A 144,179-nucleotide genomic window follows, 5' to 3' on the forward strand; every position below is an offset into this window, starting at 1 on the left:
CTTTTATGGCCGTCCTATTTTGTCTATATTATTATACTTAATGCATGCCACTTCTGTTAGTGTGATTTGCTCAGGGAGTGTCTTAGGGGCACTACATATGAATCCTCTTAGCTATTGCAGCTGATGGACGGGGTCCTGACATTTGTAACTCTGTAGACCCCCTCGACAGTTATGCAAGCTCTTATTTACTTGTCGCCATTACCGGCCTCTCCTATCAGCTTGTACTGTTCAGTCCGGCTATATTTCCGGTGACTGCATTCGAAGTTTATACCATTTTTGTGCCCCTTCCAGAGCACCAATTTAATTCTTCAGTATGCGCAATACCAGCAAAATCAACATAAAAAATGTAATGAATTGAACAGTGCATATTTAAATATTCATATTATTACATCTAGTAAACTATAACTTCCTCTTTCAGTGCTATAATATATTTTCGAGCTGCGGGCCCCGTACTGTAATAGAACTGTCATGAGTCTGCAGGAATTTGTGACCGAGATTGCACTGCCAATGCCGGCGCAGAGCGGATGTCCGCCGTCCCTCGGAGTGTGTGCGGTGCCCCCTCCCCGGCACTGTCGCGCCGTCAGCCAGTGCTATGTGAAACATGAGGGCTACACTACATCATGCAGCAGTTAACATTGGCCCTCATATTTTTACATTCCTACTGTGGCAACCGATCCGGCTGATGAGAAATGTTTCACTGGTTCGTTCAATGATTCGCTTCTTGGCAATTGGTGTATTTAATAAAAACTGTATTGTTGGGCTAATGCAGTTCTCATGACTTAATGTTATTTGGTAATGGTCGCTTTATTTTTCGTTTCCCATATGAATTAAGCTGCAATGTGAACAAGACGGAGGGAAGGCAGAGAAGGGGAGGGGGAGGAGAAATGCGACACGGCGGGCATGGGAGGGGGCCGAGCTGCAATGAGGGTGTGAAGCAGCAGGGGCCTGGGGGAAGCTGGCTGGGGAGGGAGAGAGATTGAGCGAGGAGAGTGAAGAACAGCAGTGGTCTGTGCAGATAATTCACTTGAGATGGTCGTCAGGAGCCAAATACGTTTTCACTCGATAGTTACTGCATCGGGCTGAAGTGTGTTGTTTATGCTGTCATAACAGATGTACTTCTAATGGGAATTCTCGCTAGAAGCTTTAAGATGTAGAGATCAAGATGTAGAAGATAAATTGTGCGTATATTTGAAGACTAAGAGTTCGGAGTGTGGAAACAGCACTTATGTTGGCTCGGAAACACATTCCGTTTGAATGACTGAGCAGACTAGTTAGGTAACACGGGGAAACTGAATGTATAAAAAAAAGAACTGAGGAGACATCGCAGACAATGAAAGCCATCATAGTTAAAATTACTGAGCAGACTAGTTAGGTAACACGGGGAAACTGAATGTAAGGCAGTGCTGGGAGGGGGGCTGCGCACCAACTGAAGTGCTCTGGTTGCACGGCCTGCGGGCGTGTGAAGTGATAAGCCTTTGAAGTATGTCACGGCGCCTGAGGGGAGAGCAGAGAGAAGAAAATAAATACAAATTTTAAAAAAATAAGACGGACAGGCATGCTGTGACGGAGGTGTGAGAGGTCTGGCAGGGAACAGATGGCCTGGCCGTGAAGCAGGGGGCGGGGCAGCCCTGGGGAAGCCTGTGGGAGGGTGATTGATGCCTTTGATGTGGGGAGGGAGGAGAGCCTTTTGCGAGCCTTGTGCAGGAGAAATGCTGCCGATGCGCGTGCTTGTTTAATCACGTGGTTCACGTGAACTTCATGAAAACGCCAGCAAAAAGCTGGTGGGTTCATGAGGATTTTGGCTACTTGAATTCTCGCTCCGCTCGATGCGCTTGCGCGCATCGATAGGTCGCGAGACCTAAAAAGAACAGAACTGGATATACCGTTCATCAATCCACAGAAGTGGATTAAACAATATATCCCCATAATCGATAACAAATACAAATACAGTGGGGAACATAGATCAGATTCTACTTTCCATGACTGTCTTCGTTAGATCACACCACTTTAAATTGCTATAATCGGAGTGAGAGAAAAATAGCTATCAGAATTGGGGTTGTCACATCTTAGCATCATAGTTCTAAGAATTAGATTGATGGCAAAGTAATACAAATAGAGTTGTGTCAAGAGTGCAGGAGTTACCATCTTTCTTTAGAAGCACTTTTACACCCCTAACATAACATTGAGGCCACTGTTGAAAACTTCTGGGTGTATTTCTAGAACATAATGAGGTGTAAAGGCTCGATAATAGACAACCGTAGTTTAAAACTAGGGATGAAGTGACACGTCATCATGTAGCGTCGAACGCCAGTCACGCGAAGGCATCCGATAAATTATGCTGGTTAACTGGCTACCGTTAAGATGTGGGGAAGGAAGGAACCTAAAAGGTCCGAGGCCGGACAAAGAACTTTAACAAAGTAAGTGGAGCGTGAGGGACACACGCTTTTCCCAGTGACTCTAAATATAGGGATCTAAAGTCTTTGCTATTGACATGTCCACTACTAGAGTGTGACAAGGTCCATTGATCTGCTTATCCCAATAGAGCTGTGAAATACACATTGCTGAGTAAGAAAAATACTTGGTATGAAGGTGTTAATGTGCATGCTGTGTGATGTGCACAACACATGAAACTTTAAAATGTAAAAGACTCACACTAAATAAAGGTTTAGTGCACTTGTTATAATAATAAATAATGATAATTCCTATTTGTAAAGCACCAACATATCACCCGCTTAAGGGTTTCAAGGTGCTTGGGGCAGTGGGGGAGTTTAAGTGAGCTATTGCCCAGAGTCACATGATGCTGAGCTGAGCTGCTGCCGGCGATCGAACCATGAGCCCTGACTCTGGAGTCAGCCACTCTGGCCAGTGCGCCACACCTATCCTCCTTATAAACGGTTAGCCAAATTAATGAGCATGCGTTTGGAATCACATACTTGTCCTACTCTGTGTACAGTGTTCACAGATTGATACACCAGAGTATACAATGGCTACTTGTTCTGCTAATCGTATCTCTCTCTTGTACCCACAGAGGATTTTAACAAAGTACTACAATAGGCTGGTGTGTAAGGCATGCTTGAAAGTTTGGATGTGCAATTCACACACCAACAAAGAGTGGACCTAAATATCGGAATTCAGTTAGGGATTTCTTATAGGTTCTGGCGAACGCCAAGTAACCCGTTGAGATTTTGGGGTGTTGGCTGAAACATTTTGACCCAGGAACTCCAGAGATACTAGCAGCTGCCTTGCATTACATTTCTTCACAAAGACCAGCATGGCCATGCAAATTAGTCCTTGCGTTGCTTTTAAAACATTACTAAAGCCTTTGTGTTGCCCTTGTGTTGCCTTATGCGACACAAGGACAAGTCAAAGGCATCACTAGGTATGTGGTTGAGGTCTGTATAATGAGGCATGCCACTGATAACCCTAGTTTGTGAGATTCCTAATAAAACCATAGGGTGGTTTCGGTTGAATGGGCGAAGAGAGACACAGAAGAAGCACAATGGGCTGTCTCCCTCTTATTGATTCTTCTGCTTGACATTTGGAAGGTGAGCAGACTCCCTTGAATACTTCTCACGCCCCATTTTTTAATAAATTTTACCTCCACTCCAAACATGGGTCAAACTGGGGCATCTTTTATAAGAAATGCACCCGGCGACCTGACATTATACAAATTTCCAGTACTTCTACAACTTTGTGGAATTTTGTTTTCTTAATATTATATCTGTTTTTACTGCTTAGGTAAACCTGCACAACGTTGTCAGGTTCTTTTCTCCCGGTCCACTCATAAGGCTTTAGACGTTGTAGTGTGTTTATCTAGGTACCTGAATCGATATTTTTATTCTTTGCCCTTGTCCGGTTATAAATCAATAATATCCCTACAACGGCATAGAAACCCTTTTCATAAATCAGTCGTAGCGCATGCTGTCACATTAAGCAAGCCTACTCCTCCAGCCCCCCTAGAAAGCACACCGAGTTCTTAAACAAATCCAAGCCTCCAGCAACCTGGGAAATCCCCGCTGCCTTTGTTTTGATTTCGTCCAAGAACTCCTGTAAAGCACTGTAAGAACGACCAGTTCTTAGTGACATCTTTATTGACGTCTTATGTCCAGCCTTACGTCAAACCCGGCACCTTTCAGGTATAAATATACCAACGCTGCCTTAAGCAAGGACACGGAGGTGATGAATCTGGAGCAGCTACTACTTGCCCGAGAGTCCAGCTGATGCGAGAGCCCACGGACGCTGCCCCTCCCTTTTGACGCGCTGAGAAAGACGCTGTCTTTTCTCCTGCCGAGAAATCCAGCCTCCGGTGTTTCCAGCTTACCCTTGCGGGTGACTGGGATATCGAGTCCTGAGAGAGAGATACCAGCCCTCCTGCCATCTAATACCCAGGTACTGAACTGACTAAACCCTTACAGAGAATTCTTGAGTCAGATTCTTGGCAAAACAAACTTAACTTAAACTGCTACTTACTCCCTCCCACGTCTTAGGCTTAGGTCAGGTACACCGGAGTAGGCGTAGTTAGAAGCACCAGTTGAGTACGATTAGTCAATGTATATATGTATGTATATCTTTTATCCATTTTAAAGTACCATATGGCTAAGAAACCATATCAATGCTTTTAAAGTATTATTTTATAATCCTGCTTTTACTATATGCACTTTACTTTACTATAAGTATTGCAGTTGTAGCAATTCATTTCTCTTGTATGAGGAAGGAGACCGCTCAATAAATAGTACCTTTTATTGAAAACGCCCGTCTCTCTTTTTCTCTGCAATCTGGTGAAACTAAGTACGCACTTATTGACTGAGTGAAATAGCTGTCTTTTGTTTTCACACGACTCTAGAGATACACACTTATTCAGGGAGAGCAAAGTTGTCATGTTTTATGGTTGTCAGAAACTAAATCCCTTCTTGTCTATCCAGGGAGATTAAACTCCTCCTCGCTTATTCGAGAAAGTTTCAAGTGAACTCTGAGCTAGCTGGCAAAAAACTTAAGTCTAATATAGTCAGTAGAGACCTAGTTAACCTCAGTCCTACGTCTACACTACTGAAGATATTATTCCAATGCGCAGAGCCTATTGGGACTATAGGAACTACACAACATGGCGCCAAACGTTTAGTAAGGCGATAAATCTAACGCAAGACGTTAGAGTAACTCAGTCGTGCTTTTTCACACAGACCCTTTCTCCCGTAAATACTCCAAAAGACGTCTGGAGTGGGTAAAAGGTTAAAATCCGCCGGGACTTAGTAGGAAGAGATTCCTATGTATGGTTTTTGGTTTATTCAACGTTCAAGGATACAGTGTTCCAAAATATTGTGTAACTAATCTTTGTTTCCTTGAAACTTGATCTGCAACAAAAACCGTTCTGTCAGTAAAAATGTCAGACGGTGAAGAAGAAAGGGAGGCAGCTAGAATAGCAGCTCAACTCCTTGAGGATGACAATAGTCTCCTGCAGACCGACCCGAATGCTATACTCATTGCGGTAAACATAAGAAAAACTATAACTCTTAAACTTATAGAAAATGGACTAACATCGAGAGGTGGTACAGTCATTCGTAATTGAGGCACATGAATATCGGCAGACAGAGGTATTCTATTCATCGATAAACTTTCCAGCAGCAAACGCTGTCACACATGAATTCCACTATTACAAAATAGAGGAACCTCCGGATGAGTACACTCCTTTCGAGGAGGTGGAAATCCCATTAAAATACCAAGAGCACCTGCTCTGGTTTAAAGGCGCCCTAAAACATAATAATCACATCACCAGGCTCGGTCCACTAGGTAGACCTGGAGCAACGTGGCCGGTTCTAGCCAGCTACACACCACATCCAGACATTGAAAAAATGTCAATACCAGAACTTTTAGCACAGCTAAAAATACTGATTAAAATACATAGACAATTAGTCCAATATGTAATGCGGACTTCAACAGTCCAACCAGCTATTAACATTCCACAGCTGACCCCTCATCAGGGAAACACAAATAAAATCACACCACAGAACATACAGTCATGTCTAGGTAAAGTACCCATAAAACGGGAACAAATTCCATTCTGGTTAGCACAAAAAATCACTCAAATAGAGGCAGTGTTCCCGGATACTACACCTGTTGAGAAACACAGAATTCTGACTATCTGCCTTCCAATGGGGATCGCACCACATGTGGAGGACTGTGACACTTGGGGCACAGTCTTTGCTTCTATTTACACAAAAACACATGGTGTTCCGTCTATGGCGATAATACCGGATGTGCTAAAACAGATTCAAAATGAATACGGTCCAGAACCTGCTTTAACTCTGGGTATGAAATTACTGAAAGACTTCAAGCAGGTCTCAGCTTTATTGTTATCCAACATAAAAGGAGAAGCAGCATCTGTGGCGATCCGCCAGAAATTGAAAGAAACAGATATAGCAGAACAACCATTTGAACTTGCCAGAATCATAGAAAAATCCTATGAAGAACTAGGAAGAGATAGTTTGGGTGGGAAACCAGTAAAACCCCAACTAACTGAAAATCCTGAAAAAATATTTATTAAAAATAATCTAAACACTCCAAAAAAGAGCTGGGATGGAAATAAACAATCCACTCCCAAAGAAAAAAGATGCCAGTCCAGAGGAAGGTCTCCTCGGCGGAGAGAGAGATCTCCGGACCAAGGTCACAAGTCTCCCCAGAGGGAGCCCTCTGAGAAAAGATACAACCTTAGAAATAGGGATAATTTGAAGAAACCTGATAGATATCAAGATATTGATACACGTCCCTCTCGATCTTTTCAGACTTCCTCGCAGAAATCGGAAAGAAGAGGACGGTCAGAACACAGGGAAGAGCACGTCAAGTCCATAGACAAGGAACCTGCTCATCAAAGTAAAAAATTACAATTTCCAAAGAAGAAGGTAGCCAGTATTAAAGTAATCAAACATGCCGAGGATCCTGAGGACACAGCTGAAAAACGGAGAGTGGGCTCAGACAATGCTAGACAGCGCAGCAGAAGTGAGCATAGCTCGCAAGATCCTGATGAATCATCTGGAGACAGTGGACACGAATGAATACATTCAGGTGGAAACTGCAGATACCAAAGTTAGCAAAACCTCATAAAATATACGAAATAACATTACGTATAGGGGGAGATAAGACTAGGAAAATATGGGGACTATTTTGGGATAACCTCTCCAAAGGCTATGACATCCTTTTAGCTGAAAAAGACTGGCCACCGGAGTTTGTCAGGGAGTGCCCTCATGGCGAAGAAATGATTATGCCTGCCTTCTCAAATCATATTCCAATTCATAAAAAATATACACTTGCAAGAAAGTGGGCAGTAGCCCAAGCTCCTGCATTATATAAAAACCATGTAGGATGGGATGAGGACTCTCCTCCTCACAAAATCCAGATAAAATGTCAACCAACTGCACAGAGGCAGTACCCAATTAAGCAAGAAGCTAAAAAACAGGTCAGGGAGATCTTAGATCAACTTGAATACCAGGGGGTGATTGAAACTTGCACCTCACAAATGAACAATCCTTTGTTTCCTGTCTCCAAGCCAGACGATTCATATCGTCTAGTTTTGGACTACAGACATCTAAACTCATGTTGCAAAACTTTTGCAGTACAAAACTCACACAGTGCAGCACTAATGAATAACATAGTACGCAAAAAATACAAAACAACGTTAGACATCTCTAATGGATTCTTTTGTCAAAACATAGCACCTGAAAGCAGATATTTGACCGCTTTCTCAATAATGGGCTCGCAGAAAAAATTCTGTCGACTCCCAAAGGGGTTCAAGAACAGCCCAGGATTATTCTCAGCAAGAGTAACAGAGTTACTACAAATGTATGATGATGAGGCATTATCTTATGTCGATGATATCTATCTAACAGATGATGACTTGGATACTCACTTGAAAAGAGTGAACACCATAATACTTGGGTTCACAGCAGAGGGTTACAAATTCAACTTTAAAAAGTCAAGAATTGCCCATCTAACTGTCCTATTTTTAGGATATGAATTATCAAGTGAAGGCAAAAGCCTGGCAGACAATTTCTTATAATAATAATAATAATAATAATCCACATTTGTAAAGCGCACAATCACCCGTAAGGGTCTCTAGGCGCTGGGGTCCGTCGGGAAGATTAAGCGAGCTATTGCCCAGAGTCACATGGTGCTGGGCTAATCTGCCGCCGGTGCCGGGGATCGAACCCTGATCCCCAGATTCCAGCGTCAGTCGCCCTGGCCGCGGCGCCACACCTCTCCCTCTTAGAGAAATGTGCTATAATCCAAGCACCAAGAACGCTGAAAAACTTACAATCAATTCTAGGTTTCCTGAATTTCGGAAGGACTTACATTCTAAATTATGCAGAGAGGGTTAAACCTCTCTACGAACTAATCAAACCAGATTTTAAAACAATCAATTGGACTCAAAAACACACAGAAATTTTGAGATCATTGCAAACAGACATGTTAGCTAAAACAAAATTGCAAACACGCGATAACACACGCAACCTTGTGATCCGGGTCATCCCAGGAAGATGCGGATTCACATACCTAACCTCTAATGAGGGAGAAACGGTACCAATAGCATACAAATCACATTTGTACACAGAAGCTGAAAAAACATTCAGTATTGCGGAAAACATAGTACATGCGGTTCAAACAGCTGTAGCAAAAGAAAGAGCCCAAGCCCAAGGCAGACGGATTACTGTTTTAACAGCAGAATCAGCATTTGAGGCATTAACAAGCCCATGTAATTTAACTACCGTGGCATTAAATCCAAAATGGAAACAATGGGAAAATTCTCTTGCTACAGACGAAGTGAAATACTATTTTGGCCCAAACATGAAAGAATTAAAAAATCTAGAATATGAAAAAGAATATCCTCTGCCAATCGACATTCTGCCCATACAACAGTACGCCTGTGTAATATATACAGATGGATATGCACAACCCTCAGTTTGGGGAAAACAAGCCTATAACGCCACGTGCGACATTATTAAATGTGGGTGGCACGGAGGTAAATTGAAACCTCTGGTAACAATATCACACTCTGTAGAAGACAGTTCAGATCAACAAACTGAAGTAATAGCTTTGAAAATGGCGCTAGATAATGCCTATCGCGAATTCCCAACACTAATAGTGTGCGATTCGCATTACTGCGTCAAATCATACAATAACGACTTGCAGAACTGGGTTCTAAACGGTTTCAAAGATGCAAAAGGTGGCACAATCAAGCATAAAACGCTTTGGGAACAAGTAGTTCTTTTACAGAAAGAACTACAAAAGACTCAAGTGATACATACACTGAGTCATCAACGTGATGGTGTTCACGTTACAGGGAATTCATTGGCTGAGACAGCCACAGCGGAAGCAACTAAGCCGTATCTACAAAAAAGCGTTCTGAAAAATACATAGACGGGGTAACGATGCTGGCAGTAAAAACGTCATTAAAAGGCGACTGTGCGTCGCTACCCGTCAACTATCCACTCAATTATACATACATAATCGATGCAAACTCCGTTCCTTTTGCTCAAATCCCTGGAGTGGGGGATAGGGTAATTCCAAACACGAACAGGAGAGTATTGTTAATAGCAGACGCACACATGGGTGAGGGTCTCAGACACCTTAAGATTAAGGAATCTCTGAAAGAATTACAATCAATATACTGGTGGCCAGGAATGAGCCTGCAACATCACAAATTTGCAATAAACTGCCCAGACTGCAACAGAGATCGCAGTGGCGAACCGGCCGGTATATTGCCATGACACTCCGCTTAGATAGGATAAGGCTATCTATATGCAAAACACAGTAGGAATAGTGTGTCATATTAACATATAGAGACTAGTTTCACTTCAAATGTAGACCCCAGCTCTCGGCTGACGCCAGAACTGTTATAAAACATTCGCGAGTCTATATCGGCACATACGCAATTGGCATGCTACATTCTGACCAGGGTCCTGCTTTTAGCTCTCGAGCTTATAAGGAGGCCATGACCAGCATGGGCATTGCATTGCGGTATTCTTGTCCCTTCCATCCTGAGGGAAACGGGATTGTGGAAAGAAAAAACCGAGATATATAGCAATCTATAACGGCAAAGGTATTAGGTTCGGGTGATGGGTGGGTCAAACATTTAACAAGTGTCCAACGTAGTCTTAATAATCTGCCAAGAAGATCTCTAAAAGGTTTCAGTCCGTACGAACTATTGTTCGGGACTAGAATGCATATCCAGAACCTCGATAGTCAGACTTCAGTGGTAGAAGGAAAAGGCTTTGATATCAAAGATCGTTTTTCTATTTTACAGGACTTAAATGAAACAAGAAAAGACCTGAGCAACATAAAGTTGAAACAACAGCCAACAGCCACTGAAGAGTCAGTAGAGACCTAGTTAACCTCAGTCCTACGTCTACACTACTGAAGATATTATTCCAATGCGCAGAGCCTATTGGGACTATAGGAACTACACTACAACGTCAAATCGAATACACCACTCCCAGTAAAGAGCTGACCATATTGCATATCAGGAGAGATTACTGACAACAAAAGTGAATGTAAATTTGTTATGACGGAGAGGTTTTGGAATATATGAAGGATCCGATCCGGAGTAGTTTGTTTGCTACAATTTCTTTTTGAGAATGGTTACTTCATGGATTTGGTGGATATGAACCTATAGTGGTCAGATCACAGACTGTAGTCTTGAAGAAGCTCCATTGAGAAATCACTTAGAAACACGTTGGCAGGAAGATGTTTTAATTCTTTTGTACAATTAAAAATGAAATAAAACAATATGAAATTTTCCATGAGGAAATATGAATATTATTTTCTAGGTGTAAATTAGGAGTACTTATTCTATGAACATTTGGGGGTACGCTGATAGACTTTGATGAGGAGATCCCTCATATGGCTGCGTCTGGGCAATATCCTCGGTAACTGTTGCCATTTACCAAATATTTCTCAGAAACATATGTACTATTGCTCTGTAAATGATTAACCAGGACTAGCTTGCCTTCTTTGAGTCTCCGAAGGTCGATGGGTCAAAACCTACACATGGATGGGAGCTTTAGACACAACTTTATTTACATACATAAATATAGGATAGGTAGATTAATTTTCATTTATTGTTTACTCTGTTACTCACTGCTATGATGTAACAACTGCAGGAAACAAAAGTTGTTTTCCAGTGTTGCTACCTCATGAAGGAATTCCAGACTGCTCTGACAGGTCTGCGTGAAAACCTCTCTGTGAGGCTACGGATCTCTGCCCTGTTCTAGAGCCGAGAGAACAGCTTTAGGAGGAGAGAGAGAGAGTGGGGAATGTGGTGGTAGATATGGGCCATACATAAACTAAACTATCAATGGATAAAAGGTAAACAAAGCATGTTCACCTCCACGTACAATAGCAACTGAAGCGTCACTCTTGTTACCTTGTCACCCAAAGCCCCTCAATGTACAACATCCTGTTATCCACTGTTCTCAATCTACAATTGTTAATATCTTTAGAGAAAACAAGAATATTTTAGCATGGCCTAGGTCCCAAGATGCATCTCAAACCATTTTATATCATTTAGATGGAACCATGCTGTAGTAGTTTTTTAGTCTATCGCTAGGCGTTCATTAGGCTTCCAAATTTTTCAGGGGATCTGGAATGTGTAAATTAAATTCTCAAAGCATTGTGGAATCATAGGAGAATATTTCAAAGTCCAAAGATGACTATTGTAAGAAATGTCTGTGTGACCCTTTTACCGTACTTGTGCTTAAACACCAAAACTGGAACTAGGACCTTATCCCAAAATTGGGTGCGCTGACACAGTACTTGAACAAAATTCAAAAGAATGATTTTTCCAGAGAAACCAATTCCTTTAACTGTGGGCAACCTGAGATCAAAGGTATCATTTGGTTGTCACAAAACTGACCAGGCAAGGTGGTAAAAATGGCCTTACCGTAATAGTACACACCCAACAGTGTTAGCCAAATTCAAGGGCCTGTACCTATTAACTGATTAGTTATGATTTTTAAGCAGCAGGGAACCCACACTGGAAGACGTGGTATCCTATCCACCATAATCAGATTTTGTGTTTGGATGCACCAGCATCTTCCAACCACAGAACCACGGCATACAGAGATGGTTGATATGACCTCAGGTCTGTTCGACCAGGAACACATGCTGAAAGACACTACAACAATCTTAGATGCAAGTTGGAAATTGGTGTTCTTCCTGGGCTCAAACATAGGTGATTTAGGAACCACAGGTAAACCAAAGGATGTAAGGGGTTCACTCAACACCAAGGGGAAACCCGTGGAGTTGCATTACCAGCACACCCAGGATACAACTTCCAGTGTGCTCGAACATCCTTAAGTACGGTTGTTTGCTAAGTATTTGTCTGATGGAAAACCAGGGCAAACAAGCTTAAAGGTCTGAGTCAGTAGCCTTGCACACATCTGAGTTTCTTGCCAGCAGGGCAGAATATCATTGTGACGTTTCCTAGAGGTGGTACTCAGTGCAGGATAATGCTCACCTAGAGTTTTGATCCGCATTAGGGGAAATCTCTCCCCATGGGTTAACCAGTTGTTCCATCTGTCATATAGGTGACAGTAGCCGTTGTATTGCATCAGATCCAGTGGCTTTGTCAAGCCTCACAGTGGCCTCATGCTTGAATTTTGGTTCCTTTCAACTGATGCTACAGAGCTTCCTCTAAATGCACAAATAATGTATTATTTACGAGATGTTTGATACCAAACATCCATATTTTCAGTGAAGCCATCATGTAGCTGGGGAACTTGCTTTCACCAGCGTCCAACACATGTACTTAAAATGGCTGCCCTGTTCACTTGTACTGGCAGCAATAGAGCTGAGCAGCAGAGACGTATATCTGCTCAAGCAACTATGTCCTTACATGTAGTATACAGCACCCTACCTTAAGTCTGTCAGGTCTGATGTAGGGGTGACTTACCTATAATACATGCAGTGTCTGTGTGCATGGCACACAGGGATGTGTGAAATGGTGTGTTTTCACATTGTGTCTACACCAAGACACTCAGCCTGCAGTGTCAGTCTGTATGTGTTTGGTGAGGGGTCCTTTAGGGTAGCACAATTCGTCCTGCAGCCCTTTAGGACCCTCTTTAGCCTCCTTGCTCTAGGTACCCTTTACTAGGGACTTACATGCAGTGCTAAACCAAATGCAATTCCAGTCGAAATCACATCAAATACCAGGCAAAAGGTGGGGGTAACCGTGTCAAAAAGGGGCCCTTTCCTGCTGCGGCCTTCACTGCTTTATGCGCTAGCCCCAGGAAACGCCCCTCTAAATCACAAGACAGATTTAGGAAATCAGATATGGATAGGCCTAGGCCTCTGCACATATGATCAGGTTTGCATAAAACCATAACCAAAATAAAAGTCAGGATACCAGATATCTGTGCAGTTTGGCTCAGGGTAGGGGAAAAACATGTTGAATGGCTTAATTCTGACTGCTGACCAGATGGCAGCATAAGTTATGCGGGGAAACTATAGATGGCTTGGCATACTTAAGGCATAGTACACACTAATACAGACGAAAGTTAGATGGCTGACTAGATAGATACTCTGGAGGAATGTGTGATGAAATATGATCAAAGCCTACCTAACATTCACTCCGATTTAAATAATATATGACAAGTTTTCAATAATCATGATCATTCTGATCTACTTGATTTGTAGACTAATGCTACAAAAAAATGACTGTATAGTTGTATAATACAAACCATTATCTGTGTGTACTGATTTTGGGGTGCCAGGGTGGAGATCCACTTATCACCTGCACAGAAGAGATTCTCTGACTGGTTTATTTGATCAGTAGCAAAGCCTTACTCGCTGGAGAGGAAATGAGAAACCCCTGCCAGTGAGAAACCCCTGCCGGTTCCACTTTTCTTTATACTAGGTCCGACCCCAGTAATATTGGGGAGGCCATGACAGTAATGTACCACATGCTGTGAATGACTTAGGATCTTAGATTAAAGTCTTTAGGAACTAGTTCTGCCATGCAGTTACACATTTGGTCAACGAGCCGGACAATTTTTTCTCTCAAAGTCAGCCCATGAGAGGGTATCCTTTTCCAAAGCTTAGATAGATTCTTTGGTGCAATGGAATTTTCTTTGATATCACTGGACTTTATATCAAGGCCACTTGTATTATGAACCCCAGGATTTGGCGCTTGCTATAGTTAAACCTATGCTACTTGAACCCTTAAGAGCTAAATAACTCTTCAACTTCAGAAAGGTTTAGTTGGGAGCCATAAATAGATATTTAACAATGTTATGAACTTTTAAGAGGATAATTGGCACCTCTTTCTAAGGAGCAGGAACAGCTTTTAAATCGGCTTACCAGGTCTTGGTGAGTTGTATTTTGGCACACACTAGGTTTGACAGATACCAACCTCTAAATACTTTAGAACTCTGCATATCTCTAGATACACCACCCGAAGATCCCTTTGACACTGTTGTGTATGTGTCTGAAATAATGGGCGACCTAAATATGTAATTCCTTGACCATTGATAGCATGAAAGAATGCTACTTTAAGAACTTACAAACCAACATGATTGTACATAAGTGCCAGAGGAATTCCTACCAACTCAATCAAACCAGTGTTTCGTTCCCAGATCATCCTGTTTCTAATTGGAGATCTAATCCTTTTTTAATTCCTGAATGAATATAAAACATGCATCGCTTATATTGTGCTTTATGCTCTATCGTTAAGGAAGTCCAGCGTCTATGCTAGGTTTATGTCTGTTAAATGCAGGCGATGTGATAAAATGTGCTTCACCAAACCACTGATGGAGTAGACTTATTCTCCAAAGCCGCTCCACTTAGGTAAATGAATTGTCTTGTGACCGCTCACCACTTAGATGCCTCTATTTGACATATTGAGATACCCAATTCCATGATTCCAGGGGCCACACTGCTACATTCAAACGATCATGATATTTCCAGACTATACTAGACTGGTCCAGCAACCTTTCACCTAGGCGAAGGCCAAATTGCGACATCTTAAGATTCAATATTTCCTGCTGTTCCCGGCTATGCTTTGAATATCATACAAAGAGCGGACATACTTCTTTGACTCCCCTGAGGAGGTCTTCGCGTGGACGTAAATATTATACTTCGACCGCATACCCCGCCCAGACTGGACTTGGACTCATCAGGGGGGTAGAGCCGGGGGCTATCCCAGGCCCCTGGTAAGCAATGCCGTCAGTCCCTATCCAGGAAACGCCCCAAATCTCATACTAAACCGCATGTATGATCCATACGGACTGTCACATGAAAGCTACTTTACCCTGTCGCTCATTGCTTGAGAGACAAAGATTCTATCACTGATGGCATATTAATATGGGCTGCACCTCTTAACGCTCTCCCTGGACCTTGATGCATTGCTGTGTCTAGGGGTAGCTTTTTAGGGATCCGTTGGCTGGGAGCTGCGCCCGACCCCCTTTGAGGCCCAGGGACCTCTCATACCGCGACAGATGCTTCTACATTTTTGATGTATTGGGGGGTAGTTGGGGAATGTTATTGTTTACTGTTTCTCAGTGTAATACATACGTCCTTTCTGCATCTGTTCCTATGATCACCATATGTGGTCCCCCATATATATTCATTGATGTCCGCCCCGATTTCCAACATGTCTAGGTTGGTGGAGAGACGTCTTTGGGTGGTCAGCTGGAATGTCTGAGGGTTACTAGATAAGGTTAAAAGAGGGGCTGTTTTGCGACAGGCTAAACGTTATGACACTGATATTTTACTCTTGCAAGAGACGCACCTGCTTGGCAATAGACTTCTATGCTTAACACGATTTGGTTTTGTACAGGTCTTCCACTCCGGATTCACTAGGAGCTCACGTGGGGTAGCAATACGGATCCACCGTAGAGTCCCCTTCGTACATGAGGAAACATGGACCGATCCTCAGGGTCGTTATGTGGTTGTTACAGGCTCGATGTATGGCAGGTCGTACGTCCTGAGAAGTGTTTATGCACCTCTGCCCCTCACATGGAGCCTAACGAAACGCTTGATGGGGTTGTGGGTGGAGATCCCCCCCGGGGCTGACTCTGGTTGGGGGCAACTGGAACAACACAATATGCCCTTCTATTAACAGGTGGCATAGTGCAGGGAATCCAGCTGAACCCCACGAGTCCAAGCTTGGGTCCATGATGCAGGGATTGGATTGGGTGGATACTTGGAGACAACTTCACCCCACTGAACAGGGATACACCTATTTCTCCAGCATGCACGGATCCTTTTCCCACATAGATCACATTTTTCTTTCAGCAGCACACATACATAGATTAATACTGCTCGGGGCCTTTCAGATCACTCCGCCCTACAGCTGGATCAGCAACTGGACAGAGCACCCTCCCTTCGCACCATGGCTCCTACTAGATGATATATACAGGTCACATATACACACCTTCCTTACAGAATATTTCTTGCATAATGTTGGGCCGCCTGCGGTTGTGTGGGAGGCGATGAAGCCTAAACTATGAGGGGTGGATGTTGCCTACTGCAAGGCGCTGTGCAAACTATGTCGGAAAAGGCTGATGATCCTGGAGGCCCAGATAATGGCTGCCGAGCAAGAGAGTCAGGAGGCGATTGGGCACGATTCGCGTAGACAACTACTTTATACCCAGCATGTCTACGCCAGGGAACTGATGGATGAGGCTCGGGTGGCCTGGTTGGCTACCCGAAGCAGAATATACCAATGGGGCGACAAGTCGAGCGCCTTGCTGCATCGCCTGTGTCAAAGGGCGCTCTGCCCTATCTCCATTTCGTGCCTGCGGGATCCAGATGGGAGTGTTCTCACAGACCCTCTTCAGATAGCCAAAAGGTTCGTGGATTATTATACAGAGCTGTATACCCGTTGCGAGACTACCTCGCCACAGTTAGTCCAGCAATTCATTGATGATTTGCCCCCACACGCCCTCACAGATCTGACAAGGGACACACTTGATGCCCTGATGACAGTCTAGGAGGCCCAGGAGGCACTATCTGGTATGCGATTGTGCAGGGCTCAAGGTCCAAATTGTTTTCCATGCGAATTTTATAAGAAATATCAATCCCTACTCACTGCTTCCTACGTTGTTGCATTTCAAGCAGTGCTTGACAATTGGTCTCTTCCAATTGATTTGCAACACACTGAGATAGTGATATTTCCGAAGCCGGGACGACCCCCTGAACTTCACTCTTCCTATCGTCCAATATCTCTCCTCAATGTTGAGGCAAAACTCCTCGCTAAGATCATGGCTAATTAACTGCATAGTTCCACACATCTCTGATCTGCTCCATTCGGACCAGGCAGGCTTCATGGCAGGCCGCGCCACACGACATAGTATCCGATGTGCCCACAACCCCGACCCTATTTTGTAAGTTGGTAACCTATTACTGACTTGCAAAATAGGGTTTGCGACTTGCTATTAGGCAGGGGCGTGATAAGGGCTCCCTTCCTAATAGCGACTAACACTTCAATGTAAGATTGTTTTGCATCAGTAGATCGTCTGGTCGAACCCGCTGCTCTGCTGTTGGCAGACATAGATAGGGCCTTTGACTCGGAGTTTGACGTATCTATTTGCGCTACTTAGTCGTCTTAATTTCGGTCCCCGTCTCCTGAGTTATATTGAGCTCTTATATACGGATATCAAGTCTTCCGTCAGAATGGCAGACACCATTTCTCAAACTTTCTCTATTGGACGAGGTACCCGTCAGTGCTGCCCACTCTCCCCATATCTCTTTGCGCTCGCTATGGGGCCGCTTGTGGCGTGGGTGCAGGTGGATGCTCAGTTCCGGGGGTTTGAGTGGCCGTGAACAATGTCAGATCGCATAGTGTTATATGTGGATGCTGTGTTATGTTTTTCTTACGCGACCAGACCGGTCTGGACCCAGACTCCTCAGGATCATGCAGATCTTTGGCAAAACATCTGGGCTACATTTGAACTCCTGTAAATCCTACTTATGGCCAATGCGTAATTCAGGCCCTATGGGCTCATGGTCTGAGGAGGTGGTGCAAGAAGGCTTTAAATACCTCGGGGTCTTTCTGGCCACCTCACAGCCCCCGTCATGGAAAAAAATCTAGCTCCACTATTGATGCACCTGGTCGCATTTACCACTTTCTCTATTTGGTAGGTCTGCCATTTTTTAGATGGTCTCCCTACCCCGTTTAGTATATCAACTTCAGAATCACCCATACTTGATACCACACAGTTGGCAACTAAACGCTACTCTCCTGCAATTCCTTTGGGCGGGCGGCTCTGCTCGGGTTGCATTCAGGACGTGTTTTCAGTCAACCTATTGCAGTGGGTTGGCAACACCGGATATTCAGGTATACTATGCGGCATCGCACCTTCTCATTTTAAATGATTGGTAGTACGGCGATAGGTCAGACCCCGCCTATCTGGTCGAGCGGTGGCTGATGGGTACCACACCTTTACATTCAGTCCTGAGGGCTTTGCCTCCGGCGACTGCCAGTCTTTCGGCGTACACTTGGGCAGCTGGGGTGGTGGGGAAGAATAACAAAAGAGGCTCCTCTTTGGCATAATGGCCTCATGCCGCAGCTGGCTGGCCTTCCTTGCGCCTCGGGTTGGAATACAATAGGAATTTCTACAGTGGGGGATGTCCTTCATGGCCAGACACTGAAGTCTTTTCAGGAATTACAGCAAGAATTTCCATCATGCCTTCTCTCCATATTTAGCACTCTGGGAGATCATACCCAATTTCAGTCCTCTTGAAGCCAAAGAGTTTAAGGGAGAATCGGAGAAATTCAAGATTGCCAAAATCTACAGCACACTTGTCACAAATAGCCACACAAAGCTGTCTAAAATGCGGGAGGCCTGGCAGACTGATCTGGGCCCATTGGATGATGAGGACTGGACTGAGGCGCTGGCATCCCCACAAGGAGCCACCATAGTGACTCGGCTACGATACATACAATGCAAGTACCTACATCAGGTGTATTACACGAGATATCGGCTCTGGCGGGCAGGGCTCATCACTTCTCCACTTGCCTAAGATGCCAGGCGGCTGAGGGCACCTTCATCCACACAGTATGGCTATGTACATCACCATTGGGGTTCTGGCATGGGGTATTGCATGCATGTTGTGGTTTTGGGTTGGGATATTTCTCACTTGCCCAGACTAACCCTTCTAAATCTAACTGATGGCATTGGGGGGAGGGAACATCTATAAACGCCACCTACTGTGCCTCACTCTTGCGAAGCAAGACATTGCGAGGGCCTGGAAGGATACCTCCCCGCCCTCCCTTAGGGCCTGGAAGAAGGGTGTAGATTTCTGCATGGGGCTGGAGATACCTGTATTCGCTGCACAGGGCTGTCCTCGAAAACACCCCAAAATATGGAAGAGTAGGGCAGACGTCCGGGGGGATCTACTTCGAACCTATTCAAGATAATACGATGGATAGATGTTAAATACAGCTGCTATATGTGGGATGTACAGATTATGAGAATTTCAATTCTGTATTCATGGGTTGATTTTACTTGCTTTATATTGTACGGTGGACTAATGACACTTCAGTTAGTTCTTGCAATATGTTGTTATGCATATGATCCTTTTGTACATGTCTGGCTACAAAATGTCGACATCAATACTTTGTATACTCTGCTGCTATGGTATCTGGCCTTTACAGGCATATTTTGGCTGTTGACAATAACATTTTGTTGTGAAGAAAAACAAGGAAAATGAAACAGGAGACGGATGTCAGCTTGTGCTAGGTCATTAGTGGTAAGATGGAACTTTGCACCAGAATCGAAAGATATTCACATGGACCCATGATTATAGATAAATATATGTGAAATTGGTATGATGGTTCATTTATTTTTTTCAGTGCTTAAGATCTTCCTGCAGCCACCACTGACTTCAGAAACTGTTTCCCCCGAACAATAATGCTCAAGACCCTCAGAGAATGTAACCATAACAAAACAGATAAGTGAAGACTGTTGTGTTAGTTTAGTTCCTGGTACATTTTTACTGCATCCATGTAGGCTTGCGGAGAGAAACCCGAGGAGCATAAACAACAGTGACAACTACAGTAGACAACACACAGAAATCATGGGATTTTATTTATAGCAATCCTAACTCGCAGGGGAAAAGGGAAGATGTTGAGCAATCTTCGGGAAGATATGATACCATATTTCCTGGCAGCGATAACGAGTCTGCTGTTTCTATATGTAAAAAGAAGGTTTCTAGCTGGGACCACTTAATCTCTAAGGGCCAGATGTAAAAATCGTTTTTTGTGGTTGCAAAGGGAAATCGGCTGATTTGCAACCGCAAAATAGGTCGGCCCTATTTAGTAAGTTGGTAACCTATTAGCGACTCGCAAAATAGGGTTTGCAACACGCTATTAGGAAAGGGTGTGTCAAGGGCTCCCTTCCTAATAGCGACTCACACTTCAATATAAGATTGTTTTGCAGTCGCAATTGTGGCTCCAAAATACTTGCAGTTTACCACCCCTTCCAAATGGGTGGTAAGCCACTCGCAAATGGGGGGACTCCTTCCTCTTTGTGACTGGGATTGTAAATACTTTTTAAGAGCAGGCAGTGGTCCGTGGGACCACTGCCTACTCTTAAAAACTGAAGCAGTAACGTTTCATTTTATGTTTTTTACATGCATACCGTTTTTCTTTAAGGAAAACAGGCTGCATAAAAAAAAAAAACTGCTTCATTTAAAAAGCAGCCACTGACATGGTGGTCTGTTGACCCCAGCAGGCCACCATCCCGGAGAGTGCTTGCCATTCCTAATGGGTCGCACATTGCACCTGCCTCATGAATATTAATGAGGCAAGCAATAACAAAAGTCACAAAACAAAAAGTCACAAAACAATGCAATTTGCATCTCGCAAATTGGAACGGTCGTATACCTGGCCCCATGGTTATAGGTCTGAGGCAGACGACTGGATGGCCATGGTATGAAAACAGTTTTATCTGGTGTGGGAAGAGAGGAGGGGAATGTCATAGTCCAACAGATCATCGTACCAAATCCTTCCAGGCAGATCTGGCAGAGTCAGGATCAGTTGTGCTCGATTCTCTGACACCTTCTACAGGACTCAACTGAAACATGTAAAACTAAGAACAATCAAATCTGAAGGCGTTCCACAGGGCCAGATGATAGGCAGGAGGAGTCTATGGCACAAAACTGAGAGCACTTCATGCTCAGGGCATTGGCCAAGAGAGTCATATGCATTGGTAATCCAATCTGGAGAAGATCATGCCCGCCACCTTGCAAAAAATCTCCTAACTGTGGTCTTCTAGGAAGAGAGGACTCTGGGCATATGTCCTCAAGTTGAGGGTGCTTGCAAGGTAGACCAGCACGGAGGGAACAAAACACCACTGTAGAGCAAATCGATAACTCTGATCATCTGTGAACACTTGGGTCCAAGACTGCATAGTGACCTGCTGGGAGAACAAAGTCTTAAATCTGCACCCGAGCCAAGAAACTCCTCTGATTCTGGCCACTGCCTCCTCAAGTAAAACAGGAGGGTCCTCATTTGCCATCTGGTTTGCGGCACCAATACAATTCTTTAAGCCATGAAGCCCAACAGACGTGAAACTTTCAGAACAGAAATCTGTGACTGGACTAGAAACATCTGAATCATATCCAAATTAGCTGCAATTCTCAGAGGAGTAAAGGCCTTCATGCAGGTAGGGTCAACCACTGCACCTATGAACAGCCTCTGGGTGGGGACAAGATGCAGCTTCTGGGCACTGATGTTGAAGGCCAAGTTGCACACAAGGGTCCTGGTGCACTGAAGAGGTTCAGTGATTAGTACAGGGGACCCAGCGTTAACCAGTTAGTTGTGAAATTGTGGAAATGTGTGGACTACCACATGCCAGCACTTCGGTGAGCACTAGCGATGCAGCATCAGACCAAACAGAACAAAATAATTGAAGCTACTCAGACCCCACAGTAAACCTCAACTAGTGTTTGTGATAGGACAAGATTGGCAAATGACAGTAGGTGAAATGGATGTCCAGGGATATTATACAATCTCCGCACTGACTGCCAACATAACCTAGCTCGAGGACAGCATTTGGAACTTGCCATGCAGAATCAACAGATGTAAGAGGCTAAGGGCTAGGATGGATATCAGGACTCTGCCCTCCAAAAAGTAAAGGGAGTAAAATCATGGGTCCCTTTCCTTCAGGGGTACCAAATATGCAACCACTCTATTTAGCAGGGAAAGAACCTCAGTCTCCAAGATCACGAGGAGTGCCAAGAGCACATGCTACAGGAAGGAAAGGAGGCAATTCAGTCGAGAAGGCAAGAAAGAAAGTGTGTAGCCTTGTGGATAAGTTGGAAGATCCAGTAAAGTATTGTGGTACCTTTCCTAATGGTGGAGAACAACCCCCACCCCCACCCCCACCCCCACTAGAAGCATGTGGTGTAAAAAGGTGGGAGAAGAGTCAAAGAAAGTTTGAGGCGGCAGAGCCAGAAGAGAATGACACGAACTGGATCTGCTGGTTCCGATATCCCGTTAGCAGAGGTGGCCAAACACTCAGAATCATCTTCTTCATTAACGTAACGGTTCCAATAACGAGGAAAAGACAAGGATCCAGGAACAGCATTTAGATGCCCAAGAATCATGGAAGTGGAAACATTTTCTCCTGTCTGTGGCACTATGGGTTTTTGTAGGAAGCTCTCTTGGGAGATTGTTCCATGTCAGAAAATATACAGGCTTGGGCAAGACTTTTTGTGTGCGTTTTCAACGGGAAACATCCTTTACAACTAAACTTTTATAACGCGGTACCGTTACCACGCAGGTTTTACAACGAAAGTCGTTACAACGACTTGCGCTGGAGGGCGCTGTAGGATAGGGAATAGTTTAATTTACTATCCAACACCTTCCCTACTATCCACGGGGACTGGAGTTGGAATAGTAAATTAAACAATTCCACTATCCAGCGCCCCCCAAAGCAAGTCGTTGTAAAACCTGCGTGGTAACGGTACGCGTGGTAAAAGCACGCGTTGTACCGTCATACATCCGTTTTCAACAGCTAAATAGTAGCAAGCATAAGTAAAGGATATCCCCATTTATCTCACCTGATACATATACTGGTATGGAGCAAAATTTGCAAATGCAAATCTGGTTCCCCCAGAGGACCCCTGCGCCACTCATATTCTCAGACTGGCTGCAAACTTGTTCAATACTTATCTTAATATGATTTGGAATGCTTCTTTGAAATCGGGCATCTTCCTGTTCATCTCAAAACAGGCGTTCCTGCTGAAAATATTAAAAGCCAATGCGTATCAGATCGCGCTTAATAATTCTAGCCACAGCTCACTTTTGCCAGCTCCGGCAAAGATCTTGGAGAAATTGGTAAATCGCCAACTTTCATCCTTTGTTGAGGCAAATGGTCTTCTGCACTACACTCAATCCAGTTTCCGTGCTGGATATAGCACAGGGGCCGTCTTGTTGGAAGTGTTGGAATCAGTCCAAGAATTCGTGGACAGCAGCTCGGCTGCTATTGTGGTGTTGCAAGACCTCTCTGCAGTGTTTGGCAGTGTCTCACTCCACCCTGTTGAATAATTATGCCTATTTTGCCTTCAGGGCACAGTTCTGTCCTGGCTTTGATCATTCCTGGAAGAGCACTCCAGCAGGTTTTTCTCCCTTCTTTTTCCTTCTGTTCCAAACCCATGGTCTGTGGGGTGTCTTAGGACTCCGCTTGGAGTCTTCTGCTCCTCAACCTCTACCTGCCCACCCCTGGTTGAATCCTGGGGAGTGAGGGTAATCTCCTATGCAGATGTCACACAACTGGTATTCACATTTCGAGAACACTCAAAAGCAGTCTTTTTCAAATGTAAAGACTGCTTAAAAGGCCTAATCCAATGGATGGATTCAAACTTTTTAAAACTAAATACCCAAAAAATTGAGGTTATTTTCTTCAATCAGGAGGTCCCCCTGCTAACCTTTGGTGGCTGGCTGAATTGAATCTACCCACGGAACCGGCCTAGTCGGTCAGAAATTTGGGGATCCTGTTTGGTTCCGAGCTCTCTTTTGCAGCTTAGATCACACAGATCTCTTCAGACTGATTACTGAAGCTTAGATCAGTCTAAGCTTCAGTCGAGACTGAGACCTGAAACACTGTAATCCACATTTAAGTGACATGACGTCGGATCAGACAAACAGCCTCAATTTGGGTCTCCCTGCCTTCCTGATCCATAGGCTACAGATCATACAGAATGTGTCCGCGAGGCTGATCCGATGGGTCCCATTTCACCATTGTATCTCACCTCATCTGAAGCAGCTACACTGGCGGCAAAAAGGATCATGTTCAAGGCTCTGACCTTGGGGTTTAGAGCCCTTGCAGGCAAGGACCCTCACAATTTGGGAACTAGACTAGGTCAGGACAACTAGGAGAGATCTACGAAATCAAACCACCTCTGACTGATGCGCATTCCCCAGTTTGCCAAAGGAGGACCGGGCGGCAGATCTTTCTCAGTACTGACGGCTAAACTTTGGAACACCCTTCCAATTAACCCACGCATGAGTGAGTCGCTTCAGGAAGGAATATAAAACGTGGCTTTTTGACCAAACCTAGATTTATTGTTCCGCTTACTCTCAGTGTCCCTGCTTTGAGTGCCAAGAAGCTTCTCAGAGGCAACCATGTGCTGTACAAATGCGGATGATTAATTGATTGATTGGTACAGGATACTAAGAGAAACTGGCTCCACCTTTCAACAAGCATTTACAATGCAACGGTCTCGCCTTTGCGAAAGTTAGAGCTATTGGCATTGCAAATGAATTTTTTTTATTAATGTGTTGGTTTTGAAAACAGATAAATAAATGGCATTGTCATTTACAATGCCAATAGCTGATGAGCACAAAGTCCATGTCAGCAGGAACGCCATGGTAAGTCCTTAGCGTTTATTTCGATTGAATAGTGTTTGAAAACAAAAATCCGGGTAATTCCACATACATAGTTGTAGGACTATAATTGTGCATTGGGCAAGGGGCGCAGAATGACTTATTTGACACTGCAGGGCATAACTTGAAAGGTCAGTCACTAAACCCAATGTCTCATAACACAACTCTTGGGGCAGGGAGCAGTGGCAGCTGGTGATTTAAAATCGTGGTGAGCTCAAATACAAACATAGAATTGCACCGTACGATTGAACCTCACTACCCACTTACTTTCATTCACTACTCATCCACCTGCATTCAACAATTCAGTCAACCACTGCCTTCTGCCACCTACCCACTCACTCATCCACATTACACTATGCACTGTCATTCACCCAACTCATATATCCAGCCACACACATTTACTCAACATCTAAGTCAACTCCTGCAATCATTGTCTCATCCATTCACACAAACACACATAGCCTCACCGTGCAGTATCCAGCAGTTTGAGTGATTAAAAGCTATACATAGAGCCTTTGTTAATGCTTGTATTATTTAACCTGCAGATTGTTTAATATATGTTTAATAGGATATATCACATGTAGTCATTAATCTGCAGAAGAAATAAAACAAACATCATTAGCCATGATAAATTACTGAAACCAACACCGCCACTTACAGATTTGGGGGGGGGGGGGGGAGAGCTGAGGGAAGGTCACATACTCCTAATAAAATGTAACTATATAGTATGTGGAGTAGTATCCAGTAGCATGCTTCTTCAACCCATTCTTTCCCATTGTGTCATAGAATGGGGCATGGTCAATAAGGCTTGCTGATCACAACTGACACGTGAGGAGATAAGAAGGGGTCAAGTAATAGCAGCTGAGTGAAGTTCTGAGAAGACATAAGGGCTGTGCCTGGGCCAGCCCTGCTGTATACAGCGTCAGTCACGTGCTCACAAAGGCACAGTGTCAAAGGCACTTATGAAAGTGCATGCATTTCACTAGGAGTAAGTCTCATCACAGCGGTTTACTTTTAAAATGTATTTGAATAACTGGTTGAATAGAAAGGCCAGAAAGGGGGAGGGAGAGGGGCAACAGCCGGCCATGGCAGGGCTGGGAAGATGTGCACAACAGGGGGAAAACAGGAATAGTGCAGGTGACGCTTTTCCTTTGTAAAGGAATTCCTGCTGGTGTCATATGCCCCTGCTGTGCACTTCTTCACACTCTTCTCTGCTAGGCACGACAACGCTTCTATCCCTGCTTACGGTGTCACCTAGTTCAGCACCCGCAAACCTCTAACCGGCCAAATGAAACCCCCCGACAGCGGCACCTCATAAGATGCGAGGCATCTATCCCCTACAGCAACTCCACCGGGGCCCCCACAGGCGCATCTGTGGGAAGGGTGGGGGGGGGCGCCAAGCTGGGTGCTATGGAGAGGAGCGAAACCGCCCCTCATGCTACAGCTTTCCGTGGCGGAAGCAGCACCCCCAACCCGATCCCAACCCTCGCCACACATCACCCGCCAGCACCGACCCCCATGGACCTCAAGCGGTTGGTGGTCCCACCTGGGCATGGCCTGCGTGGCGGGACCCAGGATATGGGCGTCTCCTCCCCTCCCTTCCATGAATGCCCAGCACCGCACAGGGCCCTTAAAAGGACGAATCGGGTTAGTGACTACAAAGAATACAAATCCCAGAATGCAATAGGTTGTTAAACGTGCTGCATCACGGAGGAGTACATGAGAGTGCTCAGGTGGCCTTGTTACTATGGCAAGCAACAGGAGCAGGAGGCAGACATCGAGAATGTGTTGTTACAATAAACAAACAACTCAAAAAAGCCAACTTCAGTTTAGCCTGAAAGTGAAGGAAGCGCGTTGCACCTGCAGCTCTGGCCTCCAGGCCACAAACTCTCCCGGCCCCGCACCAACACACGGCGCCCTTTGAACCGTGCCCGCTCCCCACAACTCTCGCCCCATCAGAAACAGCGCTTCTTTCCTTAAGTATATTGTCTATCGACCCTGAGAACAACAAACACTCACCGGGACACCCGGGGTCAGACCAGGACAATCCAAAGGGCATCCAGGCAGAATAGACAACAAAGAGGGCGACCACCCCCTCTCCGGCCCGGAAATGATCACGAAGGTCCCAAATACGGGAGGGCTGAGCGGTCGTGTGCTGGGGTCATATCCCCCTGCTGTGCACTTCTTCACACTCCCACCCCATGCTGCACAGCACATCAAGGATATCACCCTGCCTGAAAGAAAACAAAAGGGGGGCGGCTTGCTGAAACCTTCAGAGGCTGGCTGGCTGGCTCCGGGGGGCCTCTCAGAAGTGATCACTTAAATATAATCCTGGGATGCGAAAGTTTCCGATCTGCCCGTGGAGCCGGAGTACAAATGAAAGAGACGAAGAACGCTTTGCATCCTTCAAGGAGGTTAGTGCATGTAAATCTCTCATCTGAGCCTTGGCAGCCCGACTGAAGCCCGTTCAGCCCAATGGGCGTTGGGGCCGTGGGGGGCAGGGAGCGATGGGAGGGTGCTACTGTGCACGAAATGGGGGGGGGGGCGCCTGTCCCGCTGCTAATGTGCCTGCACCTCGGGAGGGAATCACAATCCGTGAGAAGAAAAAACATGACGACTCAATCCCATCTCAGGAGGCACACACAAGGGAGGAGCTCTCAACAACAAGCAGGGAAACAGAGGCACGAAAACCAGATCACAAGCAGGGAAACAGAGGCAAGAAAAAACGTACCGGCTCAGGGGGGGGGGTGGGGGAGGGGGGGGGGGTTGGGGGAGTCCCTCGAAGACTTCCTCGGCTGCCGGTGTGAAATCCTGAGGCTGAGAGGCGGGTGGGAAACCAAGCAGCACCACCATGTTTCTCCGAGGCGAGGCAGAAATGCCTCGGAGAAACGCAGCGTCATTTTGGGATTCGGGGGCGTGTTTTTCTTTCTCTCCTCTTCCCATTAGCTGGAAGGTAAAATTCCAGCCAATGGGAAGAGGAGAGAAAGAAAACAGAAAGAAACGATAAAATACACCCCCGAATCCCAAAAAGACGGGGCTTGAACGGAGTGACGCCACTCTCCTCCAATGGCTGGCCTCCGTTTAGGAAGCCAGCCAATGGAGAAGAGGGGCGGGTTCAAGCCCCCACACTGTAAAGATAATATCTCTCCCTGCGACTGCGCAAGCGCAGCCTACGCCTGTGTCGACCTAAAAAAGGGATTAGGTCAGAGACCTATTTACTGTTATGAGGAATTTAGCATGGGAAACCTGACCAACCCAGGATACTTGGAAACTTTCAGGGAAGTTTCAATGCAGGAGCTCCTCTGCAGTGCCTGGTGAACTGCACCAGGCGTTAACAGCTTGGCAATTAAGTAAATGAGCTTTGCGCAGTGGCAGTATCGTCACTTTTCCCAGGTCAGATATACCAACGAGGGAGATACTTCCGTTTCCTTTCCTTGCTCTAGGGGAGTGAGACAGGGTTGCATCCCGGTGCCTCTTTTATTTACTTTATACATTAATAGTTTAGATAAGACACTAGGAGCATTAGGGGTGGACTGTCGGAGGATAGGCAGAAGAGGGGTCCAGGTCTTGCTTTATGCGGACGACGTAGTGCTTTTGTCACGCACTGCGCGGGGCCTACAGGACCTCTTGATGGCTTTGTCATCGTTATGGAGAACCTGGACCTGTCCGCTAATCTCTCCAAATCATACATCATGGAGATGGGAAAAAGGCCAGGCAGGAAATTTAATTTTAGGATCGGCACCCACTGTTTGGAAAAAGTGCAGGCATTTTCTTACCTGGGAATTTTATTTGACAGCAGCCCCAGGTTTAATACAATGTCAGATGAGAAATGCAGATTTCTTATTAGCTCTTCTGGGGCAATTATGAATTTTGCACACAGGTTGGGTCGCTGGGCTCCCGAGCAAATCCTGAACTTGTACAATGCCAACTGTAATGCCAAAACACTATATGGCAGTGAAGTTTGGGGCTTCATTGACCAATCAAGGATCCAAATTGAAGAAAACAAATTCCTTTGATGGCTACTTATAGTCTCCCAGAGCACACCTTCCTATTCAATCCACAAAGAGATAGGTCTCACTTACATTAGAGACAGGATTCAACTGAAACCTCTCATCTGCTGGCTCAAAATATGGACTAATCCTGAAGCAGTTCTAAGCCAGCAGATAACAGATTGTATCACCAGGGACTCCGGGCACAATATCCCCTGGCTTAAATATGTAGGGGAGACCCTGTCTGGCCTGGGCTATGCTGACTGTTTCAACAACCCGAGAAACCTGTCAGCCCGGGAAAAGGCGATTGTTAAGACCGCATTCCTAAAGAACAAGGCCTCCATTAGGGAAGACATGGAGATGGTAAAGCAGTCTGTGAGAGCCCACCGCCTGGCTAAATCTAGCCCAGGTATGGAACCATATCCGTTTTATTTTAATAATGCTTAAGACAGATTTCTTATGTCTCGATTTAGGTTGAACCTACTTCACCACACACTGGGGCATCCTTCGGGGTATTTAACATCTATTGAGCTGAGGGGCCCTGGCAGCTGCGACTAGAAGTCTCTGCAGGACACGCTTCATTTTGTTTTACTGTGCCCTTACTACGCTCACCCCAGGATGCTATTTTTAAAAAGTATTTTAAAGAATGCTAGGTTCAAACATGCAAAGGAGGCACTGTTGTTTCTGAAATTGTCCAAAGAGGCTTTCACACTTTTTTGTACTGTTAACTTTTTAAGGATGGCCGCAAGACTGAGAAAAACTAAAGATATGGGATGATGGCAATGGTGGTTAAATCCTTTTGCACTAGTATTTATGATGTCTCTTTCTTTTCTTTTTTCATATAAATGAATTTCTCGAGGGGGGCCCCCCTTTTAATATGCTGGTTTAATATTTTCCTTGTTCCGCTACCAGCCCATTTTGAATGTAATTTGTTTAGGAGTTTCAGACCCTTTAACTTTTAGCACAGCTTTTTTATCTTTGATGAATTGTATTGTTACCTTTTAACATTTTGTATCAATTGTATAGGTTTCCGGTAGTAGGCTCCATTTCTTGTGCTTTTTAATTGTATTGTACTTTTATGGTATTGTTGTATACCGAATAAAGTAATTTGTTGATGATGATGATGATGATGAGAAGTCTGGTGTTCCTGTACCTGAAAGGGCAGCAAAGGGCCATGTAACAGGCAAGGCAGTATGTTGGTAATGCCGGCTCAGATGTCATCCAGTCTTCTGGGATATCAAGAGAGATGAGCTCCAGCACAGAAAACTCAGGAACTCGCCAAATGATCATTTACAAACATAGGCATGGTAGTAAGAGAGTGCAGTCCAGCACTCTTTGTGGCATGTATTCTAATATACACTATATGAAGTATGTTGTGCAATGCATGCCCAGCATAGTGATGGAATTTCTTAAACATTCAGTCGAAATTAAAAACATAATCCAAAAGGGTGAAGATACCAATCCATAGATCCTTCTCAAGAAGATGAAAAACAGCAACTGGTTGGCTGTTGGGCATGCATATAAGGGAGTGGAGTTCAGCTGCATACTCCAACTCCTTTGAAAGAGACTGCATTCTTTGAAAAGATACGTCTTCCGGATCAGCCTGGCAGCAGAGACATTTACAAATCAGGTTAGAAATACCGAGCATGACAGTCAGTTGACTGCTCCCAGTGTCTCCACTAATGATTCAGTTCTGTAGTCATATCACACATTCCTCACCTCGCCCACAAATTGAGCATCAGCCTGCAAAACTTGTGACTGCTCATGTGTGTGTTACTGAAGTAAACTCCCTCATGGTGATCGTAAAAAGAACTCAAAAAAGGGCATTAGTAGCGTAGGAGTCTTGGCGCATGCTATTATTTAGAAGAAGTTCTTGTGATGCTTGGCTGCAAACCATCCATTGCAGATTCAAAAGCTTTCTCAGAGGACATTTGGTGGGTGGTGCTTCCAAAACAACGTTGGGCCAAAAATGAAATGAAATGAAATGAATGAGAACATTAGGGAATCTTCCTCAACATCATAATATTAATTTGCATCATCTCTGACATACATTTGTTGGACCTGGCGCAGAAGCCTTACGTTTCGATACGACTAAAAACGAGCAGATTTTTTGTGCCTTAAGTTCTGCATTTTTGATTTCTGCAAATATAATGGTCTGTGTCGAAGGCACCTCAGGTGTCGTCTTTAGAACCGAATGGACTGCATGTTTTCAGGGAGTGTTGCTTCTCTGTTTGCCTGCTTGGTGTTGCTCAGTAAAAAGCGCCTTGTCGTGAGTCCTCGAAGAGGATTTTGCTGTAGAAGTGGTGCTCTCCACCGTGAGCTCAGTGTTCACTGAATATGGCTTCTTGGTACCAAAGTCCTTTTAACTTCCAGCAGTTGTAAGCAACTCTGGTTCTAGGAGTGCGCCTTGTTTAAGCGGCCCTGCCACCTTCACTTATTTGGTCCACCAGCATTAACCACCCTAGTTTGCTGAGCTACAAGCACCTATCAAAATAAGCAGGGGAGCGTCTAACTGCTTTAGGGGCTTATGAGTTTGATTTTCCCACAAACTGCGCACAAAGATTCTTGCTGAGGCAGTGGTAAGTACTGCACACAGTTTCCATGCATACTTATTTAAGTGAACCCTTTTCATAATCAAAAAACTCTCCAGCTCTTCAAATCCCCAAATTATGCTAATAAATGCAACTTTCTTATAAGCCGATTCTTAGGAACAACAGTACTAAACAGGAAGGCCGGAGTCCTATCTCTAGCTCAAGATTCTCCAACAAGTAGCTCTCCGGCTACCTGGAAATTGCTCTCCTGTGTGCAGCACAGCATGCTAAATTAGAAACTTATGTTTTGATGATTAATATATGTATCCCAAATTTGAAAGGTTTATCTTTGCAAGAAAAATGTTCGTGTTTTCAGAAGTCAAAAGATAACGTTTAGAGTAAATGAATGTCCTAAATATATTTAAAGCTTATATTCAAATGATAAATCATGCAATAATACTAATATTAACCTGGTGACAGCAGCGGCTGGTGTTGTGGAAGAGTGACAGGGCGGAGACGGAGGGGGGACAAAATAAAAAAAATTACAACAAAAAAAAGCTGCAGAGGCTGCGTCACGCACTTCTGCTCGTAGGCACAGGCTCTCATAATCCACTGCGGCCAATCCGGATGCTGCTCTCATCTCATGAGAGCCGCGTGTGGATTGGCCTGATCACTCTGAATCTGCGCTCCCAGTTAGACTGTGAGCCTATACCTGCTCTCTCAAACCTGGCAACGAGGCTCGTGTTGGACAAAGCTTCAGTGCGCATGACTGTTTGGCCGGCCTAAGACGGCCGGCGAAACCATCATGCACACTAACAACCGTGCCCACCAGTCTTCTTGCACCCTGTCATTCCCCATGGCCCCACCCACAAAGACTGGCAGGAAAGGAAAAATAAAACAGGTTTATTATCATTTTATTTTTCCTTTCCTGCCCTTTTGAGGCCATAGCGGAGGAGTTGACGCTGCCTGGTGACTGGGGCATTGCAACTATTACTGCTCAGTAATACCCATGGGAGGAATTCCAAACTGAAAACACTTTTTTACATTAGTGCCAGCACCTCTGCATGATGCACTGAGGTGATCATTGCTGGTTATCTTGCATGAGGGCGGCCACTAAAGTAATCTCATCTTACGTGGTCCCTACTACAACACTAATAATATTAGTAGCTCGGGATCACTTTCATTGAAAGTAGCTATCATTAGTTACAGAAAAGGTTGAAAGCTCCTGCTCTTGCTGTATATTGTACCAAAGATATTTTGCCGGCATCCTTTGTGAGTGACCTAACGGAGGGAAAAAAAGTATTTAAAGAAAGCGGAGACACTGAAGGCTTTGTGGAGCACTAGTTTACATCATGCTGAAGTTTCAAAACAGACACTGCCGTTGTTAATAAGCAGTGGAACATTTTGCGGAACATAAACTGCACTTTTCCAACTAACAACGAACAATGACGAATGTGTGAATCTTTAACAGGTTTATGAAGCAGAAATAATGCCCATGGCATCAAAAAGGTTTTCAATGTAAGCACACAAAAAAGGGCATCTTGAGAAGCAAATAAATCTCTGCTTCAAAACTCAACTTGAAGCAAAAATAATGAGGAGGGTAAAGTCCTAGAATCGGCAATGCTTGTTCAGCAGATGGTAAATAAACCTTGAGCTCTACTGCAGTATGTTAGGGGACTGTGGGATGTCATCCTAACAAAAGAAGGGCTAGAGCAGACACATAGTGTTTTAACCCTCCTAAGCACTAATGCTGTTGAATGTTCTTTTCTTGTTAAGAGTACATATGTTAATAATATATATATATATATACATACACACACATACACACTCGCACATATACACACTTACACATATAACAGATAACTTGTAACCCTCTAATATGATCCAATATTGCCAGTGTGGGGTTGTGGTGAAATCATAAACCAAAAGGCAACATAATTTGAATACAGAGATGGCAATATAGGGCTATATATACATTAAATGCTACATTCTTTATACTAATTGTTTCTTTTACACAGTTAAAACAAAAAGGAGATTCTGCTGTGCCCCAGAGATAAATGTTCATTAAAAACAGTAATTCAAATTACTGGGCAATAGCATTGGCTTATCTGTAGTAAATATTAGAAAAGTAGTCCAGAAAGTAGAAAAAGAAGCTAGAAATGAGCACTGACTACATCTACAATGTTTAGGGTTGCTTAACCTTCGTAAATAGAATGTTGATTAAATAAGAGCGAATGGTTAAGCTCTGCATAATGGTTTGGGTTGATCATTACCTAAAAGCACAGCCTTGCATTAAGACTAGTTAGACAGAAAGAAGTAATTCAGGCTGAGACTGGCCCTGCACCATTTTCCCCTCAAGAAAAGCTATAAGTAGGCTGTGGAAACCCTAGGAAATATCATCTCTGCTTGTGAAATATGGTTTGTTAGAACACTGCATTTTGGGCAAAACGAGCACCCACACATGTATTTATGGCGCTTATGCAGCTAAGAAATTGAGCTAGAACTGAATGTAAATGTTACAAAAAGGAAATTGAGCAGGTTCACACGACATTTACAAATGTTGTTAAAACACTAGAAAATTGCCCATGGGGATCACACTTATTCTTGGGTCAATGAAAATCTATGAGTGGGAACTGCAAGAGGAATAGGGAAGAGTGAAAAATACTGTGCGCAAAAAAGCATTCAAGTGGCAGGTGAAAATGGTACTTAATGTGCTAGGCAAAAATATATCCACTCATATGCAGGGCAGAAAAGGAACTGAAGTGTGAAAAACCGGAAGTTGTGTTGGGGCGGGGGAGGGGTCAGTTCTCACTAGAGGTAGGGTGTGCATGCTAGACTTGTACTGGTGTTTTGTGTCCCAGCACAATTGTGATTTGATTCTCAATACTGTTTGCAATGGGGAACATCTACTCATTGAAGTAAGCAACACAAGTTATGGTGTCCACCACCAAGTAGAGTTATCCATCAGCTGATAATGTACATAGCAGCTAAACACAACCTGGAATAAGACTAATCCTGCAAATTCAGCAACAAATATCACGAGTGGGCACAAGCAATACGATTGAAGGACAGCAACAGAATTCTAACCATGAAAGGACACAAAAATCGACAAGGAAACATATGAGAGTTTTTTATTGGTGGATTGGACGGTTACCTTCACAAAAACTTCTACAAACGTGCCCCAAACAAAAGGCCGGAACATGCAGGAGGTGGAAGAAGAACCAGCGTCTTTCCCTCCCTTGAGGTCAGGAATTATGACCCTCCTAAGACTATAAAGTAGAAACTGCTGCAACCTCCCACCCGACCCCACTGGGTTGTAGGAACTGGGTGGATGCCTACTTCCACCTCACCCTGAAGCATTAGGGCAGAAGCCTACAGGCCTTTAAAGAACTCAGGAGATGCTCCCACCGACAGTTGCCTCACAGTTAAGCAGGGGCAACTCCGTCTCCACGTCTACAAAGCGTGATATGGTGATAAACCTCAAGGCCTTACAGTGGCATTTGCCGGTCTGAAAATCTCTTGGTTTCGCTCTAGGCCAATAATCCTCTACATAGCAGCAGAGAAGTCTCTTCTTCCCTTTTACAAAGTGCCTGCAAGTTGTCCACTCCATAAGCTACTCATATAAAGGAGTGTCAGCAAACACCAAACAGGGAGTACAAGATACTCGGTGGGGAAGAAATATTGGCTGTGTTCGAAAGCACTCAGACTGAAACTATGCCATGTCTCATTGGGCCAACTGCTATAAAAGCAGGACATGGCAGAGAGCTCACTCACCTGCGTCCCCTGAGTTGACGAATTCAGAGCAGCAATCTTTACTTCAAAAGAGAAAAAAAAAGAAAAAGAAAAAAAAAACACTATCCCTATAAAAGGACGAATCACCTTTCCAACTCTTTACAGCACATCACACATAATGTAGGAGAATATCATAAAGATATAAAACAAGCATCTCAAATAGGTTAAAGGCTAACATTTATTTTCCATATGTTTGGTTAAACTCTCCCAGCTGTGGATCTGCTGCAGACTAGAAGGTGTTCACGTGTGTGCTGGACCTAGGTGCCAGAGCTGGTCTATCCCATGTGCTAGATCCAGAGTACGTATGCCCATCAGTGACAGAAACTGGTCCACTCTATCTGCGACTCAGGTAGGAGCCCAGCAGGAGGGCTCCGGCTAGAGTGAACCCAGTGAGCAGCCACTTTCCAAATCTTTCCTGACTCCTCCTGGCATCTGCTGCTCCATCGTTGCCGTACATTGTTGCAAAAGTGTCCTGCAAGGAGAAAAGCAAGGAGGTGAGAAAACAGGTCACACATGACTTTAGCAAACACACGGAGTACACAGTACAGGTGGGGGTAGGCGGTGAGAGAAGACAAATGCTCCATTAAGCAGTGACGAACAGCCTCAGAGTTCCCAACCTTTACTGCCAATTGGTAAAATAGTAAAAAGCTACAAATGGTTATCCAATAAAATACCATTAAAAAGTTACAATTGCATGCCTACCCTCAGTTATTTCACCCTGCAGAGACATCATGAAGTCGAACCCCCCTCCCGACCCATTTCATGTCCCTCCCTCCAAGGTACTCTATAGGCTCCAACAACCAGGCAACCTTTATATGAGGTGTTCTCATATTTATTGGGCTGTTACTCACATTCCTTTAGCAACTTGTGTGTTTTTTTACTATATCATGACTCAGCTACTCTAGTTTTAAATACAAATCTATTAAGGGCTTACAGATGATCGATCTGGCCCCAGCAGTTGACTGAACTTTAGTCTTCTGCTAACTCCACTGGAGACCTGGCAAAGGGTGAGAAATTCAGCTTTAGGTCAAACGTCAACCGGCCGCATTCTGCAAAGTTCACTAGTGATGTGTCACCAGCTAAGTGTCTTGGAACACAGTGTTCTGCTATGTTTAGAGTGGGACACTGAGCAGACCTTGGGAGGAATGATAATGTTCCTTGGTGTGCTCACCTGATATGGGTTTCAAGAGCCTCGTGTGTTGTATGTAGCCATTGGTGGATGGGATCAGATATGCACAGCATCAAAACCTTAGTCAAGAACAGAACGCTAGTACACCTTGAAAAAATGTTCAAAGCCACTTCGTCTCCACAAACACTCCCTCCTACGGACAAAAAGTGCCAAGGGAGTCCAAGGGGGCTTGACACTGTCATAGTTCATTTCACACACCACTCGCTGCAACTAAAAACAAAAAATTGGGGTTTAAAGCAAATAAGCTGCAGTATGCCTATTTCACGTACAGGAGCCACAAAACAAGAAGAACAAGTTAAACAGTGACGAGTCGATGCTTTTGGGGCACAAATCAAAACGTGCAAACTGGGCCACGTCACCCTTCCTCTCTTCATGCCATGAAAGGACCCTATACTAAGTCTAACCATTTTATTGTCAAAGGTTTGTAAATACCCGAATACTTCAGAAGTATGGTCTAGACCAACCTAAAAACCTCCTGAAACACCCTTGAGATCATTGCAGCACACAGGCTGGTAAGCAAAGCCCTCTAGGGTGAATGCCAACCTCAAATTGAAGCAAGCAAGGCGCACTTATAAGCAACCATAAAAACAATGAGCTTCAATATGGTCTAGATTACTCCAGTGTAAATAGATGTCAACTAACCACTTTATCTACCGCAAGTGACGTTCGTTATCAGCACCTGTGTAGCACACATATGTCACTAGCAAGAAGAACAAATTGCTTACCTTTGGTGAAGGACTTTCTGAGATTTTCTATCTAACCGCATATTTCACACCCTTAGAATGCTCCCAGGCGCCAGACTGGATCCAGATGAATTTTTTGCAACGTTCCTGCACCCCAGTAGTTGGCACCATGTAGCTCTGCAGTGATTCTGTACTGCCCCAGAACTGACAGTGCTGAGGGCATATGAGCACAAACCCTGCGCTCTCACATCAGTTTCTTCAACCTTTCTCTTTCTGCACCCTCAGACACAGAGCATCTCACAAATTGAAGCTGACAATGTGCAAATTCATAACTTGGAACCATATTATGATGTTCAGTGTCCACTCCACAGAACGGGGAGGCAGGACGTCAATGAGGAATCTGCAGTTGGATAGAGTATTCACCAGAAAGAGCATTACCAAAGATAATTAACTTGTTCTTCTAATAATGAATACTTGTAACCGCAGATTATTAACCTGTGGAATTGATACCGTAGCATTACTTTCCAAAAATGCGAGGGTCTGTATAATAAGTGGGCTCGGACCTTGAGACGGTCTACTTATGCACTGCCTTTCATTTCTTCACTCCAGAAAACCCTACACACAGCTGATAGTCTACACGATGATCTTTGAGGCAGTGAGTCTAGAAGCTCAGCACCCTTTTATGGTCGGGCCGATGGAGCCTCTTCTCCTCTTTCGAGGGGTGAGGCACAGTGACTGATTTGCCGATGTTAAAAAGAGTCACCTTTTGGTAAGAAGGCCTGCAGAGTCCTTAGCACCTGTTTGTCTGGGAAAAAGGTGCGGTTAAGAGGTTGCACTGAAAGCACCTGCAGTTCATTCATGCTGTATGCTGACATGATAGTAATAAGAAAGATTGTCTGGATCTTCGGTAGTAACATACAACTGTGCAGTGGCTCAAAGGGTGTGCAAATGAGAAAAGTCAGAACTACATTTTAAATTGCAGCACGGAACATAGGGAAACATGCAAGTCAAATATTTTATTAAACTCATCACATCTGGCGATTGGAATAGAGCGGGTTGGCCAGGTAAACAAAAAAGGCAAAAAACTCAAAAATAACCTTTCACTGTGCCACCGCAAGTCCTTGCAGGGATAGTAGAAGGAAAAATAACAAAACATCTGAAAGTTTGGCATGCAAAAGGCATGACCATAGACAACAAATTTCTCCCAGCACCCTGTGTGGATGGACACCATGGAAGGGCGTCTGGCTGCAAGGATGACACTAACCAACTAGGTCACCTAGTCGAAAGTATTTAGCTGCCGCTGCTCAATCTTCACACATGAAGATGTAGGTTGTGGAGATTGGGGAGCAGAGGCCTGCCCTGCTGCTGAGATAGCAATTTCTCCTCAAATGGTAGTACAGAAGGCCCAAGTCCAATCACAGTCAGAATGCATCTTCTAATGACTTTCCTGGAGGAACCTTCAGTGCTCCGTGAAGTGGACACTGCATATTCTCAGCAGTGGCAAACCGATCTAACCAGGACATACCCCAATGGTCGAAGATGTCCCACCTCTAGATGTAGATGCCCCTTGTGAGCTGCCAGCCAACGCCTGCTCAGCTTGTCTGTTCTGGCATTCAGCAACCTAGCTAGGTGGATGGCTATCAGAACGATGTACTACTGGTCCATCCACTTCTATATGCATATGGCCTCCTGGCACTCGTACAAGACCCCATTCCACTCTCCTTGTTGCAGCATCACATGGCAGTTGTGTCTCCTCCGAGGACCTGCATCTACCTCGCCTTGAAGGATGACAGGAAAGCTATCAGGACAAATGAATCACCTGAAGCTTCAAAAAGGTTAATGCGGAGCTGGCTCTCCGCTGGAGACCAAAGACCTAATTCCCAACTCCTGCAGGTGACCTCCCAACCCCAGCAATGTTGTGCCTGTCTTAACTAATAGGTCTAGGCAGGGCGGGTGGGGGGTGAATAAGTATGCTGTAGGCCAGGCTGACATTTGTCTGCCACCAATGAAGACCCTGAGCATTCTCCTACAAGTTCTGGATGATGCTGGAGAGGGTGGTGTGTCCATCGTAACCTGATGTTTCACTGCAGGGCCCGCATGTCATCCGGCGTTCGAGTCAAGGAGGATGCATGAGGCCAGGAGTTCAGAAAACCACAGAGCCTTCCTCACCTATACCCCGGATTGAGCCTCAAACATCAGAAACACATTCTGACGGTCCCTGACTCACTGCATCAATGGAAAGGCCTTGATCGCCCCTGTGTCCAAGACAGGCTCAAAGAAGGGAATCCTCTCAGTGGGGCATTGATGGGACTTATATTTCCTTATAAAGGCAGCAGTCCAGCATGGGACTGAAGACTACGCCTTTCTTTGCATAAGACACTTCCACAAGCAGCACCTCTCATCTCACTCAGAGTCTGGCACCTGCGCAACAGTATCCTTCGACACGAGAAGCAGGACTTCTTGAATCAAGTTTGCAGTGTGATTCTTCGACCGTTGATCTGGTGTGGGAGAAAGATGGGGCAGGGAAAGGTGTAGCCCTTATGAATAGTCTGCAAAACCTACCTATCTCAAGTGACAGTTTTCCAGCCCGGGAGAAAATAAGGTATCCTGCCTCCTACAAACAAGCCCTGAACCGGTGAGAATAAACTAAAAGGACTTGGAAGCCGCTGCAGCAGGTAAGGAAGAGTTGGAGGAATGCTGACCCTGCAGGTGCGAGTTGCCCCTGCTTCTACCGCATATTCAGCCTTGAAAAGACGGGGTCTGTTGCTCTAGGACAGGTTGTAAAGGCTGGAGTTGTCTCCAAGTCAACCATCAGGCATAGCCTCTGAAGTGTCAGTACTAATGATGAACCTGTTTGGTAGGAGACAAAAGCACCAACGATTGTACTGTATGCAAAAATCTTTAAATCATTTTAGCACTGCAGTGGGTCAGCCTTCTCGCCATATAACCTGAACCCGTCAAAGGGCATATCCATCAAATACCCTTGCACGTCTCCTAAAAACCTGGTTCATCTCATACAGGTGAGCCTTCAAAGCATGACTGCTGCCAATACCTCTTTGTTTTATGCAGTCTGATTTCCAGGGAAGCACTCAGCTGCGTCCTGGCCATGTTATATCGTTTGGGCAACCGAGGCAGAGGTTGTCCGGGGCGGCTGGCAAGATTTCACCGGCCAGGTCTGGCAAAGCATGTTTGTAGCTACCAACAAGGTATACTGCATTAGAGAGGTAACGGATTAGCTGGCCAACTAAATGTTTTCTTTCCAAACGTGTAGTAAGGCTCTCTACCTTAATTTTTGGAGGGAAAATAATGCAGGTTGACCTGAATAGTTGAAGTCTGAACTAGCAAGCTTGTAGGTTATCTAGTCAGGAAATTCGGATAGTTGGCCCAGGCTTAGCCCACTAGCTACAGGGCGACTAACCAGAGGAAAAGAACATGGCTTAACCAACATACCCATCAAAGTGTCAGTAAAGGCTTCAGCAAACAGAAAGAGTGGCCAGGATAAAGTTCGCCCTCGTTGGAGAATTTAAATTAGAAAATTTGCCTTAATCTCAATAGAAGGCAACTGCAAGTCTAGGTTTTCTGCTGCCCTTCGTACCACTACAGCAAAAGAGGCAATTTCTTCCTACGGTGACCTCAGTGGAGAGTCTAGTTCCATCACAGGGATCGGATATAATCCACTGGCATTTTCTATATTCAAATATAATCCATCATCAGTGTAATGGGTGGTGGGGAAAGTAAATTATCAGCCTCCTTGTAATCAGTATCACGAAGAACAGTGGGTATGTTCCGAAAAGCATTAGAACCAGTAAGCCTCGTGTTTCTGACTGGCATCGAGGCAGAGGGTAAAGATTAGAGTCTTGTGCTTGGTCGACAATGGCCAAGGGAAACCTGGGTGCGCCGGGACCAGTTGGGGGAGCAGGTCTGATTCGAGTGACACTGGAGGGCTTAGATTTTTATGCTTGATGCCCTTAGACCATATTGTCTGACTTTGGCTGGTGGGATGGGGTAGAGTCCTGCTTAGCTTTTTTCACGCTTATGGGGAATTTTTGGCTTGGACTAAGTGGAAAGACTTTGAACTGTATATTGAGATTTCGCAGAAACAGCCTCATCTCTTGACAACTTGAAGCGTATACTTCGAATGGACGCTCCTCTTATGTTGGGTGTCGTAGAACTTGGCCTTAGATTCCCAGACCACTTCGGGTGCATTAGAGCAGATGCTTAGAAGTTTTCCAATGTTGAGAGGACATTCTGTATACGGTTGATTTTGGAGTAAGCTTTCACATTTCTGTCAATGACACCAAATTCCCATCAACAGAATTTCGCTGCGGTGCTGGAGAATTAATGAGTGGCCGAGGATCGGACGGTCCCCGGCCGTCCTACGCACACGACCACTGTGGCCGTCCGAGGCATGGAACGGGTTAAACTACTATTCTTCTGAGGGTTCTCTCTGAATTCTACACCCAGACGTCATTGTTATTACATTTTATTTTCTATTTAGGAGAAGTGTGGCTCACTGGTTAGAGGAGGCAGACCCTGATGCAGAGGTCAGACCCGGGACCAGGGTTCAATTCCCGACGCGGCAGGGTCTTGAGCTCAAAATGTCCACGGACTCGATAATTCTCGCCTCGGTGCCTACTTGAATCATGGGTTCACACTCTGCAACTCTGGGCAATGGCTTGCTTAATCTCCACTACGGCCCCACCGCAATGGGATGCCTGGTCTTCACCTTGGGGATGCCCAGTAGGGGTTATCTCGCAGGGAAACCCAGGACGGGTTCCCAAAGCAAGCGCTAAGAGACCTGTCGGTGATTTGGCGCTATATAAATCGAAATTAACATAACATAACATAACATATTTAAATTGATTTAATGGTGATGGAATCTTGGTGTGGACAGGATCAATTACATTGAATTATATTCATACAAGGGGACATTCAAGTTTTGAATGCGTTGCTGAACTTCTAGATGTCTGGGTATGAAAATCCTAAAGCAGGGTGTAAGAAGCAACAAAAAAAACAAGCATTGACAAAGGCAATAGGTCTCACCTATGTGAGAGTTATTGACTTTGTCAATGTCTTTTAGCCATGTCATACAGCAGCATGACTGTGCAGCACGGTTAAAAGTAAAGTTAACAAAAAAAAGCTATAATGTCATAGCACTATTATTTTTACTTCACTGCTAACCATACTACACAAACATGGGTCAATTGCATTAGTTTCGATGATTTACGGAGAAAATGCAAAGCTGTGTTCAGTAAATGAATTGAACCGGGGCTGCACTCACGCATTCAAAACATCTCAAGGGTCACAAGCCAACTGAGAAGCGCAAGTCCAGTGAGGTTAGCTTAGCATCCTGGTACTTATAGTACTGCCTTTAATAACAGAAATACATAAACACAAGTCGCAAAATGCGAAGGAAAAAGTAAACAGGACTAAATAAGCTATTTGTATTCCACAAGGCACGACTTGTAATCTCTGCACATGGCGGTTCAATTATATACTGGTATACCCAATGTATTTGCCTATTTTCACAGCACCTTTTAAAATTACAAGTGGACTTCTATGTTTTGCCCATTTATTTTTACTGAATAGCCGCCAAATGCCCACATAACGCAAATGCTGTGCAAATTAAATCACTGCTGCACTGGGCCTATGCTAGCTGGCTCGAGTCGTTTAACAATAATTCAATAAACTTTACGCATGCAGATGTAAAGGAGTCTTATACCCTTACAGACATGTCATTTTATTTTTTAAACATGTTTGTTTACTGAGCGCCAATATAAAGGTGGCAAATAAATAAAAAGTGATGGGTAGAGGAGTAAGAAGATATAGTACCTCAACCATTCAGGCCCATTGGCATGATTTTTGCACACCTTTCGTGAGTCAAGTTGATCATGTTTCTCACGCGTTCCCATGTCCAATGCAAATTATATACGAGGCATGTGATAACGCGTCACCCATGATTGAAAACCGGGTGCCATTAGCCGATTATAGTACCATGGTATCTGAATATGGGAGAGTCTGCTTCTGATAAGCACAGATCAGGGTTTTTAGTGTTGGCTTTATATAAAGGCCCTTGCAATTTCGGTCTGTTTTCGAGTGTGTCTGGAAGCGTGTCAAATGTAACTAGTACTAATGTAAAGAGCTGCATTGCCTTCAGATCGGGTCGAGTTGATGGCGGTGTCAAGAAATAGTACCATCATTCGGGACCAGCGGACGGGCACGGATTAAGTTGAATTAATCTGTACTTGGTCCCATATCCACAGAAAGGATGAGAAATGAAGTTTGGCCAGCACTGGCCATTTAAGGTGGCTGCAAGGTAAAGGGACACTGCAGCCAACAAATAGCAAGCCCTTTTTGCAAACAACAGTGTCTCGCAATTGAAACTCATGTGCTAGTGCATGCTCTCACAAGCTCGACACTAAAAGGGACCATTGAAGGTTCTTCATCTAATCAACGTCTTCCTGCAATTCTGTAGAATTGATGGCGTATCATTGAAGTTTTAGGCACAGTTGATAGATTTTAACTTTTTTCCATTAACAAGTGTGGTCGACTTTGAGGTATTTCCTTTTGAAAGAAGCATAAAGTCTTGTGTTGTGGTTTTATTTATTCTAAAATCGGTAACCAGTGAAACTTAAGTAAAACAAAACAAATAGGATATTTTTTATTCATCTTCAGCAGGGGTCATACTGCAGTGTTCTAGATTAACTGGGATCTGTGAAAATATATTTTGTTATGACCAGGTTAGGCGGCATTACGTTTGTCCAAATGTGCCTATAACAATGCATTAATTGAGGTGAATTTGTGAGGAAATTGCAAAATATTTATTGTCTCCTGGATTTGTAGCTGATAACTACTGCTCCTTTACTTTGCCCTAATATGCAGGTCCAAAGTCAGCTATGTAATTCAGAGAAAATCCAGAATCTGTACCACACTCCAAGTTCTGGCAGAATACCACAAAATGCCAGTGACATTTTCTCCAACCGATCATAAAGTTGACAATAGAGCATAAGCCTTACTGGGGACCACTTAATGACTTATGTAAATGTAAATGTCCAGGATTTGTAAAGCGCGAACAATTAGCTGAGGGTGTCAAGGCGCTGGGGGCAGTTGGGAAGATTAAGCGAGCTATTGCCCAGAGTCACATGGTGCTGGGCTGATCTGCCGCCGGCGCCTGGGATCGAACCGTGAACCCCGGTTCCGGAGTCAGCCCCCCTGGCCGCTGTGCCACACCTCTTCCTGTAACATCGTTATTCAATTTCTGCCTGGCAGGCATCATTTTCGTTCGAGTTTTTCCATTTTAAACAATAATTGTGAATCATCCAAAAACAAAACGCTGACAAATTACCTCACCATCTAACAGGGACATCTTACTATTATGTAATAATGGGGAAATAGAAGAATCATTTGGGTAACCACAGGATAGAAAAGGATACAAGAATATGGCCTAGTGTTGAGCTAGACAGAGACTGGCATTGATTTGCTATAAAGTATGAATGCAGGCCAAAGTGGAGTCTCGGAACCAGAATTTGCACATCATGTTGAGAATCGGATATTCTACACTATCAAAGGCCACGAACAGGTCTAAAAAGGACAAAAGCAAACACAATGAGATGGACGGAGTGCTGAAACTTTTCCAGACACTCACCCCCAGTCACAGATCTGGGTTGAAGTCATCATCATTAATTAGCTCACTTCGCCACCCCAGTTTGGACCCAGCCATATGCAAATCAATCTTGACCCTGTGCCTCATGGGAACAGTCCAGCCCTAACTGCCAGGCCAGTTCCTCCATGGACTGGAAACAAGCATACTGGGACCGGTTTCGGGGAAACACCCCTCTTCAGCCAGGCTAGCTTGAATGCAGGACCAAGACTCCTGTTACCCCTTATCGGTTTGCAACCATAGATCATCAATAACCAACATCACAGCGTTGTTACCATACCTCATCTAAAGCCCACTTGAAATGGACTAAGCCAGTTATTTGCTTAAAAGTATTACAGTTGCTTTGTTACAACTTTATCCAATCCGTGTATTAGCTGGCATCTGTAGGCCAAGGGTAGCTTAATCAAATATGTTGTCACTAATGTCTCTTCCAGAGAATGATCTAAGCCATTTCCCTTTAAATAAGAAGGAATTCATTAGGTTTTAAACTCCTTCACTAATCACTGGTCCAAGATTCTCAATTTTAGCAGGAAATGGATCTAGCAACTAGGCAGTTGGAAAACGTTCATTTAAAATTAGTTCGATGTGAGCCTGGTCTCTAGTTCAAAAAGTTGCTTTCTGGGACGGAGGCTCGTGATAGGAGGCTGGGAACAGTCCAGTGTACCACACTTCAAGATGTATCCTAATAACCTCAGTTTTCTTCTGTAAACAGCTAGTTTCTCAAAGATGTCAGCCTTTAAGCACACTCACCTAACTAGCATTTTGTATTGTTTGATGTAGTAATAATTAATAGAGTATCCCTGTGTTCCTCACAACCTGGGCAAATTACATATTAACACAACTTTGTTTCTAGCGGATTTGTCCATTATAAGTTCGAATTAGTAAGAAAGCCTTACCCAGTGAACACAGTGGGCATTAATCCAAATAATGGACTCACAATATAGCAAATAATAAAACATTAAAATATTCAGAACATATTTAAGTTAACCAGCAATATATATGGTGCTTCTAAACCAGAAGCGAGAGGCACAGTGCACTCGAGCTGTGACCAATCATGTGCATAATTTTGCATTACGTTACTGACTCAGAGAAAATTACTCCTATTACAAAATGCAACACAGTCTCATAAGATAGTTTTGCTTATAAATAGATCAGGCTTCTTGTAGTTCTAGGAGAGGTACTCAAATGCCAAAGCGCCCACAACATTAACGCGACTAGAAATGGGTCATAAGCCTGCAACAATTCTCACTTATGATCTTCAATGTCTGAACGGCTGTCGCTCTACACACCAAAAGCTGCCTACTGAAACTGCAATCCATCAAGCATACAAGGGCACACAATGTCTGCACAAGAGTGACATTTCAAAAGGGCATCCATAACAGAACTTGGTGAGAGCCTGAGAAGCTCTCTAGGGATGTCAGAAGAAGAAAAACAAGCATTGGCTAAACGATTTGCTTTTTATTTGCCAATACTAGTTTACTGAGGATATTGACTTTGCCAATGCTTGTAGAATGGCAGTGCAAGCACTGGTAAATTAAAAAGAAGCAGGCAGCCATCTTGGAATGGTACTTTATATACTTCTGTAACTGTGGTCACGTTTGGTCCGAAAGCAATGTAGTGGCCATCTTGCAAAGACCAAAGAGATTTGTAAAGGTGGGCAGACTGGACATCTTTGCCTCGCCTGGCCACATTAGTGCGCAGGACGAAAATTGGCAAAAAGTCGCTTTTAAAAAGGACCTCCTGACTAAGGCCAGGGAGGAGTGTAAATTACGGACCCTGCAAACAGCGAGTCCCTTTTGGTATAAACCACTCTGGGCATGGAACCTTATATGGCTACGGTGACGAGTGGAAGGCACAGGGTTATCCTTACCAGATTTGGCTGGGACTGATTAGGTGTCAACTTACATTCCCGTTGGGCCAGTTTATTCCAAAGGAAATCCTGGTCTGCCCTTGTGATAAGCACTTCCTGCAAACTCTAGCTCATTTCACCTGTTTTTGCAGGTTTTATAATACCTACGCCAGGATGTTACTTATCCCACTGTTGAGGGGCACTCCTCACTACCGCCATTCCCGGCCTTCTTGTATTTATAGTCCATCTCGAACCGAGAGGTCTGTTTTGGCGTGACCACCTTTCTTAAACATGCTTTACAGTTTAGGCAATCCTATTGTCAGTGATTTAAATGGAAAAATAGAAGTGCAGGTACCCGGTCCCAGAGTACCTGCTTATTTCTAAGAATTGCCAGTACTCTCCAATTAAAGGTATTACGTCACTCTTAAGAAGTGCTGGTACCCCCCCTCAAAATTCACTGTATTATGTTTTTTTTTTATGTGTTCTTGTTTTTGGCCCCCTTGCAACCTTTTCTTTACACTGTGTTTTTAACTTTCTTCAGCATGTTATATTCATGGTGGTCTTTTTTTTATTATGTGTGTTGCGGAATTACTGGGCCTTACTGTATTTGCATTTTGCCGTATGTTTCTTTTTTATTGATTAATTTCTTCTATATCTTACGGTGTTACCATGCTTTTATGGTTTATTCCAAGACTGAAATAAAGCAGATGAGTTGAATTGAAAGGCCATTCCAAGATGGCTGGCACTATGAGTCTAGATGCAACATGGCGGCCTTTTACATTAATACAATATAACATTCGAAGAGAGAGAAGGAGAGCGAGCACATAGAGGACAGCTGCTGTGTCCGTGAGGTAAGAGGGGCAATGACAGAGGATGTGTTGCTGGGGGGGTCGGTAAGAGAAATTAGGCAAAAGAGAAAGTGGTCCCGGACATGCACTCCCATCGCTTCTAAAGCTCACATGCCAAAGAAACCTTTAAAAATAAATATAGTTCCTGGCGTTAGCAGTGGAAGGCCTCACTCAACCGATCAAAAAAAAGAAGGGTGAAACCTATACGCTCCAGGGGTGTGAAACACAAGAAGGCACACGAAAGCCACTGAATCCGAAAGCGCAGAGAATTGAAACAGGCAAGAAACCCATCCGATTACAAATAAGGAGCAAATACAAAGCCCACTCAAATTTTAGGTTTGTGTGAGTATTGATTACAATGCTGGGTAAGGCGATAACAGAAACTGTCCAATCTACTTCGATACTCCCAGTTTCTGGCTGCAGCTTAGATAGGTGATCTCAAGCTGCTTGACAGGTTCTGCTGCTTACCCTGCTACAGAAACAAAGCCAGTAAGGTCTGCTAAACAATACAGAGGCACAGAGGCTTTGTCTCAAGTCTGACCCCTGAATAATCTTAAAATCCTGGCTACCATGACAGGCAGTGCAAGGAGAATGCCAGCTTAGTTGCAGAGACACAGCAGCCAACGAGTGCTGCTCTGTGATGAATGGACGAGGCTCCTGCAACCCAGCCCATCTCTCACACACAACAAGGCACTGCTACTCTAGGCTGTCTACAGTAAGGCTGGAGAGACAATGCAATCCATAGGAGAGGGGTACACACAAACGAAATCAATTAAATAAAAAAAGACAGCAGAAACCAGCTAAGCAGCGTTAAATTGCAGCCACTCAGCAATGCCTTCATCCATAGCTCACTGAAGGCTACACTGTCACCCAACCGGAGATACACAACACCCGCAACATGTCACCAAAGAAAGGCTCAGTCTGTGATGGAAAGCCTCTAGCTAGCAGAGGGCGATTCGAGGCGCACAGAGGCAGCGCTATAAAAATGCTAATAGAGTAAGTTACCCAGAGAGAGTTTCTCAGTCTTCACACACTTTCCCTTCACTGCTGTAAGGCTTAGAATCCAGGTGCTGAGTGTGCTCAAACACCAAGAATGCTGGTATTTGGCTCTGCACATGGCACATTATTTAATCAAAATTACGAACAATTTGGGACACTCCAAAATTTGCAGTCACTCACTACCAAAACCAAGCAAGGATTGACAAAGGCAATAGGTCTGGCGTTGGCCGGCACTCTTTTGGCTTTGTTAATTGTTGTCATGGTTTTAGCAAGACTTTTTTGTTGGGAAACACTGACTAAAAGTGAAAATATGTTGGGGTCTCAAAAATGATTCACTGACATAGAAGTCCCTGGCAATGATGGGAACGTCTTTGCGGGTGGATAATGCCCCATGCGAAAGGGTAGGATGCCATCACTCACAGCGAAGTTAGCCAATGGTTAACGTGCACTGACCCACTGTCCCATGCTATAGTAAAAATGTGAATGACACAATTACAGACCAATGGAAGAAGAGGGCTGTCCAAAATCCCTACTATGTGGGTACTTTACATATCATTTTAGTAAAATTAAAAGGTCTTGCTACCGGAAGGTCTAAAACGCAGGGGAGCAGGGATATATATAAACCTACAGTGAGCGACATAAAGCCACCAAGACTGGACAGTCAGCTGCCATCCACCTATGCACGAGCATGTATATGTGTATGGCAGAATCCACAGAGCTTAAAATATAAAGAACAAATAATACTGAAGAGACTGCATAACAAAAATAGTTATTAATTATAATACACATTCTAAAGGACTCCCACTGTCTAATGGCTTAGGGGTCAGTCTTAAAAAGAGAGGGTTTGGGGGGGGGGGGGGGGAGGGGCGCAAAGAGGCAGGCGAGAAAGAGATGTAGACAAGAGACAGACAAGTGCTGCAAGCTACAGCATACAGCAGCACTATGTGATCTTGAAGTTTTGTACCCCCAGGGCCAACACTTAGCTTGCACCGCACCACTGTGCGATACTTCACGAGAGAGGGCAATGCATTTATTTTGAGCAGAATATAGATTCCTCGAACATCCAGAAGGCAGATTCTGAGAAGCAGGCTTTGCAGCAAGTCATGATTCTAAGAAAAGGAACTGGATGTGGTAGGCGATAAGGTCTCGCTCTTAGCATGGTGTCTATCGGGCCGTGCAGGCACCATGACGCGTTGGGGTGGAGCTCACTCTTACAGAAAGGAGGGCCATGGTTAAAGATGCATGATCATGAGAGTAGAAGGACTGATCCGGGCCCTCAAGGAACCAAAGTCCTAGAGTACAGAAGGACTGATCGGCTCCCCTTAAAGGGCCAAAGCTCTAGCTGAGTGAAGAAGTCAGACTCCTGGCCACTGGTTCCTGAAGCAACTGCCTTGATAGGCATGTTCTCATACAAAATCAAGCATACAATGCTCAGCTAGATGTGGAAAGCTCTGGAGATGACAGTCATAGAAGCCGTGCAGCACTGAATGCAGAGCCTCTTGACCACAGGGTGCTTTTGACAATCAGGGAAAGACTGGAACACATCTGGTAACAATCCAGTCATTGCTAAGGATGACAAAGACAACTTATGTCAAAGAAAAAGAGATGCTAATGTAATGCTTCTACAGAGCTTAAACTTTGCTCAAAAATACCGGGCACTTTGTGCACATGGGCTTCTTCTGAGCACTAACAGGCTTCCCAACAAGTAGGAGACACTATATTGCAATCAACCAAATTATCCACAAAACTTGTCACCGAGAGCTTCTTACGTTTCGCACCGCTTAATGCAACGACTGGTGGAATAAAAGGTAGCAAGTTCTTAATCAGAGAAGAACATGTTTTTTGTTTCACGTAGGTTTCCAGTCTGATTCACCTTGCATGCTGTGACTCCTTTCACACCAATCAGCATGTCCTGCCATTGACAGTCCCAGATGCCATGTGGAATGGCCAACATTTCTGCAGCTTGGGGACTTGTTGATGCAATCAGCATGCCCTGCTCCAATGATACTTAAGCAGACATTCCTCCTGCCCCATGATTGGCCAGAAAAAAGACTTTGCGACTGGCTGGCCTTGCTTGCAGTGCTTCCTTTCACATGCAGTTAGCATGTGCTGCCCCAGCCAATCATACTTCGGCAGACGTCCCTCCAGCCACCATGATTGGCCAGTATAAAAACATGGGTTCTTGGTTTTGTGCTGCGTCCCCATCCATCCAGATCAGCAGTTCCTGCCGCCAACAGTAATATCTAAGCAGATGTCCTCTAGTCCAATGGTGTGGCCAGCAGAGAGACTTAGAAGGTCAAACCCTTAGCGGACATGAGAATGCAATGTACAGTACAGACAAAAAATGAAAACTGGACTAGTTAATTCTATCCAGGAGGTAGCCGCGCATGTCACCATGTGTACAGGAGCAAATATTAATGCCACACTTCTCAAAAGAAGCCTTGTCGCGAGGCAGTGGCTGTTCTGTTCCTATCACTTTTTCTGCACATGGCTATGGTTTTGCCCCTTTCCGGTGGTCAGTAGCAGACCTATACATAAATACACACCGCACACCTGGTTGTTTTAAGCCATTCTGAGTACTGACATACACTCGGTCCCCAGCAGCTGTGATGGGCATTAACAGCAAAGACTTCAAAACCCAGTCCTTGGACAGGCGTCTCACAGCTTGGAGGAGGGTCTCATAGTTCGCCACATCTGTAGGCTCTACAAGCCTCAATGGAGTCTCACAAATGGGGGAGAAGGGGGGGGCATCTGTAATATCATTACTTTTAGCTCCATCCTCCTTAGTTCTCTCTGATGTGAACTGAGTTTGATATGTATGAGTGCAGATCAGGCTCAACTGGGCTTAGTGACTGCCAAGACCATCTAAGGATGGACTTCGCACTCGCCCAGGTCACCGTTGCACACGGGTGACTCGCCGCTGCCAGTGAATGGCGACCCTGTACAGTCACCGTGACTGGTTGCCAGGGCTTGACTGTCCACACCAAGATCCTTTCCATTACTGAAAGTAAACTGGGCAACAAAAGATTAAAAGCAACAGTCAACCCAGTAACAGAGCCAGGGACTGCTTGAGACCTGCCCAGTGACAGCCCATGGGGTACAAGTACAGAGCAGCATCCTGGGGAACACCAAACTGTGGCAGTCATTCAGACCGTCAGCCACCAGCCAGCCTGTCTTCCTTCGGTATTAATCCACGCCAGGAGCCCGAGGCCACGCTCTGTCCACACAATCGCCTCCCCTGGACCAGTGGGTGCCGAGGGCATCAGCCCAAGCCCACTCCCGGGTGTGACTGCCAGAACAAACTTGCCCCAACATGTTCAACGCTGAAAGCTTTCGGACATCCAAGTCAAATGTTTGACATTCCTCAGCAGTGACGAATGCAGGGTACACAGGGAGACACCTGAGACTCACCCAGGCACCCCCAGGGATGTGTACAGAAGGAAGACTGACACACAGGATGCCTCGCGCTCGTCAGAAGCACGAACACGCACCACACGCCCGCATTCACGCACGCAATACCCTCCACGTCGAATTCGTCACTCTTCTAGCTCGGGCCACACTCACACATTTCAGAAATGTTTGCACCCCGTACCTTCCTCCACCGATTGTACTTTTGTTCCTGTAACCATGGTTACACACTTAACGCAGAGGAAGTACAACTTCTTACTGTATTAGTCAGCTCATTGCTACAAGCCAAGAGGGGCAGAACTGGGCCCGGCTGTGACATCCCACAGAAAGCTTTATTCCATTAGTTTCACCAGAACTGCACCTCCTTCGCACCCGTGCATTGTGAAACGGGTGCGTCCGCAGCAAACCTAGGTTTCAAGCACACAGGACAAGCCAAGCTTTTGTTGTCCTTCAGAGCCTGCCTGCAGGGCAATACCACAGGAACGCCCATAACAAATAGTTTAGTCGAACCTTGGGACCAGAAGGACATCACCACTGCACCGCCGTTCAAAGCCCATCACCACTGCACCTCCGTTCAAAGCCCATCACCACTGCACCGCCGTTCAAAGCCCATCACCACTGCACCGCCGTTCAAAGCCCATCACCCCTGCGCCGTTCAAAGCCCATCACCACTGCGCCGTTTTGAAACCCATCACCACTGCACCGCCGTTCAAAGCCCATCACCACTGCGCCGTTCAAAGCCCATCACCACTGCGCCGTTCAAAGCCCATCACCACTGCGCCGTTCAAAGCCCATCACCACTGCGCCGTTCAAAGCCCATCACCACTGCGCCGTTCAAAGCCCATCACCACTGCGCCGTTCAAAGCCCATCACCACTGCGCCGTTCAAAGCCAATCACCCCTGCGCCGTTCAAAGCCAATCACCCCTGCGCCGTTCAAAGCCCATCACCCTAGCGCCGTTCAAAGCCCATCACCACTGCGCCGTTCAAAGCCCATCACCACTGCGCCGTTCAAAGCCCATCACCACTGCGCCGTTCAAAGCCCATCACCACTGCGCCGTTCAAAGCCCATCACCACTGCGCCGTTCAAAGCCCATCACCACTGCGCCGTTCAAAGCCAATCACCCCTGCGCCGTTCAAAGCCAATCACCCCTGCGCCGTTCAAAGCCCATCACCCTAGCGCCGTTCAAAGCCCATCACCCCTGCGCTGTTCAAAGCCCATCACCACTGTGTCGTTCAAAGCCCATCACCACTACGCCCTTCAAAGCCCATCGCCACTGCGTCGTTCAAAGCCCATCACCCCTGCGCCGTTCAAAGCCCATCACCACTGCGACGTTCAAAGGCCATCACCACTGCGACGTTTAAAGCCCATCACGACTGCGTCGTTTAAAGCCCATCACGACTGCGTCGTTTAAAGCCCATCACGACTGCGTCGTTTAAAGCCCATCACGACTGCGTCGTTTAAAGGCCATCACCAGTGCACCTGACGAAGCCCATCACCAGTGCACCGTTCAAAGCCCATCACCAGTGCACCGTTCAAAGCCCATCACCAGTGCACCGTTCAAAGCCCATCACCAGTGCAACGTTCAAAGCCCATCACCAGTGCAACGTTCAAAGCCCAGCACCAGTGCAACGTTCAAAGCCCAGCACCAGTGCAACGTTCAAAGCCCAGCACCAGTGCAACGTTCAAAGCCCAGCACCAGTGCAACGTTCAAAGCCCAGCACCAGTGCAACGTTCAAAGCCCAGCACCAGTGCAACGTTCAAAGCCCAGCACCAGTGCAACGTTCAAAGCCCAGCACCAGTGCAACGTTCAAAGCCCAGCACCAGTGCAACGTTCAAAGCCCAGCACCAGTGCAACGTTCAAAGCCCAGCACCAGTGCAACGTTCAAAGCCCAGCACCAGTGCAACGTTCAAAGCCCATCACCAGTGCAACGTTCAAAGCCCATCACCACTGCGCCGTTCAAAGCCCATCACCAGTGCAACGTTCAAAGCACAGCACCAGTGCAACGTTCAAAGCACAGCACCAGTGCAACGTTCAAAGCACAGCACCAGTGCAACGTTCAAAGCACAGCACCAGTGCACCGTTCAAAGCACAGCACCAGTGCACCGTTCAAAGCACAGCACCAGTGCACCGTTCAAAGCCCATCACCAGTGCACCGTTCAAAGCCCAGCACCAGTGCACCGTTCAAAGCCCATCACGAGTGCACCGTTCAAAGCACATCACCAGTGCACCGTTCAAAGCCCATCACCAGTGCACCGTTCAAAGCCCAGCACCAGTGCACCGTTCAAAGCACAGCACCAGTGCACCGTTCAAAGCCCATCACCAGTGCACCGTTCAAAGCCCATCACCACTGCAGCATTTTCAAAGGCCATCTCCACTGCGCTGTTCAAAACCCATCACCACTGCACTGTTAACGGTACTTTACAATCACATGCCGCAAGCTAGGACCAGCTGGAAACAGCCTGGAGTAAGCAAGGACCCACCGAAGCTTCACATTAGACCCTAGGCTCAGTCGGTGGTGCTGGCAGGTTGAGGTTTCTGTACTCCAGCAGCACTGGACCTGGGGGGGATACCATGGCTGCCAAGTGGCTCAATATCACGTGTGACAGCCACCATCTGGGCACTCCTGGACTTACACCAACAGCACTCTGGACTCTACTTTTACCCGTACATGATTGCGCTTAAGAGTTCCAGAAGACCGAAGCAATTGGCTAAAAACCAGGGTCTGGCTTAGAGTTTCGCAAGTTAGATGGGGTCAGTAGGCAGCAATGAACTGCTATGCACCCTAATGGACTACGTGCTCCAATGGCTGTCGCAGAGGATCCCAGTGTTGCAATGCCTTGCTGTCCGTGATGGGTGTAGTCACTTCCCTGCTGCCTCGGGATGCCCTGTCACGGGTATTCCTCCCCTGTGGACCTTACAGAATAAGTGAATTCATCAAGCTCATGTGTCCTTCAGTAGGGAGGCAGCACTCCTCACTATGCACAGCGTACAATGGTTGTTGGGAAGGACCAATGTGCAGGGTTGTAGGTGAGAGTGGTGCCTTGCCTCTGGAGGCTCTGGAGGACAAAGGCACCCATTCAACCAACTCAGCAGCACATTGGCCAAAACCCTGCATCAGCAGGATTAATGCACAGTATGAGCAAACATCTGTCATCTTACAGTGAGAGGGCAGCTCTTGGACCTACGTAGAGCTGACCCAGGCCCTGTGATCTCTTCCCTGTCCTCTGTACCAAGGTTTCCATATTGATCCTATTCGTAAAGCAAAGGATATGTGACTTTTCATAAAGAGTTTCAGGAGCTTTGCAGCTTTTTTTCAAACCACGCTAGACCAATACATTGCACAAAGGAGTAATTTCTGAAATGTATTCCAGTACACTGACATCATGGTTTATTCTACCGTACATAAATTGTCACTCCAAATGTCTCAAGCAAGGCATTGAATGTCACATAAACTAACACTGTAAACGATATCACAAAACTGAAAACTTGTCAGCTATGCAATCAGGATGCCGACAGTCTTGCGGTAATGAGCTGGTGAGGAGTGTGGTTTAGAGGTCTTCTCTGGGTAATAATGGAGGCAGGCTGACTGAGATCCTTGCAGTAATGGAGCAGGCCATAGCGGATACAAAACAACCTCAGAAACAAAGAGGTGTAACCACGCGAACACTACATGAGCCCCAAGAGTTTGCCCTAGTGGCAGGTGGCTGGTAGGTCCACATTTACTGATGTGTTCGGCCAGAGTACGGATTGCATTACCAAATGTCAGAACACACTAGGAAGCCTCACATCATACAGTTATAAACAGCTGGCCATGTGGCCTAGAAGGAGAGTCAGCCAATAAGGGATAGTATTGCAGTGGGTGAGAAAAAGAGTATAGTCATAAACTTTAAGAAGTCAAATTTCTCTCCGCACTGCAGACAGATACTAGGATGTTTCTCAATTTGAGGAAAACAAACAGAGACACTGTGGTGAATAGGTTGACCCAGACGACTAATCTAAAAGATTTTTTTAAATAGGACACAAACAGCAAATTAGACATCTGGGGCAGAGATGGGTCTATTTATTTGATAACTTGTTATCTGAATTTTAAATTAGATTACTCACAATATTTCGAGTATTTATGACTGTGGCATGCTACAGGCAGCCATAGCCTGACAGCTTTTGATATTCCCATTAAATAATAATTAAAAGTTCGACTTTTGGAGGCTAGCCTAATCAGAAAAGCAATATCCCTAACTTTTAACATACTAGTGGGCAACACAACTAAACAATTAAGAATCCCATGGTCGTCCTGGGAAAGAGATACAGGTACGCTGGATAATACATTAAGAGAGGATGTTCTGGCTTATCAGAGTAGATAACCAATAGGTCAGACCTTGTATGACCCAACTTAAGGTCCTACATAGATCAAATTATTCAATGACGGAGCTTTATAGATTTGGGCAATCAGTCAACAACCTCTGCCTCATAGCTTTGGTTTTAGAGGAACCTTTATTCCTATATTGTGTGGATGATCCATGCGGCACAAGTTGACACAGATAAAACAAGCATTCGTAATGCATCGATTTCACCTAGGTCATGAATAAAGAACTGTTTTCATCAATCATCGTCCGGGAGAAGGAAAGAGCTCCCTGATAGACAACACTGGAGTGGAGAGGATGTGGCGCAGCGGTTAGAGCTGCTGGCTCGAGAGCTAGGGATCCTGGTTTGAGTCTCGGCTGCGCCGTGCAACACCCTGTGATTCTATGCAAATCACTTAATTTAACTGGGTGATAAATTGGTACATAAAAATGCTGAAAAAGTAAAAGGCAAAACTTTATGAAAATATAGTTCTATCAAAGCAGATGTTAACAGTATTTCGGAAGCGGGAAACTGATAAGAGAAGCAGACGAGGAACAAGCATTGATAAATGCAGGAACATATGCTACAGCTAATACAAATGGAGGAAAGGTAAGTGTCATGCACAGGAACCAATGAGAAGCCAGGAAATAGAGGAGGCTGGATGCAAGTCCCTTTTAAGTTTATATTAAAAACAATAGATTTCTCAAACACAGCGCAGGCGCAGAGCAGGCAAAACCTAAAAATTAGGGGGAATTTTTAAAAGTGCCCTTGCAGGTTGAGGTGGTATCCAAACTAGTCAGTGACAGTTACTACTAAGATTTTATGATGTAGCAAACATTATTCGTTCGCCCAAGCCACCAAGAGAAAAACTGCACAAAGATCAATGATCGAAAAATTATTGACATATGAATTGGTGTATGCAAACAGAAACATTGATACGCTCAAGCAGGAAACGTCCTAAAAAAATTGACAATGTATGGACCACGTTGAAAGAGCAGAATTACATGAAAAATTACAGATCTAATAATGAAAATATGATGAAGACATCTCTATGGGACTCCTTATAACAGCAGGAAGGAATCGGGGACATATACTCGGATGCTAAAGCTCACACCATAGTGAGGCATGCATATAAGAGACAAGAATCGCATCAAGAAATTCCTGTAACATGCTGTAATTATAAGCACGCAGTGAATGTACTGGGACACCACTCTCTGTTTATTATTGTAAGTCGCTAATATCTTTGAAAAAACAAATCCTGCCGCATTCCATGACATACACATGAATGCGCCTTGTTTTACCAGTAGGCCACAATAGAAGGTTTTGGACAAACAACTAATGATCTCTGACAAATGTCACTTAGTAATATATTTTTCACTATGCTGTAGAATCATCATACCACACTCTTCACTGGAGTGCTCTGGATCCTCCCCAGAATATTCAGATCTACGATCTGTATCTCTTAGTTCGACCCAGGGGCGTAACACAGGCCCCCGCAGCCCACGCTGTGCGGTGGGGCCCTTAGCTCTAAGGGGCCCCCTCGGCACTAAACTCTGGCCGGGAGAGCTCCTGATTGAGCCCGGAGGGGGGCCCCCCTAAGTACTGCCAGTGGTTCGACCATAAACTGTCTTCTTATGTGTAATCAAAGCACAGTACCCCCTTTTCAAACGTTGTCCTCGTTGCAGACGCTTGACCTCTCTAGTCCCCGTCTTTCCGAAAAAGGATGTTTACCTTTCTCACAGTAATCAAGCAGCTCAGGCTGAAAGATATAACCTACAGTGTGTATTTGACCAACACGCAACATCAAATATCCCTTTGGTTACATCACCGCCATCTCAATTTCCACCTTTGTAAGAAGTTGGCTCTCTATATAATGGAACACAAAGGGGGGCCAGAGGAGGTTTATAGATCTGCGATGATAAACTCCCCTGATTCAACAGACAAAACACGAAAGAACCCTCGGGTTTGAAGAGAGAAAAGTGCGTCGGCTCACGAAGAAGGCCGGTTTCCCTCACCCACCAAAGGTGGCATGCTTCATCATTGGAGAACCTCCTTGCACCATGAAGCCTAGTCATGGTGCAGGCCACAACCCCCTCACTGAGAGGGACGAGCTCAGGGATGTTTTATGTCAGAGGGATTATTACTAAAAACCCAGCGAGAGCTTTCAAGATGTGGTGAGGGACGCAGTGCAGGTGATTAAGTGAATTAAAACTAGCTACAGGGTTTACCACATATTTTTTATTCAGGCTACCATGTGCTAGGGTTAAAACACAAAGGACACAATGGGAACCATTAGATCCAGATCCAAGGTTTTCAGTGGGGTAGATTCACAAGCGGTGCCTGCAATAGTCTGGTCTAGTGCCTCAGCTGTCCTTGGCATGTGTGCTCAAGGAGCAAGTGAATCTCCAACCGTGGTGTACTAGCTGGATAGGCAGCTGACCATGCCGAAGAACCTTGTATCACTGGTTCTGAATCTAGTTAATGTATCTCAGTTTTGCACTTTTTTTGTATACATAATTTCCACAGCATTAGCTCACTATTGATCCTGAGGAAAGCTGCGACACTCATCAGGTAACTGGCTGAAACATGTCAATCTTAGCATAAGACGACTGGTTCTAATGGTTCCCGTCGTGTCCTTTGCTTTTTAACCCTAGCACATGGTAGCCTGAATAAAGATATGTGGTGAACCCTGTAGCTAGTTTTAATTCAATTAATTTCCTGCACTGCGTTCATTAAGCATTTCCCTTACCCTTAGCCACTGTCAACAACATGGCTGCCCCCCAAACACTCTGCAACAACCTTTTCAACTTTTTCCACAGCAAAAATGCAAACATCCACAGCTCCTTCACACACCAACCCAACCCCAGAGAACTTGTTGCTAACCTACCCACCACCAACCAAGACGGCCACCTGTCCGAATTGGCAACCCTCACCAGAAACAACACAGCGGCAGTCACGTGGACCACCCACTCCAGGGAACCAACGGACCCATGCCCCTACTACATTTACAACCTGGGAGCATCACCAATCAGCACTATCCTGACGCTCTCATCAACATCTCCATCACCTCCGCCACTTTCCCGGATGAATGGAAACTTGCAGAAATCAACGCCCTCCCAAGAAACCAACAGAGAAGCTGAACCAACGGAGCAACTTCCAACCCATCTCCCTGCTCCCCTATCCTGGCAAAGTGATTGAGAAGACCATCAACAAGCAACTCACAACTCATCTTTAACTTCACCATCTTCTCGACAACACTCAATTGGGATTCAGAAAGAACTTATCACAGCCACGAGGACATTCAAATCATCCTGCACCCAGAGAAAAGAGAAAAAAAGAGGTACTCATCCTGCTCGACCCCTCTGCTGCCTTCGACACAGTTTCCCAGAACACTCTCATAAGAACACTCCACGAGATTGGCATACAAGGATCCGCTCTCAAATGTATCTTTTCCTTCCTGGCGGGAAGCACCCAGGGTCAGGTTGCCATCCTTCACACTGGAGACCAAGAAATTGATATGCGGAGTCCCACAGGGATCATCCCTCAGCCCCACCCATTTCAAATTATACATGACACTTCTCGCCAACATCATCCCATCACAAGACATCACCATCAACTACTACGCCAATGACACTCAATTCATCTCTCCATGATGGACAACACAACCACTACAAGAACCAACTTCACCATCTGCAAGACTGTGGTAGCAGACTGGTTGCAAACAAACTGCATGCAACTCGACTCCGACACGGCGGAAGAGCTGGTCTTCGGCAACAAGACCTCACCATGGGAATCTACCTGGTAACCGTTGGAGCTAGGACTAACACCCACAACCACAGGCCACGCAAGAAATCTAGGGATCATCCTAGACAACAAGCTTCATCACCAGGAGGCTGGACTACAGCAACAATCTCTACACTGGAATCTCCTAACAACTCCTACACAGACTCCAGACCATCGCTGCAAGATTCATACTCGCACTCCACATCACACTGCACCACACCTCCGGAAGCTTCACTGAATCCCCATTCACAAGCGCAGCCTAATCAAACTTCCCAGGCACATATACAAAGCCCTACACAACACAGGATCAAAATACCTAAACAGCTGCATACACTTTCACCAATCCACCAGACATCTAACCTCTGCCTCACTGGCACCCATTCCCTGCATCCACATAAAGCAAAACTGAAGGTCCCTCATTCCCCTACATCGCAACCAAGACGACCTCCCTCAACACATCAGAGCCTCCTCCTCACTTCTTGAGTTTCTCAAGAAGCTGAAGATCTGGCTCTTCTTATAAGCCCTTGGAGACCACACACCTGCCCACACGCCTGGATAGCCTCTTGGGTGATTAGTACGTTATACAAACAAACATAACATAATATTAGTAGCTGAATGGGTTACTTCAAATACAGGAGCCTTCATTAGGCGCCAGAGCAATATTTCTTTTTACACTGAGCACTTCCGAGTGATAGACCTGGTCTTGTCAGGCACTTGCCACGGGGTTTCAGGCTAAAAAAAAAGCTTCTCTTCATTACATTACTGACTTGTGACAACCCTTACCAAGAGTGACATGCATCAATGTACTATGTTTTTACACCTTATTGAGAAGAAACAATGTCTTTTTACATAGATCCATTTCTACTTTCTTGGCTGCGAGATCACCACCTTAAATATTTGAACAGAATGTTGCGGTGTTTTTTAATAGTTCTCAGGGCTTGTAGTAGTCACAAATCTTTTAAGCGGATGGCCAACAATGTGCCTGGGCCAGCATTTTATGAGAAATTATTACCCCAACCCTGCCCAAGCGCCTGGATACCCTCTCGAGTGAACAGTGTGCTATACAAATCAATATAACATAACATAATACCAGGTGTTTCTGCAGGAGACAACCAAATGCAATCTTTGCGTCAAAGGTTGTGTGTTTGAGAAAAACACTAATCAAAATGTTTTATTTGGTGGCAAAATGTGCACCTTTGATGAGCAGATTAACTTTCATTCGAAAACAGCCCACCTAGAGAGCCGGAGGAGGTTGACAGAAGAAGAGAAGTTGTTTGGTGCAAGTCGGAGAAACAGATACCAAAGAGAACAACATTTTGCATCTCATCAACACTTAATGACATCCTGAGAAGAAATTCACAGCGAATTTCAGGTGCAATAAATCCTCACTGCAGGTTCATACTTTTGACTACAGCGTGTGAAAATCTATTTTTAAGTACTGGATGAATGCCAACAGTGCCAGCTACTCGGAGGCATTTTCACATGCTTACATTATGTCTGAAGGTTAACTTTGGCCGACTGGTGTCAGAGTTTGATTTGGTGAACAGTCTCATCCAGACCAGTTCCATCTCCACCGCAGAGGCTCTTGCCTCGCAAAGCCTTCAGGTCATTCTTAAAAACATTTGTTCATCGCTCTTTCATTTTAAAGGGCAACCTGAACAAGGCTAAAATTGCTGTGTTTATTAAGCAATGCCCTGAGGATATTATTGCTTTATTTTGCCAGTATGGTATACAATAATAAATTCAGCTACAGTAATTCTTTATTGCCAATTAATTAAAATCATTGCAATGTACAACAAAAAATGTATCAGCTAAAAGCATTAATAAGATTTACATGGGATAGGTCAAAACAAATGGCTGTGTTAAAACAGAGGCGTGGCTGCATTGTGGACAATAACTGATCAGGTTAAAATAGATTATTGCATTGGAATAAATGCTGCACTCAAACTAGATAACCATAAGTGCACAAGTAGTAAAACAGAATGACACGATTGTAGCTGGTAGAGCATGTCGACTTTCAGCATACTGAGACCCTCCACTTAGGGGGCCTGTGAAATAAAGTGACCAGTGCTAATTAACGCATAATGTCTATCATGGAGAATTAATTTAATTGAAGGGGTGCAGATTTATTGCACAGGGGACTGGGGATCGTCTCAGGCATGTCGTTGGCCAATGTCTGAAATCCAGTGTGGACTACATACTGGTCTTTACAGCTTTTGCAGTTTTTTTACATTCTAAAGTGCTTAACTTCGTACTGTTTGTTGCGGCTTGCATGGGATTGAACAGAGGCTACTGTCGACTTAAATTCATTCTTTGATGTTAGTTGAGGAAATCTGTGTTTTTGCTGTGGAAGCAGATTTGCTACATAAAGCAGAAACCTGGTAGTTCTGCATGATAACTGAATGATGTGTCCATTCAGAAGTGTCAATACTGTGGGCAGTAAGACCTGATCAATTTGCTTGAAAACAACTTTTTCCCCCTAGGCCTTATGTTCTTTATCGTTTATTCAACTGTGAGTGGTGCTGCTCTGAACATTAACAACCTATTACATATAGCATTAATCAAGCCATTGGTTACCAAGCAGTGAGCTGGATGTGCTTTAAAAATAGCCACCTCTGACCCCAATTAGATGTGTCAAGGTAGAGGAGGAGGGTTCTCATTGTAGGGAATTAGCCTTTAAACCAGCTCCCACCCACCAGTATATAATAATATTCGGTTTTATTAAACTTTGTAAAAAGTGAGCTTTCACCACACAAACTACTACACCGCTTAGCATAAAAACCTGAAAGATCTCAAGCATTTAAAATAAATACTTTTATTAAAACAAAACAAATTAGAGCATCTTTTGCAGCTAGGTTAATTTTTAAAACTAGAGGATTCAAAAAGTGCTTACGAGCAGGCTTCAATTCATGACATACATAAATAACACTCCTGACATCTTAAAACTGCTGAATCCTACCTTGCTGAAGAGAGATGGGGATAAATCCCTGAGGCACATCCCTGAGGCACAGATGCTCCAAGTCAGTAAAGTATGACGGAACCACGCAAGTCTTTACAACATGCTCATTACAACGACCGCAAGACTATTACGCAAGCCTTTACCATGCATATATATGCCTTTACAACAAAATGTAGTTGTAAACCAATGTATGCTAAAGGGGTTGGGGGGGTGGTGTGTGTGTTTTTTCACAAAGCATACACTCTTGCCGCGCCAAAACCCATACCCACCGTAAAAAAATCCCCGTCACCCAAAAACCCATACCCACCTCAAAATTACCCTTGCCACCCAAACACACTCGTAACCCTATACATTCCCTTACCACCCAAAAACCAATACCCACCCAAAAATACCCTTACCACCCAAGACCCCAAACCCACCCTAAAAATGTCCTTATCACCCAAAAACCCAAACCCACCCTAAAAATTCCCTTACTACACAAAAACCCATATATGTAAAAAAAAAAAAAAAAAAAAAACACTTAATACTTACATGTAATTACCTTTAAAACTTTAACAACGAATATGCCTTTAACAGTCATGCCTTTACAACAAAATTCGTAGTAATGGCATGCGGTGGTAAAGGCATATTCATTGTAAAAACGTGCCTGGTAATTCGTCGTAGTGTCACATGCTAGGTACTGGCTTCATTGTAAATAAAGGCTGTTCACCAGTAAAACAAGGCCATCTGTACATGAAACCTATACTCTTTCAACCTGTCCTAAAGGTAGAGTGTGGAAGAGAAGAACATCCCAGAATAGAGCAAGCGGCCTGGTACATGGAGAGGCATAGGCACCTCATGTGGTGGCACTCCATCTGTGAAACTACCAGGCGTCCAGTATCTGGTCCACCTTTCCAGGGCAAATACAAACTGCATGGCAGTGAGGCGCCAGAGAGACATGGTGAAAGGGACAAAGGGCTAGGAGGAATAGAGAACTGAATTCTCTCCGAATACAAGTTGAGCCTGGGTCGCCAAGCAACAGGACAGAGACTTCAAAGATTGATGCTTCGAGAGCTACTAATCCTGAGAAGTTAGGCAGCATAAACAAGGTTTAAAGACAGGGCAGCATAAGCACTGAGCAGATCATCCTCCGAACACGTCATATGATAAACCCCATTGAACTTCCCAAGTAAGAATCAGACCAGGAGAATTGGAGGGGGATTACCCTTCTCTGACGTCATTTTGGAGAAGTCTTACAACCATTATTCGGTGCAGAGACTCTCTAGGGCCCAAGCTCCAGCGCTGAAACTGATATCTGAAAAGAGGAACACGCATTTATTACGTAAAAAGAATGTACACCTCAAAAATTATTTTCATCAACCAAAAGGGAAGAGCAAGTTGCTTCCAGCTGACAGGGATCCGGACGAGAGTGCAGAGAATGTCTGACCCTGTGCATTGGAACTGTCAGAAGAAAACCGTATGAGGATATATGGATCAAAGAATAAAGTGACATTAAATTAAGGAGCCGTCATAAACCAAATTGAAGTAAATACGTATGCACGTTAGCAATGAGTCTGGTTTACTTCAGGTCTCAGGACATGTTAAAAGGGCGGGAAAAACTGACAGAATGTTTAAAATGGAGTGTCTAATCAATACCTCGAATGGGCTCTGTTGCATAAGTGATTTAAGACGAAGTGTGCAAAAGATGTTCAGTTAAAACATATCCATCGTCAGGAGCCCCGGCTGTAGGGTTACACGGGGCCAATGACGTATCATGGGCGCCATGGGTCATACTGTAAGCAAGAACATGGGCCCGCTACCCACTTTGTAGGTAGCACAAGGCAGCGGTGACTGGAATACCGTGGGCTCCAACCACTATGGGTCCCGGTGCAACCGCACCTGCTGCACAGGTGATCGCCACGCCCCTGTTCCGGGTTCTCTCTCGCCATGGAGCCTTCTCCCCAGCACGCCGTGTCCTCGTGCAGGTGTGCTCTCCGCCCACGCGCGAGGCTGCTGCGTCAGCAGGCGCGTGGGGGAGCTCGCGGGTTAACTTCAGGACAGCCTGGATTTACTAATCCTGTCCTGGAGCACGGGACGCCGTCCACCCGGCAGCTCGCGCTGCTCTTTCACCTGCCCCGGGGTCAGCAAATGACGTTTCCTTTTACTATTTTTAAAAAAGAAACATTGCTGACGTCTTGCAAGACACAATTTAAGGTGCACTGTGCGCGTCTTTCTCTTCCGGGCAGGCCAGAGGAAACACCTCTCGGGTTTCAGGGCCTTCCTGTTCCTCATCGCAGCAACAGACGACATTCGAACTCTACTGGACAATGGAGACACAGTCGCCCTCATCCTCCTCGACCTCTCTGCAGCCTTCGACACAGTCTGCCACAGCACCCTTTTACAACGCCTCAGAAACATCGGAATCCAAGGAAAGGCACTGGAATGGATCACCTCGTTCCTCACCGGAAGAACCCAGAGAGTCCGCCTCCCACCATTCAAGTCCGAGGCCTCAGAAATCATCTGCGGCGTACCACAAGGATCCTCACTCAGTCCCACCCTCTTCAACGTATACATGAGCCCCCTCGCGGCCATCGCCCGCCAACACAACCTCAACATCATCTCTTACGCGGATGACACTCAACTGATCCTATCTCTCACCAAGGACCCCAGCACCGCCAAAACTAACCTACACGAGGGAATGAAAGAAGTCGCCGAATGGATGAAACAAAGCCGTCTGAAACTGAACTCAGACAAAACAGAAGTCCTCATCCTAGGTAAATCCCCCTCTGCATGGGACGACTCTTGGTGGCCGGAAGCCCTCGGGAAAGCACCCATCCCGACAGACCACGCACGGAACCTAGGCGTCATCCTGGATTCTTCACTCTCAATGAACAGACAAGTCAGCGCCGTATCCTCTTCCTGCTTTAACATTCTTCGCATGCTCAGAAAAACATTTCGCTGGATCCCCTCCGAAACAAGGAAAACAGTCACCCACGCTCTGGTCACGAGCCGACTGGACTACGGAAACACCCTCTACGCAGGTACTACCGCAAAACTCCAGAAGAAACTACAACGAATCCAAAACGCCTCAGCCAGGCTCATATTAGACATCCCACGCAACGAACACATCTCTGGTCACCTTAAAGACCTCCATTGGCTACCCGTCAATAAGAGGATTACTTTCCGACTGCTTACCCACGCACACAAATCACTCTACGACATCGGACCAGAGTGCCTCAACTCTCGACTGTCCTTTTACACCCCCTCCCGCCAACTTCGCTCTTCCAGCCAAGCCTTGGCCACTGTACCTCGCATCAACAAGACCACCATGGGAGGCAGATCCTTCTCTTACCTGGCTGCCAAAACATGGAACTCACTCCCCGCTTACCTTCGCCTCACCCAGAATCACCTAGCGTTCAGAAAGCAGCTTAAAACGTGGATATTTGACAAATAATCCTACTCCCCTTCCTAAGCGCCTTGAAACCCTCTGGGTATGTAGTGCGCTATATAAATGTTATGACTTGACTTGACTTGACTTGTTGAAGCGCCCGTGGTGTCCATGTGTGGCGTAGGATTTCACGTCTCCAGTGATCTAGCCCACAGCCTGGCCACTCCGCATCTATAGAACGACCCACTCACCCCCCTTTACAGCGGGCTGCAGAATTGGCCATGTTTTGTCAATCTCTACCGTTAAATTACTTGTACAGCTAGTTCTCACTTTTACCCTCTTACACAGACAGCAAAGCCTGAGCTGTTTGTGCTGTCTCCATCGCCACTGGGATCACTCGACCTTATGTTATCAACCCTGCTTAGAGAGAGGGGCTTTGGCTCCGCCTACATGTTGGTCGACTAGAGTACGTTTTGATTGGGTAGACAGCTTGTGATTCCACAGGAATAATGCTTCCTCTCCTGCAGCTAGGATTACATTGTTTGTTTAACCAGAGACGTTTTAAGGCATGGGCAAAGTGGGCTCTGGCCCAGAGCCCCTGCCCTCCAGGGGCCTCCTGAAAGAGCCAGCCTGTTCTGGAGTCTTGTCCTGTTGACCTTAAATAATTCATAAGCTTGTTTTAAATATCGTTTCCTTTAATTTATTGTTAATGTGGGAGATGTGTGGGAATATAGTACATACAATTTGCAGAAAAATGTGTTTGTTTCATGCAACAGCCATAAAAAAGTTTCCTTTAGATCAAAACAGGACCTCACATAAGAAATGGGAAGGTGTCACAGAGATTATTTGCAGTAATGTTAGTGAGCTGTTGCTATGTTACAATATTGAAAGCACACATGAATATCCCTGAATAACATGTGTAAACACACTAAAAACTTGGACAAGTGTGCCAGTGCGCTGTCAGTGACCTGGTCAAAGACGGCATGAAAGAGCTGAAATTGAATCATAAATTCAAAGCTGCTCTGAACAGGGGCCCCCAAAATATGTTTGGCCCAGGGCCCCCAATATCCTTAAGATGTCCCTTTAACTAGCAAAATAAGTCTGCAGGAGTATGGCAGCATAGGGAAGGTTCAGTAACACGCATATAGTATCAAACGTACAAGGGTTGTAGATTAAACATTCAGGGGGATGCAGACGGCATTGTTAACCGCTTCAGCGCGGCGCAGATTCCTGCGCTGTGCTGAACGTTCCATTGGGCTTATGGAACCATGACGGAACGGTTCCGTCATGAGCACAGCTCAACCGACGCTCATGACGGAACCGTTCCGTCATGAGCATGGAAGGGGTTAAAGTGTTTTAGGCAAGAAGATAATTAATATGGGTTGTTTTTCTCTGGCAGACCGATCTCCACGCCTTTTTATCATTAACTTTAGACTTCAGTTGTATTTTTGAGAATAGTATGGGATGCCCAGGGTTACATAAATCTGTATGCATTTTTAGGTCTGTCTTGAAAGTGTAGCTGTCACCTGACCTTATGCGTCCAAAAGAAATGAGATTTCACAGTACTACTGAGCGAGGTGCTTAGGCTCCACCTACATGTTAGTTTCCGGAGTAGAGGATCCGATTGGATCAGACGTGTGCTTCCATTAAAAAAAGAGTGCTTGTCGTGCACTTTTTGCTTGACACAAAGCTTATAATCAAAACAGCAAGACTAAGTTGGTCATGGTGGCAACCCAATTATCATGGCTACGGGCCTAATCTGTTTATTAAGAAATGTTACGAACAAGGCTGTAGATCGGATTTATTTTAAAGAGCATATGTTATTTATTTGTTTGCAGTTTTATATAGCACAAACTCAACCCCAAGGTATCGGAGCGATTTACATGAGCACCAGTTGCATTACACAAGAACACATTCATTTCTAGGAGGCACAGGGAGATGAAGTGATTTGCCCAGAATCACAGGATGTTGAGCCGACGCCGAGACTCAAACTTGGTTCCCCAGCTCCAAAGTCGGCAGCTTTGGCAGTTCGGCCATATCCTCTTCCCAAAGATGGAGTCACTAGGCATTTAAGGATGGATTGCTGTTGCTCTATATTAAAACTTACACTTATTTAGTTACATGGGATCTCACAGATTACCATGGTAGGCAAGGGTTTTCGTGCACGTTACCGCCTTTGACAAACTGTTGGTATAGTAGACTTGCATTATGAAAATCATTGTTAAGCCCTTTTAGGAGGGGATAGTGTTTTGTTTTGCCAGCCTTCATTTTATGGTAGTATGTCTGATGACTAGCTTGTGGAAAAGCTTATGCTCCGTACAGTGGGTCCAAAGTGGTTAAGGTGACAAGCCAATCACAACACCTTTAGGCCTGACTGGTGCGCAGGAGAACATTTATGTTAGATGCTTTTGGTTTGGTTTATTTATTATGAAAACATATAACAAAGCCAATAGACCTCTAATAGCTCATGTTCTGGTTGCTCCCATTACTCCTGTGCTATAATTTTGCCGTGAATGGCCACATAATAATGCAACGGAGCAACATTTCAGGAATTTTCACATAAATGCAACTCAAAAATCCACAATTTCACTGGCGTAATTGAAATTTCCCTCTGGCTTAGTATTTTGTTAGATGGAATCTTGCAGATTACTGTAGTAGGCAAGGGTTTTAGGGCCCCACCCAAAACAAACCTGGGGAATTGAAGGTTTGCACTATGGTAATCCTTGGTAATCTCTATTAATAGGGATTTTATATTTATTTGACAACTGTCATTTTATACATAATTTTACTTTTATTACAGTATACCTGATGGATGTCTTGTGGGAAAGTTTATGATCAAAAATGTAGGGCTGAGTTGATTAAGGTGACAAGCCAATGATAACGGTTACTGGTTTTAATGAAAGTTACAAGAAAGGTAGGAGGCTTGGCATTAACTGTGAAAAACGTAAGTTAAAGTCAGTAGGCATGCGTGGAATGTCATTACTCTTTCTTAAAGTCTGCAGATAGACGTTTTGTTAGAATAAATCTCAAAGATTACATATGTAGGAAATGTTTTAATTACACCCCCACCACCACCACCGTAGGTGTCAAAGATTTCCACTATAATAGTTCCTGCTTGAATCTGACCGGAAGGTATGACAGGATTAGTCGACTGCAAGGATCTCATAAAATCATGTTATATGTGACTTTACACACATATTCAAACACACAGATACATATAGTGCCTTCAAGAGAGCCTTCTTCTGCTATTGGTCTGTCTGTCATTTTCACTCTGCTTCCATTCATGACAGTGCACTGTATAGGGTAATGGTTTAGTCGTCATCAGTAATCAGCTCGCTCTCTTGCCCTGTGAATGAAGGCAGTTTCTGATCACATGTGCACCTTTACATGAAAACAACTGCATTTCAATGTCAGGCCTGGCCAGTCCTTTAGTCTTCAAATGTTCTCCTCTTATAGTTTCTCTTTAATTGCATAGATTCTCTTCTTTTAAATTTTTCTTAAGAGGATACCATAACTCTTAGGGCTCTGCTAACCGCTCCCTTTCTTAACACTCTTTTGATCTACAGGGTGTAGCATTCCATAAGGCTATGGCCCTTTAAGCCAGGCGATTACTATGGAATGCTGATGTCCAGGAAGTATTATTGTTTTACCATTCCAAGATGGCCAACATGGTGCTTTTAAATGTGGTGGCCATACTGGAACCTTTAAAACAATGTTAGACATACACAATACCTCTGCGAGAGAGACACCTGCTGCTATATATAGTTTACTTTTGCAAATACATGCCTGCCGTGTTGAGGCTTCGCACATTTTCTTTTCTTAAACACATTCTTTTAATTTATTTTGCTTATGTTACTGCATGTGTGCTTTATTATAGTTGTGTCAGAGGGTGAATGCAAAAACGAGTCAGTGGATGGATGAATTGATGGAGGGATGAGTGAAAGAGTGCATTTGTGATGACATATGCAATGCCTAGCACTATCAATGGCACAAAGGCTCTTTCAAACAAAAGCCAGACCAATCATCTCAAATCCGAAACAATGAAATTGCTATTGAACAGTGATGCTAAACACACAAAAAAGTGAACTGTGGTGACTGATAGAAACTCTCTTACCCCAAATGTAATATCAAGTTTTGGCCTCTGGAGTGAAATATTTGCACACTTTGCCACTGGATTCAAACTAGCCTGGCTTATGAGGGGTGCTACCCTGAAACGTGTCCCAGGATGCAGCTCGTGCTGGGCTGTTCCCATGAGGCACAGGGTCAAAACTGATATGCATATAGCGGTGTCTGAACTGGAGTGGGAAAGTGAGCTAAAGAACAATGATGGATTCAACCCAGATCTGTGACTGGGGGAGGAGTGTTTGAAAAGTTTCAGTAGTCCGTCCATCATCTCCTTGTGTTTGTAGTGCTTCTTACTACCCATAGAGTCAAACATCCTTTCCTCAGTTTCCCAGTTGCTCATATTACACTACCTTCATGGCCTGATCCGTTTAAGTTGCTGTTTTTCGCCTGCAGATTGACCACTGTAATAGGACCCCAGGTTTCTGTTACTCTAATTCCAAAGCGTGCTTGCATCTTGACGTCTCCCTATTACACGGTCTGCAAAATTGGTCTGCTTTGATATTCTCCGGTTACACTGCCTGGAGATTCTAGCCTTTCTCTGTTGGTTTAATTTCCCCATGGACCGGTATCTATGGTTTGTTGCACTACTGGCAATACCTGACCTCTGTGATGGCATTTCCCTCTTTCTCAAGTAACAGTGACCTCTCTGGGTCGGTTTCGATCTCTCATAGTTAAATAGACAGCGACCTCTCTGGGTCGGTTTCGATCTCTCATAGTTAAATAGACAGCAGAGCCTTGCCTCTCTGGGCATGTTTTTATCACCCCTTATTACAACGGCTGCAGAACATGGCCTTTCTGTACCGGTTTTTATCTCCCCAAAGGGCATGTTTTTATCTTTGTTGTATTACCAGCAAAATTAGCCTTTTCATGGCATGTTTCCATCTCTCCCAGCTACACCGTATTCCTGCTGCTCAGCCTAGAATATTTGGTGTGAGAGTTTGTTAGAATTCCAATCCCGACATCAACCTGGCTACCCCCCTAGGCTATCGTTGCGCGGGTACAAAGGCGGGTGGGGGGGGGGAAAATCGCTCTCATTTTACGATCCCATCTGAAAATTACTACCAGGAAAATTGCGAACCTTGGCCCTATTGAAGCGATGTACTTTACTACCTTGGATGTCTCCTCCTTCATCTTAGCAGGCGCCTTGGTATATAACCTCCCCGGGTGCTTCAGATTTCTCGCTCTCTGCTCTCCTTGCTACGATTGCAGACCTTTCACTGAAACATCCCCATTTCACTGTTTTGGGAGACTTAAATCTCCATGTGGATGTTGCGCCATGCACACGGGCTAGTAATTTTCTGGATTCTATGCTTGGCCTGAACCTGACTCAGCAGGTACGGGGCGCTACACATCTAGTAGGCCAAACTCTCGATCTTTTATTCTCTAATCATCCTGGCCTAACTACTCTTCCTTCTTTACCTCTCACCTGATCTGATCACTACTTGATCCCGTTTAAGCTGTCCGTGTTCCAGTCATCTGGCTCTCCATCAAAAGTCAGGGACCATGGTAGAAAGTGGCACAAGGTTACTTGCAATGCCCTGGAACCCATCTTTACTAAATTGATAGGGCCGCCCTCCAACGATCTGAATTCATACGTATCCAATTTTAACACCGGTCTTTCCTCCTCTATTGACCTTATTATTATTATATTTAAGTTTATAGAGCGCACAGCTACCCGGAGGTTTCCCGGTGCTAATTATTGCTCCGATGCTGCCACTAGCTTCTTTAAGATCAAAGCCGTCTGCGCCTTGGTTTTCTATGGCATTACGTGAGGAAAGGAGCAGATGTAAAAAATTGGAACGTAATTGGCGACTCACGAATGATTCTGTCACTAAAACTATCTATAGAACCGCCCTAAAGAACTTCCACAAACTTAAGTGCGCCACCATGAGGGATTATTTTGTTGAGAAAATCATTGCTGCTGAAAATTAATCAAAAGCATATTGTCATTAAAATATTTAAACATATACCAGCTCTCCCCAAGAACAAATATCCTAAGCAGCACAAATAAATTAACTAAACAATGTAAAATAATTTTTACGCAAAATCTGGAGTGTACAGCTAGTTTATTTTGCTCCAAACTAAGCTACTGAAAACACACGAATTTCAGATCAACATTAGTTACGATTGGAAAGTCATTTCAACCAGGGAACAGATAATGTGGCAGTACCAGCTAAATCAGCAACAAAGACAAGCAACACAATATTTGTGTGATGTTTTTGACTTGTTGTAGGCTGAGATAATAGTCAATAAGAAATGGTGAAACACAACAAGAGTGAATGAATCAAATCTAAGGCTGGAGGCAGTGTGAAAACCCAGGCATGACACGGGCAGAAATGGTGGTCGCTATCGGCAGTGAAACGCCATTGGGGATATGAACAAGGCCCTATAGCCACCATGTCACTTTTAAAAACGTTATGGTGGCGACAGGAGCTGTGGCTGATGTACAGGGCATCGTTAAGCCACTCAACGTGGCTTAACGCTGCCTTTTACATAAAGCACCCTTTCACGCTATGGAGGCTAAAGACACGCTCCGCCACTTCCTAGTACATACCCCCATGTGTGTGTGTGTGTGTGTGTGTGTCTTTGCGAGAGCTCACAAAGAAATGTATGACCGTGGCCTTGTTGTGAAGGAAACGTTTCTGTGTGTTGGCCATGTTTAATTTAGTTGCAAAACGGGTCTTTAAAGATAAGCATAAAACTGTGGCCCCATCCATTCGCTGGTGTAAGCAATACCTGCGACATCTTCGTCCCGGGAGACCCTATGCTGCTCTTTGCCATGCCTTTGCCTACTGCGGCTACCACACTTTTTGATCGTGGCTCCTGGAAAATTTGTGACTTTACTATGAGACCAGCAGAAAAGTGATGGGCTGATAAACAGTGGCCACCACCCACAGGTGTCTAAACGTTGCCATAGTAAATAAATAGGTGGTGGACGAGCAGTGCACAGTAAAAGAAAAGGCGTGAAACTCCCATGCTTAAAGATGATACGCAATATGCCGCACTGCTAGAATGTTGCCAAATTAAATAAATTGATGGCAGTGTGAGGAGGCCAGGAAATAAGGAAAAAATAGTGTGCAAACTATATAAATGTAGCGAAGAGGACGGCCACATGTAATCGGGGGAATCTCCCTGGGAGGGAACAAACCACCATAAGGAGGGACAAATAAAACAGATGCACCTATGAGGAGCACCAATGTATGGGTGGAATAAAAAGGAACCAATGAAGAGTGATGGGCGTGGTCGAAGTCCCTAGAGCCAAATACGGCATGTCGAGAGACCGCACATGCGCTACCTAGGCTCGACCTAAAATGTTATTCACCAGGGGAAGTGTGGAGAAAAGCTTCTCCCATAGTATCCTAGCCTCATCTTTTGGTAGCACCCCAAAGCGAAACTCCACCTGTGATGCTGAACCGAAAGGAAAAGCCTAGGCAAATATAAAGAATGGTAAAAATAAATCAGATGGAGCCTCATGTTCAAAGCTATTTTGTGGTTGCAAATGCTCTAATTCGTAAAATTGGAGCCTGTGTGATCACAAAATAGCTTTCCTGGTATGTTCAAAATGCATACTGCAATTCTGTAACCTGTTACCGAATCGCAAAATAAGTTTTTAATTACATAACAAATTTCAAATTGAAAGGATTGTGTTTCGGGCGGCCCTTCCAATTTTCGATTTCCTATGGTATGTTCGAATGGTTTGAGGTCGTAACTCATTAACAGGACATCACCAGGAGGGTATAACCCAAGCGAAAAGGGGAAGGCATCCCTTCCCCATTGTGAATATTCCTTTTAGGGAAATGGGCTGCGCTAAACAAAAAAATGTTTGCTTTATTTCAAAGCAATCGCATACATGATGTGGTCTTCTGGCCACCATTTCTGTGATGGGAGCGATCCGTAGTGGGCCGCAATTTACGACCTACCTCATGCATATTAATAAGGTAGGCAAACATGTGACCCCCACCTCCCCTATACAAATTATAATTTTTTAAACCAACACGTTTAAACATATGGTGGTTCGCAAAGAAAACACTACAGTTGGTGCGCAAATTGCAACCAATATTACCAAATGCATTGTACGAACATGAGGCCCATTGTTGCTACTATGAGGGTGACCATTTCCTGTTTGGACTCGTACCTGCACTGTGTTGCCGCCCAATCTGTGAGGAAAAACGCTGTCTTCACTCGCAGCCTCCCTGTGTCCCAGGAGGGATTGACCGCCCCGCCGCTTTCCTACATCTTGCAGCACCTGCTTTGCGGGTGCCGCTGCGCGGCGTGTGGCGTGGGGTCGAGGCTGCTGGAGTGCTCGTGAGACGGAGTAGGGAGGAGAGAGCACCGTGATCCAACTGAGGGCGCGTGCTGCAGGGACTCTCAAGACCAGGAGTCCCTGCGCCGCACAGGTGTGCACGGCCGCGCCCCCAGTAAGACACGCCCCCCGGCTGCAACGCCTTCCTATTAAGAACAGCGCCCTATCGCGTAGCGGGACGCCGAGCGAAGCCTGGGCAAAGGGCGGGCCCTCTGTGGCCCTCAGAGGCCCTCAGAGGCCAGGGCTGGGCCACCCCTCTAAAGTCGCACCCCGCATTTTGTATATCAGGCTATCATCTGGACTTACTCGTACTAGTCAAACTTATTTACGCACTTGTGGCTACAGACTATGAGGAAGACCGCCAAGAAGCCCAAGATGCCCATTCTTAGATCAAGCACAAAAACCAACACGGTCCCGCCCCCGCCTTTACCAACTCTAACCGCCATCGACATAATGCTTAAACAAACCATAGGGGCGGTATCTAATGCCATCGCAAATACAGAAAGAAGAATGTCCCTACCACCTGTGACAATCATCCAGGAAACCCAGGAATCCCTCATCAATTTATCTGAGACCTCCCGAGAGCTGGCAGAGGAATTTGATACTAGCCTGCCCCTCTCCCCTTCTTCTTTCGTCAAACTACCTTGTGCCCAGGCGCCTGCTGAAATCAGTAGCGAGAGATCTGGCGCACAAACAAACAACCATAATAATAACGCTTATAGTACAGAGAAAATCTCGCACAAGGAAGGCTCCAAACGTGGGGGCAAAAAAGGATCATCAAAAACGAGAAACCATCACCTGGTAACGCCCATAAACCCATCTACACCGGGAATACCCTGTTGGATTACCAACATGGTGGCTGACCTCAAATCGGACCTTGAGCATTCCATCACTGTGCTGCTAAAACCCCTTATAGCCAAAATAGACAGATTAACATCACTCGTAAATAACAGGGGGAATGGCCTAAAAACCCATTTAGCGCAAGAAGGTGGTCCAACAAAACAGAATGATGCCATATCTAAAAGCTTAACCAAAGATAAGGCCTCCACAATTCCTGACGTGGCAGCAAAGATCTCCAATAGAGGCACCCAAAAAAACATCAAAGACAGGCAAAAGGCTGCTACCACACCGAACACAGGTAAAAGCAATAAACAAATAACCACGGAAAACAACAAATTACCCCCGGGATCCTCCCATACATTGGAAGGAAATAAAGCTCAAACCCCCAAAGTGATCCCAAAGATCAATCCGACCCCATCCACAACAACTACCAAAGATAATAAAACAGCTACTCGCTTCAGGACAATTAACCTCCCGCCCGAAGCATTGCCCTTTGTAGTTGTCCTAACCGGAGTTCCATCTTTAAGGGAGGGCCAACGGGAATCACAAGTAGAACTGAAAAACAAATGTGCACAGTGGTTACAAACACACAGACCCCTGCCCCCAAATATCCATGGGGAAATCCTATCTGTAAGAAGGGGGGAGTGGATTGGTAAAGGCATCAAGTCCATAGCAGGGGACATAATCACGGTAAATTTTAGAGATATGGCAGCAGTCAATTTTATCTGTAACGCCCCCCCGAGCTATATCCGCTCACAAATTCATCCGGTTCATCTATCTTACTTTTACCCCTTCGCATTCCAAAGTTCCAGGCAGAGCAACAGACCACCACCGACCAACATACCTCACATGGGCCCCCAATATGGACCTCCTCAATGGCAAAGACCAAACTTTGTCATGCCAAATTACGATTCCTCCCTAATGCAGTATGCACACTGGAATAGGTTCAGCACACTTGAACAGGTGGACTGACAGGGACAGGATAATCAATCCCCTAAGAGCTTAAAGTGGAAGGAGGCAAGCCCACCATCAACAGGAAGGATAAAGGGGGTAGACAACGGACCAGAACTGGTGTCCGGTAAAGGAAGCAGTATCAAACCGCCGAACACAAGTCGGGGAAAAGTAGAGGGGACAAACCCCCCAAAACATGGGACAATTAACAAACAGAGCAGACCAGTTGCCCTCAGCAGATTAGCTGCTCCCAGTTGTATATATCCCAGCCTCGTCACCCCAATGGAAGCGGGAAAACACGCAACACTTCCATCAGGAGACCCAAAAGGAACCCCAAAGGAAAGGACCCAAGCAAACCTACGAGTGGTATCCTGGAATATCGCAGGATTAGCGGCCAAATTCGAATCACAGGACTGGCTTAGCTACATAGACAAATTCCACATCATATGCCTGCAAGAAACCTGGGCTACCGAATTAAACGATTATAGCTTGGAAGGCTACAAAAGCTTTTTTGTTCCAGCTAAAAAAGTAACTTCCGGGAGAGCTATTGGGGGACTCGCCATATATGTCAACTTAGACATTAAGGGCACCTGGTCTAATATCAAATGGGCCTCACACTATCTCCAAGTACTAAGGTTCACCTCACCAAGATTAACCTTTTTTCTAGTTAATTGGTACAATGCTCCTGCAACGACGGAGAAGGGAATAGCTGTAAATGAACTAGAAGAATGCCTAAGTAATTTGAACCGTTTAAATAAGACACCACACCTCCCAAGCTTAACATTAACGGGAGATTTTAACTGCCATTTATGTGACAAATTAAAACCCTTCAATAAAGACTGGTCAAGATGCACTTTAATGAAAGGCCCACATTTTGCACATTTAAAAGAGGGATGGGATTTAGAGAGACTAACGAAAAGGCATAACCTAATTCAAACTCTAGACCTTGTGGTACTGGGCGAAAATGGAGAACTCACCCCAACGTACAAAGGAAGGGGTTGCCACTCCTACATTGATTTTATTCTAGTCTCCCCCATTCTAAAAAGAAACATCAGCAACACTATAATCGAGGCCAGCAGCTTTAGTGATCATAACCCGGTCATTATAATAATTGAAGGTTTTGATTTTAACCCGTGTCCAAAGAGATCTGACATCATGGAAAAAGCAGTGGACCAGGGAAAAAAGTCCACATTTGTAAAGCGCACAATCACCCGTAAGGGTCTCTAGGCGCTGGGGGCCGTCGGGAAGATTAAGCGAGCTATTGCCCAGAGTCACATGGTGCTGGGCTAACCTGCCGCCGGAGCCGGGGATCGAACCGTGGTCCCCAGATTCCAGCGTCAGTCGCCCTGGCCGCGGCGCCACACCTCTCCCACTGGAAGAAGAATTAAATGGGCCAAAATTGATGGGGACAGATTTTACAAAACACTATTAACAGAGGCCTCAGTTGCAATAGATAAATGTCTAGATCCAAGTGTGTGTGGTGCTCAGGTGGTCAGGGCATTCGAAGAAATTGCACAACACGTAAATAATTCCCTAAAGGCTACTGGGTCTAACAAAATGTCCTCAAATCCTCGCTGGTTCGATTCGATTTGCACCAAGGCGCTCAAAAAACTGAAGGTTAGCCTCCACTCTAAACCAAGGGACAAGATCATGGTGGCACAGAACAGAGCTGAATATAAAAAAGCTCTGAAGAAACGTAAGCAAAGCCTACAAAACCAGGCCTGGGAGGACTTAAGGGATGCTGCCGAAAGGAAAGACTCTGTAAGCTTCTGGAAAGTGATTAACTCCCCATGTTTCCAGGATCAAGGGGCACCAAAAATCATGAACATCATCTTGCCGGAGCAATGGCAGACCCACTTTCAGAGTCTATATAATCAATCAAGTCACCTAACCCTGGAGGATGTACCGAGGGATCATCAGCCGGCCAAGTTAGACTTCTCTCTGAAAGAAGTCGAAATGGGATTAACTGGGCTCAGTAAAAATAAGGCGCCGGGTCCGGACGGAATTCCACCAGACCTATACTTAAGCAGACCCGATCTGTGGGCGCCGTTGCTCACTAGGGTACTAAATGAGGCAGTGGTGGCAGGACTGCCTCAGTCCTGGTCAACGGCGACCATAGTACCAATCTACAAGAAAGGGAACCGAGATGACCCGCAATGCTACCGACCCATTTCGCTCATAGATGTGACAGCAAAGGTACTAGGGCGTGTCATCTTACAGCGACTGCAAGACTGGGCCGAGGAGCATCAAGTCCTTTCGGAAATGCAATATGGCTTCAGGAAAGGCAGATCTACCACCGATCAATGCCTAAACTTATATCTCCTGACAGCCAAATATACCATCGCCGGGAAGGGGTCCATTCACATGGGATTTATGGACCTTTCAGCGGCTTTCGACCGTGTAAACAGGAGAAAGCTCTGGTCCATGCTATCAGAATTAGGAGTGGATCAACCGCTAGTCGACACCCTGCAAAACCTCCACCGGAACACCACCGCAAGTGTGAGGTACAACCAAGAGGGTAAAAAGACCGATCCCTTCACTTGCACGAGTGGAGTAAGGCAGGGATGTATCCTCGCGCCCTTTCTTTTTTCCATCTATATCAACTCGCTGGAAAAAGATCTCCTTAAACTCAAGGTGGACTCACCCCAAATTGGTCATCGTGCTGTACCTGTACTACTCTACGCCGATGACGCGGTTTTGCTTGCCAGGACTCCCCTAGGACTGCAGAAACTGATTGATGGGTTCGTCATGTTCATGGATAAACTGGACCTGGCAACTAACCTGGAAAAATCTTACATCATGTCATCAGGGCAACCCACAAAAGGGTCTTTTACCTATCATATCGGGTCGCACAAAATAGACCAGGTTAAGACCTTTTTATACCTGGGGGTACTATTTGACCACCATCTCACTTTTAAACCTCTGGTAGAAAAGCACTCCATGAAACTGGCAGCCTCAGTAGGAGCCATTATGGGGTACGGGCAAAGATTAGGAAAATGGTCTCCGGAACAAATATTGAACTTGTATAGGTCAATCTGCTGTGCGAAAGTATCCTATGGTGCAGAAGTGTGGGGCTTCCTGGATAATAAAGTACAGCAGATCCAGATAGAAGAAAATAAATTCCTGTGGAGAATCCTGAAAGTCCCCCAGAGTGTATCGGCCCACATCATCCATGAAGAAGTAGGGGAAACCTTCATAGAAGACAGGATTAAAATTAAACCCCTCCTGGCATGGGTTAAAGTATGGACCAACCCAGAGGCGTCCCTAACAAGACAAATCATAGGGGACTGCCTCAAAAGAGACAAAGGTGAAACCATTCCCTGGCTGAAATACGTTAAGAAATCTCTAGTTGAAATTGATTGCACTAACCTCTTTACATCCCCAGACTCTATAACACCAGAGAGCAAGACCCTGGTGAAAAAACTCTTTTCAGCACAGCTCAAGTCGTCAAGGGCAGAAAAAGAAAACCATAAACCCACTAATCTTTTTTATAATGAACTTACAGTGAAGCATGGCATGGAACCTTATTTAAGGGTCATGTTCAACGCCCAGGATCGCTTCGTCATGACACGTTTCAGAATTAACATGCTTCATCACCTCCTTGCGGTCCCGGCTGGGTTTACTCACACAGTGGAGGAGAAGGGTACCTGCGGCTGCGACCACAGGTCTCCGCAGGATACCCTTCACTTTGTTTTACTGTGCCCTTTTTATACTATGCCAAGACACAAGTTCCTGGTGGGGATTTTGAAAGACCTAAAGTTTAAACATGCAAGATTGGCCTTGAGGTTCTTACAGGAAGCGGAGGATGCTTACACCCTTTTTTGCACCATAAACTTTATCCGAATGGCAATGAGACTGAGGAATACTAGAGAAACTGGCCCCTAACATCATTTGTCCCCTTGAACATTTATAATCCCCTGGTCTTTTTAGAGTGTCAGATAATTTTAACATTCATATCTCTCTATGAAAAATTTATTGACGTTTTAAAAAAAACAACAAATTTTGTGTGTACTTTGTACTTTTATGGTGTCTTTTTAAGATCCGAATAAAGATTATAAATGAAAAATGAATGCTACTATGAGGGTAAAAAAAATATAAAGTACAAAAGATCATTCCAGCGGGAAAGAAACCTCTGTTTTACTAAAAATGGTGACAATATTAAAAATAGGAAAACTTTACAAGAATTGTTAGGAAAAAATTCAACTGACGACAAAAGGCACTCTGAGGGAGCCTCACACAGGCAAAAAGAGCTAGGGATAAGTTATCCAAAATGAGGATGGAACATTTAAATAAAGTTACTTTTGAGTTGCACTTGGCTTCTGTATGATGAGGCTCCTTTTCGTCTTCACCTTTGTAAGGAAGAAAAACAAATGCACTTTATAGTTTTTGGTGATGGAAAAAGATTCATAGTTCAAGGTTCTTAATTCTTCTGCCTCTATGCATAAGCGTAACAATAGTGCATGAAGCCCAAAATACAATAAAGGCACTTTGAATGGGCGCTGGCAACATCTAGTAGGATCCTGCAGTTCTTCCTATAGCCTGCAGGCTCATAAGGGGAATTAAGCAGGATCCGTTGGAGGTATGCCCTAATTTGTGTTGGCAAGGTGTCTCTCCTGGTTTAGGGAAGGCGGGATGTCAGGCTAGAAAACCTACTTGGCAAAAGAAATATTCCTGGTCAATCAAACGCTGTAGATGTTCGTTATACAAGACCAGGAGCTGGAATTATATAGAAGCTCCTTTAAATGCCACTTCATGGGATCATAAACATTCAAACAACTTAAAACAGGAGCTACGAATCTTCTACTATTCCACATCAGTACTGACTTCTCTCTCCTCCATCTTCCTCATCAAAGAGATAAGAACTTTGTCATGTTTTAAGTCCTAGAAATAGCTAGAATTATTTACATTTATTGAATTGTTATTCTGTTTGATATTTCTTACCGCAGGTTTCAAATTAGGTGTGGTTTAAGTAGCTGTGTTAATTTTGCTTGAGTTCTTTATGGTAGATTTTTGGCAAGCATGGCATTGAATGCTTTGTAGGGTATCAGTTATGATTTGGTGCTGGGGTTTAATCTTACCAAGAACCTGCCTATTTTTTTTACTAGCGATAACTTTTTACGGCAAGATAGAGGCAGAGTATGCTGTCACTACTTGGCATCATGAGCCGGAAACTATCATGTCACCTGCAGCAGGCTTGGCACACAAGGGTTCCTAAGCTCTGCGTAGAAAATCAAGGAGCAGTAAGGAAGATCAGGGCTTCAGTAGGTTTTATGCCCAAAGTGTGTGTATGAATGTATTCTTGTGAGAAAGATTATTTGGACAGGACTGCATCCAATATCACCTTCATGATGTAATGCATGATGGGTTTCTCGTAGCACCATTTTGGTTTGGGCTTAAAGTTACAAGATTAAATGGAAGCGTTGAAGTCTCCCAAGTTTTACATCAGCAAGACTTTGATAGAACTTTTTATACACCGTTGCCATGGTGTTCCAGAGCTAATCGGAAACAACATCGGCAGAGGTTAGTTAATAACAATTGTGTTGTGTTGGCCGAAACGCGTCATGATCGTCTGCGCCACAAACTGAAGAAATAAAGCGCAACATTGGCAACAAGCTTATCAAAGTTGTCCGTATCTCTTATGTGCGAGGATAGCACGAAGGAGTGGTAATTCGATATATATTAAAAAAATATTTTTTTTATAAAACCATTTTTATTATTTGAAAAGTACAAGTTGCTCTCTCAGAATAAACGTCACATAATAGTACCTTTGTACCCCACCCCATCACCAGTAAGATGTGAAATACTATCTGTGTCCACGCATCCTCATCCGTCTAGACTGTGATATGCCCATCTGTTCCAAACCTTCTCATATTTGTCGGATACCCCCGAGCAGTGTAAATTTCCTCCATCATCTTGGTGCACCTTTCCATGCCATTCATCCAGATCACGAAAGAGGGAGCAACAAGAGAGTTCCAATTACCGGCTATATCTCTCTTGGCCAACAACGCACCCAGCCCCACCGGTGTCCTGTCTAGCTACCCCCCCCACCCCCATGGCGTCCAGAATACCCACAAATGTGATCCATGGGGCTGCCTCGATGTGTAGTCCCACCATCTGGGCTAGGGTAGAGATAATAGTGGTCTAAAAAAGGGAAATGTTAAGCAAATACTTAGTAATGGTAAAATGAGTGAGGATCCTTTAGCGGCAGGGTCAGTTTCAAAGCAACCTGGTGAATCGTCAGCAGCGAGATTTCAGACAGGACATTCACAAAGAGATTCAGGCATGAAGCAGAATGGATTCACAACTGCAACCGGACACCCTGGTTACCTCACAGCTGTGAGGAACAGCGCACTACAACTCTCAGGTACTGCTTCTTCTGGGGCCTCCAACTGCTCAGCCTTTAGCAGCAAGATCAAATAATTCTCTATTGCAAGATATCACCCAGGAAGCAATTGGCTTAGGCAGGGAGATGGATACGACAAGGAGTCAAGAAGATGCTCAAGAACGGCTGGTCACGGTCTGACTTAATATTTTAACACTCAATTCCAATGGTGAATTTCAAGCTGTGAATTGGACAACCAATGAATTCTTGAACAAGACACCTAACCACCATTTTTAGTGGTGTGGAACTCACTTTCTGGCATACACATCTCATGCTACTGTTCCCACAACTCCCTGTTCACTTAACTGCATGGCATAGACCTTTAACACTGGCTGGCTGGCCGTGGCGACAGTTCCTGCGCCAATTTGGTCTCATTACTAAGTTAGAGCCCCTCATAGGGAAGCAAACTAAAGGCAGATTTTGCTCACGGTCAGAGTTGCATTTAAATGGCATTTGCAATACACTAACATAACACTTATTACAGTAGCAAGAAAATGAAAATAATGTTTTCTGGAGACAAAATGAGAAACTTTAATGGAGTTCTACAGGTTTTACACATAGTGCTCTGTGTGCGATCACAATGAAGGAAATGTAGGAAGCCACAGGATAGATTAAACAAGCATTGGAAATGCAATAGGTCTCGCAGCATTAGAGTTAGTGCTTTTAGAATTGTTTATGGGTTTTTGTGTAAATCTTTAGCATTTTTGTTTCCTGTAGCCAATGCTAAAGAATTAAAAAAAAAAGCCATAAACATTTCTAAAAGCTCTAACTCAAATGCTCCGAGACCTATTGCACTGTGTGAGGGTGAGGGGTTGAGGGTGAGTGAGGGTGAGTGAGGGTGAGGGTGGGTGAGGGTGAGTGAGGGTGAGTGAGGGGTTGAGGGTGAGTGAGGGTGAGGGGTTGAGGGTGAGTGAGAGCGAGGGTGAGTGAGGGTGAGTGAGGGTGAGTGAGGGTGAGTGAGAGTGAGGGTGAGTGAGGGTGAGAGTGAGTGAGGGTGAGGGTGAGTGAGGGTGAGTGAGGGTGAGGGTGAGGGTGGGTGAGGGTGGGTGAGGGTGAGTGAGGGTGGGTGAGGGTGAGTGAGGGTGAGGGTGAGTGAGGGTGGGTGAGGGTGAGTGAGGGTGAGGGTGAGTGAGGGTGAGGGGTTGATGTTGAGGGGTTGAGGGTGAGAGGGTGAGTGAGGGGTTGAGGGTGAGTGAGGGTGAGGGTGAGTTAGGGTGAGGGGTTGAGGGTGAGTGAGGGTGAGGGGTTGAGGGTGACGTGAGAGGATAAACATGAGGGGCCCCTCCGCTCTACAATGTGAGCTCCCTTGGCCGGGGTCTGTGAGGCGAGGGGGAGGGGAGAGGATGAATTTGAGGGGCCCCTCCGCTCTATACTGGGAGCTCCCTTGGCTGGGGTCTGTGGGGCGAGGGGGACGTGAGAGGGTGAACATGCGCAGCGCCTCGATCACCTCTCCTGCATTAACAAAAGCTGCAAGAACGCGTGGAACCGGCTGCTGCAGCCTCCAGTGCTGACAGCACGCTACATAAATAAAGCATTAGCCGGTGAAAGTGAGAAAGGCCATACAAACGACGCGGCTGGAACACAAGCTCCTGAGAAGGCGGGAGATCGGGTTTCACCAGTGGGCCCAACGCGTTCCATGGGAGCTGCAATCAAACGTGGGAAGCATCGAGCCGAAGGGATAATGAACCTGGCAGCACACGAGCTGCGCGGCGACAGCGGCGGCGCTGGGACTCGAGAGGTGGAAAGTACGGGAGCGCCTTCTATTTAATAAACTTGAAATCTAAACTGAGGAATGCTAACGGCTGGTCACCGACGGGACAGCTGGGCCTGCTCAGGATAGGTGTCAGCTGTTTACTCGAAGCCGGGAACACTCCGACATATATAATAAACAAAGGGACAAAATCATTATCCGACAAGAAAGATGTGTCCGTTCTTAAAGTCGCCAAAGCATAACACCATTAATATTCTCACCGGAAGAGGTCGGGGTATCGAGCAATACTGCTGCTTGCTACCGCTAACATTTTGTTTGCTTTCTAGCGGCAGGCAGGCAGGGGAGGAGAGGAGGAGGGGGGAGGAGAGTAGGGGAGGACAAACGACGCGGCTGGAACACAAGCTCCTGAGAAGGCGGGAGATCGGGTTTCACCAGTGGGCCCAACGCGTTCCATGGGAGCTGCAATCAAACGTGGGAAGCATCGAGCCGAAGGGATAATGAACATGGCAGCACACGAGCTGCGCGGCGACAGCGGCGGCGCTGGGACTCGAGAGGTGGAAAGTACGGGAGCGCCTTCTATTTAATAAACTTGAAATCTAAACTGAGGAATGGTAACGGCTGGTCACCGACGGGACAGCTGGGCCTGCTCAGGATAGGTGTCAGCTGTTTACTCGAAGCCGGGAACACTCCGACATATATAATAAACAAAGGGACAAAATCATTATCCGACAAGAAAGATGTGTCCGTTCTTAAAGTCGCCAAAGCATAACACCATTAATATTCTCACCGGAAGAGGTCGGGGTATCGAGCAATACTGCTGCTTGCTACCGCTAACATTTTGTTTGCTTTCTAGCGGCAGGCAGGCAGGGGAGGAGAGGAGGAGGGGGGAGGAGAGTAGGGGAGGACAAACGACGCGGCTGGAACACAAGCTCCTGAGAAGGCGGGAGATCGGGTTTCACCAGTGGGCCCAACGCGTTCCATGGGAGCTGCAATCAAACGTGGGAAGCATCGAGCCGAAGGGATAATGAACCTGGCAGCACACGAGCTGCGCGGCGACAGCGGCGGCGCTGGGACTCGAGAGGTGGAAAGTACGGGAGCGCCTTCTATTTAATAAACTTGAAATCTAAACTGAGGAATGGTAACGGCTGGTCACCGACGGGACAGCTGGGCCTGCTCAGGATAGGTGTCAGCTGTTTACTCGAAGCCGGGAACACTCCGACATATATAATAAACAAAGGGACAAAATCATTATCCGACAAGAAAGATGTGTCCGTTCTTAAAGTCGCCAAAGCATAACACCATTAATATTCTCACCGGAAGAGGTCGGGGTATCGAGCAATACTGCTGCTTGCTACCGCTAACATTTTGTTTGCTTTCTAGCGGCAGGCAGGCAGGGGAGGAGAGGAGGAGGGGGGAGGAGAGTAGGGGAGGCACGGCCTAGCGGCCGTGCAATCAAGTAGTGAGGGGGCGGAGCTGGGGGAGGCTGTGGAAGAGAGTAGGCAAGGCGACACGGCGGGAGGGGGCGGAGCGGGTAAACAAAGACGGACATGCACGCGCCCGTGACTTTTAAGGTCAATGCGCATGCGCATAAGCTTAATGCGCATGCGCATTGACCTTAAAAGTCACGGGCACTGCAAGGAATCGCCACGATTCCTTGCAGTGTGGATAAAGAGTGGATAACTCGCAATACCTCTGTTTGTAGTCATGTTTAGCCCAACACAACATCAGGACTATAAGTCACAGAAGTCAAAGAATAAATTTGTACTTCAAGCCCAACTCTCGGATACACCTGGGAAACTAGAGAGCAATGCACCGTGTCAATGCCAAGACTTAGCTCGTAGACAGTAGTGCTTTCAAGTTTCCTAGGTCCAAGTGTGAGTAGGTTATCCTGTTCAGATTATTTTCTTTGTGTTTTGGCACTTGCAATCCTGATTTTATAATAGAATCAACAGTACTACAAATCCCAGACGGCAAAGGATAAAACTTCTATTGGATGAGCTAATCATGTATGGAGCTGGGAAACTTGAGAACTCTGTAAAAAGCAAAGTTTTATAGCGTAGTGCAGTGCGGTGTAGCAATACTTTCCATTTTGTCAGAAAATACAGACTTAGGAGTTTACCCTGCCATGTTTCCCTGGTCCATATGTGATGTGCTGCTTCAGTCCAGGTTTTTTCTTTGAATTCTGTGACCTGTAGTTGTCCACAAACAACAACAAAAAATGGTCCTCACATTGACCTGTCAGATCAGCCAATCTGGTACTGCCTTGTTGCCCCATAAGCGGGGCCACTGAAATTATGCAACTGTGCAGTTGTGACAATTTCCACCTAATTATAGATTTGCTGCATTTTCCACATTATCTGTAGATTTTAACAAAACAAATGTTGTTTCTAGTGTAAATGTTTCAAAAGTTACTAAAAACGCAGTGACACATGTTGCCGTGCAGTGGAGCGCCTTTTGCCAGGTCACCTTTCTGTTTCTTATTGCTATATTTGGGTGTTAAACTGGTCCTAATGATGTGCACCCAATGCCCAGACAATGTTAAAAAGTGTGAAAGTACAAAATAAAGTAGTGAAACTATTAACAAATGTACCACATTATGCTGCATAATTTTCCTTTCCTTGCCGCACAATTTACTCAACTCTGCCGCATAATTTGGCCCGCTCCTGTCTCAAAATACCAGTGGCCCTGCCTATAAACCAGTCCGACCCTGGGCAGCTGTGAATGAGCAGTTAGCAAATACGTGGCCTCTGCTGTGCACACGTGGACCTGTGGCAGCACTCTGCAGCTGGGCCCGTGCAGTTTTGCCCGGAATTAGTTTATGGGTACATGCACCCATCATGTTTCCGTACAAGGCAGAGCCCCTGGACTGGCGTGCCTCCTGCAGCTGCAAGCATGGTACAGTTTGGATGTGGCTCCTTGCAGCAGGAGTCAGGCGGAGTTATGTGTAATTGGATTCTGTTAACTGCCCCGTGAACAAATGCTCAGATAAGGCTTAAGATGCAGCATGCATCATTGTTCGGGTAAGATGCATGGTGCAGTTTTTATATCGCCCCTTGCGGTAGGGGGCAAGTGGAATAGAGTGCAGTTTCTGTACTGATCTTGCAGCAATGCCCAGAGGAAGCAGCAGGTCCAGTTAGACGACGTTTCCTGTAACACTGTCCAGAAGATGGGCAGGGTGCAATTTTTAGATAGCTCCTTGTAAGTGGGTCAGACGGAGTAAGGTGCAATTTGAGGACGGCCCCTTGCAGCACTGCCCAGGTGTAGTCTATGTTGAGTTTCATTAAGGTCAACGCCGAGGCACGGGCCTGGTTGCAGTTTGCAAATCTGTCCAGTATCAGCACCGTCAGTGATTGGTCCTTGTAGGGCACTGGCCTGGGATCAACGCCCTGCGTTTGAACTGTCGGTTGGTTTTATTTTGGGACTTCTTATCAGCGCCATCTTTATTGTGCTGAACGTGTTGGCTGTGCCCATCTTCCGTGCTGGACACTGTATGCACCGATAGGTGTGAGAGGGGGCTGGGACACACTGGTATCTCCATAGCCCCGGGTGTGAACTGGGGTGAGCCGGGATAGGGGGCTGGGCTGCACACAGACCCCCTGCAGGTCTCAGGCCCTCGCACAATACTTCTAATCAGTTTAGCTTTGGAAGTGAACCTCTGAATTGCCCCCCTCCCGTCTCTTTCATCTCCCACACAAGGGCACCCAGGGAGCGCACTTCCTGAGGGGAGAGGCGGCTCCTGGGCCTACCGTTTTAATCCAGTTCACACCAGATCTGCACTTGGCCTGGGGGGGGGGGCGGCTCCAAATCTGAAACCGGTCTCACTTCCAATCTGGCACTGGACGGAGGGGCGTCCAAGGGCAGCGCATTCAGGACACCATTTTAAAATATAGTGGATTGTTGAAGTTGGAGCGACGGCCCCATGAAACGGAGGGATGAGTCCGACGAGGGAGTGAGGCGCCCCCGGCAACAACTCAAGATCGCCGCTCCCAAGACGGACTGAGTGAGCTCAGATATGCCTCGCGACGCCGGAGACTTTCAATCGAGGTGAGCCCGACCCTCATACCCCATCCCAGGGCGAGCAAGAGTGAGCATGTGAGGGTGACGAAATCCAGCGGGTATAAGCACGGTGGCTCCATTCCGGGCCTCAATTTATTGCATGATCGCGAATAGTCATGGTTAACTTCCAAGTCGAGCTGAGGTTCTATTTTCTTACCCGAATTGAGAACTTGGTGCCCCCTAATGACAGGAAGTAATGTGATCTTCCTACTGTAGTAGGGTGGAGAGGCGCACTTGAATTGGGGCATTAACTTTGTGTACCTAGAGCTGGGCCCACATCGGGTACGAATATATAAAAATTAACCGTCATTTTCATTTTAAATAAATGTCGTCGGGATGGCGCTTTCAGGCTGAGGCACGGAAGTGTGGAGAGATTGGTGCCTACGCCGTCGGGTAATGGGGGTGGGGGGTGAGCGGCCTGGTTGCAGCTCGGAGACGGGCACCCAGTCCCGACAGACCTGCTCTCTGGCTTCGTGCTGATATTACCCCAGGCAGGCAGGGGAGGAGAGGAGGAGGGGGGAGGAGAGTAGGGGAGGCACGGCCTAGCGGCCGTGCAATCAAGTAGTGAGGGGGCGGAGCTGGGGGAGGCTGTGGAAGAGAGTAGGCAAGGCGACACGGCGGGAGGGGGCGGAGCGGGTAAACAAAGACGGACATGCACGCGCCCGTGACTTTTAAGGTCAATGCGCATGCGCATAAGCTTAATGCGCATGCGCATTGACCTTAAAAGTCACGGGCACTGCAAGGAATCGCCACGATTCCTTGCAGTGTGGATAAAGAGTGGATAACTCGCAATACTCTCGCCTTGCTCGATGCGCATGCGCATCGACAGGCGAGACCTAAAAAACGTCAATTTAGCACATAGTTAAGATTAGAGTAAGGCCAGCAGGTCACAAGCTTTACGCACAATGTGGACTCTCAGCAGAAATTAATACCACGGCCCAGGAAAGTAAGCTAATGTAGATCCTAGCGTCCACTTGAAAATTACTCTGTAGCTAGGTTGCCTTTCTTGCTCCATGTTATATGAGTCAAGTCAAGTCAAAACCACTTTATTCGATTTAGTTAAAAATCATAAAAGCATTCTACATTCACAAAAAAGGGGCAATACAAATTTCTGAGAAGTTGACATAATCAATGGGTCAATAAAATGTACATATTCACAATATTAAAAACAATTAAAAACATCATAAATAATTCATATATTCACAGTGTAAAGATAAAAAAACAAAAAGGAAACCAGGGTTATTTTTTTTTTTTTTCAAACCAAGGATTTTTTCCATTTTAACCTTCCATGCAGAACCCTTATGTTACATTATTAAGTCTTCTCCTCCTGATCCTAACAGCAGCAACAAGAAAATTGGCCACACTAAACATAGCCAACACAGAGTCCAATAATTGAAGATACAGGAGGGCAGGTTTTGCCTGATGGAAGGCTTTATCCTTCAGTAATGGAACCAAGTATTTCTGTCTGGGCTCATTAAAAAAATGACAAAACAGCATAAAGTGCATGTTATCTTGCTTTGAAGAGTTGTCGCAATTACAAACAGGAGCGTCCTCCTCCTTATACCAGCCTTGGCTATCACAAAGAACCGTATAAATCTGGTTAAACCGAAGTTTAACCAGAAGCCACCTATGAAAAGGAATGTTAACAATGGAAAGGTACGGTTGTATAGAAAGGCTGGTGATGGTCAGGTAGTGGGCTCTGACCGTGAATTTAATCAATTGGCGTTCCTCCCTCTCCACGTGTTTCAGTTTGGTAAAATTAAGCTTAACCCAATCTAAATCAGATTTCTTCAGACCTTGAGGGACTGAAAAAATATCAGGACGACCCAGGTCCGAAGAACACTTGTGAATATATGATAGCCAAGCAATATTTTTCCAATTATCCAGTTTTAGACAGTCCACCAGTATTTTATGATTCAGGCCTAGATTATTATTGGTCCAGGTCCTTATCCATAACAAGATGGGGGCCATTTGAAGGGTGTCAGAGATATACCCAAGGCCAAGTTCCTGGTGGACTGAGAACGTGGCTGTAGATGTTATATGAGTTACCCGCCGTTTCATGAACATGTGTTGCGGTGTTCCAGGGGTAGAGGTGGGGTGGGGTGGATGCCTTACAGAAGCTTTGGGGGTGGGGGAGGATCATTTTGCTCATCTCCTCTTCAGATCTCTTCCTGCTCTCTAGCTCACCTTACAGCCCCGCTGTGTTTTTCATGAACACCCCCTTTTCTCCCTTCTTGCCCTGCAGGTGCAGCTCTTCAGGTCAGAGTGCACCAGAGCCGTTATGCAAATGCTAGGCCTCCCAGCGCAGCTGTTCTTTGCAACCACACGAGCCTGTAGAGCAGATACAAAAGCCGACACTGCTCTCAGAACAGGCTGTCTGGTACACCCTGGTGACCAAACCCTGAGCGAAGCCGTCGAATGAATGAAGAAGCGGCGGGGCTTGTGAACTGAATGAGGAACGAGATCAAAAAGTAATGACGTCACCAGCTACCGCACCTCACTCTGATGCTGCCTGTGGGTCCTGTGTGATTGTTCAGACAAGCTTCTTGTGTCTGGTGTGAGACTACTCCCCATGACAGGGCCTGTCAGGGCACACGGGTGCCTCCTGCTGACAAGCCATAGACCCGTCAAGGGAAGGGGGTTATAGATGTGTTCTTGTAGGTGCCGACTGGATTCTTTCCATGAATGGGCTGTGCACATACAGACTTCTGTTTTCGTTTCTAACAGAACACAGTCCTTTTCACTTACTAGAGTTTTGAAATCACATGACAAGTTGCGGTTGCACAGAAAACACACTTTCACAGTTTTCACAATACTTTAGTTCCCCAAGTCATGCCTAGGGAATCATGTGACCAGCTAAGTCGTGAGTCCAAGTAGGATCACAAGTCAGTGCACCATCATCAGTGTGACACGGCAGGCGGCTGACTTAACGGTGGAGATATAAACCTCTGGTGACCAGGAAGAGAAGCATATGCCAAATCCCTAACCCGTTAGGATCAAGGAATGCAGAAGACCAGGATTGCATCAGATCTGATAACTGGTGACCATGCACACAATCCCAAGTCACATGATCCGAATGTCACAACATGCTGCTAGGTAACACTTAGTCTTAGATTTCTTGGCCAAGACAGAAAACAAGAACCCGCATCCCAAAGTGCTGGTAAGCCAGGGTCGTGGGTTGCATTTCGTAAACAGTGCAGCATCACACCGGGAATCCACAGAGTGCAAAGTCATACAGCCACACTGTAAGCACATTGTGACTATCCCATGCCTCTCAGCCAAACGGAAAGTTTATTTGTCACCAAGCCCATACATTTTTTTTTTTTAAAGAACGAAGCTAGATGCAAGAAACACAAATTGAGGGGGCAAAACCAGTCCTTTATCTGATCCCCTTTTTACTATAACTTCCATTAGAACATGGGAAGCTCACAAGGGATTTAGAAGAAGGGCCTAAACTCCATCAATCACAAAGCAACCTTGCTACTTGGCTTCAAGACCATTTCTTCTGTTAATGAGGGAGGTGTCTACTCAAAAGATGTGGTGACAACATTAGCTCAATGAAGATGGGAATGAAAGGCATGTGCACAGAAGGTATACTCACAGTGCATATTACTAAAATGTAATAAAAATACAGTTCATTCATGTAAATGAAGAGTTGTAACTCAAGGAAGGGAATAAGGCACCACTGATTAGAGTTAGAAAGATTATTATTTGTATATACAGTTAGAATGCTCAAGAGAAGGTGTAAGAAGAATCGCCTGAGGGTTAAGAGGCAAAAGCGTTTATCAGCTGGCAGTAAGACTAGTTACCACATCCTCTTGACACGAATAAGCCACATGCTTCTGGTTTCCCCGCTAAGCCCCAGTTACCATCACTGAGCGGAAGCCAAACTAGGAAGCACGTCTGTACTACCGCCTGGGCAAGAGGTCAGCCGCTGACTTAGGAAACAAAGAACTTCCCCCATGAGGAGTTTAGTTTGAGTCAGCCTTTGTGTCAAAGTCTCAAATGATGAATATAATTTTAAAGAGGCGGGCAGAAATTACTGCGGTGGATGGCTATTACCACAGCAATTCCAAAACTCAATTCATAATTCTCATACGCAGCCCAAGGGTGTGGCGATCAAGGCAGGAAAAGAGCAAGGGTACATGTCATACCACTTCAATTCCTGGAAAATTGTAAGTGGGATGTCATAGGTCACAGCTAGGGGTGGAAAGCTGCTAACAGATCTAAAACATCGGCTCGGTCGTAGGGAGGTGCCCATTCATTTGCTTCACAGTGGTTTTTTGCTGTTGTCGTTAGGAAACATGCCTGATTTCGATCAATACAGCCGACTGTTAGCAGCATCGAGGGCACGCGGAAAGCAGCTGATTGAGCGCTCAATAACAGGAAGCACAGGCCATTCACGCCCTGGGAAAGCAGTGGGTGTGCTTTAACCAGCAAATGCAAACCCAGTACATAGTGCATGTTAAGGGGGACTCGTGGGATGAAACAGAAGAATGAGGGAACAGAGGTGAAGATTAAACACCCCCCGCTGCAGCTAAGGAAGAAAGAAAAAAGGCTTGCTAAAGATGTGGACTCGATGTAACTGATCCACAAGAGACAGGGCTACATATTACCATCCAACTGATACAAGAGTTACAGAGTTTTAGGAAGGAGTCAAACAGAGCGAAATAAAAATGCAACTTAAAACCAATAGAGAAGAGTAGACAGGCATATGGGGTACCACACAACTGAGCTAGAAGAGGATATACTAAGCCTAGGACAGGCCTAGGAGATATCTCACAAAGTTACAAGAGAAAGGATAGATTTATGGGACACCACACCGGTAAGCTGTGAGAAGACTGGTCTACAATATCAGCAGCTGGCCCATGGGGGGTTAGTGACAGAGAACCAGCGCTTTCCAGCCATCACTGATAGGAAATTACTAGCTACGCTTAGGGCCTATAAATAGTGCAAGCCTCAGCCATGGCTGATCAGGTAATTGAAAGATTGCCGTTCAATTACCCAACCCCTGCAGGGACAATGCCCCGTTCAGTGGCCCGTCTGATAGCTTCCACATAGGACCTGTATGGACCCCAAATATCTTTGGGGCGGGAAGAGCCAGGCAGCGTGCTTGAATATATTTTGCTGTTGATGTTACAATATGCCAAACTGTTTACCCAGCTTTGTAAAGTGAGAGATGACCGACAGCCCCTGTGAATAGCAATTTCACTCTTAGCAAGCAGCAGGCTGGGAGATGCAAACCTCCTGATTTTTGGGGGAAAATTAAACACATACCCCAGTAGTGCCACTTCAGGTGTGGGGACGAAAGACAACTCGGTCATGGCGCCCAGAGTGACGTGTACCCCCTCCCAGTATGACTGTAGTTTTGGACAGGTCCATGTGAGGTGAGAAAAATCAGCATAAGGGGCATTGCATTTACAGCAATTGTGGTGTCTGGAAGGGTCCAGTCTGTGGATCCTGGTAGGAGTGATGTACATTCTGCGAAGGAACTTGAGGTGTAGCAGTTTATGCCTGCTGTTGAGAGACACTTCCTTCGTCACCTCGCAACATCTAGCCCACTGATCGTCAGTGATGGGGGGACCTAAATCATCCTCCCAAAGCTTGCAGACCTTGTGGTCATTGATCGGGATCAACGCAAAGCATGTCTTGCATAATTTAGATAGGAGATGAGTCCCACTTTAGTTTTCAATGATGTGCAAGAGTGGTGTGAATGAGTCCGGTTCTAATGGGAAACCAGGAAGAGTGGCACGAAGCGCCGAATGGATTCGGCCAAGAACAAAGCTGTCCATAAACGTGACGTTGTGTAAGCGGACATCTTCTGTTGCCAAGAAGATATGGCATTTCGGGTATAGACAAGGATCCCTGTTTTCCGTTTTTAATGATTTTTACAGATAAATACAGACAAAAACCATTTATTTTCTTGTTTGTATTTATTTTTAAATGTGGATAAAAATGGAAATTGGGTTGCTTTTTGAGCAATTCTGAATATTGGCTGCCATGACTGCCGGGCCAATTGCTGTGTGGATTGATAGATAAATGAGCTAAAAAGGTTAGGAATTTTATTAAAGAGTTTTTAACAGCAGTAGATATGCACAAAATGGATACTGAAATATGCATATTTTCTTATCAGTGAATTGATTTTTCTTCTGTGGGGGATTTACAATGTTAAAACCTAGTAGGCATTCAAGCATGTGTACATACTTGCCCTTTAAATAAATGTGGAAATATGCTAACTTTAGCTTCATTTTTCCACAAAACCCAAAATAAATATGGTTAAATACAGATAAAATTGGCAAAAAATAAATATGGATAAATACAGACGGAAATGTCAAAAAAATAAATACCATGAAACCGGAAGCCCTAGGAATAAATCACCCATTTTAGAGATGCCGAATTTGGGCAAAGTGCGCTGCACCAGCTTTTCACCGGTGATTGGCAACCAATGGGCGTTGGGGATAGGAAGAGCCGTGGAATACAGCGTAGGGGCGCCAAGGACATGACGCTGCTTACCCCAGGCCCAACTGGTGGTGGAGACGGCCTGGATGTCGTTAGGGTCTCTGGGTATGCCCTTAGGTAACTAGAGGCTAATTGCTCGGGCAGAACAAAGTCGGTCTCTGGGCGGAGAAAGGGAATCCTGGCATCCAGGTGGTTCCATGCAAAAACATAGCTGCAATGGTCTACTAAATAGTAAAAGTGGAAATCCGGAACGGCAAACCCTCCCCTATCGTAAGGGAGAGTAATAACCTGCCAGCGCACGTGTGCATGTGTACCCCCCCCCCCCACCAGTCTGATAAGGGGGGACCGTAAAGTTAAGAAGAAACTGTTGGGGAGGGGTATAGGAATATTGTTGAAAAGATATAGAAATTTAGGAGCACAACCATTTTGATGATTGCCACCCTTCCGGTAATAGATAATGGGAGCCTCAGCCATCTGTCTACTTGGGCCTCAAGGGCGCTGATTGCCCGCCCGTAGCTGAAGCGGAGGAACCGAGCGGTCTCCAGATGGATGTGTATGCCCAAATACTTGACTGAGTCAGTACTCCATTCGAGGGGGAATTCACAGTCCCATGAAGTGGTGTTAGATGTTAAGGGAAAGATAACAGACTTTTGCCAGTTGATTCCCAGGCCCGAGGGCGGACCGAACCGGATAATCTCCCAGATGAGAGGCTCCAAATTTACCTGAGGTTCTCGGACGTAAAGGATGGTGTCGTCTGCGTAGAGCAAGACCAGGAGAGGACTGGTGTTGAACTGTAGGCCTCGCTGTAGATGCCTTTCCTGGAAATGACGGATTAAGGGGTCCATAGCTAAAATGAACAATAAAGGGGCCAAAGAACAACCCTGCCGGGTGCCAAGCTTTCTCCTAATTTGTAACAACTTGGGGCCAGATGTAGGTGGCCAATTACCGGTCGGTAATGGCCGAATTCGGCCATTACCGACCGGTAATTGGATTTTGAGATGTAGGGCCAGTCATTTTACAGAATCTGTAAATTTACCGATCGGTAAATTTACCGAATCTGTAAAATACCGAATCGGTATTTTTACCGATTCGGTAAATTTGATATGTAGGTGGGACTCTTCTGAGTCCCACAAGCCTTACTGAATCGGTATTTTACCATCAAATTCAATTTGATGTTAAAATACCGATTCCGGTGTGCATGCACATGTGTGCATGCACACCTGTGCCATATGACAGGCAGACCTGCCCTTAGGGCATGTATGCCTGCCACATGGCACCCGACCCTGTTTTGGGGGTGCTAGAGGGTGTCAAAGTGACACCCCCTGCACCCTTGTGAAATTCGGTATTTACCGATTCGGTAAATACCGAATCGGTAATGCCCATTCATTCCTATGGGCTTCAAAGCCCATAGGAATGAATGGGCATTACCGGTCGGTATTTACCGAATCGGTAAATACCGATTTTTACCGATTCGGTAAATAAACATCTGGATTTTCCTACATCTCCCCCCTTCATATTTACCGACTCTTAAATACCGAATCGGTAAAATTCGGTATTTAAGAGTCGGTAAATATGCTTTACCTACATCTAGCCCTATATGTGGACCAATTGGCCCGGTTCTTTGCACACAACAAAACTTTGAAGAAAATCTAACCTCATGCCACCCCACAACTCGCAAAGATAATCAAGGCCCATTCTGCCCCAATTTGACATAATACTTTAAGCTTCTTCACTGTCAAAGATCACCAGCCAGCCATGGCCTACAAGATCCCCTTGCATGTTGGCAAAGAACACATCTATGGGACAATTCACATGAGAGATAATAAGAAGGAACGTGCTTAGGTGGGAGGCCACAATGACCAAGAAGATCTTTGCACTATTTTAGTCACGATATGGATAGAACAAAGGTTAACTGTGGACTCATTTCAAAATTACATTCAGTAATATACAGATGCATATTTTATCCAGAAAGTAAGATCAATTTTTAGAGGATTTTTACTTAACAGTTGAGTTGTTACATAAGTCTTTGTATGTACGCAGTATTATCACGGGTTAAGCACTCTGAAAAGTGATCACTCTGTGAGACAAAAGTGAAAAAGTGCTGCTGTATATATACGACGACAAATGAATTAGGACTCCACAAAATTATTTAAGAAGGGTGGGCAGCGAGTCTATGTTAACGGCATTTCGACCGCTATAATAAGCAAGAGGTCATCATCGGGACTGGGGAACATTGGAAAGCACTACGGTAACAGCTAAGACGCCATGGAGAACTGACTGGTGCTGCAGGGCTACTAGCATACATCGAACGCCAAACAAACAAGCTCAGTCAATTGTTTGGAATAAGGTGGGGATTGAGGCAAGATGGCGGCCGCGTGAAGAGTGCGGGTGTCACTCCCTGGAAAAGTAATGCGCTGATATTCGTGAAGGATTGAAGGATTGAGAGAAGCAAGGTTTTTTTTGGGGATACCCTAAACATTCAATACTGGAAATATTGAAAATAGACTTACGGGCCATATGCTGGTCGACGCGGAACGCCAAAGACCCTGGTTGCGGGCTGTTAGACTAACGGTGTTGGAGCTTCGCAGCCGCGCTCACCTGTGGACCTGGCGGGCGTGGTCTGATGAGAAGCCTGATTGGAAGCAGGACCTACTGCGGAACGCCGAACTGCTCGGAGCTTTTGGCAAGATTATGCCGCCTCATAAAAACGGAATTCCGCCGGCACCTAAGATTAAAGCGCCCGGAGCGGCCGAGGCGACGGTGGCTGGGGTCAAAAAGACGGCTCTAACTGAGGAGAAGTCTAGAATTCCAGATAAGGCAGTGGACAAGCCCGTGGGAAAGGGTGCAGCAGTGGTGAGTGCCAAGAGAGGGGTTTTGCCTAAAGGGAAATGTACGGAGAAAACTCCGGCAGCATCGCAAGGGGCTGGGGCAAGAAATGAGGGGACATCTTCCACCCAGGCACCTCAATCTGGTAATACTCGTGGTAAAGTACCCGTAGTCCCTGGAATGTTTTCCTCTAAGCCCGCAAATACCAAAGTAATGATACATTTGCCTCCACTTACTACTGGACCCCCCGTCGCCCCTAGTGTTGTACCCTTACAGGAGGAGGGCAGCGAAGAAGGCAGCGATTCCGCTAAGCTGATCAGGAAGGAAATCTCGATTAAAGGTGTTGAGGTGTTTGAGACTCCTGCTACCCCTGATGTTACTGTGGCTGGTGCCACTGGGGATTTGTCTCAACTACCGGCCATTAATTTTGAATGGATGTATGACGTTACAACACATACTTTTACAACACCTACCTTTACATCGCAAGTTTTACAACGCATGCCATTACAACGCATAGTGCTTTGGGGCGCTGGATAGTGAATAGTTTAATTTACTATTCCAACTCCAGTCCCCATGGATAGTAGGGAAGGTGTTGGATAGTACATTAAACCTATTCCCTATCCTAGAGCGCCCCCCCAGCGCAATGCGTTGTAATGGTTTGCGTTGTAAAAGTTGCGTCGTAAAGGCACTGCGTGGTAAAAGTTGCGTTGTAAAGGATGTTTCCCATTTTGAATCTGCCTCTTTTTTTCAAACTCCAGCTCGAGGCCGGTCGGATACGGAGCTTGGCACTGGCAGTATCCCAGATACGCATGATGGGGATAGTTTTTTCTCTCTGGCGGAGGAATCAGAAATTGAGGTCTCCACTGATTCTGATAATTTGGAGGACATTTCAGGAGAAGATAGTGGGAGCGCACCTACTACTGCAGACACGCTAAGAAGGGCTATTCCTCGCCACCGTAAAGCTGAGAGAACCCCCTCTGACAGTCAAAGGCGACGTGGAAGCAATTGCTCGGAAACCAACAATAACTTGCAGTGGGATTACTCTGTGGCTACAACTAGCTTAGCTGGCACTGGAGGACATCGCGATTCAGGGCAGCAATCTGCAGAACGGGGTAATGAACCTATTCAATCTCCCTCAAATGCTCAGATTTATGCGATGCTTACATCTATACAATCGGAAGCACGCCAAGAGCACAAAAGAGCACAGCTGGCAACAATGAAAATTCAGGGGGCTATCCACTAAAGCCTGTGCAGAGGTGATCGCCAGGACCACTACTTTGGAAGAACGAATTGTGGGTTTGGAAGTAGGGCTCGAGACTGTAGAAGCTAAGACGTCAGCTAATGATGAAAGATATACAGACGTATTATGGAAACTGGAAGACTCAGAAAATCGGCTTCGGAGAAACAATTTGCGCCTTCTGGGGATCGAAGAGAAAGCTGAAGGGGAAGATATCAGGGAGTTTGTTCTAAAATTGTTTAAAGCAGCTTTCCCGGAGCTTGCCCATTGGTCGTGGGAGACCCAGATTCAGCGAGTCCACAGATTTCCATTATTTCTAAAAAAGAACACTGGCCCGGACACTAAACCTCGTGCAATATTAATTTTTTGAGGCAATTTTCTGTTGCGCCAAGCTATTTTTGAAAAGGCAAGACCAGACTCTAAAAAAATCTGTGGAAGGACATATCTTTTTTGTACGCCCTGATTTCTGCCACGCTACGGTTGGGGTGTGAGGTCTACTTGATAAACCCCGCAAAATTGAAGGTTATCTACCAAGGGAAGACCTGAGTTTTTGTTTTAGAAATTCAAGCGGAGAACTATCTAAAGGAGCTTACTGACGGTTAACTGAAATAGTGGTTGGATCCGCTTGTTTTGGCTCATAGCTTGTCTATAGATGTATGATTTTTCACAAAATTGGTGGCCCGGAATGCATTATGTATGTGCTGCTCCTTTCTCTTGTCGGGATATCATGGGGTATTAGGTCTAGGATGTTCGGGCTTCTTCTTCTCTTATGGATTTCTATGTCTTTTTCTAGGGACGAATTTGTTTTTCCTTCTCTTTCATTTCCTTATTTCCTTCTTTCTCTTTCGGTATAGAGGGATCCAGGGAGTGACCAGGTGGCACTGGATACGCGGGAGGCATCACATGGGTCTGAGGACCTTTTTTGCCTGTTTGTTGGGGGTGAGGGGTAAGGGGGGCGGGTGTAGGTGGGGGGGGTCCGGTGCAGTGGGAGGGGGGGGAGGATAGGAATGCAAGCTTTATGGGGGACAGGATTGAGTGGGTTCTTTTTTTTTCTAATTTATTTTTTGTTTTTGGACTAACATTGCTGGATGATTTCTTTGGGTATGGTTAATATCAGGATAGCATCCATAAACATTTGTGGACTCAATTATCCAGTTAAGCGACGTAGGTTTAGAGAGGATGTCCGCTTCTTGAGGGCAGATATTATCTGCCAACAGGAGACCCATATTGAGGCAAGTCGCCATAAACGTCTTGAGTTTGAAGGATTCCAATTGGCTGTTTGGACAAAACTGGAGGCAAAGACCAAAGGGGTGGCTATCCTTATTCGTAGGGGGTTGTGAATATAACCAGTTCTTTGGCGGATGAGTTCGGACGATGGGTCATTATACATGTGGAATTTCAAAACAGAGCTTTTACACTCTGCTCTCTATATGGCCCGGTGCTTGACGACCCCGAGCTCTATATTAGGCTTAGTCTCGAATTGGTTGGTTGGCCTTCCCCGTGCATATTATGTGGAGATTTTAACATCAATATTGGGTTTGAGCTTGCCATCTGGCCAGATGTAGGGTATGGTGGTCGTAAACCAAAAGTTTATAGATCTCGGAGGCAACTCCAGGAACTTCATGGTCTGGTTTATACATGGGCTTGGTTCAGGAGACAGGAACCTGGGTTTACGTATTTTTCAGCCCCCCATAAAATTCATTCTAGACCAGACTACTTTTTTATTTCCTCAAGTTTGGTACAGGGGTCTTTAATTTTTAAATATCTGAGAGTAATGTCTGATCACAATCCCTTAGTATTGGAGGTAAATATCCAGCCCAGGCCCAGGAAACTGGATACTTGGACATTTAATCATGGCTTGTTAAAAGATAGTAGTTATGTGGAAGCCATGTCATTATGGATTGTTAGATTTCTCAATGAAAATATAGGCAGCACTGATATTCAGAACGTCTGGGATGCACTTAAGGCCGGAATAAGGGGGGAGACCACCAGATATGGCTGGGAGAGCCAGAAAAGGGAGAAAAAGCAGTTAGAGCAGGTTTGAGGCTAGAAGAGGCCGAGAAAATGCTTGCTAGTGATTTATTGAGCGGAGGGAATGGTGATTTGGCACAAGTGCAGATCATAATTATTAAATCGGCCATTATCGAAATTTCTCAGGCTAAAGCTGCAAGCAAATTTCTTGCTTGGCGCTCTAAAGCATATGAAAGTAATGAAAGAGCTGGGCAAATACTAGCTGCCAGAACTAGAGAAAAGATAGCTGCTACACGTATAAAAAGCATTATGGATCCAGATGTTGGGTTGGTTACGGATGAAGTGACTATTGTTCTGGCTTTTCAAAAATGTTATCAGTCATTATATGATGAGGATATTGAGGATAGTGGTGAAATGCAGGCGGGGATTAAGAGATACTTGGATGATATGGCGGTACCGGCTTTATCAGACGACGAGCTGAATATGTTAGATGCTGAGATTAATGCTGAGGAACTTGGGATAGCTATAGATTCAATCCCAACTGGTAAGGCGGTTGGTCCAGATTTTTTACCTGGAGAGTTTTATAAGATTTTTCGTACCCAGCTAATCCCGGTAATGCTTCAGCTATTCATTGGTGTTCAAAATGGGAATGCTCCCCCGGTTTCCTGGCAGAATGCAAGGATAGTCACTTTTTTTAAAAAGGGGGAGGACCCCGTAGATACTGGCTCCTATCGCCCTATCACTTTGATTAATAGTGACAATAAAATGTATTCCAAAGTGTTAGCTAATCGATTAGCTGGGCTAATTAAAAAGTTAGTCTCCCCGCTACAGCATGGTTTTGTCCCTGGCCGTGAAACGATCTAACATATATGTCGCACCATCACGTTGTTCGACTATACCAAGGTTACAGGAGACCCTATGGCTGTAATTCTGCTAGATGCGGAAAAAGCTTTTGATAGGGTCTCCTGGCCTTTTTTATGGGGTACATTACAGCATTATGGCATCGGAGACAAATATATTAGGGCTATTAAAAGTACGTATGTTCAGCCTAATGCTCAGGTTTCTGTGATGGGAAATTTATCAGCGACAATCAATATACGAAGAGGAACCAGACAGGGATGTCCTTGTTCTCCCTTATTGTTCGCGATTTATATAGACCCATTAATTCGGAAGATTCACGACGATGTTTTAATCCACCCGGTATTGACTAAAGGTGGAGCAACCAAAATTTTGGGATATGCTGACGATCTCGCTATTCTGACTGACTCTCCCCAGATCGCTTTACAACAAATAGGCATTTTAACATCTCGGTTTGGTTCAATATCGGGGTACCTTCTTAATGAAACCAAAACTCAAATTATATGTAACGATAAGGTTAATTTGATAGACCCCCGAATTATCAATAAAGCTAAATACCTGGGGGATAGATATCACCTCAGAAATTGATCAGATTGTTGAAATTAATCTCAAACCTTTAGTCAAGCAATTAGATTTACACGCGCATCGGATTAATAACTTGCCCTTAATTTTAATGGGTAGAAGCAATGTCGTGAAAATTACTTTTTTACCAAAGATTCTATATTGCCTTAGAGCGATTCCAATACTGATCGATCCCATTTGGTTTAAAAAACTAGATCGTATTATTTAATGGTTCCTCTGGGCTGGTAAACGTCCCAGACGGACTTTGAAATATATGACTTTGCCCAGAGAAAGGGGGGGCTGGTCAGTACCAAACTTTCAGATGTACTATTGGTCTATAACACTTAGACATATAGCACCGATGTTGGACATTGGCTCTTTAAATTGCTTAGATAGCTCGATTTATCATTTAATTTTGGGGGAGGAGGCACAGGGGCTTTTATTCAGGCATATTGATTTAGCTTATTTTAAAAGGGTTAGGTTTAAAACTCTCCTAGCAGCATTTAAAGTTTAGACGTCGGTTCGAAAAATATTTGATATTGGGAGATTTCACGTATATACTCAGTTTTCTATGAACCCTCTTTTTCCTGGAATCTTTAAGGATGCTTATTTTAAGGAATGGTTGGCTCAGGGGGTTATTGTAGTTAGGGACATTATGGAGGACGAGCGACTTTTGTCTTTTGAAGGGATAAAACATAAATATGGACTAGGGAATAGACAGTTCTTTAAATATTTACAGGTCAGAGATTTTTTCTCTAAAAGGACTGTCTCCTGGGAACGTATCCCATTAGTAGAAGCTATTAATGGGAATCAATCAACTATATCCTCTATCTATAAATTGCTGAGTGCTAAGAGACCCGATGATTTGATTAAGCACTTTACCTATTGGCAGATAGGGGTTCAAGCCAGCCAAGGGGCCTGTGAGGATACACTTTTTTTTTAGTCAATCTGTATTTATTTCTGCTAATCTTCAGGTCCAATGTTACAAAACTTGGTTCAATTTCTATTTAACACTGTCTCGAATGTATAAATGGGGAGGGACTGCAGGGATCAATTGCTCTTGCTGTGGTGAGTTAGCCGCAGATAGTATACATATGCTTGCCTCCTGCCCTTCTTGGAGTCATCTGGTGCATAAAATTGAGCAACGTTTAAGTCAAATTTTTTGTTTTACAGTTGAAATGTCCTCTCAGTTAATAATGCTTGGGGTGTCTGAGCAAAATATGTTAGAACCGGAGCGTAAGCTCCTATTTGCAGCAATGACTGCGTGGAGATTGTGCTTGGCGACAGTGTGGTTAGATCCTGTACCGCCAACGATTTAGTAAATTGTTACATACTTATAAATGGGAAAAATCTGTATACAAGAGGAGAGGACTTGGGGCTAGGAGAGAGGATGAGCGGATTTGGAAACCTTTAAGAAATTGGTTAAATTCTGAGCAATAAGAATCCCATTTTTTTTCTTCTTTCTCTTTTTTTTCTCAGGTATCTATTTTATGTCTTTTTTGACTATATGTACAATCCTGTTTTTTCCTTTATTCTTTTTTGTAACTTCCCCGGTTCCCTGTTCGGACCCTCTGTGGAGGGTTGGGGGGGTAGGGTTAAAAATGTCTACTAAAATGTGGATATATGACATGTATGGAATTCAAGGTTATTTTCAGTTTTGTATGACTGTTTAACATGCCATGTCTCCCAATAAAAAATTTTTTTTAAAAAGGAATAAGGTGGGGATAGCATAGACAAGTAGCTCAGTGGTTCTCTAAATGGTGTTCACCTGGTGGTAGAGTAAAAAAGCATCAAAAGTCAGCATAAATGGTGTCCGCAAGGGCAGACCAATGCAGGTTCAGTTAGCGGAGTATGGATGCCCTCAAAGGTAGCCAGAAGACAATGAATGCAAGGAGTGAAGTAATGCCTAGTAGCAAGGATTACGGTCCAATGCAGAATCCAGGCAGAGTATTTAAGAGAATAAAGGAATTTGAGAGAAACTGAGGTCAATCACCAGTCGCTCTCGTCTTTGCTCATGGTCTCACATATGGAGCTCACAAAACTGTAGCTCTGATACACCCATCCAACAGAACAACAATCTCCCTCATCACCAACGGTACACGCACCTCCTACAGATTTTGGCACATTCTTTTTAAGCTGTGGACTACTTCTGCTGAGGGCAAAGGCCAATACTAAGACATGTTGCATCTTCTTGATAGACATTACCATTAAAGGCAAAAGGCTATTAGTGGTATTCACCAAAAAGTGACTTCTTAAATAGCATACTATTTGTGCTTGAATAATGCTAGCAAACTAAGCATCCAGGTCTTATCAGAATGCTGCTCAATTCGCAGAGGCGTATGCATCTGCGAGCTCCAGCAGAACCAACACTCTAAATGAGTGGCCAACAAGATTCAGCCATTGAACAAATCACAGCTGAGTGCAGCCTGTTTAGTTCGGAAGGCTGCATCTCCAGAAAATGAAGGACACCACAGGTCAAGGTGTGTAGATAAAATCGTACGATTGATAGTTTATGAACATAAATGTGTACAAAGTGAATGAGAGAGGGTGCAGTGTTAAGTATCTCACGGATACAAATTAAAGGTGGGATGTTGAACATGTTCTACATGAGCTGTACCCTGATTCAAGTGCCCAAGTGATGCGACCTGTCTGGAGGTGCTGAAGAGAAGCTTCAGAGCTGTTGTTGCGGGGAATCACTTTGTTTAGGGCAAAATGATTAAAAGAATGCAAAATGCTTGGCAATTTGTTACAATCTGCGCCTTGTGTAGAATGCAGAGGAGTTGGACGGTAGACATAACTGTATTTCATTTATATAATGCTCAATCTGAAGTTATTACGGCATGGCCGAATGGTTTGAGTTTCTGCATTAGGTGCTTCTCGGGTGGGTGTGTTGGTTGAAGTTGTGACAATAAGACGTACTAACGTGCACTAGAAGCAAGTGGAGTGCATGGCAATGATTACTGGGCTCAGATGGTGGAGGGGACTATCAAACCAACAGCACATCGATTAACAGCATAAAGAGACTATAACAGAGCTGAAAAGTAAGAAAAGTCAGCCTTACTCGTCATCTGTTGTGGTATTTGCAATTGTAAACCAGATGTAAGTGATTAAACCTCACAAGAAGTGGGTGACTAGCACGACTCTGAAGGGGCCCATTCAGTCAACGAAGCTCGAAGGTTCTAAAACCCCAAGCAGACATCATAAAACAAAGGAAGAGCCTAAAATGCCCGTTATTTACGAATACCGGACTGGGTAAAGAGAACTACCTTTCTTTACATCTGGGGGCCCCTTTAAGAACAATAGAGGGCTATATAACAGCGGGACACCCTCATCTGGACCTGCAGGGCTATGTGGCACCGCATTTGCTCAATCCCATGAAGCATGAGAAACGTTACTGCTATGCCCCAGTCAAGCCTGAAAGCAGCAGCTCCGCAGCGCAGCTCCAGTCGCGATAGGCCACCTTCGATCAGCCAGCCACGTCAGCCGCCGGGCGAGGCCTGAGAAGGGACTTTTAAACTCGTGCTGGCTGTGGTTTCTGAGTCGCCCTGCCCTCAAGGACGCCGAACAATGGCATGCCAGACATTCCTTTCTCCGAAGGAACACGCACTCCCTTTCAACTTCCGCCCCTCCAATAAGTCACTTATTGCAGGTCTAGCGGAGCTTTAAAGCCCATCTCCCAGGCAGCGCTGCGAGCCCAAGAGGCACCTGTTCATAGCAACCACGGCACAGTAGCTAAGGCTGGCAGAGGGAGAGGCGCGGGCCCGAGGGACGCGGCACTCGCCCTCTGCATCCTGCCGAATAAGCAACTAGTGGGTCGAAAGGATCCCGGGAGATAGTGGCAAGGAGAGGTTCGCCCACGGGCAGGCGCGCCTCAGGGCTGGCATGGTGGGGCAGAGGCAGGGGTGTGGCTGACTCAGCCCCATTCTGCAAGACCAGATCTTCTGCAGGCACCTGTCTCGAGAGGCACTCCCGCCTGTCCACTAATCTGCTCCTGCGCCTAAGGAAACAAAAGAGCCCAGTGCCAGGGCTGGGGGAGGGGCAATTATGCCCGACAGCCCCAAGAGGCCTGCAAACAACCAAGCGAGGGTGGTGATGGGTGGGAACCAAGCAAAAGGCTGAAAAGGGCGAGGACGGTTCTATGCCAACCAGCATTCAGGAGTCCACTCCGCTCACCAAAGCCCTGGACGCTGCAAAGGCAAACAACACTGGAACCAGGTCCTCAGAAAATCCCATCTTGTCTCAAAGAACAATAAGGAATGGCAAGCAGCAGCCTTTCTAGATTCGTACCACACTTCGGCCAGCAGGAGCCTGGAGAAGATTCTGTTCTATTTAGTATATATGGAGATGCAAAAGGCGAAATATGCAACTTAACATCTCTGTGTGTAGGGAGAGCCTTGAGAGTGTTATGAAGCCTGTACCACCTCAAAAACAATATTAAGCTGTAATATCGGGCACATCGGTTTATGCCATGTATTTTTCGATCAAAGGGCATTTAACCAAAACAAGAATTCAAGGGGTTAAATTTGTGCAGTTGGGTACATATCACATTAAAGAGGCCTCGTGATTATTTCGAGGACTGTTTGCCAGTGTTAAGTAAATGTTACATGCAATCTGTGAGACAATACAGTGTGTTTTTTTCTAGTCATTTAAGGTTTACTGTGGCAAACTCGAAACTGACCTTTGAACGTTAGTAATAAATGTGTATAGGTGTTTATTACTACAGCTGCTCTAAATAACGTTATTGGCTAGCATTTATATTCACTGCTTTAGCATAAACCGGATTCCCTGCGTTCATTTGCATAGCATACAGCCTAACAAAGAGAAATATGGAGCTAGCATTTTATTAAAGTATGTAGGTAGATACAAATTGTAAATATCACCCAGCTCTTAAAATTTATCAGTGCCAGCGTGAGTAGTATCATAACAGGTTTTCTTGATCTTTCTGGTAATATCTGAACGCAGGTTAAACAAGCAACCTGAAGCTATCTTTAAGCACACAAACTGATTTTAAAAAAATCTACTTGATTTATTCGAATTGTGTTCACCGACATTTTTTAAGCATTGAGCCCAGGCATGGAATAGGCTGTCAGAAGCATTAAAATTCAGAATTGCTCTGCTCCCAGTGCAACTCGACCATGCTTATAAGATATATGTAAATCAGTGTCTCATCAATCACGAATTCAAATTGTGTTTAAAGCATCGCTGCCACAAAACACCTGCCACCCCTGATGCATTCTTACTCCCATGACCCTGGGCAGCACCACAAACACCACCTGGCAAACAGGCTGTCAAAAAGGAGGAAAAAAAACTAGATAAAAGAGATCTGTGGAACCCCAAACCTCTAATGGCCTCCTTAGCTCCTAACAACCCACCCACTACATGACAGGACACATGCAATCTTCCGCAACACTGACCCACAGCGAGAAAGCTTCGGTCCGGAATACTAAAGCCAGCGCAGTGGCATCTGGCAGCTTCAGGGGACAACAAAGCCCATCCACCCTATGCAGTTTCTTCCCATTCACCAAGCCAAGCCTACATAAGGCTAAATGTATTAGAGAATTTATCACACTCAAGCTCTCCCTCACATTTGTAGATAAAAAATCCCACGGATTTATCACCAATTATGGTCAAACCTGATAACACACGAGGTAATAATGAGAAGCGCATTCCCCCGCCAGTTTCATTGTGTAACCTCTAACCTGCGGAGCATGTCATTTGTACTGATGATTTCAGGTGGTTGAGCTTAGAACAGGGAGGGCTAGATCCAATCAGATTATCAGGATATCCACATTCAGCAAAGAAATCAAACGTACATGAAGCTCTTTTACAAAATGAGTCATTAACCGCAAAATATAGAATAAATACGGTACTCCTTTACCTACATCGAACACCCCTGCTTTATGTACTTTAGGTTAGGGACTAAAGTCTCCTGTATGAGGCAGAGTATTTGTGCCCAGCCATCTGTAAGAAAGTTCACATGGCTGACAAGAGAATAGGAATCTAGAGATCACTGAGAACCTGGAGAGGTGACAAATGTCTGAGTGACATCACAAACGTGTGATATCCAAAACTGAGACAAGAATAAGCGTCAACTGGAAAAATGATTGCTGATGGGCCTCCTATGATAATAAGTTGGATAAATAAAACAGACATTATTTACCTAAAGATTGAAAGGGATAAGAATGGATTCCTTACCCATCCTCCATTTTCCTGGATCCAAGGATCCAAATTCCTGCTCAGGTATGTGGACATCCATGAAGCAATGTTCGCTACAAGTCCCTCCATCTCTTTGTCAACACTTTCGACGCTAAGGGCACCTCCGAAGGAGAAAAAGGCCACAATGCGGCCCCAATTCACCCCATCTCGGAAGAGTTCGTTCACGACTTGCTCAAAGCTTTGATACGCCGTGTCTGGGGTGATATGAAGCTGGGAGGTGAGGTCACTGAACGCCCTGCAGTACCTCAGTTCAAACTCATCTCCAGCATCTCGGAGTGCCATCTTCACTGCATCGTTGGCACTGGTGCTTGGGAATGAGATGTCTGTCATCACCTGTGCGGCAGCAGACTCCCAGGAAGGACTCCCATTAGGTCTACCATCGCCCTCACCCGCCTCTGGCAACTGTGTCCCATTTTCATGGCCACTGGCACAGCACAGGTTGAAGGAGTAGCCCTTCTGCGCCAACTTGTGGGATATAAAGTCAATCACGAGTTCTCGGTTACCATCCGACATATTCACACAGCACGTGGGATCCGAAAGTCCATGGTTCAGAAAGCTAAGCGGAGCAAGATACTCAGTGGCTGGGTTCTCTTTCAATGTCCTCTGGAGCGCAGGGTCAAGACTGCAAAGATAAAAAACAAAGGTTGTGACTTCAAAGAGGAAACTCACAGAAAATAGCAGGTAAAGGAGACAAAAGCAAGCAAAGCACAGTCAAGTACACAACATAGCCGCACAATAATAGGCCTCTGTGAAATGCAAATCCCCCAGTTCTCATGGGCATCAAAGCCCTAACCACAACTGAACCAACCACAACTGCAGGGTAACATGAGAGCTACCTGCATTCCCCAGGCGAGTCCCGGTATAGCAAAACAGGTCGGGCCTTGAGGCGTCGGCACCAGGCAGCTCTGCGAGTCGGCTAGGGGGTCTCAGGTGGCTACCGAGCCATAGTCAGAAGGCTTGTGTCCCAGAAGAGGAGCGGGCCAGCCTGGTCTGACGGCAGAAGGCAGCCCTCCCCTTCCCATCAATGCCCCAGCCGCCCTGGGTGCTGGTGGCCCTGCCTCCTCCCCGCCCCCGCCGTGAATCAGAGTGTGCGCTCAGTGCACGGCACCAGCGGCCCCGCCCGCCCTGCTGCCACCGCCGCCTCGAGGATGACAATATTATGTATGGTACAGGATGTGAGCACAGGACGAACCCTTCCGACTGCTGCTGCGAGGCACCGAGCTGCGCCTGTGATTTCACAATGGGTGGAATGCGCCCTGGAGCCTGCCCAGCAGTGGTGATCCGTGCGTGTTCTGCCGCTGAATCACCGAGATAGCGGATCATTAACCCTGGCCAGCACCACAAGGCGCCTATTCTTCAGCCAGGGGCATCGGCTGAGGGCAGCCCCGAGCTCCCCCCTTGCCAGACACCGGGCCATTGTCTTCCACCGAGCTGCCCGCCCCCTACCTACTCATCCCTTTATTTGGACTGGCTAATTAATGGGTGACATCTGAGACCAGTCCTGGCTTTTTACACAACAGCAATTGGATGCTGGGGATGTAGTTTAATGTTTTGATTATAAATATCAATCGATTTCTTTGACAGACGCCACAATCGCATAAAACACAACGTGCACATTGCAGGTTTCTTTACAAAATAAGCACGCGTCAAAATACATTAGTTTCACGTATTTCATTAGAATTGTGGCTTTAAAGGCCTCGGAATTTCTACTTTTTTTTACCCGAGCAGCGCTCTCAGGGCAGCACATTCTGCCATTCAAAATGCCTACTTTGCCTCAGCATGAAGAATTGTCGGTCAGGAAAATACACACATCGTGATCTTATGCACACCACACACGATGTACCCACAGCAGGGCTTTATTAGGGCGACAACGCACAGGCACAAGGATATATATTGTGGGTAGGCAAATGTTCTGACTCACCCCCAGGCTGGGGGACGCCATGGTTCTTTGCTGAATAACGCTTTAGACGGTTGTGAGAAACATGTATTTGGGAAAAATGTAAATGACCCACACCAAGATGTAAGCTTCAAGTGGGCACATGATCGCAGCTCAAAGAAATTAACTCTTTAGAGTGTGCAGAGCTGGTCTAATGTTTTTTAAACAAAACTGCCCTTCCAGCAGAATGAGCTGTTTGTGTTTCTAATGTGAACATGGAGTCTAAAAAAATGTTTCGCACAGTGTGTGTGTGTATATATCAGATTTCACCACACATCAGATGTATCAAATAGCAAAGCATATTTTAGAATATATAAAACAATTAAAAACAAAGTTGGGCTTAAATTCTACACACAGTTCATAATACTGGTCAGGGAAGATGGTAAAAATATTAGCACCTATCAAATACAATTCACGTACATGAACAGGCTCCAAACCTACATGGTGTGTAAGTCTACGGACTTCCATAACTCCTGAAATCTCTCGCCCTAGGGCTTACTTTATCACTAATTTACGTTTTCGCCACCTTCCTTAAATGTAATATTCCCATGACAGAGTACCTACCACGTTCCCAGCCTACTGTCAGGTCTCACTTCAATTTTGACACTCCATCGCCACATACAAACCCTCCGTGAAGTGTTCAATCTCATGCGTGTGCTGGAATTTCTGATCCGAGGCAAAATGAAGTCTAGCTGTAACTATGCTCATACCAAAGAACAATTGTGTGATATTTCAATGCTGACTTATTAAGGAGCCTGGTCTCTACCAGCTACTGTATCCTACAAACGTTCACCTGTGGATTTAAAAGCCCACTAGGGCACACTCGCCAGGTAAAGAAGTAAAAGAATATCATTTACATTTTTTACATCAGCTGGATCCACATAATTCACAGGTCACTGACACCGGTTTCAGGTGTCTGTGACCCCCGGAGGAGTTTAAGCACAAAGAAAGCTAGGTACAAGATGAGGTGGAAGGCATTACAGATGTCCATCAGACCTTCAACATAAATAACCAGTAGTTTTGGCAAACACTGCTGAACATAAGACTGTAGGTAGTCCTGCTCCTAAGCACTCCCAAATTTGGTACCTGTGGGACTTAAGGTATAGAAATGTGTGTTCTGCATCACACAACCGCAAGTGGTAAAGCAGATATAAGAGTTTCAATTAAGGTGGTTATAGAATAAGCTGCCCCTTCAGTGTGGGGCCAAAATGATCCAGAAGGTCTTTAGGGCAACGGACTCCTGTGTACTTCCTATGTCTCACAGACTTTGCACCAGATGTACAAAGCTTTTGTTTGTTCGCAAATGGCACTTTTCAACGTACAGTGGCCCAATTTGCGATTTGGTAACCTATTACCAAATCGCAAATTGGGTTTACAATTCGGTATTAGGAAGGGGCGTATTTAGGGCATCCTTCCAAATACCGAATTGCAGTGCATATGAATGTTTTGCAACCAAAATACAATCGCAAAACATTCTCATTTTTCCACTACTTCAAGTAGGTGGTAAACCATTTGCAAATGGGAAGGGGTCCCAAAGGTACCCCTTCGCCTTTGTGAATGTTTGTAAACACATTTTTTTAAGAGCACTGCCTACTCTTAAAAAAATGAAAAGAAAACTTTAATTTTTCTTTTTTAAACACATCCTGCATTAATAGAAAACAATTGCTTTATTGAAAAGCAACCACAGACACAGTGGTTTGTTGACCCCAGCAGGCCATCATCCGTGATTTTTGCGATTCCCATTGGGTAGCAGAGACCTACCTCATGAATATTAATGAGGTAGATCTATTTGCGACCCCCTGGGAATCTCAAAATGCATCAGAGACATTTGTATTTACGATTAACAAAGTGCGAATTGCAAAAATTATCGATTTGGTAATCGCAAACGATTACCTACGTACATCTAGACCCAAGTTCCTACGAATGCCCCTTCTGTGGCAAGATGTACCATGCAAGTTATGTCATCCTACCCTACAGGGGTCACGTACCAATACCCCTGCATCTTGCATATTTGCCTCATCATCTCTGTCCAGCATTCCAGGACAACAAATAGGGAACTTATAAAGCCTTATCACATTTCTACTATATGTTTCGTTTACTGTTGCAAATTAAATTTCCTTAACATGAACATTCATCATACAGGAGCAATCTAAAGAGGCCAGATCTGAATCTATAAAATTTAAAGGGAAGTGTGGGCCATCCCCACAGTTTTAAGACCGAGAAACCTAGAGGGCTGAAACCTCGCTAGTACAGTGAGGTGTCCAGGGAGTGTATTTCGGTCTTCTGTTCAGCCACGAACCGTGATATAAAGATTGAGTTATACATACGAAGCATGTTCTCTTTAGAGACCAGATCCAATAAGCAATTCCATGCACACTTACCTGACTCACCCAATTAGTTAGGTAGCATGATGTTTCACCCTCCACCTCAGTTCTAGCGGTCCAGATATCACCCCTTAGCGATAGAAAGACTTCGACAGGTGGCTTGCTCACTTCAAGCCCTACAACACCACGCTTCCAGGTCTTATCTTTCATTATATAAACTAGTGCATTTTGGTGGTTGCAGACCTCGCTAGTTTCTAAGGCACTAGAGAAGCATAAAACAATCACTTGTCTATTGAAAATTCTACTCTGGAAACACAGTATCCTGCCTTTCGGCAATCTGGCACCTCTACTTAAAGTCTCACCTTGCTCTTAACAGTCACATGGAAACCCAGAAAGGTTTGCACCCTAATAATAGGTCTCCCACCCCCTGTTACTCGACAGCCCTTTAATCTAGACAGGAATCGATTTTCCGTTAATACTCCTTTCACATACGTCTTCTGTTAGTATTCACGGGAGAGCGAAGAACCGCAGATTGGGGCCGGGGGGGATACTAAGGTACTCTAAACCAATCATACAAGAGCAAACATATCGGATTAGTGATCGGAAAGCGTGCATACCTTGTATTGGTTAAGAAACCCCTTATCATATGATTGGAGAGAGGAGTTCTTGTTGGTCATTCATTGGACACGAGGCCTCTGAAGCTGTGCAGTGGCTCGCCACTGGCCTAATACACGCATGTCAGTTGTTTATTGGCGGACGATTGTGACGTCTACGTACCCTGCTGCAGAAATGTCCACCGTAGTACAGCAAATCTTCCTTCAGCAGATGGACTCCCTGCTTCTTCGCATCAGGAATCTATCAGCCTCTCTGGCTCGATCGGCGCGCGGACCTTGTGAACAGGATCTCAGCACGTGATCAAAATCACCCGGAGGCGGCTTTAGGCTAATCGGACTACTACTCCGCCCCAAAGCAGTTTAGGTCACGGTTTCCGTTGCCGAAAGCCACCCGGCTTGTATGCCAAGAGTACGTCACTTCCTGCATGTTTTCCGTCCCAGCTGCGTAGGTAGCTCGCAGTTGCTTTAGATGCAGGAGTTCAAAGGTCTGGTAAATGCCGTGGTTAAAGTTCGAGCCAAGGCTGGCAGTGTTTGCGCGATGGTGCACTTCAGGTTTATAATCTGAATTTGCGATGTACTGAAAAGGCTGCAGTGCCGTACGTGTTGCAGGCCCGACGCCAGGCCTCTTGGTAGCTATGCTGCCTGCCCCTCACTGTGACGCAGCCTCGAGACATTTGTGCGTGCCGGTCTCAGTCCAACCCCCCACCTACCCGATGTTCTGGAAGTTATCTGACATAAATGTGAACAAGTGTTTGCCTTTTTCCATCCGCAACATGTTTCTGGTTGAGCTAATTGCAAGATAATCTTGTTGTACAACTTGAGGACATGTCGTTTCTTCTTTGGGACACCTACGTTAGATCTGTTATCAAGTAGAAGCTCCAAGTCGAAGGGCAACCGAAATAATATTTATTTGGCAGTGCCTACTCATTCCATGTGGGCTTCCTGAGCAGGACAAGAAATCCTGAGACATGCCACAAACACTTGTAAGTGATTGATTCATTGATTTGATTGATAGGTGTTGGGAAAGCATTAACGAGAAAGCTCCTGTTGCTCCGTGGATACAAAACCTCTCGTTAAACGTCATTGAGAGTAATAGAAGAGAGATGATGCTGGTGCATGCAGTGTCCCTGGACGGCACACGACGTCCATTAGGCTACCGCAAAACGGGCAGAGAAATTTGGCCCTGGTTATTAATTGTTCTGAATGTTCCGACCCCAGTGTAACCCCCTGTTTGTGCAGGGTTTCTAATGCCGAGGCGGATGGCATTTACCAAATCAGGTAAATTATCAGGTGCTTCAAATATCTAATGTGGTTACATTTTGGCAGGTCAAATCTGGAATTCAACAGGGGAGAAAAGATATTGTAAGCACCAAAATCTGCCATTTACCACATCTGATAAATAATATACCCCAGGGCATAGTTATTTATCAGGACCAATACAAATCACCTGAATCATGCCAAAATCTGATTCAGGGCCTTAATGTTTATGATAAAAGAGTACAAACGTTTTTGTTTTAATAAGCTTCCATTGGAGCAGTGATACTCCAAGTACAGGCCGGGGGCCGCATTCGCCCCTCCTGACCTTTTACATGCACCCCCCTGGTCAACTGCAGCACTGGGCAGCTGTTTACTTGATTCAGCACTATGATTAAAAAATATGTTAAATAAACAGACAATCCTTTATTTAAACGTCAATTGAAGTAAAAAAAAAAGTAACTACATTATCCTGCACAGCTTAACTTCAGGAATACCGTCATTTTAAAAGACACATTGAAGCAAAAGTGTAAAAATATGATGTCTCTTCAAAAATGTATATATTCCTTTAACATGTAGAACCATTTCACCTAAGTACACCAGATTGTCTGTGTATGGAGAAGTATTTTCTTTTTAAGTAATAGTTTCCAAACATGAATTCAGAAACACATTTCATCTAACGAACGCTGCTGAATAGCGTGCTACCCCTCCACAAATATACATTGTCGCCTCATTAGGAGTATAAAGCACTGTTTAAGTGCACATTTAAAAAGTTATTTCCAGACAGCTACTTTTTATGCCTATTTCTTTAGGCCTGGTGGCTAATTGCATGGATGCTGCTCAGTCACCTCATATGAGGACTTCTCAGTATGAGGTGTCAAACTATTATATTCTCAATTAAGGTAGCACATATTTCTGTTCAGTAATTAACAGGTGATATTTCTGCCAACTGATTAGTACTCTGTTTTTCAATCTCTGTAGGACTGGTAAAACACATTAAGAATCAAACTTGTCACTTGCCAGTCTCACATCACAAAAGCGGGTGTGTTAATCAACTAAGCTCAGTATCCCGAGACCTACACTAATATGCGCCTAAAACAAGCCTATGTTGTAACATCCCAATGAACAGACTGAAAATGTGCCATTGGAATTAAAATGTAATATATGCTGACTAATTTTACAGAAGGAATTTGAAAAAGGCAGTTTATTTATAAAGGAATTAGTCACAGCCCTTAGCATCTTTGCATTGGGGCTTCTCTGGGCTGGACTTTAGAAAGACATGAACGCTTTGTCATGCATTATAAATGTTTGTCTGACTCCATGGTAAGACAGTCAGTGGGGCTGGCTGGATGGCTGGGCCATTGGGAAATAACTAATTGATGAAAGGCCTCCTTATGGTATGGCCAGCAAAACATACGACTTGGATTGTTAAGTAGTTTGCTGTGATTGGTGTTCAGTTCTGGATATTTTCTCTTAGTCCTTGGATTGTGGAGTTGGTTCATTGTTTAGCTCTTGGGCATTATAGACAATCGAGTGATTTCATAACATCACCTTCACCACAATTGATTAGGAAGGAGCTGGTCCACAGTGGGAGATGAGCCTGCATACATATCAGTGGTATCACACAACCAAGGCCCAGGATACCTCAACAGCCGCCTCAACTTCTACGCTCCCAAACGCCAGCTTCGATCGACCAGCCACGCCCTCGCCGCCGTCCCCCGCATCCGAAGAGCCACCACAGGGGGACGGTCCTTCTCCTACCTCGCCGCCAAGACATGGAACTCCCTCCCCACCCACCTCCGCCTGACCCAGGACCACTTCACCTTCAGGAAGCTACTCAAGACCTGGCTGTTCGAGCAGTAGCGGACCCCCCCAGCGCCTTGAGACCCTCTGGGTGAGTAGCGCGCTATATAAATGCGATGATTGATTGATTGATTGATTGTCTGGGTGATTGACCCCAGGCCATCTTTTACAATTCCAAGTGCCGCATCAAAACATAGGGTCATATAAATTCATCACTTGGAATGTCACAGGATTGAAGAACCTGACTAAAAGATATTAGGTCCGTACCTACCTTAAAAGGAGGGGATTCCATCTTCCGTTCATACAGAAAACACAACTCTCACCTAAGCCTTATTAATACAGTGAAGAGGGCAGCTTTATCACACTCAAAACATAGCATATGCTAGTGGATTTCTTACCCGGCGCCCCCTTCCTGGAGTTGAACACGCAGATCGACAAAGTGGGGAGGTTTGTACTGGTCGGGGGCAGGCTAGATGTCAGAGATATTGCCTGATTAGCTTTCCATGTACGTAGCCAGAACCTGGGGCAGTTTTGTCGTGTAGTTCCTATATAACCTATACAGGATCTTATTTTGTCTTAGAGATACACAGAATAAACAGTCTGGGTGTTTCAATAAGGATTTATTGAACAGTTGTTATTCTAGTGTAAAATAGATGTGCTGTAACAACCATTAGACAGTAGCAGAGGTATATGATAAGCAGTACTACGAAAGTAAAGGGATAGCGCAGTTCTACCATTTTGCAATAATCATGAATACCTACACGTATATAAAACACAGGATAAAAGTGCGTACTCCTACGATGCCTCCCTAACTAGATATACCTTAATGTACCTAGCATCTGTGTAGGTGTTATGCCAAGAATCCCTCTAAGGTCTAGTAAACCCCATTACCTGAGAAATTAGAGAATATGGGACCCCGTCCTGGTCTCGAGTTGGACCCCCCGCAAGGGATGTTCGCCCACTCTGAGCTGGAGTGTCTGAATGCTGGAACCTCAGCGTCTCTGGTTAGTGTGTCAGCCGAGATGTCATTGTCTTCTGTCTTTCTAAGCAAGACATGATGTATGTATACCCACAGGTCTCCTCAGGGGTCCTACCTTGCTGTGTTACTGTGTCAGCCTAAAAGATGACGTCTGGCTTGAACTTTATACATAGATATTATACAGGAGATGTTCATCCTGCTGTAAGTCCTGCTGTGCTTCCAAGAAGACTCATGCATAATGTATGAGTTTTGAACTAGGGAAAAACCTGCGTTCTGAATGCAGTGTCGTATCTAGGTAAAAGGTCAGTCCCTATAAACCGTTATGTGTGTAATGTAGGGAAGGATATAGGTGAAAGGTTGCAGTGTTACATGTGCCTGTATAGGGTACCTATATGGAATATAACAGTTTTTCACTGACCTTTCCCTCTTGCTAGCTGCGCTTATGCAATACCCCAGCATTATGAAGTTGTGGTAATCCCATTGGTCCTTAGTTGAAACTTGTAGGTACCATCTCCCTTAGACCAGGGAATATTCTTTCTATTCAAAGGCCTGTGATCTGCATGTCAGACCTTTTTATGCACACCAACTCTACAAACACAGTCCACAAGCTCAGAGAATACCCTTGTAAAACAATTTCTGATCAGAATCCACTGTTGACGATAGGACTGAAACAGGCGTGGGACTACCATCTCCACCTAGCGATTGCATAGGGACACTTTAGAGGATCAGGCATTCTGACAACAGACGCAGACATGGGAGGTCATTCAACACTTCTTTGAAGAAAACAAGGGTACAGAGCCTCAATACTCACTGAGATCACCGAGTGGGAAACCTTCAAGACAGTCATACAGGGGCATTGCATTCAGACTGTAGTTAGGGGTATTATGCACCACTGAAAGGGAAATCACACAGCAAGAAATAAGATTTCAGGAGATGGAAATAGAAAGGGTGACTAACTTCTCTCTGCAGGTCACTTTGATAGAGGGAAAGGAAAAGCTAGCTCAGCTACTCAATAAATCAAAGTGTTTTAATTATAGAGCACCGTAATTTGTGGCAAGGTAGTCAAGTTGGGATGCCTTCTTGCCTGGATACTTAACCCTGAAAAAAAGGGATCTTCTGTATTGGCATTCAAGACAGTCCAGTGGTCATTCATACACTCCCAATCAGAAATAAATGCATGCAGCCTTCGAAGAATGTTATACACAGCTCTATGAAAGAGAGCCTGTTCCAAATGAGAGAAAACTGCAAGCCCTGGTTTGGGAAATCCTAGTTTAAAAATTAAGAATGCTATAAAGGAAGTGGCCTAGGGGACATTCCCAGAACCAGATGATATTCCAGACGAATTGTATAAGCTCTATGCCTACATCTTAGTCCCAGTCTTAAAAGAGGTGTACAACACCTCCTTTCAGCAATTGAGCCTTCCCTCACTCGTAGAGAGAAGCAATTGTGGTGACATTGTACAAACAGCGAAGACCCCGCAGGAGCTGGCTTTACACAGATTATACATTTTTTTAGCAAAGTTCTGGTTGATAACCTGCTTCCATCTACGTTACGGTTAATTCACAGTGAACAGTGTGAATTTATCCAGAGTTGAAATACAGCAATTAACCATCCGATGCTTATTGATTTTGTTGCATGTGTCAATGGGTCTACAGTACCCGGCCAGCAGTATCAAAAAAGCTTTTGATTGCTTGAATTGGCACTATTTTTTACAGGGTTTTGTGGAAGATGGGATTGGGGGCTAGGATCAAAGCTTTGTTGTCATTACTATATACCACTCCCCTGCCAGAGAGAAAACAGGCAGAGTGATTTTTACAACTTACTGGATTGGAATAGAGACCCGACAGGCTTTCCGACAATTTTCACTCCTGCTTGTGAATGCACTTAAAACATTTGCAAATGTTATTCATTAGGGCACTATGTTCGCTTGTATTAAAGATAAATATGTACCAATACATTTCATTTGGCAGGGGTGATATGATCCTCTCTCTAGAAGAGCATGTTGCCCAGGAATTGAGACATTAGATGCATTTAGAAAAGTGACTGGGCTTTGTGTAAACTTGGATAAATCTAGCATATTACCAACACACCCGGAGCAATGCGAGAACACTTTTCCACCTGCAATATACAGATTGAAATGAAAGGACACCACATTTAGATGTTTAGGACTGAAATACACTACCTGTATCGGTGGCAGGGAAGGTGGCGAGCTCCAAAATGGTGATCTTTCCGCAGCTATTTTACTATTTTGGAACTCTGCCAGTGAAGATTCCAAGGGATATTTTTAAAGAGCTGGACATAATGTTGACGGATCTAATCTGGGGCCATGGGCGATGATGGGTGCCGCTAACAAAACGTAAGCTTCTGACAGCTGAAGCGGGACTGGCAGCCCAGTAGTACGGGGTATATTATAAAGCCGCTCAATTGTAATGGACTGCAAGGGATATACATGACAGACTATCAGGACAGTCTGGCTAGGTACAACACATCCACACTGTCTGATCTGATGGCTGTATAGTTGAGGGTTAAAGGTACAGGGGAGAATGGGATTTGGCGGGAATCTAATATAGCTGTCTTGAGAGGTCTAGAACCAGAGTCTCCTATAGATTCCTAGGCTCCTTGGTGTATGTAGCCTGGATCATTTGGGACGCTGGGAGAGATTATGCCATTGGGAGAAGGTAGAAATATCCCAAATGGAAAATTTATTTGAGAAGGGAGTACTCCAAATAGGCAGCACCTTTGCGCTCTCCAAGGAGTGATTCCTAATATAAGCATTGTGTAGCCTACCTCACCCAGGCAGAAGAGCACTCACTGGTACTGTTATTTTTGCACAGCAACCCTGTTTAAACAAGCATTTGCAATGCAGTAGGTCTCGCATTACTGATAGTTTGAGGTATTGGTGTTGCAAATAATAATGGAACGCCAATAGCTCATACTTTTAGTAATGTGAGACCTAGTGCATTGCACATGATTGCATAGTGACCCAGGAAGCAGCATTGTATGTCTCGGTGCAGTACCGCAAGCTGCTCCTAGAGCTCCCTAGTGAGCAAGGCACCGGCACTACATGTCTAGGTGCAGTAACGCATCATAAACTTTGAAGATATGGTAAATCCACCCTACCCATAATGCATTGAATGCAAGACAGTACCACAAGTACATTCAAATAGCTATGTCCATATATACAATTAGTAGCTTTGAAATGTGACAAAAGAATTATATTAATTCTGCGTTAGGTTCGGTTGTACTCTATGTGGCGCTGATGAAGAGAAATTTATAAAAGGTTAATATAAATGTGAGATGTGGTAGGTCCAGCACCGCAAGCTGCTCCTAGAGGTCCCTAGTGAGCAAAGCACTAGCACTGCCAGTACTGCAAGCTGCTCCTAGAGGTCCTTAGTGAGCCAGGCACCAGCACTGCCAGTACGCAAGCTGCTTCTAGAGGTCCCTAGTGAGCATCACAAACTTTTGTTCACATATAGTACTCCCATAATGCATTGCAGGCAAGACAGTACCACAAGAACATTCAAATAGCTATGTCCATATATGCAAAATTTAGCTTTGAAATGTTACAAAACAATTATTATATAAATTCTGGATTAGGTTGTACTCTGTGGAGCTGATGAAGGAAAATGTATAGAAGGTCTAATATAAATGTGAGATGTGTTGGTGTAGTACCCCAAGCTGTGCCCAGATCTCCCTAGTAAGCATAATACATTTTGAAGATATGGTAAATCCACCCTACCCATAATACATTGCATGCAAGACAGTACCACAGTACATTCGATATATACAGTTAGTAGCTTTGAAATGTGGCAAAAGAATAATTATATTAATTCCGGATTAGGTTGTACTCTATGTGGAGCTGATGAAAGTAATGCATCGCATACAAGACAGTACCACAATTACATTCAAATAGCTATGTCCATTTATACAATTAATAGCTATTAAATGTGACAAAACAATTATTATATTAATTCTGATTAAGAAGTACTCTATGTGGATCTGATGAAGGGAAATTTATAGAAGGTCTACTATAAATGTGAGATGTGTAAGACAGTACCGCAAGCTGCGCCTAGATGTCCCTAGTGAACATCCTAAACTTTGAAGATATGGTAAATCCACCCTACCCATAATGCACTGCATGGAAGATGTACCACAGTACATCAATATTTACAACTAGTAGCTTTGATATGTGACAAAAGAATTATTATACTAATTCCGGATTAGGTTGTACTCTATGTGGAGCTGATGAATGGAAATATATAGAAGGTCTAATATAAATGTGCGATGTGCTAGAGAGTAAAGTAATCCCTGCTAACCTTGTTTAGGACCAAGTGAGTGTCCTGTCTGAAGGCCTTTAAGAAAACAGTGCCTTGAGGTTGTAATTAAAACCTAGAGCGTAACAACACATGTAATAGGGAGATGTCCTCATGGGAGGTTACAAAAAGAGACTGAGTTACTAAGGAGGGACTACAAAGCCTAATAACCAATGATAAGCCACTATTTACAAAGGACAGGGGCAGGAGCCAATTAAAAAGATGGGCGGGAAGTAGGTGGATCTTTATTCACATATCCTCAATACAGCATGTCTCGAAGAGCCAGGGCAAGTGCTGCCTAGGCGAGACCTAAAAACACTGGTATGGGGGCTTGGCCTGGCATGGAGTATGACTTTTTTACCTGGTCTCCAGCTCCCCGCAGCCTTCCAGCGCCATTGAAAGTGCCGGGGTCGTTAAAGAAGTTAGTGGCAGATGACGGACTGAGGGTGAATCACGCCGGCAACTGGAGAGGGGGCCATTTGACTTTCCTATTCCAGCCCCGGCCATGACTGTGAAAAGCTGGCGTGGCCTCTGGCGGACCCCGGTGCTATCTTGCAGAGCTCCCCTCACCTCCAGAAATACAGAGCATGGTCCAGCAACCCTTAGCCATACCTTCATGCATGCTCCAAGACCTGCGGGGTTGGTTGCTGGTGACCTGTCATTGCTAACACTGGCGGCTGGGATTGGAGGGATGATGCTACCCCAAAGCCAGACAGGACAGCCTCCCTCACTCTTCCATTGGTGCACATGGACATCTGGGGCTTTCCCGGCAGCGCTGTGAGACGGAAACCGCTATTGTTGACCCCACTGCAGACTACTGCTACACCTAGCCTGTGATAGGTGTGGCCTCTAGAGGTGACTCTATGGAGCGGCCCATAAGCCCTGTGCCTTCCCCTCGGAGTCCTCCTTCTCCTTGTGCAGCCTGTTCTGCCCATGCGCTGACTCCTGGAGCTACGGGTTGTGTTAAATACCCACCAGGTTTCCCATTATATTAATCGCTGTTTTAATATTGTTATTATTGCTTCCTGTGATTTTAAAGCCTCGTTTTAAACTTTAAACTTTCTTACCGGAGTTCTGCCGGTGTTCTACATCGGCGCCCGACCCTCCGGAATCCCTGGCTAATGCCGCTCAGCGGTTCAGCTGATTGGAGTGACAGGGGGGCGGGGAACTCTGCGGTGATTGGGCGGGCTGGCTTTTCACTTTATTTAAACCCATGCTGGCACGACCGCGCCGCTAGCGGGCGCAACTGGTGCGCCGCTATTGCACCTAAGACAAACCCGTCTGCGCCTGTCTGCACTCGGATCGGGCTCAGGGCCAGTCCCCCTGGTCCTGTCACGCCAGATTTCTTCATATACTCCTCCAACTTCCTCAGAAGTTTGGATCCAGAGGGTGGGAAGGCATGCTGCCCCAGGTTTATGCCCAGTATCAGGCCGAGAAAGTTAGCCGCGGCATGCTCTCATTGCCACCGTCCCCTCCCATACATTCTGGCTTATCCCAGCAATTTTCCTTTTAAGGAGGTGGAGGGCCCATTGAAGCTAGACTCAGCTGCTGATCTTAAGTGCTTACTGTTAAATGCCATGTCGCTGTTAAAACACAGCCTGGAATGTAGCCTGTTCATTGAAGAACGCCAGATCATGATGGCCTTTATAACTGAGGCTTGGACGGACAATACCTTAGGTCCGGATATTGTTAAGGCCTTGCCCTCAAATTTTTTGTGCCACACGCTGGACAGACCCTCAAGAAGAGGTGGAGTGTTGGCCGTCATATATCACAGTAGTCTTGAGCCCACTTTCTCGATAGCCTCAAATCAAGCCTGTGGAGCTCTGTCTATCAGTGTATGTTTCTCCCCCCAAGACACCTTCAAAGTTATGCTACTATATCGTCTCCAGGACCCAGAGGCACGTTTCGGAACTTGATCAACGCTCTGTTGGAGGAGGGGCTGTGTGCAAACTCCTTCACAATCATGGGAGACTTCAATTTTTACTGGGAGGATACATCAGACCTAGACAATAAGAGACTTATGGAACTTATGAGCGGAGGGGGGTTTAGAACAACGGGTGGTTAGCCCTTCACAAGCGACGGGGCACACCCTGGATGGCACTTTCTCCAACAATACCGGTTTGGCCATATCGGAAATTCTGCCTCTCCTGTGGTCGGACCATGCGGCCATTATCTTTACGCTCCCTCAAACGCCTAAAAACCAGCCTAATCCCAAGCCAAGGGAGAAGATTTTCATCGGGCATGGAAAAACATAGATAGCACCGAGATGGGCAATTTTCTGACCTTAAATACGCCTATCCTTCCAGCAAAGGTAGACAAGACAGTGGAGCTGTACTTTAGGTGGATCGAGAACGCTTGTGACAAATTTGCGCCCGTTAAGCTCTTCACACTCAGGTGAGCCCAGCCCTCAGCCCCTTGGTTTTCAGCTAACCTGCAAAAGCATAAAACAGACTGCAAGAGACTAGAGAGGGTGTGGAGGAAAGGGTATTGCATCAATAATAAGGAAAAGTATAAAGAAAGCCTCACTAGCTATGAGAAATTAGTCTTAGAAACCAAGAAAGCGTACTTCGCGGAGCAGATAAAGGAGGCCAATTCATGTTCCAGAGAACTGCTTAGGACTATCTCGAATCTGACGATCCCCACCAAACCCATTCCACACAGTAGCCCTGCACTGTGTGATTCACTAGCTTCTTTTTTCCGGAACAAGGTGAAAGGGATCTTCTCCTCCTTTTCCAAGGCTCAAGGGGAGATGGGTGATGCGGCAGCCAGCCTGGATTCGAGGGTGATGTCGGCACCAGATAGACTAGAGGGTTTTAGTCAGCTACAGACCTCAGAGGTCATAAGCCTTCGGCGGGCATCTCAGTCTGGCTCTCCCAAGGACCCCTGCTCGGTCGCAGTACTTAAAATATTCCTGAGGTCGTTGCAACCACCCTGACGTCCTTGTTTAACACCAATTTAGACTTAGGCAAGTATCCTAGGAGGTGGAAACCCGCCTCAATACTCCCCCTAATAAAAAAAACCTAATCGGAATAAAAACAATCCCAACAACTACAAACCCATATCTCGACTCCCGTTGCCGGCTAAGATGCTGGTGAAGGCCATTAATAGGCTACTCGGCCCTTTCTTTCAGAGCACAAAAGCACTCGATCCCACGCAGTTTGGGTTTCATACAGGACATAGCACGGAGCTGGCCCTTATCAAGGCTAGGGAGGAGGTTAGAGCTGCAGTTGATCAGGGAGGGGTGGCTGTCCTGATGTTACTGGATCTGTCGGCAGCCTTCGATACGGTCCATCACGGTGTGCTGATGGACCGATTGTCGAAGGCAGGGTGGAAGGCAGGGCCTGGAGCCTCCTGAAATCTTTCCTGGCTGACAGAATCCAAACAGTAGACTTGGGGCGGGACAAATCTAAGCCTTTTGCCCTACCATGCAAAGTGTCGCAGGGATCCTCCCTGAGCCCCGCGCTTTTTAATATTTATGTCAGCCCTCTGGCGGCATTGATAAGATAATTCGGTCTGCAACTTACATCCTATGCAGATGACACACAAATTGTGTTGTCCATACAGCGAGGGACCCAAGATGGTATGGCCTCGAGATGTCATGACTGTCTGAAAGACATCTCTGGCTGGATGGCCGCCAGTTGCCTGAAATTGAATGCAAATCTGGGTGTAATCATGGATCAGAAACTTGATTTTGGGGACCAGGTTAGCAGAGTTGTATCTACCTGCTTCTATATCCTTAGGATATTGAGAAAAATCAATTTTTTCCTTCCAGCCGATGGTTTCAGGGCAGCAGTCTGAGCCCTCATTTTGGCGCGCCTGGATTACTGCAACAGTCTGTACTTGAATTTGAGAAAAAAACATCTGTACAGACTACTGCTAGTACAAAATGCAGTGGCGAGACTGCCTTACAGGCATACCAAGGTTTGCCTCTGCTCAAGATGGACTCCGGCAACTACACTTGCTGCCAGTAACCAGACTAGCACAATTCAAAGCACTGTGCCCTGTCTTTAAGGCACTGAGGGGCAGTGGCCCAGAGTTTCTGAGCAGATGCTTTGAATGGTATGTTCCGGGAAGAGCTTTGCGCTCCTCCGAAGGCAGATTAGTAGCTGTGCCTGAATACAAAAGGCTAGTTGGGGAGGCAAGAGCTTTTCCCATTGTGCGGCAAAAGCCTGGAACAGCTTGCCGACGCATCTCGGGAATGCCTCGGAGCTCCTTTCTTTTAGAAAGGGGCTGAAGACATGGGTATTCAGGGTATAGGCACCCGTTTGTTCCCTGTGAGTCAGAGTGTAGCGCCAGGACACTCTTGGGTAGAAGTGCGCTTTATAAGCTTACATAACATAACATAACATGCAGCCCGTCCTTGGGACGGATCCTGCCAGTGGTACTGCTGACCTCATTGTTGGGAGCGGGACCTGAAGGAGGAAGCCTTCTGACTGCAGTGCTGCTGGTAGACACTAGGTCCAACTCTCTGTGCCTGGCTGAGCTTGAGGTCCCGATGTCCATCTCCACACAGGCACTGCGGCGAGGGTGCAGTCCTCCCACATGGCCCCCCTGGCTGCATCGGTGCTGGTGAACAGATCCACACCTCATGTGGTGGGGCTGGCAAGTAGTGACTGCGACACACTTGGGGGGAGTGTGCATCTTTTGCATAATCAGCCAATGGAGAGTGGAACTTCCATGGGTTGCTGGCATCTGCCTTTTGCGGGTTGTGCCTGGGCACCGAAAGCTGCACCCCTGCTGTGTGGTTCATGCCCGTGGGACTCCCTCTACAACACCCCCTCCTGTGACATTAACTGCATTTGTCCTAGTGGGTGGACACTGATATTGGCACGTGAGTGGGTGGTCTCTCTCGCCACTGCTCTGGGGTCCGCATTCCTGACTGTTCCTCCGTCTCGGAGGGCCACACATTCTCTATCAGACACTCATGCGCATTGGTGCTGGCAGGGGTGGCGTGGGACCCTGCTCCCCGGTGCCTAACACTTGGCCCTCCACATGGTGAGGGGTGAGGGAGGCGACGATCACTGAGGTGGGCCCTACCTGTGCTTGGGGTTTGAGCGGGGCCCCATGATCCCCATCACACAGCCATGTGTGAGGTCATGCTTTGCACAAAATAACCTGGATGGTCTCTAGTCACTGTTGGGCTCCTCGCCCATACTGAGTGACCTCTCATCAGTGATCCCCATTCTCATGTACCTACGGCTCCTCTCCCTGATATATAGCTCAGGCTAAGCTGCGCTGGCAGTTAATAATAATAATAATCCACATTTGTAAAGCGCACAATCACCCGTAAGGGTCTCTAGACGCTGGGGGCCGTCGGGAAGATTAAGCAAGCTATTGCCCAGAGTCACATGGTGCTGGGCTAACCTGCCGCCGGAGCCGAGGATCGAACCCTGATCCCCAGATTCCAGCGTCAGCCGCCCTGGCCGCGGCGCCACACCTCTCCCAGTTGGCAGTTGTGCCCCCAGATGCTGAGCTGCCCATGTGGCCAGATATGCTCAGCTGCTATTCCATGCAAAAAATCTGCAACGGGAAATCCAGTGACATACCAATGGAAAAAGGCCTCCCCCGTTGACTCTGACCTGCCGCCTCCCCTCCAGACACCAGAGATGGAACCCACATCTTTGGTCCCCATCACGCAAGCATATAAGTATCGCTTTCTGCAAGAAATTAGCTCTCATATTAGATTGCTCAAAGCTGAATTTAAATCCTGCCTGCGTGACATCAGAAAAAATGTTTCTGAGATATGGGGGCGGATCAACGATCTTGAACACACTGTGGATGCCAGGTCCGAGGACCAGGAGATGATGTGGCAACATGTGACAGCTCTTGAAGAACAGCAAATCAAATTGCAAACCAAACAGAAGGATGTGGAAAATCATAGTCGTAACAACATCCATATCTGAGGAGTGCCTATGGGGGCAGAGAGCAATGACATCATGAACATCACAGTGGATCTCCTCAAGGCGATCCGAGGGGACGATGATGCTTGCCCACCAGCACTGGATTGATCTCACAGAGTGGCCTCCACCCTGGGGAGCCCAGGTGCAGTCCCGGACATACTGGCCAGAGTGCATTTCTTCACAGAAAAAGGTGTTCTATGGGCGTCTAGGAACAAAGCTGACTTAGTATTTTGGAGGCATACTATCCAACTTTAACAGGATGTCTCTCCTATTATGCTGCAAAAGCGGCGAGACTTGAAGCCTGTCACTGACAAGCTGTGAGAACTGGAACTACGCTACCAATGAGGCCACCCATTTTCTCTCTTGATCACCTGGGGAGGCAAGAGCCATTCACTGCGCTCACTGATTGAGGTAAAGCAATTCCTGTGACTCACTGCGGACCCCCAGGATCCAGAAACTTCTCCCTTGCGGGGACTCCACAGAGAAGATCCATGGCTCACCTGGACCACAGTGAAATCGCGACACCCCGACAGGCGTCAGAAAGCAATGTCCACTCAGGAAAATAAGAAAGACATCATTCAACACCTCTGTAATCTAGGAAGAAACACCTCTCCCACTCCCTCCGCTGCGAGCTCCCCATAAATGCAGGAGTCACCCCTCGCATTAGTGTACATGCATGTGCACAATGATATAACACACCTTCAATCTGTCCAACTGGTAGTGGCGCTGTGACGCGGGAGTTGGGGTGTTTCCCTGCCTAACCGCTTGCACCTGAACCTGATATCTATCCAATGAACAGCCCCTGATGACTTGCACCTCAAGAGGGTGACTCCTCTGGCGGGATTGGAGCGCACTGGCGCTTGTCTCCGCAGGACGTGGAAGTCCCCGTTAGACCCAGTGGTCCATTGTTATTGCTTGTTGTAATTTGTCCTACCTTTTCAGTTCCTTCCGAATAAGTGGCGGGATTAGCCGAGCCTCACGGAAAACATTCAACATTGTGGGTGATAAAGGCGTGCCTTCTGTGGCTCCCGCACTTTCCTCAAAAAGTGCTTTGTTGCTCTCAGCTTTGTGGGATCTCATCAGCGTCTCTTCTGGGTGACAGTGACACCCCCTGGGTGTGGAGGGGATCATGGGGATCTCCCTCAGCCTAGCAAACCACATAACCCTGCAATGGGGGCTACCTGTGGGTGACAGAGCTGGTTCACACTCCCCCCCCCCCCCCCAACATGCCACTGTTGGGGGACACTAAACTGATATTTCTGAATGTGTAGGACCTTAACCCCCTGAACAAGCATAGGCAAGTATGGCCATATAAACTACAATATGACCCTGATGTTGTCCTGCTCCAGGACACCCATCTGATTGGGGCGGATTGATATTGTATGGCCCACTCAATACCCAATGCGCTACTGGGCATACACTCAGTGGGTATTCTCTGCAAAGCAGGACTTTAGCACATTGATGATCAAGGTGGTGCGAGACATGGAAGAACACTTCCTGGCCCTACATCTCTGTAGGGGACAGCGGAGGCTTGCACTTCTTAACATTTATGCTCCAAACACCGACCCTACTATCAAGGTCTAATCACCTCCATTGCCATAGCACAGGGAAGGGAAGCCAAGCTAGTGGAGTCTAAGCTAATGGCAGAGATTAGAGGGTGAGAACAGCAGGACAAGGCAACACCCTTTTGTCGAACTAAAACTATAAGCTATACTACGTGGCCAGGTACGAGCTCAGAACCGGCAAGGCCGAGCATGCACTCCTGATGTTGCTGCAACGTTACTATGAGGGAGACAACAAGGTGGGTACACTCTTAGCCTGCAGGTTACGTCACGTGCAGTCAAAGGTGCACATTGCGAAGATGCAGATGGGGGACATAGGATGGGCGATCACAGAGTGAGACAAACTCCAGGCATTCTGTGATTACTATCAAACATTGTACGCCAGAGAAGACACTTTCCCCAAACTGATTAGGACATACTTAGATGTTTGTGAGTGGGGGCACCTTCACTTTGTGAGTGGGGGCCCCTTCACCACCAACACGCTGCCCTCCTCAATGAACCAATTACTATTGAGGAAGTACAAGGTGCGATTTGGACCCTGCCACTGGAAAAAACGTTGGTCCTGGATGCCTCCCGGTCAGCTTCTATAGGCTCTTTTGCCTCAGCTGGAGGATCACTTGTTGCGGTTGTTTAACTCCTTTACAAAAAATACTGGTCTTATGACTACTATTGCAATGGCGAAAATCTCTCTCATATCTTAATCTGGTAGAGACCATACTATTACTTCTCTTATCACCCCATAGCTCTTCTCAATACAGCTAGTAAGCTTTTCACAAAAGCCTTGGCCACTAGACTCGAACGCTATATCCCAGGCCTTATTGAACCGGATCAGTTAGGCTTTATACACCACAGGCAGGGATTGGATAACATTCGTCACATAGCACATCTGATGGAAAAGTCGCACCGTTATGATATCCCAGCATGCCTTCTATCGCATGATGCTGAGAAGACTCTTGATGGGTAAACTGGGCTTTCCACCGAGCGGGACTAGACAAAATAGGGCCAGGCCCGGGTATGATTTCCAAGATGATAGCTTCATATGTCACACCTACGACCACTGTCCATGTCAACGAGAAGCTTCGGCACCAGTATCCATCCTTCGGGGCACGCATCAGGGGTGCCCGTTATTGCTCCTTTTATTTGCTCTGGTGGTCGAGCCTCTCGCTATCACAATCCGTAACACAGAAACAGTGAAGCGTATTCCCTTCGGGGGCCAGATGCATAAGATCAGTTTATTTGCTACGGATCACCCCACTGTCTCTCTTCCAGCAATAGTTGCTTGCTTACACGCCTACGAGGTGATATCGGGCTTTAAGATTAATGTTAGTAAAATCAGCCGCACTCAATTTGACTATTCTCATAAAAGGCGTTCCGGCTCTACAGAGCTTAGCGCCCTTCCAGTGGTCGCAAGAGGCAATCAAATACCTAAGCTTCAACATTACTCCCATGTTCACATCCCGGACTTGTGCTAATTGACCCCACCTGTCTCGCTCCATCCAAGCAGAATTTCGGCGATGGAAGCATCTCCACATTTCCTGGCTGGGACACGTGAATATTATAAAAAATTAATGTGCTCCCATGGGCTTTATATCTCTTTAAAACTTTGCCCATGCCAATTCCGCAGGAGGACATACTGCGCCTGCAACTTGACATTCGTACCTTCATATGTAACGGAAAGCATCCTTGAATCGCTAATGCACTACTAATGCGGCCACAGGAAAGGTGAGGTGTGGCATGCCCCAACCTTCTTGAGTATTACTAAGCGTCCCATTTACACTATGTCTCCGAGTGGGAAGTCCGCGAAAGCGAGAAGCACTGGGTCCACATGGATTGAGCATTGGCATATCAGCCCCTGTGGAACCCAGCTTAGCTGTCCAAACATGCTCTGCCACACAGCAAGTACATTGCTACTCCCACTAGGAAGGTGCTTGACATATGGGACAGAGTGGCGCTCAAGAAAGGAATTACAACCTTTCCTTCCACAAACATGCCTATTGTACATAACCCAGACTTTGTCCTGGCGCTGTAACCCCACTAGTTTTGCTGCTGGCGCGAGGGTGAATGCAGGACGCTTCAAGATCTCTTTGAGGGAGATACCATTAGTTCCTTTGAATAATGCAAAGTGGACTATCAGCTCTCAGATACAACAAGGCTTCGATACTGCCAATTAAGACACTGGGTGTTATACCCCACAGTATATTCGGGGGTCACTCGCCCATACACCCCTTTTGAGAAATTGGTCCGGGCTTATGATGGATCATCAGGCCTTATATCCAACACATATCATACAATTCAACACTCCACTCCACTCTCCACCATCTATCTCGCTACCACTCCCCCGTGCTGGCGCTTCAAGGAGGCAGTTGGAAACTTTTGCCACAACTAGTGGTCCTGTCACCTTATCATCACTTACTGGAAAGAGATCTTAGGCCACACTAAATCCATTGTGAGCTATCTGCTACCCCTCTTATCTCATGATCATCCTGGGTATCTGACCTCCGACCTTAGAAGCAAGGACCCACACTGACTGGAAACGTATTAGTTACTTGCTGCTAGCAGCATGGCAGCTTCTGGCACTGGCATGGAAAGAGACAACTCCTCCTTCCATGGTGCAATGGTTCACCCACATGTGGCACATATTAGCAATGGAACGGATCTCCCACAGCTTACTCAAGACAGAGACTACATTCCAATATGTCTGGCAGCCCTTGATCCTTTACCTTACCCGAACAGAGTTCACATGCTTTAATCCACTGAGGCTCCGAAATCTACAGCTCTTTGATTGAGTTTGCTCTTGACGCTGCCTTGTATTGTTGTTGTGGTAACAAATAGTCCTTATTCCTTCAAAGACAATTTGTCTATGTCGCGCGCCTTTTCTCGGGCGCTGTTGTCATTTGCATACGCCATTCGTTCTGGAGATCTCGTGCTTCTGTGAGTTTGACAGTTGCAGCGGGAACACCAGTATAAGCAGTTGACTGTTTTTCTTTCTCCATGCTTAAAACCAATAAAGGTCTTCAAACTCAACTTACGCATAAGGATCATCATTTCAACTTAAGAACCCTCTTTCAACATATGGCGATGACTGGACAAGAAAAAAGAACGAATAAACCCATCGACAGGCTCTAACTCTTTCATTTTACCATCTGCCACCTTACGAACTACTTACTCGAACACTCAAAGAAAACGAATTACTATACTTTAAGCAACACCAAAAAAGCCATTGGAGAACTTTTTACTTTAGCCTGCCTAAAGATTTGGCCCTGCTGCCTCCTTCATTCTGGCTGCCTGCCAGTTAGTGCCTATCCTGCCATCCCCCTGAGCGTCTCCGAACTACGAATGATCAGCCAGAGTCTCGATTTTCGAGTGCCGCTTCAATCTGCTTCTTTATTAGAGGACCATCGGGACAGAAGATCCCCTCGCCTTGCTGCCTGCCTTCTACCCCGGAGTGACCTGCCACTAATGTGTGTCGCCTCAGCGACCCTGCTTTGATTAACTAGGCCATTGGCACGCATATACTTTTATTTTCTTGGGAGGAATGGATTCCGATGTGAGTACTGTTACATTTTATTCATATTCACATTATCTACCTCTCCTCTTCGGCATTCTAACCGCCCCTTCGATTTAAATTTGGCTTGAGCTGACAGTCTGCGTGTTCACTCAGCGCTTGCAGCCATACATCTCCCCGACACTCTTTCCATGTCTCTTCTTCTTTTGTGATGCTTCCTCTACGTCAGCATAACTGTGCAATAACAATTGGTGCATATCTGTGAACTGAACCTCCCTGCACGACATCAAAAATGTCCCGCCATTTTGAGTTTGGCATATTTCTTCCAGTTTTCTCCAGTTTCCACCAGACATCACGCTGTGCCAACCACTATGTCATCATCTTTCAAGAAAGGTTTTATTAAGAGGCCTCCCATGCGCCCTCTCTGTCGCACTTTCATCAACTTGAGTGCTTTTCCTCATATAACATAGACTTACTTCAAGTAATCTGAATGCCTGATTTGCTTCAAAAACATTTGAAGGCCTCAACCGATCTTCGCATTTCAACACAGCTGTTTATGGATGTCTCCTAGCAACCGCTGTCTTCAGCTACAACATGAGACATTGTTATTCAGCAGACGGGGTGAATTATCCAGCAAGACCACGGTGACCACTTTAATTATTTTAATTTATTATTTTTGGGGGGACAGTATTTCTTCCTATGTATTCTGTATAATTCTATTGTTGAAAAGCCTAATTGTACATGTGGATCTCATCACTTTATTTCTTACCGCAATCTTCTTTAGGTATTCTCCATGGGACTAATATTCTTTGCAGTTATATTTAAAACAAGTATTTCCTGAATATCTTTACGTTTATATTTGAAATAAGTAATTACATGATTTGCATGCTCAGTTTTTGTTCTCGCTGCCGTGTGACTAATTGTCACACATTTACCTCCAGCTTGTGATTGGGGTAGTTCTACGGTGTTACATTATACTGTGTGACATTATATGCCAAATGCCACACCTATTTAAATATAGCAGCTTTTACATTTTTCATATACAATAAGTTCCTCTTTCTGTGGCGTATTTATACATCCAGTTTTACAGTTTGCATATAATGCTTCGTACCGTGTGGTTTGTCCACCTCACCTAAATATACACTTATTGTATTTTACTCAATATTGGTTTCTATGCATTGCATTTTACAGTGTAGTAGCTTTTAGTCATGTGGCTTCCACCCACATCTATTACGCACACATTTTTGTCATGTGGCTCTCACCCACATATATGATGTACACATTTTGTCATGTGGCTTGCAACCACATTTATTACGTACATTTTGCATTGTTCTGTCATGTGGCCTACACCCACATTTACTCTTCATAATATTACATTTTGTTATGTGATTTACACCCATATCTATTATGTACATTTTGCATTGTTCCGTGTGCTATGTTCACACTTCATGGGTACTTTACACACATCTGCACATTTTACACATTGTTTCATGTTGTACAACCACATCAGTGCATTTCAGACATTGTTTCATGTTGTACAACCACATCTGCGCATTTTACTCATTGTTTCATGGTGTACAAGGTATTTAACCGTTCCACCTTACGTTTATTCGTCATTTACAATGTATTCTACTATTTGCAAGTATTATGACCGTTCCACCCCTTCCATGGAAACGTCACTTACAATGACCATTCCACTCTCTTTTGGATTCATCACTTACAATGACTGTCCAACTCTCTTGTGGATTTGTCACTTAAAGTTTTATTTTTACTACACTTTACTTTACAGTGATTTTCTGTTCTACTATGTTTCTTACTACTGCTGTACACTACTTTATTTTTCTTGTTCTGTCCACACCAGTCCTCCACTCTTTCACTTCTCCCTGTACTCTTCCCATCATATTACTCCTTCAACAGATTGCCTTAACCCTGTACTTTACTCTTGTCAGCATGACCAGCTCTTATTATGTTTGTACTTGGGTTGTTGTTTATTTTGATTGTGTGGGGGAGTGGGTGCTTATCTTTTGTGAGAAAGATGCATGAGTTAGGACATACTTAGATGTTTGTGAGTGGGAGCACCTTCACCGCCAACACACTGCCCTCCTCAATGAACCAATTACTATTGAGGAACTACTAGGTGCGATTTTGGCCCTGCCACTAGAAAAAACGTTGGGCCTGGTGGCCCCCCGGTCAGCTTCTAAAGGCTCTTTTTGCCTCAGCTGGAGGATCACTTGTTGCGGTTGTTTAACTCCTTTACACAAGATACTGGTCTTATGCCTACTATTGCAGTGGCGGAAATCTCTCATATCTTAATCTGGTAGAGACCATACTATTACTTTTCTTATCACCCCATAGCTCTTCTCAATACAGATACTAAGCTTTTCACAAAAGTATTGACCACTAGGCTCGAACACTATATCCCAGGCCTTATTGAACCGGAATAGTTGGGCTTTATACAACACAGGCAGGGATTGGATAACATTTGTCACATAGCACATCTGATGGAAAAGTCGCACCATTCCCAGCATGCCTTCTATCGCATGATGCTGAGAAGGCTCTTGATAGGGTAACCTAGGCTTTCCACCGAGTGAGACTAAACAAAATACGGCCAGCCCGTGTATGATTTCCAAGAGGATAGTTCATATGTCACACCTACGACCACTGTCCGTGTCAACGAACAAGCTTCAGCACCAGTATCTATCCTTCAGGGCACGCAGCAGGGGTGCCCATTATTGCCCCTTTTATTTGCTCAGGTGGTCAAGCATCTTGCTATCACAATCCGTAACACAGAAACAGTGAAGCGTATTCCCTTCGGGGGCTAGATGCATAAGATCAGTTTATTTGCTGAGTATCTCTTACTCACGCTCTCTCACCCCACTGTCTCTCTTCCAGCAATAGTTGCTTGGTTACACGCCTACGAGGTGAGATCGGGCTTTAAGATTAATGTTAGTAAAATCAGCCGCACTCAATTTGACTATTCTCATACAGGACGTTCCGGCTCTACAGAGCTTAGCGCCCTTCCAGTGGTCGCAAGAGGCAATCAAATACCTAGGCTTCAACATTACTCCCATGCTCGCATCCCGGACTTGCGCTAATTGACCCCACCTGTGTCGTTCCATCCTAGCGGACTTTCGGCAGTTGAAGCATTTCCACATTTCCTGGCTGGGACACGTGAATATTATAAAAATGAATGTGCTCCCATGGGCTTTATATCTCTTTAAAACTTTGCCCATGCCAATACCGCAGGATGACATACTGCTCCTGCAACTTGACATTCGTACCTTCATATGGAACGGAAAGCGTCCTTGAATCGCTAATGCGGCCACAGGAAAGGTGAGGTGTGGCATGCCCCAACCTTCTTGAGTATTACTAAGCGTCCCATTTACACTATGTCTCCGAGTGGGAAGTCCGCAAAAGCGAGAAGCAATGGGTCCACATGGATTGAGCACTGGTATATCGTCCCCTGTGGAACCTAGCTTAGCTGTCTAAACATGATCTGCCACACAGCAAGTACATTGACCCAGACTTTGTCCTGGCGCTGTCACCCCACTCGTTTTGCTGCTGGCGCGAGGGTGAATGCAGGACGCTTCAAGGTCTCTTAGAGAGAGATAGCATTAGTTCCTTTAAATAATGAAAAGTGAAATATCGGCTCTCAGATACAACAAGGCTTCGATACTGCCAATTAAGACACTGGGTGTTATACCCCACAGTATATCCGGAGGTCACTCGCCCATACAGCCCTTTTGAGAAATTGGTCCGGGGCTTATGATGGATCATCAGGCCTTATATCCAACACATATCATACAATTCAACACTCCACTCCACTCTCCACCATCTATCTCGCTACCACTCCCCCGTGCTGGCGCTGCAAGGAGGCAGTTGGAGACTTTTGCCACAACTGGTGGTGCTTTCCCCTTATCATCACTTACTGGAAAGAGATCTTAGGCTACACTAAATCCATTGTGAGCTTTCTGCTTCCCCTCTTATCTCATGATCATCCTGGGTATCTGACCTCCGACCTTAGAAGCAAGGACCCAACCCGACTGGAAACGTATTAGTTACTTGCTGCTAGCAGCATGGCAGCTTCTGGCACTGGCATGGAAAGAGACAACTCCTCCTTCCATGGAGCAATGCTTCACCCGCATGTGGCACATATTAGCAATGGAACGGATCTCCCACAGCTTACTCAAGACAGAGACTACATTCCAATATGTCTGGCAGCCCTTGATCCTTTACCTTACCCGAACAGAGTTCATATGCTTTAATCCACTGAGGCTCCGAAATCTACAGCTCTTTGATTGAGTTTGCTCTTGTCGCTGCCTTGTATTATTGTTGTGGTAACAAATAGTCCTTATTCCTTTCAAGACAATTTGTCTATGTTGGGCGCCTTTTCTCGGGCGCTGTTGTCATTTGCATACGCCGTTCGTTCTGGAGCTCTCGTGCTTCTGTGAGTTTGACAGTTGCAGCTGGAAGACCAGTATGAGCGGTTGACGGTTTTTCTTTCTCCATGCTTAAAACCAATAAAGGTCTTCAAACTCAACTTACGCATAAGGATCATCATTTCAACGTAAGAACCCTCTTTCAATATATAGCGACGAGCGACAACAGGACAAGAAAAAAGAAAGAATAAACCCACCGGCCGGCTCCAACTCTTTCATTTTACCATCTGCCACCTTACGAACTACTTACTCGAACACTCAAAGAAAACTAATTACTATACTTTAAGCAACGCCAAACAAGCCATTGGAGAACTTTTTACTTTAGCCTGCCTAAAGATTTCGCCCTGCTGCCTCCTTCATTCTGGCTGCCTGCCAGTTCGTGCCTATCCTGCCATCCCCCTGAGCGTCTCCGAACTATGAATGATCAGCCAGAGTCTCGATTTTCGAGTGCCGCTTCAATCTGCTTCTTTATTAGAGGACCATCGGGACAGAAGATCCCCTCGCCTTGCTGCCTGCCTTCTACCCCGGAGTGACCTGCCACTAATGTGTGTCGCCTCAGCGACCCTGCTTTGATTAACGAGGCCATTGGCACGCATATACTTTTATTTTCTTTGGAGGAATGGATTCCGATGTTAGTACTGTTACATTTTATTCATATTCACATTATCTACCTCTCCTCTTCGGAATTCTAACCGCCCCTTCTATTTAAATTTGGCTTGCTCTGACAGTCTGCGTGTTCACTCAGCGCTTGCAGCCATACATCTCCCCGACACTCCTTCCATGTCTCTTCTTCTTTTGTGACGCCTCCTCTACGTCAGCATAACTGTGCAATAACAATTGGTGCATATCTGTGCACTGATACTCCCTGCACGACATGAAAAATGTCCCGCCATTTTGAATTTGGCATATTTCTTCCAGTTTTCTCCAGTTTCCACCAGACATCACGCTGTGCCAACCACTATGTCATCATCTTTCAAGAAAGGTTTTATTAAGAGGCCTCCCATGCGCCCTCTCTGTCGCACTTTTATCAACTTGAATGCTTTTCCTCATATAACATAGACTTACTTCAAGTAATCTGAATGCCTGATTTGCTTCAAAAACATTTGAAGGCCTCAACCGATCTTCACATTTCAACACAGCTGTTTATGGATGTCTCCTAGCAACCGCTGTCTTCAGCTACAACATGAGACATTGTTATTCAGCAGACGGTGTGAATTATCCAGCAAGACCACGTGACCACTTTAATTATTTTAATTTATTATTTTTTGGGGGACAGTATTTCTTCTTTCCTATGTATTCTGTATAATTCTATTGTTGAAAAAGCCTAATTGTACATGTGGATCTGATCACTTTATTTCTTACCGCAATCCTCTTTAGGTATTCTCCATGGGACTAATATTCTTTGTAGTTATATTTAAAACAAGTATTTCCTGAAGATCTTTACGTTTATATTTGAAATAAGTAATTACATGATTTGCATGCTCAGTTTTTGTTCTCGCTGCCGTGTGACTAATTGTCACACATTTACCTCCAGCTTGTGATTGGGGTAGTTCTACGGTGTTACATTATACTGTGTGATATTATATGCCAAATGCCACACCTATTTAAATATAGCAGTTTTTACATTTTTCATATACAATAAGTTCCTCTTTCTGTGGCGTATATATATACATCCAGTTTTACAGTTTGCATATAATGCTTCGTAACGTGTGGTTTGTCCACCTCACCTAAATATACACTTATTGTTTTTTACTCAATATTGGTTTCTATACATTGCATTTTACAGTGTAGTAGCTTTTAGTCAAGTGGCTTCCACCCACATCTATTACGCACACATTTTTGTCATGTGGCTTTCACCCACATATATGATGTACACATTTTGTCATGTGGATTGCAACCACATTTATTACATACATTTTGCATTGTTCTGTCATGTGGCCTACACCCACATTTACTCTTCATAATATTACATTTTGTTATGTGATTTACACCCATATCTATTATGTACATTTTGCATTGTTCCGTGTGCTATGTTCACACTTCATGGGTACTTTACACATATCTGCACATTTTACACATTGTTTCATGTTGTACAACCACATCAGTGCATTTCACACATTGTTTCATGTTGTACAACCACATCTGCGCATTTTACTCATTGTTTCATGGTGTACAAGTTATTTAACCGTTCCACCTTATGTTTATTCGTCATTTACAATGTATTCTACTGTTTGCAAGTAGTTTGACTGTTCCACCTCTTCCATGGAATCGTCACTTACAATGACCATTCCACTCTCTTTTGGATTCATCACTTACAATGACCGTCCCACTCTCTTGTGGATTTGTCATTTAAATTTTATTTTTACTACACTTTACTTTACATTGTTTTTCTGTTCTGCTATGTTTCTTACTACTGCTGTACACTACTTTATGTTTCTTGTTCTGTCCACACCAGTCCCCCACTCTTTCACTTCTCCCTGTACTCTTCCCATCATATCACTCCTTCAACAGATTGCCTTAACCCTGTACTTTACTCGTGTCAGCATGGCCAGCTCTCATTATGTTTGTACTTGGGTTGTTGTTTATTTTGATTGTGTTGGGGAGTGGGTGCTTATCTTTTGTGAGAAAGATGCATGAGTTAGGACATACTTAGATGTTTGTGAGTGGGGGCACCTTCACCGCAAACACACGACCCTCCTCAATGAACCAATTACTATTGAGGAACTACAAGGTGCGATTTGGGCCCTGCCACTGGAAAAAACGTTGGGCCTGGTGGCCTCCCGGTCAGCTTCTATAGGCTCATTTTGCCTCAGCTGGAGGATCACTTGTTGCAGTTGTTTAACTCCTTTACACAAGATACTGGTCTTATGCCTACTATTGCAGTGGCGGAAATCTCTCTCATATCTTAATCTGGTAGAGACCATACTATTACTTTTCTTATCACCCCATAGCTCTTCTAAATACAGATACTAAGCTTTTCACAAAAGTCTTGACCACTAGGCTCGAACACTATATCCCAGGCCTTATTGAACCGGAATAGTTGGGCTTTATACAACACAGGCAGGGATTGGATAACATTCGTCACATAGCACATCTGATGGAAAAGTCGCACCATTCCCAGCATGCCTTCTATCGCATGATGCTGAGAAGGCTCTTGATAGGGTAAACTTGGCTTTCCACCTAGCGAGACTAAACAAAATAGGGCCAGGCCCGGGTATGATTTCCAAGAGGATGGCTTCATATGTCACACCTACGACCACTGTCTGTGTCAACGAACAAGTTTCAGCACCAGTATCTATCCTTCAGGGCACGCATCAGGGGTGCCCATTATTGCCCCTTTTATTTGCTCTGGTGGTCGTGCATCTTGCTATCACAATCCGTAACACAGAAACAGTGAAGCGTATTCCTTTTGGGGGCTAGATGCATAAGATCAGTTTATTTGCTGAGTATCTCTTACTCACGCTCTCTCACCCCACTGTCTCTCTTTCAGCAATAGTTGCTTGGTTACACGCCTACGAGGTGAGATCGGGCTTTAAGATTAATGTTAGTAAAATTAGCCGCACTCAATTTGACTATTCTCATACAGGACGTTCCGGCTCTACAGAGCTTAGCGCCCTTCCAGTGGTCGCAAGAGGCAATCAAATACCTAGGCTTCAACATTACTCCCATGCTCGCATCCCGGACTTGCGCTAATTGACCCCACCTGTGTCGCTCCATCCTAGCGGACTTTCGGCAGTTGAAGCATTTCCACATTTCCTGGCTAGGACACGTGAATATTATAAAAATGAATGTGCTCCCATGGGCTTTATATCTCTTTAAATCTTTGCCCATGGCAATACCGCGGGATGACATACTGCTCCTGCAACTTGACATTCGTACCTTCATATGGAACGGAAAGCGTCCTTGAATCGCTAATGAACCACTAATGCGGCCACAGGAAAGGTGAGGTGTGGCATGCCCCAACCTTCTTGAGTATTACTAAGCGTCCCATTTACACTATGTCTCCGAGTGGGAAGTCCGCAAAAGCGAGAAGCACCGGGTCCACATGGATTGAGCACTGGTATGTCGGCCTCTGTGGAACCTAGCTTAGCTGTCCAAACATGCTCTGCCACACAGCAAGTACATTGCTACTCCCACTAGGAAGGTGCTTAACATATGGGACAGAGTGGCGCTCAAGAAAGGAATTACAACCTTTCCTTCCACAAACATGCCTATTGTGCATAACACAGACTTTGTCCTGGCGCTGTCACCCCACTCGTTTTGCTGCTGGCGCGAGGGTGAATGCAGGACGCTTCAAGATCTCTTTGAGGGATATACCATTAGTTCCTTTGAATAATGCAAAGTGGACTATCAGCTCTCAGATACAACAAGGCTTCGATACTGCCAATTAAGACACTGGGTGTTTTACCCCACAGTATATCCGGAGGTCACTCGCCCATACAGCCCTTTTGAGAAATTGGTCCGGGCTTATGATGGATCATCAGGCCTTATATCCAACACATATCATACAATTCAACACTCCACTCCACTCTCCACCATCTATCTCGCTACCACTCCCCCGTGCTGGCGCTGCAAGGAGGCAGTTGGAGGCTTTTGCCACAACTGGTGGTGCTTTCCCCTTATCATCACTTACTGGAAAGAGATCTTAGGCTACACTAAATCCATTGTGAGCTTTCTGCTTCCCCTCTTATCTCATGATCATCCTGGGTATCTGACCTCCGACCTTAGAAGCAAGGACCCAACCCGACTGGAAACGTATTAGTTACTTGCTGCTAGCAGCATGGCAGCTTCTGGCACTGGCATGGAAAGAGACAACTCCTCCTTCCATGGAGCAATGCTTCACCCGCATGTGGCACATATTAGCAATGGAACGGATCTCCCACAGCTTACTCAAGGCAGAGACTACATTCCAATATGTCTGGCAGCCCTTGATCCTTTACCTTACCCGAACAGAGTTCACATGCTTTAATCCACTGAGGCTCCGAAATCTACAGCTCTTTGATTGAGTTTGCTCTTGTCGCTGCCTTGTATTATTGTTGTGGTAACAAATGGTCCTTATACCTTTAAAGACAATTTGTCTATGTCGGGCGCCTTTTCTCGGGCGCTGTTGTCATTTGCATACGCCATTCGTTCTGGAGCTCTCGTGCTTCTGTGAGTTTGACAGTTGCAGCTGGAAGACCAGTATGAGCGGTTGACGGTTTTTCTTTCTCCATGCTTAAAACCAATAAAGGTCTTCAAACTCAACTTACGCATAAGGATCATCATTTCAACGTAAGAACCCTCTTTCAATATATAGCGACGAGCGACAACAGGACAAGAAAAAAGAAAGAATAAACCCACCGGCCGGCTCCAACTCTTTCATTTTACCATCTGCCACCTTACGAACTACTTACTCGAACACTCAAGGAAAACTAATTACTATACTTTAAGCAACGCCAAACAAGCCATTGGAGAACTTTTAACTTTAGCCTGCCTAAAGATTTCGCCCTGCTGCCTCCTTCAATCTGGCTGCCTGCCAGTTCGTGCCTATCCTGCCATTCCCCTGAGCGTCTCCGAACTACGAATGATCAGCCAGAGTCTCGAATTTCGAGTGCCGCTTCAATCTGCTTCTTTATTAGAGGACCATCGGGACAGAAGATCCCATCGCCTTGCTGCCTGCCTTCTACCCCGGAGTGACCTGCCACTAATGCGTTTCGCCTCCGCGACCCTGCTTTGAGTAAAGAGGCCATTGGCACGCATATACTTTTATTTTCTTGGGAGCAATGGATTCCGATGTGAGTACTGTTACATTTTATTTATATTCACATTATCTACCTCTCCTCTTCGGGCATTCTAACCGCCCCTTCGATTTAAATTTGGCTTGAGCAGACAGTCTGCGTGTTCACTCAGCGCTTGCAGCCATACATCTCCCCCACACTCCTTCCATGTCTCTTCTTCTTTTGTGACGCTTCCTCTACGTCAGCATAACTGTGCAATAACAATTGGTGCATATCTGTGCACTGAACCTCCCTGCACGACATAAAAAATGTCCCGCCATTTTGAATTTGGCATATTTCTTCCAGTTTTCTCCAGTTTCCACCAGACATCACTCTGTGCCAACCACTATGTCATCATCTTTCAAGAAAGGTTTTATTAAGAGGCCTCCCATGCGCCCTCTCTGTCGCACTTTCATCAACTTGAGTGCTTTTCCTCATATAACATATACTTACTTCAAGTAATCTGAATGCCTGATTTGCTTCAAAAACATTTGAAGGCCTCAACCGATCTTCGCATTTCAACACAGCTGTTTATGGATGTCTCCTAGCAACCGCTGTCTTCAGCTACAACATGAGACATTGTTATTGAGCAGACAGGGTGAATTATCCAGCAAGACCACGGTGACCACTTTAATTATTTTAATTTTTTATTTTCTGGGGGACAGTATTTCTTCTTTCCTATGTATTCTGGATAATTCTATTGTTGAAAAAGCCTAATTGTACATGTGGATCTGATCACTTTATTTCTTACCGCAATCTTCTTTAGGTATTCTCCATGGGACTGATATTCTTTGCAGTTATATTTAAAACAAGTATTTCCTGAATATCTTTACGTTTATATTTGAAATAAGTAATTACATGATTTGCATGCTCAGTTTTTGTTCTCGCTGCCGTGTGACTAATTGTCACACATTTACCTCCAGCTTGTGATTGGGGTAGTTCTACAGTGTTACATTATACTGTGTGGCATTATATGCCAAATGCCACACCTACTTCTATTGCAGTGGCTGAAATCTCTCT

The 144,179-nt window shown here is 45.3% G+C and overlaps 1 protein-coding gene across 7 annotated transcripts; it reads right to left on the bottom strand.

Annotated features, from left to right (window-relative positions):
- Nucleotides 1–34,513: 34,513 nt before the first annotated feature.
- Nucleotides 34,514–114,017, bottom strand: BCL2L1 (BCL2 like 1). 7 transcript variants are annotated; one of them, XM_078651751.1, is made up of 3 exons: nucleotides 113,812–114,017; nucleotides 108,754–109,396; nucleotides 34,514–35,661 (listed from the first exon to the last, which is right to left on the bottom strand). In XM_078651751.1, exons 2-3 carry the CDS (start codon nucleotides 109,285–109,287, stop codon nucleotides 35,524–35,526), a joined length of 672 nt encoding a protein of 223 aa, XP_078507877.1. In that variant the 5' UTR covers nucleotides 109,288–109,396; nucleotides 113,812–114,017; the 3' UTR covers nucleotides 34,514–35,523. The 7 variants fall into 7 exon arrangements, with proteins under 7 accessions (XP_078507877.1, XP_078507878.1, XP_078507872.1 ...); XM_078651752.1 differs by having other exon boundaries at nucleotides 108,719–109,396; nucleotides 113,812–113,987; XM_078651746.1 differs by having other exon boundaries at nucleotides 113,652–113,928.
- Between the last annotated feature and the right edge of the window lie 30,162 nt (nucleotides 114,018–144,179).

This window comes from Lissotriton helveticus, chromosome 7, assembly GCF_964261635.1.
Source record: "Lissotriton helveticus chromosome 7, aLisHel1.1, whole genome shotgun sequence".
NCBI lineage: Eukaryota > Metazoa > Chordata > Amphibia > Caudata > Salamandridae > Lissotriton > Lissotriton helveticus.

Coding starts and splice junctions, on each gene's coding strand:
- BCL2L1 (XM_078651746.1), bottom strand. CDS start 113,680: ATGATAAGGGGTTTCTTAACCAATACAAG. Junction 109,397..113,651: donor GGTTTCTTAACCAATACAAG/GTATGCACGCTT, acceptor TTATCTTTGCAG/TCTTGACCCTGCGCTCCAGA. Junction 35,662..108,753: donor TCCAGGAAAATGGAGGATGG/GTAAGGAATCCA, acceptor TTCTCCTTGCAG/GACACTTTTGCAACAATGTA.